General features: G+C 44.3%; 2 protein-coding genes, 1 long non-coding RNA gene and 1 pseudogene across 13 annotated transcripts; 2 read left to right on the top strand and 2 right to left on the bottom strand.

Moving 5' to 3' along the window:
* Positions 1-7,267: 7,267 nt before the first annotated feature.
* SDC1 (syndecan 1) lies at positions 7,268-27,832 on the bottom strand. The gene is made up of 5 exons (XM_059660477.1): positions 27,508-27,832; positions 11,664-11,745; positions 10,212-10,717; positions 9,493-9,628; positions 7,268-9,331 (listed from the first exon to the last, which is right to left on the bottom strand). Exons 1-5 carry the CDS (start codon positions 27,571-27,573, stop codon positions 9,162-9,164), a joined length of 960 nt encoding a protein of 319 aa, XP_059516460.1. The 5' UTR covers positions 27,574-27,832; the 3' UTR covers positions 7,268-9,161.
* A 13,340-nt stretch (positions 27,833-41,172) lies between these two features.
* On the bottom strand, positions 41,173-111,976 carry PUM2 (pumilio RNA binding family member 2). 11 transcript variants are annotated; one of them, XM_059660465.1, is made up of 23 exons: positions 111,822-111,976; positions 97,223-97,291; positions 96,737-96,845; positions 96,206-96,330; positions 90,584-90,692; positions 86,760-86,947; positions 86,020-86,189; positions 82,565-82,835; positions 82,228-82,321; positions 80,587-80,712; positions 77,598-77,740; positions 75,889-76,018; positions 71,819-71,962; positions 71,404-71,700; positions 67,200-67,436; positions 55,533-55,800; positions 52,699-52,828; positions 50,688-50,822; positions 47,346-47,483; positions 46,572-46,697; positions 46,208-46,329; positions 45,516-45,708; positions 41,173-44,141 (listed from the first exon to the last, which is right to left on the bottom strand). In XM_059660465.1, the coding sequence occupies exons 2-23, from the start codon at positions 97,271-97,273 to the stop codon at positions 44,010-44,012; spliced, it is 3,438 nt and encodes a 1,145-aa protein (XP_059516448.1). In that variant the 5' UTR covers positions 97,274-97,291; positions 111,822-111,976; the 3' UTR covers positions 41,173-44,009. The 11 variants fall into 11 exon arrangements, with proteins under 11 accessions (XP_059516448.1, XP_059516449.1, XP_059516455.1 ...); XM_059660466.1 differs by having other exon boundaries at positions 50,694-50,822; XM_059660472.1 differs by lacking the exon at positions 96,737-96,845 and adding an exon at positions 95,242-95,315.
* Positions 72,100-75,098, top strand: LOC132213891 (charged multivesicular body protein 2b-like; annotated as a pseudogene).
* A 305-nt stretch (positions 111,977-112,281) lies between the features above and the next one.
* LOC132213607 (uncharacterized) lies at positions 112,282-124,061 on the top strand. The gene is made up of 4 exons (XR_009448035.1): positions 112,282-113,160; positions 115,661-115,775; positions 118,476-118,561; positions 123,383-124,061. It is a non-coding gene; the product is annotated as an uncharacterized LOC132213607 (long non-coding RNA).
* Positions 124,062-127,037: the final 2,976 nt, after the last annotated feature.

Here is a 127,037-nt window from a genome sequence, read left to right as displayed (position 1 = left end):
GCCACCTTCTTGGCCAGCTTCCTAGGAGAGCGGCAGGACAGGAACAGGGGCACTGCCCCTGCACCTCCCTACTAGGGGCAGGGGACATCCCCCTGATCCTGGATCTGGGCTCACTCGTGTCTCCCCTGCTTGCCCTCTAGCACAGAGGGGCACAGAGCTGGCTGGGGCTGGGGGGCGGGGGGGGTGGGCAGGGGGACGAGCTCCACCCTCTCCCAGTTGTTTGTATCCTCGTGACCATGGTTTCCTGCAGGGCAGTTTATCATTATTGACTTTGGCACCAGCACCCAGGCGTTTCAGGGAGGCCACCGTTTCCCAGGACTGGGAATACCTCGGGGCTTTCCAGGCAGCCTCGGCCTAAGAGAGCCTCCCCCACTTTCTGTCCAGGTGGTCCTCTGTGGGCGGAACAGGTGAGACAGGAAACAGCCGTGGTCCAGGGGGGCGCCCCGCGCTTCCGAGTGACCAAGACCTGGGTTTGCATGTCAGCATGGCCACTCCGTAGCTCTACAAAGGAACAGCGTAGGGCCTTTACTTGTCCATCTGTAAAATGGGGTAGTAACACCTGCTTCTCAGGGGTTTGGGGAACATCAGAGTAACAGCCACTATTTATGGAGTGCTTGCAAAGTGCCCTCAGCAAAATGCCAGTTTATTCGCATTATCTTACGTAGTCTCCCCTCGGCCCTCCGAGATAAAAGCTTTTAGCCCCAAAAAAAAAAAAAAAAAAAAAAAAAAAAAAAAGCTTTTAGCCCCATTCCACAGATGAGAATACGGAGGTTCTGGGGAGTTTATAGTCACACAGCAAGTAAAGTGGGGTCTAACTCCAAAGTTCCTGCCACCATGCTCTTCTGTGACCCAAAAATCAGGGGGTAGGTGTGTGTAGGGCCTGGCACATTGAAGCACAGAGTAGATTGTAATTATTATTAGTAATTACTCAGAACCCTGCTGTCGGACACGTATCAGGAAATGGAATTTTCAAAACCCCTTTCCCACTCACTTTGACCTTAGCATACATTTGAATATGAACACATTTCACTTCCTGGGTATTTCTAAAGCGCCGCCTGAGTTCCAGGTCCTCGCCAACTCAGGGACCCTCCTCCAGGGTGTCCTCAGCCCACGCCCCGCACCCCACCTCCCAACCAGTGCGCCCCTATTTCTCTCTCAGGAGGACTCTGGATCGCTTCAGCCCAGCGCTGACTGATGCGGGTCCGTCGGCAACTACGTGCTGAAATACTGGAATTTCTGAGACGTTTCCACGGTTTATGGGGCCATAATATTTGAGGTGGGAACCTGGAAACCGTCCTTGACACCTCCCTCCTCCTTGCCACCCCTCCCTGTCATGCCCCACGCAGGCAGGGAAGGGAGGGGCACAAGCCAGGCAGGTGGCCCAAGGGGCACAGGCCCAACTCTGTGGTTTCTGAACATGAGCCCTGTGTCACAATTTGGGGGGAGGGCAGTCAGGACTGTTGTGTTTTTTCATTGACCCAAGAGTTGCGCAAAAAATCAATCCGCTGGCTGGCCCTGTCCGGCTTCCTTCCTGAAGGTCGTGCCAGCGTCCCTCCCCAAGGCCACCGCTGGCTCCAAGCCTTGTGCCTCTGACAGGGGTCCTGCTAGTGCCCTCACACCACAGCCAGGGCCATACTTCAGAGACCAAAGCCCCTCCTTCAAAACCATTTGCACCCTAGGAACCCATGCCAATCCACGAGGAATAGACGAAAGGCCCATTAGGAAAATGGGCCCCTCCCGGCCGGCGTGGCTCCGTGGTTGAGCGTCGACTCATGTTGAACCAGGAGGTCACTGTTCGATTCCCAGTCAGGACACATGCCCGGGGTTGTGGGCCTGATCCCCAGTGTGGGGCATGCAGGAAGCAGCTGATCAATGATTCTTTCTCATCATTGATGTTTCCATCTCTCTCTCCCTCTCTGAAATCAATAATAAAAATATATTTTTTTAGCCCTGACCAGTTTGGCTCAGTGGCTAGAGCGTCGGCCTGTGGACTGAAGAGTCCCAGGTTCGATTCCTGTCAAGGGCATGTACCTTGGTTGCGGGCACATCCCCAGTAGGGGGTGTGCCAGAGGCAGCTGATCGATGTTTCTCTCTCATGGATGTTTCTAACTCTCTATCCCTCTCCCTTCCTCTCTGTAAAAAATCAATAAAACATATTTTTTAAAATATTTTTTTTAAAAAAGAAAGAAAAATGGGCCCCAAAATATGCAAAGCAGTTCCTCTCTGGAAAAAGAAATGCAAATGTCAAAAGCTTATGAACAGATCCCTCACCTCCTTATCTCCTAAATAAAGAAACATCAAAGCAACCATGTGATGTCATCTGCACCCCGACCTCCGACCCCCGTGGGAAAAAGGAAATGGAACCGTTTGGTGATCCCTGCGGTGACGGGTGAGGGGTGGCCCTTAGGACCCCCACGGGCGGAGTTTGATGCCAGGAGTGGCAAACTGGTGAGACTTCTGCGGGGCGGTGGCCGGGAGCAGCCCTTTGACTAGAACTCTCCCCTGGGAGGGCGCCCAGGTGCAGACCCGGGACAGTCCCCTGTGTCTGAATCACACGGTGCTGACAACAGCAAGGCCTGGAGAGAGACGCCCACCCCAAGGGGAGGGCCGAGTCAGTGGCCTCCATCCACACACTAAGCCAGCGGCTCTCAACCTGTGGGTCGCGACCCCTTTGGCGGTCGAACGACCCTTTCACAGGGGTCGCCTAAGACCATCCTGCAGATCAGATATTTACATGATGATTCATCACAGTAGCACCATGACAGTCATGAAGTAGCAACGAACATAATGTTATGGTTGGGTCACCACAGGAGGAACTGTATTGAAAGGGCCAGAAGGTGGAGAACCGCTGCCCTGAACGCTCTGCAGGCACGAGGAGGGGTGGGGTAGGGCTGACGGCGCGTGCTGACGAGAACCATCCCTCTGGTGTAACTACTTGAAAGCACAGACTTATCCTCAGAAGTGTACGCGTGGAAGGAATTTCTGGACGCACAGACCGGGGAGACAGGTGGAAAACTTCACCTGCCCTGTCCTGCCCGCCCGGGTTTCTCACCACATGCACAGAGAACTGTCATGTTTAAAACGGCGTCAGGAGCTGCCTGGGTGGTGGGGTTCGAGACTGATTTTGTTTTCTTCTTTAGACCTTTCTCTATCAAAAGAATCAAAATCCATGGGTTCAGATGTTGCAAAACAAAAACTCTCGCTGCCTCGGGGGAAAGTCCACGTTCCTGAACTCACGCAGACGTCTCGTGGCGCCAGCCAGCCGCTGGGTCCCCTCGGGTGCCCCGACTCCTGGGTCCCCAACAGCCGACCCCACCCGCCCTCCACACCCCAAAGCCCTGTGCTCTCTCGTGCCTCCGGGCCTTTGCAGTTCCATGTTGTTCCATGCTGTTCCATTTACCTGAAAGGGGTGCCCATCACCCCTTCACTTGGCTCCATTCAGCCTTCAGCCGGCCCCAGGTGCCAGCCCCTCCTTCCCCCAGTGGCCATCCCACCCTGCCAGGCTGGTTCCTGGCACCCAGGACTCCTAGATGCCGTCAACGGCCTTTCCACTGGCCAGTCTCCCTCACTGCCTCACAACAGCCTGGAAGGGAGCGCCAGGGCCCGGGTCCCCCACGACATCCGGGGCCCAGCGCTGTGCCTGGCTCACAGGAGGCTCCACCAGCTTTTGAACTGACCGTGACTCCTGACCTGGAGGCACAGACAGCTGGCACCCCAGACTCAGCCCCAGAGCCGGCCTGGGTGGGGGGTGGGATTCCTGGGGCCTCGGAGGCAATCTGGAGGGGCAGACAGACAGCGAGGCCGCCGCCCGCTCGGCTCCAAGGTGGCTTTTATTTCCTCTTCTGCGGGTGCCAAGTCCCTGAACAAATATTTTCCTGGAGTGGAGGAGCGGCTTAGCTCCCGCCTTGAGTGCTGGAAACACCGCCGGGTCGGGCAGGTTCCAGGAACCAGAGGGAGACGGGTCTGGCTGCAGCCGGAGGAGGAGGAGGGTCATTAGGGCTGCCCGCCGGCTGCGCCCACCTCCTGGCTGAGGAGGGGCCTATCCTCCGGCCGCCAGGCCCGGGAAGCCGCCGCTGCTCCGCTCAGCACCGTGCGCGAGGCTTTGCCCTGGGCCTCGCTGCCCATAAATCAGGATCCCCTGGGACCCTGAAGAACATGCCGGCCATGTGGGCCGCCTCGCTCCTGCCGAAAACGCTGCAGCGGCGTTTGAAGGAGCTAATTAGAATCTCAGAAGGCCTTTTATAAGCTTCCCCCCCTTTAACTTTCTTATTACAGAACAACATACAGAGTGCACTCATCATACGGGTATAACTTGATGATTTATTTACATATACATACACCCTGGTAATCACCGCCTCCATCAAGCCAGAGAACATTCCAGAGAACCTTTCAGAGAAGGGGCCTTCGAGTGCCTGCCTGGACAACACCACGCCCCCAGCAGAGGTTCCACGGGCTGCAATGACCATCGGTTCGTTTTGCCTGTTCCTGGACTTTATGTAAGTGGAATTGTGCAATGTGGGCTCTTTGGTGCGACCTGGAAGTTAGAGTGGCACAGAGGACCCAGTGCCTCTCCCTAGAGAAGCTTGGAGCCCATTCTGGACGCTGAGCAGGCGTGGGACACAGCACGGATGAGGGGGCGCAGCCACACTCACACCCCTGCCCCCTGAGTAGGTGCTGGGTGGGGGTGCAGTGGGGCTGGGGAGTGGAAGGAGGGAGCCAGGCAGGGCTGTATCCACTGCCAGGCAGAGCCAGCTGAATCCCAAGCCGCCCCAGGCTCCCCACCCAGGGCCCGCCCCCAGCTCCTGCACCAGGAACCCTGAGCTCACCTAGGCCCACCTTTCTTCTGCCCGCTGGAGAGGACAGGACGTGAGGGCCCTGGGCTCCTCTCTGAGGAGCAGTCCCCTGCAGACCCAGGGAAAGGACTTCTCTCCCCGAGGCTGCCTAACCTGAGAGGGGGCCTGAGACACCCCCTGAGGCCCAGCTCTGGGGTGACTGCCTTCCAGCCCCACCCCTGACGGCCAGCACAGAGGACAGCCTTGCCTCACAGGCCCCTTCTCCCTCGGGCTCCATTTAGTGCACCTGTGGGAGGCTCCTGCCGCCCCAGTGAGGGGGGGACAAACCTCCTGGGTCCTGCCAGTTTTAGCTCCTAACAAGCCCTCAAACCGAGCCCCTCCCCCACCCCCATCCCCAGCCTCTCCGCTGTCGCTGGGACTCTGTCTGCCGCCCCAACACTCTGCAAGTCCTAATTCGCCTGGCATCACCTTGGCTTCCGGCTCTCCGAGGCCCTCAGAGGTTCCGGGCGAATGGCCTGCCGCCTTCCCACCACATTCAGCCTCATCTCTCGCCACCCCTGCTTCCAGCTCACATCAGCACGCAGTCCCTGTTTCTGCCAAAGCTGTGCCCTCTGCCTGGGATACCTTCTCGCCCTCGCTTGGGAGGCCAGTTTGAATGTCCTTCAAGACCCAGCAGGAGCACCAGCCCACACGGAGCCCGTCCCTGAAACTGCTCTCGCCCGTCTGTCTCCCCCGGACCCCAAACGCCCTGCCAGCGGGCGGTGCGTCTTTGCTTTGGATGTGAAAACCCAGCACCATCCCACGCCCAGCCCCAGAGACAAGCAAGGCAGAGCGGCCACAAAGTACGAAGGCACACAAAGAGAATGGCTCATCTGTTAGAAAATAATGGAAATGAACTGTTAGTGGGAAATCCAGTGAGTCCCTCCTCCCTGTACCCTGTGGAACACACACACACACACACACACACACACACACACACACACACATGGCCCAAAGGCGAGGGGACTTGAAATGGCGCTCAGTCGCTCAGCCCCAGGCGTGGCGAGGAGGGAGCTGGGAAAGCAGAAGAGAAAGGGTCACAGTGGTGGGAAGCAGGGCAGCAAGCTAAGGCCTGAGAGATGGGCAGAGAGAAATTCCTGAGGCCAGGATGCCCCAAGGACTTGAAGATGGTGTTTAAACCCCTTCACACGTGAGCTTCCTTACTGTTAGCCTCCAACATTCAGTAAATAAAGCCTGTGATGGCACCACCGTCCGTCTGGGCAGTGCCCTGGGGAAGGGACAGAAGTGTGACCCAGGAGCAGCAGGGAGCCCCAGCATTCAGCAGACAGAGGGGGTGGCACTGGGCAGTTTAACCCATTGGGATGTGACAGGCGCAGGTGTGGCCCAGAAGGCTGGGTCTTGAAAACTTGCTGATGGAGGTCTTGAAAACCTCCCCCCTCCCCACTCTAGTGCCACCTTCTGTGTGTGCACGACCCATGTGGCCTCAGGACCCAGGCCCCTGTCCAAATCCCAGCTCCAGCGCCCACCAGCATGAGACCTTGGGGCAAGATCCTTGCCCTCTGTCAGCTGTTGTCTGTAGAGTGAGGACCAATAACTGCAGTGCCATCTCCGCCGGGTTAGTTTTCAGTGGGGAATGGAATAAGCTGGGTGCCGTCTAGCGGTGTCTGGCCCACAGGACGTTCAGTAAAAACATTACGTCCAGGTGGCCTCTCCCACAACGGTGCCCTCGATGTCAGCCCAGGGACGGACAGAAAGCAGGCACTTGGTTCAGTCAGTGTTTGAAAGACCTGAGGATTGTCCCGGCCTCCAGACCTTAGGAGCCATGTCAGGAGGATAGCATCCCCCACGCTGCAAAGCGGCCCAGCGCCGGCTAGCCCTGCCCCGCCCATAGGCATGGCCCTTCCCCGTGTCCCTAGGACACACCTGGCGTCTGGTGTAAGGGGCAGGCCTGCATCCAGGGCCAGGCTGCAGGGAGATGTGCCATGAGGGGACAGCTGAGGGCTGGGTGGGCGCCCACAGCCTACAGGAGACTCTGGGTCAGGCTGGGCCGCCAGGTGCCCTGAGAACACGGGGCCTCCTGCAGTGCTGAGCCTTTCCAACCCCCCAAATTCCCACTGCCATGTCAGGCAGAATGGCCGCCAATTGCGTGCAGGCAGTATTTGCAGACCATCCGCGCTTCAGACCGTCTGCTGGTGAGCTCTCAGGGGCCCCCGGACAAAGGGACAAAGAGCAAACAGAGGGGCTAGCACACTTGAGTCATGGGGAGCCTTGTGTCCTGTGGGAGGGAATGATCTAGAAGGAGAGTAAGGCAGAGAGCCTCAGGAGGGAAGATGGTGAGGGCTGACGCAGTGGGAGCAGGGGGGACGGATGCTTCTTCACCAAGCCCAGTGCACAGCCCAGAGCCAGGCTATGCCTCCCAGAAGGTGGCCGGAAAGGACATCGCCAGCCCAAGAAGACACGCGACCACACGGCAGCCCAGAAGGACAAGTACCGTTTATTCGAGTTACACAAAGGGGCCCAGCCACAGGCTCGGCGCTGTCCCAGGAACCAGCAGAGATGAGCTCAGTCGCAGACCCCTTCCCCACCCCCGAGCCATGTCCAGTCACACATTCCAGGGCAGGAAGTCCCAGCACTGAGCACAGGGCACAGGTGCCCCTCCTTGGGCGGTGCGCCCGGGTCACATGTGTCCCCCCCTCGGAGCGGCCGACAGACGCTGGAAGGCTGTCAGGTTAAATAAGCAAGTACAGGCGTTCCCAGAAGCCCGGCGGGGGGCCTCCGCTCCCGCAGAGGTGTGAGGGGGGCCGTCCAAGGTGTCTGCGAGGCCGGCCTTGGCTCCGGAGGGGCTTCTGTGTGGCCGTGACCTCGGGTCAAGCTGTGCTGGGGGCGCTGCAGCTTCGTTAACCGCTGAGGAGACAGTGCTTTGAGCTTGGCTACGCGTCAATGTACGTCAGAACTTCTATGACCTTGGCTGAACCGACCGACCTCCAGAAGGGTATTAGCAAACAAACAAACAAACAAACAAAACCAGAGCGACTCTGGCCCCAGAATTCCACCCCGGGCGGCCAGGGGGTCGGGCGGGGAGGGGATGAGGGCACGGAGCCCTAAGTTTCCCAGCATCGTCGTGGTCAGAGAAAAGGGTGGTCGCATCCGCTGGCCAGCAGAGAGAAGAGATACAGGCAGCAGCGCTCACGTGACTACTTATATTACAGTTTATCACACCGGGAGAAGCTACTGTACAGGGAAAAACCCATTGGATTAAGTCGTGTTTTGCCAAAAGCAAAAGACTATCCCTCTTTGGAACATTCCGGATCCCAGCCGGGCCAGGGCCGCAGGAGCTTATCAAAGGTGAGCCTGGCCCTCGGGAGGGGCTCGGTGCCAGGTGTGCCCTGGCCGCCTCTGGTCACCTCCCAGGGGAAAGCGTTCCCAGGGATGGTGTCTAAGGAGCGGGGTCGCGGGAGATTCCCGGGCCCACCGCCACCTCGGACCCCGCAGTCCTCCCTGGTCCCAGCCGGAGGTTCCAGGACGCGATTCTCCCGTGGGCTCCCCACCGCGGCCTGGGCACGGGCCGGCTGCTCAAAAGAAGTGACTGCCCGCGGCAGCCGAGGCCGGCCGGCCAGCCCCTCACGGGGCCGGCCAGACATCCCTACCCTGTTGCACACGTGAGTGACAAACTCAAGAGACCACACATACACTCGGCCTCTACGCCGGCTTCCAGATTTGGTTCTAGTTTTACAAAAAAAAAAGTCTTCTTAACCCTGATACTGCGTCCTGACGGTAGATTAGGGAAGCAAGATGGGGGAGTAACCAAATCAGCTTAAATCAGCTTAACTTACCTCAAAAGTAATAACGTCTACTGGGCTATGAACAAAGAAACTAGAGGAAACATGTGCAAAAACAAGTTGGTATCTAAGTCAGCCCTCCCCACAAAACCAAGCGAGCTCGCAGGGAGCCCCGAACTCCTCTCCCCGCCACTCAGCCGACGACGCCCCCAAGACGGTGGGTCTCTCCCAGTAAGTGCTACAGGAGCGCCAGCCCTCAGCCCCAGCGGGCCATCCAGGTCCACAGCAGTGGGGTGCCCCCTCGCCAGGGCTGCTCCAGGTTGGAGAAACTGAGTCAGGCAGTGAGATGCCAGGTGCTGGCTGGGGTGAAAGGTCAGAGGCGGAAGCCCTCGCGCCCCAGGCTCCAGGCGGAAGTCAGAGGAGCAGAAGAGAGCCCCCAGCCTGCGCAGGACTCCGTGGGGAGGGGGCCAGAGGGGCTGGGGGCGTGGGGAGGTGGCCCGGTGCCCGGGAAGGCCGGCCGGCAGTTGTTCTTCACGGAAGAGGCAATCGGGGGCCTAGAGAGCGGCAGGGGGAGGGGAGACGGCTCCTGTCAGGCATAGAACTCCTCCTGCTTGCTGGGTTTCTGGTAGGCCCCGCCGTTGGCCTGCTTCGGCTCCTCCAAGGAGTAGCTGCCTTCGTCCTTCTTCTTCATCCGGTACAGCATGAAGCCCACCAGGCACACGGCGCAGACGAGCCCCACCAGGCCTCCAGCGATGACCCCTGGGGAGGCGGATGGAGGCCAGCTCAGCGCAGCTGCTCCTGGGCTGAGTGAGCAGCCGCCCCCACCCGCTCCGGGCAGCCCCCACACCAAGGCTAAAGACACACCGCACCCTAAAAGCAGCCGTCTGCCCTCCGTCCCACCCACCCGAGAGAAAACTCACCTCCCAGCACTTCTTTCCTGTCCAGGAGGCCCTGTGAGGCCCCGGTGGCCCCGCGACCCACTGGGGGTTCCTTCAGCTCCTCTCGTTCCTCAGGAGACCAAGTTGTGCTCTCCGTAGACACGTCGAAGGTGAAGTCCTGCGGGAGGGCAGGGACAGGATCAGGCTGGGTGGCAGCATCCAGGTCCATGTCCAAAGCCAGAAGCAGATCAGGCCTCCCCGGTCACAGCAACCACCAACTCAGACACGCCCATCCCCACCCCCGGACCTCTGGGACCTCCATGCCAGGCCCCTCCCGCCACACGGCGCTGGACTGTGGCGGAGATGTGTGCACGGATATGAAGCGCGAGTTTCAATAGGAAAATAAATGGGCTCGCTTAGTGTGAAATCACCAGGCCCTACAGGACCGGCACACGCCCTGATAGAACGGCGCGGCACAGCAGGGGCCTTGCGAGCCTGGGGAGCCCCGGTGGTCTGGGAGGTCTGGGAGGGCTCCTCCGCTCTGGCCTCATTGCTATAGTCTGTCCCGCTCCGGGAAGGTGGGACCCCATGACCTTGTCTTCATGGTGGGGAACGGGAGGGCACAGGCTGCTGGGTATGCCAGTCAACCAGCCACTGTCCCCGCCCCAAGCCCTGTGCTCAACCAGTCAATAGGAGCCGCCAAGCCCACTGGGCACCCCTCGTCCCAGGAAGCACAAAGGCCCGCAGGGGCCGGCACTCACCTCCTCCCCAGAGCCCTCGCCTTTCGGGAACTGGGTGACGGTCCCAGCCTCAGCAGTCCTCTCGGTGACCCAAGGGTCTCTCTCCTCCGTGACGGCCGTGTGAGAGTTGGCCATGTGAGGGTCGGCCGTGTGAGGGTCGAGCGGGCCACGGCCTTCGGGGGTTGAGGTCTTATGGTGGTCAGGCTGCATGTCCCTGAGGGGATGCAAGGTGACAGGTGCCTGGGCAGTGGTGGCTCTGGTTGTCGATGCCCGGTGGGTGGTTGGGTGTGGTGTGGTCTCGCTGGGCGGGCGGGTGGTCTTTTCCCGGTCGGGAAAGCCAGGTTCCAGGTGGGCCAGGAGCACTGTGTCTCGCTCCTGGTCTCCCGCTCCGGCGGGCAGGATGGAGGTGGAGGCAGCCATGGTGTCGGCGCCGGTGGGCTCTGGAGCTGTGGGCATGACCGTCAGGAGCCCCAGGTCCTTCCAGGTGAAGGAGGTGGTCTGTGACACGGTGAAATCTTGCAGAGCGCCTGCAGGGCCCAAGCAGAGCAGGTTGGGGTGGGGGAGGCCACAGAACATCTCAACCAGCCAAGTTCAGGCTGCAAGGACCCCTGGGTGGGTCCGGTGCCCAGGCTAGCACACCCAGCTCTTCCTCCCGAGAGGAGCTCTGCCCCTGGGGTCGAGCTAGCTGAAGCGGAACCTGACTCTGGGAAATGAAAAGACCTGCCTCTGTCTGCTGCCTGTGCCTCGGACGGCCTGGTCTCGGGGCCAAGAGGCACTAAGATCCCCTGGAAGAAACCTTCCCTGCACTGGCCGCAGCCGCTTCCTGGCTGGGGGTGTCCTCAGGGCCCTGGGTCCCCGTGCAGGCACCTCTCTGGCCCCCTCCGTTCTCTCTGCAGAAAGGTCCAGGCTCCCACAGCGCAGAGGCCTATGTCCAACTCCCGGCCCCAGGCCCCTGCCCAGGCCACTTCCCCCAGGGATGGGCCTCAGCCCTCTTCTGAGGTCCAGCTAAAAGCACCTCCTCCGGGAGGCCTCCCTGACCCCCTCTAGCTCAGGGACTTCATTTCCCCAGGGAGAGAGGGAGGGGGGAGGCAGGGGAACATTGATAAAGATACACGCCCCACCAGGCTCTGCACTGCCTTACAGCTAGTTCCCAATGACCTTATGAAGTCAGGGTATTATCCCCCTTTACAGATAAGGAAATAGGGGCTTGGAGAAATCAAACAAGCTTCCAAAGTTTGCCCAGTGAGTAGAGAGGAGAGTAGGAGCCCACGTCTGTCTGCAGCGGGCGGCCTCCGGGACCTCTGGAACCCACCACAGTCCCTCCTCCTCACCAATACATGTTTTCTACTGGCAACTCGAACCCCATCCTTCTTCCCCGGCATCTCCAACTGGGCCCAGCCAGGGGGCCGCCTGGCCACTGTCCTAGCCCACAGCCCACAGCCGTCTTGGAGCGAGGCCCTCCTGCTAGCTCACCTGCACCCGAGCCGGAGAAGTTGTCAGAGTCGTCGCCAGAGCCATCCTGATCTTCGGGGGGCACGTTTGCAGCCACAATTTGCTGGAAAAGGGATCAGAAACGAGTCTGAGTGGAGGCTTGCCAGGGTGCTGGGGTTCCGGGGCCCCGTCCTACTCACACACAGCATAGGAAGGAGCCCTGGTGGGTGTCTCAGGACTCAGCGCTGGGCAGGCTGTGCCCCCCCCACACCTAATGTTGGGGTGCAGAAGCACACGAGAGGGGACCAGGCCCTCGGTCCATGAAGCTCCGTTGGGTGGAAGAGCCCAAGCCTCAGAGAGCAGACAGACAGAAGACGCTGTTCCTGGAACACGGGCTGTGGCTCCCGTGGGATCCCACCAGCCCAGCCCACACTGGGAATCGGCTCTTGGGGCCACGGGCCAGGGAGCTTCGGGGTCTAAGACTGGGGCTTTCAGGGGCCCCCAGGAACAAGGACACAATGCCCTGGCTCCAGAAAAGCAGTCCCAGGCGCGCTGGGGACCAGGATACGGGCACCGAGGGCCCTGCGTGGAGGTGCGGGGGGCAGAGAGGGCACGGGCTGAGCTGTCTGTGCTGAGGCGGGTGTGGCCACGATGCCCCTTCCCACAGCTGACCTGATGTCCCAGCCGCAGGAAGGACTGGGTCAGGCCCTCTTGGGAACAGGTGAGGCTGATCTAGAGGGGCCCTGCACTAAGGAGGCACCTGCAATGGGCCCTGGTGGGAACAGCCGTCCCAGGCATGCTGCCCGCTTGGCCGAGGCTGTAGGTGTCTGGTCCTGAGGCAGGAGCCCCACAGCAGGACCAGGGAGCAGGCCGGAGGGAGGTGGGACGCTCCACACACAGCCGAGTGGGCATGTGCAGAAACACGGGCTCCAGGAGAGCAGGTGTGGAAGGGAGGGCCAGCAGCCAGTTGGCAGGAAAGGTAGCTATGTGTCCTGTTCAGCAACAAGACTTTGACCCAAACAACCCTGTCATCCAGTCTGTTTTGAAATGACCCAGCATCAGAGCCAGAACCAAAAAGAGGCAGAGAAGCAAACCAGCACAGGTCAGGTTTAGAGAACCCTTGGCCTTTGCCACTGCTGGCGGGGTGGCCCTGGGGACATGACTAACCCTCTTACAGCCTCAGTCTCCCCATCTGTAAAATGGGGCGATAGTCAAATCTCCATTCCAGGATTATTGCAGAAATCCAATGAGGCTATGCCCATGAAGAACCTCACAGAGCCTGGCCGGCAGTCGGCGCCTGCCTACAATGGGGCTGCCGGAACCCAGCTCGGGGAGGGGGGCCATGGGGCCTGTCTGGGAAGAGGTGAGATGGAGGTGGGTAGCGTTTCAGGAGAAGAGGGGGCAAGAGGGCGCCGGTTCACAGGAGGCTCTGTGCAGACTTGTCAGAAGTCAGACACCACTGGAGGCTGGGCTCCAGGAAACCGGCCTGCTTGCCAGGTGCTGGCCACGGCCACACGGCCTCACTCCTGAGTGGAGCCGATCAGGGAGGCACAGACAAGCGGTGTGGCCTCCTGAGGCTGCCTGGGGCGGAGCTGGACCAGGTGGGGGCTTCCCATCAGGGGAAGCTTCAGACAGGTGTAGAAACCTCGGGGCTAGAAATACCACTGAGCTTCCTTTGAAAGTGCAAGACCCAAACTGTCCCCCCCACTCCCAAGAAAAGGGCTTTGGCCCCAGAAGGATCTGAGCTGTCATGGCCCATCTACAATGAACAGCGTCCCTGACCACCCCCTGCACCCCCAACCACATCTCCCGTCTCTACTGTCCCCAATGAGGCTTCAAAAACCGGTCCCGCCTCCCCAGAGCCTGACCCCCCAAGGCAGGTCCAGCGTGAGGACCCCTCACCCCAACAAACTCCCATCCAGGCCCAGGGCAGACTGCTCCCAACTGGGCAGCTGGGGGTGGGGGCAACCATTCAGGGGACCCACCCACCGAGACCCTGTTTCACCCTTGCCCAAGGCCTCTGCCCACCCTCAGGCTGTCCTGAGAAGGCCCTGGGGATGAGCCAGTCCCCAGGCACCGACTCCCTCCCTCGGAGAGGAAGCTGGATGTGGGACAGGGCCAGGGCTCCGTCCAGGCAGAAGCCGTGGGGCCAGGCCCTGGTTCACAGATGTCGGACCTAGGCCTGCAGAGAACTCAACACACTGGCACCCTACCCTGCCAACTTTGGAGGCACCACCCGAGACCCAGGCAAATGCCAGGGAGGCGAGCCTCTCACCTACACAGAGAAGCCGCAACAGGTTAGCAATTTCCCAAGAGGGCCGCTCACGCTCACGACTAGATAAGACTTCGGATCTGCCCCATCCCTGAAAACAATTTGTCTCCTCAGCTCTGCTCAGCTTATCCCTCGGGGATCTTGTTTACACAACAAGCTCTTAAGCAAACACTTTCTCCACTGAAACCAGCTCCCAGGCCCCAGGGCAGCCTCTCCCTGCAGGGCAGGGTCTCCAAGCGGGGAAGGGCTACGTGGCCTCCTCAGTCCCCTGCACCTGACGCCGCCTCCTGGGAGGGCCTCAGCTCCCCCGGGAGGAAATCAGCAGAAACTGCTGAGCTTGAACTTGGATCGCCAGCTGCCAGCTGACTGGAGCTTGTGGTGAGACTTTGGTTTCACTCCGCAGTCCTCTGTGCTAAGCACGTGTGGCCTCACGGGGGGCCCTGCCTCTGAGGCTGATCCTCCCAAGAGACCCCTTGGCAGGGCTTGGGGCTGCTCGGGGACAGGCTGGAACCTACCTGGGACGGGAAGAAAAGCAAGCCAGCCCATCCCTTTCAGGGGGCCCTTGCACACCTCTAAATCCCAGGAAATCCAGCTTTTCATACAAAAATCAAAACCCTTGTGGTCAATCAAGGTCGGAGCAGCCACATACTCAGTTTGCTCAAAGCCTGGACCGGTTAGCTCCTTCCCCATCCTCAGCACAGACCCTTGAAGGCCCACCCGCCTGGGAGGGCGAGGCCAGGGTTGGCTGCGGTGGGGCTGGGGGTCGTGGGGCAGAGGCTTGGAGACAGGAAAGGGTCTGAAAGCAGGCCGTGTCGACATTGCAGTCTCCGAGCACCTGCTCTCCGCACCTGCCACCTCTGCCCCTCCCCACCCCCAGGGAGCACCTGCCTGGCTGGCCCATCTGTTTTAAGAGTAACTTGCCTGAGCTTTTCAACACGGCCATTGGCTCCAGAGAGCGTCATTGAGCAAGAATCCCTGCCCCTGCCCCAGAGGCAGGGGGGACAAAGGTGCCAGCCGAAATGCCAGAGGTGGGGAGGGAAGGCATGGACAAACACGGGGTCAGGGCTGCCAGGGGCCGAGTCCTCATCACTCAGCTGCCAGCCGCTCCCAAGAGCCAGTCGAGAGTCTGTGGCTAGAAGACTGGCAAAGAAGCTTCGAGAAGCAGCTGCAAGCCAAGTCCTGGCAGCTCTCACCCACACCAGCCACAAAGAGGGCCACCCTCCCGGGGGACCTCCGTCCAAGGGGAGCCCTTCCCGGGCCAGCCAAGGGGACCTGGGGCTGGGCTCCCCGCCAGAGCACCTTGGGCATGAAGGCTCCTTGGCAGGGTCACAAGGCAGGGCACCAAGTGGGCATCTCAGAGGTTCAAGTAAGACGCTTCTAACTCTGGGGTGACCGCTCCCCGAGCCCCACACCACCCTATCAACTGCAGCCACCGGGTAGGTCCCTAGCCCTGTGGTTTCTACCGGAACCCTGAGTCACGAATGTGTCACCTGCTGCTTGACTCCGTGATGGGTAAACCACAGACCCTTTAAAAAGCACCACCGAGTCCATACCACCCTGTTGCTTTCCAGCCTCAGGACGCTGTGTGAGGTCAGGCTTTGATATGTATCAGGCCCTGGGAGCATCACCCCGGGGCTTCGGGGAGAAAGGCGGGTGAGAGATGGCCGGGTCCTGGTGACCTCCCAGGGCCCAGCGCCAGGCACCCCACTCCAGGAGGCTTCCGGAAAAGGGGGCTGCGGAGGCTGGGGCACAGAGAACCACCCTACAGGGGGCGCCAGGGCCAGGCCTCGAAACCCCCAGACAGGTGGCGAGGATCAGACCCGCTCAGCCCGAGTCACAAACATAGGCAGCGCCAGGGCTCAGGTGCGCGGCAGCCCCGACACCTGTGAGAGAGGGCGCAGGGGTCTGCTGGTCACGGCTGCCCTCACCGTGGAGCTGGGGGGCACGGACCCCCATCCCCAGCAGCTCAAGAAGCAGGAAACTAAGAAGCCTCGGTCCTGATGCGAGGCTGGGCCTCCATCCTGCTCTTCCTCCTCCTCCTCCTCCTCCTCACCTCTCTTCTCCCCTCTCCCCCCTCAGGTGTCCAGGCAGCGAACAGGGCTGGGAAGGGGAGCAAGGGCCTCTGGGACAGGAGCAGAGCCAGGGCTGCCAGCGGGGAAAGGGCCCTCACCAGGCGGCTGCCCCCGCTGAGGTCCAGCTCTCTGCTCCCTCGCTGGGTGACCCCAGCAGCGCTCTCCCTCACTTGGGCCTTGGTTGGAAAACCCTAAACTGCCCTAGGGCTCTGACAGGCTGGCGTCTGGGAGGCACAGACGTCTGGCGGTGGCCTCCAGACCCTCAAATCTGCCCCCTGCCCACACTCCCCGGAGGGAGGGCCCCCCGTGCCTCAGGGCAGCACCAGCATTTCCGGCCTGACCGGCAGTTATTTATCAGCCCGGTGTCTCTCCGCCAGAACCAAGTCAAGCTGGGGCCTGCTCAGGGGGTGATGGGACTGGCCGGGTGGGAGGGGCCTGGGGAGCAGGCAGCCCCCACTTCACCCTGAGAATGTGCTTCCTTAGGGCCCCCGACCCCCCGAGCACTTCCATGGGAGGAGTGTCTCACAGGGGACCTCCTGGGCACCCGACCCTCCCCCCACACACACACAACCCCACCTCCACGGTCCCCGCACGGCCACCTGGACAGACCTCGATGCTCTGGGGAATTCCAGGGCAGGGCAGGGGTGCAGAGCAGCACCCATCCTTCGCTGTAGAGACCCCCCTGCGGTAATGTTTCCCATGGCACCGAATGCCAGGGTTTACAGATGGGAAACCCAAGGTCAAGGTCGTAGAGCCCTTTCCCCTGCCCCATGTAGCTGGCTTGGGGCACCCCAAGAGGCCAGGGATGTGTTGAGAGGGAATCCTGGCAACCGGTGCCAGCCCTGATGCCCAAACCAGGTCAGAGCTGCCGCCGGCACCCGGGTCCCCCCTCCAGAGGAAGGCTGCTCCTCCAGCCCTCATGAAGGGACTTGTCTGGGAACAGGCCCGGCCGAGGGCTGGGTGCAGGCCGGAGCTGGAAGACCAGTTCCTCTGCTTTTCCCCGCCTGCCAGAGCCTGGGCCGCTTGGAAAGATTCCGCTCAGTGTTGAGCAAGGCCGCCCAGCCTGGCCCGGCCTGGCACTGCCCTGGGAGCCAGACAAGGAGTGGCAGGGAAAGTGACCAGCCCACGTTCCGGGAAAACCTGGCTGTCGCCTGGGCCCTGCTCCCAACTCACCGGGGGACCCGGGGAAGACCCTGCCGGGATGCCCACTGCACCAGGTGCTTAGCCGAGTGGTGGCTAGAGAATCAAGGCCCGCCCTCGAGGGGCACCTGAGGGTGGCACACCACAAACAAGGTCACTCAGGGTGGTAAGGTGGGGGATGGGGGGATGGGGGGCTCTTGATCACAGTGACTCAGAGTCATGGGTCTCAGCTTCCCAAAGGGGGTTATGGCCCAGGCAGATTGCTGGAGGTGCCCCAAATCAAGGTGACCCCGGCAATGGTAACTGGCACCCCACAGGGACAGAGGGAGCGCCAGGCCTCCAGAGCCTCATCCCTCCCCAGCGCTGGCTGTCCTAGCGAGATAGCCAAGGCTGGAAGCTCAGTGCAGGATCCTCTAGACGGCGCGCCCCCCCACTCTCCCCGCCCCCCGTGAGGGCCCCTGAAACTGCTCTCCAGCTGATTAATCTCCAGACTCCCCCAGGCCTGGGGGGCCTGTCACCTCTGGCACATGGGCCTGTAGAGACATCCTCCCCCTGCGCTGGCTAAATAAAGTGTTCTTCGGTTTCACTGGAGGCAGAAACTTGCAGCTTTTGACACACCTGCAGCCAGCAGCGCTCCAGCTGTGCACGCGGAGGAGGGAGGCGCGCTCTATCACCCAGATCTCCCCACCGGCGTCCCCTTTGAAATAAAAGTGCCGCTGGGAAGGCTCAGGGGTGACAGTCACCCACAGGAGAGTGGAAACCAGCTCTGTGTGTGTGTGTGGGGGGGGGGGCTATTCTGGAACTGGGGTGCAGGGGCGAGCAGGAGTGTGGAGGATGGGGAAGGATTGCTAAAGGGAAGCTGGAGGAGCCAAGAGCACATTTTCCAACCTGTGTCAGAATGCGCGCCAGCCAGCTCCATACCCAAAAGAGGAGGACTGAGTGAACTCCCTGTGCTCCAGCGCGGAGCCACAGATGTCCCTGGCTTCTCTCCCGCACACGGAACAGTAACGGGCCAGCCTGGGCCCGGCCTCTGGAATAAAGCGCAGTTCGGAGCGGTCAGCACACGGAGGCTGCTGGGAGCCCAGCCAGACACACAGGAAGGGCAGAGCGTCCTTGAGGGGGTCCCATGGCTGAGCGGAGCTGGTATTTTCTGGCCTGAGTGAAGGAAGGCAGAATTTTCTAGAAAAGTGCAGAAGGAAAGGGGGGTCCTAAGGGTGGGGAAACCCTCAGTCTGCAGGTCTAGACACCAGCCACTGCCCGCACAGCCGGGGGCCCTGCTGTCTGGGTTCAGCTGGCCTCCTCCCACCGCCTGCCAGCCCCCGCACCCCCACCCCCGCCCCGGGGTCAGGAGCCAGCCCCTGGCAGAGGTCAGGCAGAGGGGAGGCTCCGATTTCTGAGAAGGGGCAAAAGCCAGGTTTGCAGGCCCTGTGACCTCAGCACACTGGGGTAAGACCAGGCGGCCATTCACACGGGGTGACTGCAGGTGCAGGTCAGGTTACGCTGCGCCCCTCCCCCATTAACGGGCACTGGGTGGGGGGCTCTCCCCAGGGACTCTCCAAGCAGCGTTAGCCCCAAAGTTCTCCCCCAGACTTGCCCCTCTGAGCCCAGGAAGGGACTACAAATCATGCCACGTATGTTATTTCACTGAATATTTTCCAAAGCCCCTCTGAGTCACACAGGACATGAAACACCCCAGCTTACAGATGAGGAAACTGAGGCTTAGAGGCAGACGCAGAAACATGCCTGAGGGCACAGGGAGGAAGTGATGGAGCCTGGTGATGAGCTGGGTGGGCCAGACTCCATGCCCTGTGCTCTCCCCATCCCTCCCCCTGCACCACCACCCCCAGCCCAGCACCTCGCTCTGCTCCAGCCCCAGGTGGGGCTAATCAAGGCAGACTAGCCAGCCAGTTCTGGTCCCATCCTGCCTGCCCAGCCCCAAGGCTTCAGGACCCCAGTCCCTTCCCCAGAGGAAGGCAGACCCTAGATGGGGGTCTAGCAGAGGTCCCTGTTCCACAGGGGGCAGAAGGGAAAGGGCATGAGGGGGCTCTCTGCTCTTCAGATAATTCCCAGAGCTCAGGATGCCTCAGCCAGTGCTGCAAGACCTCAGGCGGCTTCCTGGCTTAAGCCTTCCCAGGACTTTATCACAACCAGGCCTTTCCCAGGAAAACTGCACCTAGACCCATCCCCCCAGCCCCCAGCCCCCCAGCGTGCCTGTGGGGGATAGGAAGGGGAGGTGGGGCAGTGCCGAAGATCTCGCTCAGCCCAGTGGCCCAGTCTCCTAGCCTGGCCCACAGCCCAGCAGGTCTTGCTGCCCAGACCCTCCCCAAGCCCCATCCGGAGGCGATGCGGTCACCAGGACGGCAGCACCGCACCCCAGCGGTTCGGTTCTCTCTGAAGTGACGTCAGAGGCTGCTCAAACCCCCGCAGCCTGGGGCCCTGCGAGCCCAAACCTGACCACACATCCGTCCAGGACACTCCCTGGAGACAGGACACCAAGGCCCCAAATAGTTTCCTGGGCAGCAGGGATGCCGAGAAGCTACGGGAGGGAAGAGCCAGTGCTGCCCCGTGCGCCCACCATGGCACTGGTACAGCCACGTCCCCACGCGAGTCAGGTGAGGCCCCAGGCTTCCGCGGCCATGAGGTGCCAGGGCGTGGAAACGGAAGTCCAGGTCTTCAAGCCCCCCAGGCCTCCTGGTGCCCAGCACAGGCTAGAATTTGGGGTGGACCAGCTCACCTCGGCCCTCCAGAAGTCCCTCCCGTTGTTCCCATGTCCCCATGTCCCATCCACCCTGGCCAGGTCCCAGAACCCTGTCTCCTCAGTAGGAAAGGTGGTGAATTCAACATCACTGTGGGGGACGGTTCTCCGCACCTCTGGAGCTCAGTGGCGCCCAAGCGGTCCGAGAGCAGGGCTGGCCTATCTGCACAGAACGCTGCTCCTGTCTGGTCCCCGTAATAGCCACCCTCTCTTACACGCAGCCCTGGACCAGGCAAGGACCCCTCCACATCTGCCCAGGGCTTTTAGATCTGGTCAGGCCAGGTAGGGCTCACAACCCCCATGCTTGAGACAGAACTCTGCGGGCAGCAGGAGCAGAGGCAGGCCCGGCCCAGATACCCACCAGTCCTGTCACATCGCCGCGAGACTTGTGAACACCCAAATGCATGACCTCACCTCCGCCTCTGAGCCCCCTCCCCATTTCACAGATGGGCTCACTGAGGCCCATGCACAATCACTCAGCAGTAAAGAGGGCCGGGGCTGGAGGCCAGGCCCCCAAGTAGTGCCCCCACCCCACGGCCAGCACACAATGGGCTCACGGTCAAGGCTGGCTGGGTGAGTCTCTGAAAAAGGCCCGTGGGCCTGGCACCATGACTCAGCTGATGAGCGGAGCGATAAACAGATCTGCCTTCCCCACTGCCCCAACCTGCCCACCATGGCTTCCGTTCCTGCTAATGAGTGTCCCTGGGGCAGGCGGCCAGGGTGCCTGGGTGTGTGCGGGTAATATTCCCTGACCCCCACCCCAGCCTGACCTCGCCCAGGGCCTCGTCCACCCGAGGTTCCCACACTGAGCTCCAAGTTCACCTCCTCCACGCAGCCTGCCCTCACCCCACCCCACAGACGCCCCTCAGGCAGCTGGTGCTCTCCACGCAGAATACTGGTGGAGGCTGCTGAGCCCACCCCAGTCCCCCAGGGCCACCTCCTCCTTCCCAGAACAAGGTCTCTCTGCAGCCACCGGGCTGTCAGAGCTGACGAAGGGAAGGGAGGCCACTTGAGCAGGTGGGGGAACTGAGGCCCACAGTCAGGGCCAACCTGGGACTAGGACGGCCAGGAGCCCCGGCTGCCCTTTTCGGTGGGAATAATGCCGCAGACTCCGAACGAAAGCCAGGGATGGAGGAGTGTCAGAGCTGCAGCTATAAAGGGGAGAGGGCCAGAAAGGAAGGGAGAGAGGAAGACAGCTTCCCGGTTTCTGAGAAGGAAGTTGCAGGCAGGTAGGTGACAACCAGGTTCCCAAAAAGCTCTGGACTGCAGCCTACCATCAGGAGAGCCTGGGGGGAAACAGAGTCAGGACTGTCCACGCAAAGCCCAGCCATAGCTGCAACCCATGCTGCCAGCTGGACCCACCATCCTACCCCTTCGTACACACACACACACACACGAGGGCCTTGTGGGGCTGCAACCCCCAGGTGAGTCACTGGGAAGCGTTTTTCCCAGGGCTGAAGGCCAGTGGAAGAGCAGCCTCTACATATAATTAGGCAGCCCACAGAGCCATAAACGCCAGGAGGAGAGATGCTCACAGGGTTCCTGGGGCAGGAGGGGGGCATCTGAAAGCCTAGGAGTTCCCGGGTCAACAGGAAGAGTGACTGGGCAGACAGCTGAGTCCAGGAGAAGGTCCTGCCACCAGCCTCCCTCTCCAGACCCAATGGTCCCAAGCCCGCGCCTGCCTACTGCACTCTTCTTCCTCTGAGAGCCCATGTCCACACACGTGCGGTCCCCAAACAGGCACAGCCTGACAGGCAGCAGGACACCTTCCGGAGGAAGCCTAGGCCCCCCACACCATCCTGGCTCTGGACCCCACAGCACCGAGCCCAGAGGAGCTGATCAGGTGCCCCTGCTCGGGCCTGGGAATGCAGCAGACCTTTTAGGGCCAACTCCCCACCCAACGGAGCCTCCTGAGGACAGGAGGCGGCAGTCACATCGCAGACACAGCTAGCCCTTCCTGGGGCGAAGGGGAGGCTTCCCTTGTCCACCCAGAGCTGGAAGGTGCCGTTGCTTAAGTGACCCCGAGCACCGGGGCTTGCCTCGGTGACCTCCAGCTCTACAGCCTGCGCCCCAAACGAGCCTCCTGCATCAAGGGACAGCTACCCGCCTGCCCTCCCTTCCCTCGGCACTCAGGGCTCAAAGCCACTCAGAGAGGTTCCAGGGCGCGCACTCCACCCGCCCTAAGCCCAGCCCCTGCCGGATCAGCTGGAGGGAAATGACAGGGCGCTGAGCCTGTTCCAGGTGCAGGAGCCGGCGCCAAAAGCCCTCTTTCCAGACTCCCTAATCCCATGCCTTCTCTAGACACACGTAGGCAGGCCCTGGGGGGAGAGGGAGACTTTCAACCCAAGACTCCAAAATTGGTTGTTGAATAGGAGGAGGAAATCAGAAAATAGTTTGTTCTGTAAAAGGACCAGGGTTCTGGGGCTAGATGTCATTTAATGGCCAAGTCCTCGTGTGTGTGGCTGCTCCAGCAGCGGGACCTGGATTGCAGCAGGGCAGGAGGTGGAAGCCAGCACAGGAGCCAGGAGCCCTGGATTCTGGTAACCCAGCTGTGCCATGGTGCATGGCTCTCAGGCTTATTCGGCAAATGTACCCCCACCCCATCCCTACCCCCATGCCCAAGAGGAAAGACAGTGCAGGCTGGCTGCTGTCTGGGGGCAAGACTGAAGGTACCATCCGAACAAGGGAACTGTATGCCCCCCACCCCACTCTCATGGGTCCCACTGTTTCCTGGCCTAAACTTCCTGGGAGGAGCTCTTGCCTTGTCCCTAAGTGACCATCAAAGGAACCCAACCCAAACCCAGTATATTACCTAAACCCTAGGATTGCCTAAAGCCGTGGTCGGCAAACCGCGGCTCGTGAGCCACCTGCGGCTCTTTGGCCCCTTCCGTGTGGCTCTTCCACAAAATACCACGTGCAGGTGCGCACATACAGTGCGATTGAAACTTCGTGGCCCATGCTCAGAAGTCGGTATTTTGTGGAAGAGCCAGTGTTTTGTGGAAGAGCCACAGTGAAGGGGCCAAAGAGCCGCATATGGCTCGCGAGCCGCGGTTTGCCGAGCCGCAGTTTGCCGACCACTGGCCTAAAGCACCGTTCAGGCCACTGCAACAACACCTCCATTCAAAACACGCACCCATGCGGTTCTTCAGGACGGACCGCAAATACCCATGAGGGCTGTGCAGGACTCAGTGTGCTGGGCTTCATGGGGGAGGCTTGACAGTCCATCAGTTCATTCATGCCATGCACATACATGTGTACACACACACACACACGTACACACGATCCTGGTTCTGCCCCTCGGAGGGGCTCGGCTCTACAGGCTCACCCACAAGATGGAGGCAATGACACAGAGTATACAGGTTTGGGGTAAAGATGAAATATGGTCGGAAAAGCCCTGAGCACGATATCCACGGCTAACTTTCCTCGGGCACTTTCATTGCCAAACGCTTTCACGAATTCATTATGAAATGAGCACGCAAATGACAGAATGAGGACAGGGAGAACAGGTATGTTACCCGCTTTTCAGGGGACGTCAAGATTTGGGAGTGAAGTGACTCACCCAAGATTACGTGGTAAATTAGGGGCAGAGTTGAGACTCCGTCCTGGGGCTCTGCTCAGCCCAAAGCTGTGTGTGGCCTGCCAAACAGTAAGGTGTGCAAAGACGGTGCCCTACCGTCCAAATCAACACGCTGAGCGGAGGGAGACGGGACCCACGCGAAGAACGAGGCCTGGGCCAATCAGGATCTGTGGCCAGTTAGGGAGCCCCTAAGAGACTCCCTTGAGCCCTGGCTGGTTCGGTTCAGTGGATTGAGCATTGGCCTGAAGACTGAAGGGTCCCAGGTTCCATTCTAGTCAAGGGCATGTGCCAGGTTGTGGGCTTAATCCCTAGTAGGGTGTGCAGGAAGCAGCCGATCAATGATTCTCTCTCATTGATGTTTCTATCTCTCTCTCTCCCTCTCCCTTCCTCTCTGAAATCAAGAAAAACTCCCTTGACAGCCTCTCTGCCATTCTAGGCACTAGCAGGGACACTGCAGAGGTCCCAGTGGAGGACCCTGAAGGCACAGGGTCCATATGTCACAGATCATGAACGTCACTCAGAGGCGAGACCCTTACTCCAAGCTGAAAACTCTGGTCTTAGGATTAACTCTAACACATCGGACTCGTTTCTCAGAATGGAGAAAAGTGCCAATTAGAACTGAACGGGAGAGTGGCTAACTACACTTAAACACACCCATGTCCTTTTGGCTGCTCCCAGACAGAGATGGAAGAGTTGGGGGACAAAATGTAGCAACCTGGGGGCCCCGGGCACAGGGGCCAAGTACTCTTCGGAGCTCCATGAGCCCAGGAGACGTAAGATCACCTGGTACAGTGACCACAGTGAGGACCCTAGCATCCAGAGGGCCAATTATGGTTAGCGTTCTTCTGTTAGTAACGGAAGGGAAGTAAATAGTTCAGAAAGCCCTGCTCAAAGTGAGAATACTTTTGAAGGTGCCATGGATTCTTAGCTCCCTGAGAAAGCCCTGTATACTTCAGTCCCAAGGGATTTCAGAACCCCAAATTCTGCTGCAAAAGAAAAGACTCCTCTACAAAAGATTCCAAAATTCAAGCTTCTCACTAATTCTTTCCAGGCCCTTCTCCCTTCCCTTCCCCTCCCCGCCGATCTGGGTTAATGAGGTTTTATTGGAACCCACCACCAGCCACAGGTAGAGACTTACACCGGCTCCACCCTCGCTGCGGAGCCGAAGCCAGGAGTGACATCACCTCTGGAAGGCTGCGCGCCTGGCAGAGGCAGCTAGCACCTCCCCCACCCCACCCACTCAGCCAGGCCGTGGGGAAGTGTCTCTACTAGCCCCCATAATTAAGGCAAAAAGGAATTTTATGCCTTTCAAGAAAGAGAAGAGGGAAAGAGAGCAACCCAGCAAATAACTATTCCAGAACAAGCCATTTTTCTTGCATGGCAGAAACAAAAGACCACAGAAACCTTTTTAGACAAACCTGTTCCCTTCTCTTGGGAGTGGCTGAGCAGCCTCCCCTTGCCCATTCAAAGCAGGTGCCCAGGCATCACGCCCTACCTCCCCAGGCCCCAGGGGAGCTGTGACCTGCTTCCCACTGGGACCAAAGCGAACCCTTAGACACAGATCTGTGTGACCTATGAACATCTTCTCCCATTTTAGGCAAACCCCACTGCCTCATTTCTTTCAGGAAACAAGTAGAGGTGAGCTCTGCGAAGGCATTTCATGGCACCTATATACCCCCTTTTACCCAAACCTGGAGAGGAAGAGGGCAGGGCTGGGAAAGAGAAAACAAACTAAACTTTAGTTTAAAAAGAAAGAAAGACCTAAGCTCAAGCCAGAGCCTTACCCCAAAGCTTAGGGCTTTCAGTCTCGGGTCTCAGTTCAACCACTGCCACCAGGAAGCCCTCCCACCATCTCAGCTCTAAGAAGCCTCCCCACCTCTCCCTCCTTTCCCCTTTGAGATTCAACTAGCCCCTGGGCCCTGTGTCTCCACAAAGTGTCAAAGTTTCTAGGCAAGAAAAAAATGCCCCACACCGCAGCCCCTGCCCTTTCCCCACACACAAGGACTCTGAGCACCGTGGTCCCTGGAGAATCTCAAATCCCATCCGCTTCCCTGTTAACGGTCACTCTGGGATCGGAGCGCACAGACACCCCAGCCTCGGCCAAGGCAGAGAAACCGCCACCGCCCCCACCCCCGCCCCCATTCTGGCTGAGAAGAGGTGGAGAACCTCACCTCAGCATCCCTGCTGGGGCCCCACCCGGGGCCTGGGGAGAGAGGAGCAGCCAGGTAAGGCCAGGGGGGCAAGGGAAGTAAGCCAAGCACCTCCACTCTCTTCTCCAGAACAGCCACTGTGACTCAGGACGAAAGCTGAGTCCCACAGAGGCCAGCAAAGGAGAAGACAGGCGTCAAATTCTTAAACCTGAAAGCCAGGATCGCACTGAAGACCTTGCTCAGAAAGCCTATCTGTCGCCATGGCTCCCCAATAGGGTACCCTCCCCCCCCACCCCCCCTCCGCACACGCGCGCGCGCGCGCACGCGCACACACACAAGCACCCGCACACCCCAGCCCCTCAGTAATTCAAGAGGCATCAGGGACCTTCGCCTGGAGTTCCAAATGCTCGCAAGCACAACAGTCGCCTGGGAAGCAGGGGGGCACTTCACCAACCCGCTCGGAAAACACCTCGCCTGGACCGGGCCCTGTAAAATGCCCCAAGCGCTCAATAACCGGGGCTGTTATGCTCGGGGTAGGTAGGGCCTTACAGAGGGCAGCGTGGCTGAGGCTAGTCCAGACCCCACGTTACGAGTGGAGGACCCACCCCCGCCGATGCTCCTTCCCGGCCCACGTGCCTCCCTGTGCCAGAGCCGGGAAGTCCAGCCATCCAGAGGTGGTGGCGAGAGGCGGCCACTTCCGGAAGGGGAAGCGCCCCTCGCTCCGCACCTCCCCGCCCTCTCCATCCCGGGGGGATGGCCGACCCGGCGGCGGAGGGGACCTCTGGCACCCGGTGCGGGCGGGGGGTGGCCTGGGCAAAGGCGGCCGGCGCTGACACCTGGCGGCGGCCCGGGTCCCAGCCCACGTCAGGGCCGGCGCTGCGGGGCGGTTCCCGGGAAAGGGCTTCAGGGGCCGAGAACAAAGCGCCCCCATTGGGGAAGGCGGGTTGGCGGCCGGCGGCCAGGGCGGGAGATCACTTTCTGGGGACCCTCGGGAGACGCTTTGTCGGCCAGGTTCCCCTCGAGAGGGGACCCACCCCCGTCCATGGTGGATGCTGGCGTCCTACCCAAAGGCCTCCCCAGCCTCGGGCTCCGCATTCGTCCCTCTTCCCCCAGCTCCGCGGGGCGGGCCGAGGGACCCGCCTTCCCCGCGCGCGGCTCCAGCACAAAGCCGGGCCGGGGGAGGGGAAGGGCCGCTCCCGGCCGCCCGCTGGAAGCCGTGCGCCACCCCGTCCCCAGCGCGGGCGCGCGCCCCTCGCGGCAGCACAACTTCGGCCCAGAAGTTGGTCCCCGCGGCTCTCCAGCGCTTCGGGGCCAACTTCCCGGAACCGAGCTGCCAGCTCGGCCCGGCTCCCCGCCGACGGCCAACGGAAAGCGGCCCGCGGCCCGGCCCCGCTCCTTGGCTAACGCGCCCGCCTGCTCCCGCGGGGCTCCGCTGCGCCCCAACTTGCCTCCGCCGAAGGGGCCGGCGCCCGGTCTCGCGGGTCCGGTTTGAATTGGGGCCTGCGGGAGGGGCGTGTGGCCGCGGCTACCGCATCCTCCCGGGTCACCGGTGGGGGCCCGGCCACCGCGGCGCCCGGGGTGACGGGTGGGGAGCCGGGGACCGGTGCCGCCGCAGGCTGGCGGGCTCCGGCGCGTGTTTTACATCATTGAGCGCGGGGGGCACGAGGGGGCGCGGGGCCGGCGCAGGCTGCGTTCCGCGGGGCGCCCTAGCCCCGCACCCGGAGCGGCGGAGCCCACCCGGCGCCCACCGACGGCGGAGGTGACTGGGGCGGGCGCCCGGGTTTCGGGGCGCACCGTCGCCGTGCGAGCGCGGGAAGAAGCCAAGTCCCAGGTTCCCCTCCCCCTCCACGTGCCGCCGCCGGCATCGTGGGTCTGCCAGCCCGGCTTCCCGCCGCCTCCCGCCGCCGCGGCCGCACTCACCGGGAGGACCGGCTGCAGGCGCAGCGCCAGCGCGCAGAGCGAGAGCCAGAGCGCCGCGCGCCTCATGCTGCCCGGACCGGGGCGGGCGCGGCGGGTGCGCGGGTCGGGGCGGCGCGGGCTGCGCGGGGCTCGGGCCGGACCGAGTGCGCGGCGCTCGGCTCCCTCGGGCGCTGCCCCGCGTGCGGCTGTCCGGGGCGAGGCGTGCGGTCCGCCGGCTGCGCTCCGCTCTCTCTGCTGGATTCCTCCCGACTCCGCTCGGCTCCCGCCCACCCCTCTCCCGCCGAGCTCCGCCTTATAATAAACCCACAGGCCCTCAGCCGCTGCAAAAAACCAGACCCCCACCCCCAGCTCGCCAGGTCTCCGGGCCAGTCCCCACCCCCGGACCCCGCCCCCTGAGCCACCCAGCCCGGCCCCTCGGACCGCCCCACCCCCGAGCCGCGCCCCGCCCCTCCCGCTCCGCCGGGGCAGAGCCTGGCGGGTCCCCCGAGCCGTGGGCCTGGGGGGCGGTGGGTCCGGCGTCTCAGCTCGGCTGCTCTCGGGCGGTGGGGGCCCGGGCTCACCCCCTGCTGCCCCGGCCCAGGGCACTGAGCGCCGTCCGGGAGGGGGCGGGAGGGAGACCGTTGGTGCGTGGCTGTGCGCGCCAGTCTGCAGCGCCCTCTGGGCGGACACGAGCGGCCTCCAGGTGTGTCGGGATCCCAGGTGCCGGAGGGAACACTTCGGGCCGCGGTGCTGGCCCCCAAGTGATGGAGCTTAGACCGATGGGTCCCCCCGCGCTTGTCCGACCGCAGGTGGGCTCCCCACGCCCGCCCTCCCCCGCGCAGGTGCCCCAGGGGCTTGCGTTCTGCCTGCACTTAACACGCTGGAAGCTCAGGACGGGTAGTGAGGGTGGGGGAGGAGTTTTCAGAGTCCTTCTGTGGAAGACAGTGCCCTCTCTCTTGATCCTCAGAGCTAAAAGGAAAAATAAACAGCTTGGTGTCCAGGTGACCTCGGGCCTGCTGAAGAGGCACCCACCCGTTGAGCTCCTGGTCCTTCGTGGTTCCCTGATCTGGGCCTCAGTGTTTCCATCCCCAATCGGGCACCTCAGTGCAGAAGGCTATGGAAGGCCTGCGGGTGGAGTGCAAAGGGCCCTGAGAGAAGCAGGTAGAGCCGCCTGGCCTGCCTGCAATCTGTGAGGAGGAGAAATGGTGCCAAATAACCTACGGACCTGAACCTGGAGGCCAAAGATGGCATCTTCCCCACCCACCTCTCCAGGCAGCCTCTGCAGCCCCGACTGGGAACCAAGGGCTCCTGCGGCTTCTTGGCCTCTCACGCAGTCTCCAGTGTTTCTCCTTACGGATTAAACATTCCCGGGTCCTGGGTTATGAGGTTCCGGACAACTGGCCTGAGTCCCCGTATTCTCCCCGCCCTCCCAGCAGCTTTTTGCATCCCCACCTGGAGCCACAGTCCTCCATCTGAGCACTAACAGCCGGACCCCCAAACAGCACCCGCCCTGTTTGGCCCCTGCTCCTGAAAACCTGTTGGACGGCAGGCAGCTCTCCCTTTTGGGGTCTCAGCTTCCCCTTGTTGTAACGTACCCCGTGAATCACAGAAGGACGCCTCAAGAAGTCGAATTAAAGAGTCACATTTATTGCAATCCGGGACTATGAGAGGCCATTCCCCAAATCTCATAGTAGTAAGATGGCCGCAAAACCAGACTTGTAGAGGCAAAGATCACAAAGGTATTGATTACATCCCAAGGTTTGGAATGAGGAACCTGGTTTGCAAAAAAGCAGTTTACAGAAGCAGAAGCATCAGGTTATCTAAATTATAGTTTTGGGTCTCTGGGTCACTGAATTGACAGAAACACATTATCTAGAGCCCCTCTGGTCTGGAATGAGGAACCTGGTTTGCAAAAAAGCAGTTTACAGAAGCAGAAGCAGCATGTTATCTAAATCGCAGTTTTGGGGTCTCCAGAACACTGAGTCAACCGGGTCATGTTAACTAAAGCCCTCTGACCTTGGGATAACTGTGCTGTCCTTCCCAGGTAAAGGAAAATGTGCTTCCTAAGACCAGTGTGACCACAACCAATGGGATATTCACATTACAATCAATAGGGTATTTAATCGAATGGGATAATTTATATAATTCAGAAAGTCAAAATAACTTTTCTATTATTTTAGCAAACAAATAAGTACAGAAACCAAACAGCAGGGTTAAAGTTAAACTATAGTTTCTACCTGAGGTGGTTGCTAGCATACTTCACCCTCTGTGTCCATGGGGGGGTGATAGAGCCTCATCTGAGTTCTTGGGACCTGATGCGAGTCCCACTGCCTCGGTTTCTCAGATCATCCAGCATCAGGGCAGCAGCAGGCTGGGCCCCTCCGCAGCTCAGGGAGTCCTGCTGGGCTAGAAAGTCCTACTGACAGAAAGCTATAGGGGTGTCTCCAGGGGCCGCTCGCAGTCTGGTTAGCTCTCTTGTCTTTTTAACCCAATATGGAGGAAATATTGGTCAGTTTGGAATCTTGCCTTTCTCTACCACACAAAATAAACAAAACTGGAGTTGGGAGGGTGTGCTAGCGTTTGTTTGTTTTTTGTATTATAGAAATTACCAGTTTATTGTTTCTTTCAGAATCTATTTTTTTGAAACTATATTTTATTGATTTTTTACAGAGAGGAAGGGAGAGGGATAGAGAGTTAGAAACATCGCTAAGAGAGAAACATCGATCAGCTGCCTCCTGCACACCGCCTACTGGGGATGTGCCGGCAATCAAGGTACATGCCCTTGACCAGAATTGAACCTGGGACCCTTGAGTCCGCAGGCTGACGCTCTAGCCACTGAGCCAAACCGGCTAGGGCTTTCAGAATCTATTTGCTCCAGATCAATGTGTATTTCTTTGGGCCAATTAGGAAGAGGCGGGGCCCCAAGAATGACACATATACAGAGAAGGGAAGTAGAGGGTCAGGGCGCACCTTGACCCGGCTGACCCCTGGCCTGCTGTGATCATCCAACACATCTCTCGGAAGCCACATGCCCCCGCCATCCCCAGCACGGGCAGCACAACACTGTCTTAAAATCCTATGTGTAGTGCACATAGATTACATGAGTGTGCTATAAAAGTACATTTTCCTAGGGGAGGAAAATGGAGTGGGGGCAGTGAGGAGAGCATTTAAGTTTATTATGTATTCCTAGATGCTTCTGAGAACATATACTTTATTTAATGTTTTAAATTGGAAGTTATTTCCTAAATCAGTGAAGATGCTTTCAACCTCAAGTAACAGCTCCCATTCAAACCGTTTGAATAATAGGGCAATTATTGCGCCCAGCCAGTGTGGCTCAGTGGTTGAGCATTGACTCATAAACCAGGAGGTCATGGTTTGATTCCCAGTCAGGGCATATGCTCCGGTTGTGGGCTCAATCCCCAGTGGGGGGCATGCAGTGATCAATGATTCTCTCTCATCAATGTTTCTGTCTCTCTATCCCTCTCCCTTCCTCTCTCTAAAATCAATAAAAACACATATTTTTCAAAATAGGACAATTATTGCATGTACCTGTACCTGCATAATCCACTGAACAACCCAAACCTCCACAGCACTGAAACGAAGGCCCGCCCACCCTTCAGCTCTGTGCCCCCTGTGTTGCTCCATCCTCAGAGTGGTGGCAAGACGGGCATTGTTTCCAGGCATCACAGCTAACAGAGTCATGTCCGCAAACAAGGCCACCTTCTCCTGGTGTCTTCCTCAGGAATAAGGAAATAGTTCCCTGAAGCCCCCCTCTACACACACACACACACACACACACACACACACACTCAACACACTTCTTTTCCCACCTCACTGGCCTGAAGCGGGTCCCATGCCTTCATGAAGCCATCACTAGGAAGCAGATCTTCAGCACCAGTGTGGGTGTAGATTAACCTTCAGTGGCTTGGGGAAGCCATTGCCACAGCCATTCAGTACTTTGACTTCTTAAAGAGTATGTGTGAGCTGCATGTAAGGGCATTCTGCTTCAAGATGGTACAAAACACAAAAAATTAAAAATGGAATTATCATATAATCTAGCAAGTCCACCTCTGGGCATATACCCCAAAGAATTAAAAGCAGGGACTGAGCAGATATTTGCACACCCATGTGTATAGCAGCTCTATTCACAATAGCCCCAAAGGTGGAAGCCATCCAAAAGTCCATTGACAAATGAATGGATAAACAAAATGTGGTAAATACATACAATAGGGTATTATTCAGTCCTCAAAGGAAGGAAATCCTGTCACATGCTACAACCCCTGTGAACCTTGAAGACTTGAAGCTAAGTGAAATAAGCCAGTCACAAAAGGGCCAATACACGTGTACAGAGTAGTCAAGTTCAGAGGCAGAAAACAAAGGTGGCTGCCAGGGATTGGAAGGATGGGGGAGGGGGGCACGAGGCATTATTTTTTAATGGATATGGAGTTTTTTGGGGGGGAAGACAAAGAAAGTTCTGGAGATGGATGGCGGTGGTTTTTGCACAACAATGTGAAATTACTTAATGCCACTGCACTGTACACTTAAATGGTTAAAATGGTAAATTTTATGCTATGTGTAATTTACAAAAAATGCAAAAAAAAAAACCCCACCCCACCCTTAATTGCTAAAAAATAAAATAATGAACACCTGTGCAACTACCACCCAGTTCATCAGTTCTTAACATGATGTCTTTTTCTTTTCTTTCCTTATGAAATGAAACATCACAGATTCAACTGAGTTTTCTCAGTCGTGTTTTGAGGTGTGTCCGTGTTGACACATGTGGCTCGGGGTCATGTATCTTAATTGCTGTGGTATAATTCATCACGTGCGCATGCCGTGCTCTATGAATCCCCGGACATTTGCTTGTTTCCAGCTTTTCAAAGCTACACACAATGCTACCGCCAATTCTGTACCTTTCTCCTTGAGTGCACGTGAGCCTTTCTCTAGAAGAGTGGTTCTCAACCTTCCTGATGCCGCGACCCTTTAATGCAGTCCCTCATGTTGTGGTGACCCCCAATTTCATTGTTACAAATGGAACATAATTAAAGCGTAGTGAGTAATCGCAAAAACAATATGTAATTATCTATGTGTTTTCCGATGGTCTTAGGCGACCCCCTGTGAAAGGGTCGTTCGACCCCCAAAGGGGTTGCGACCCACAGGCTGAGAACCGCTGCTCTAGAAGTAGCCAGAGTGCCTGGGTTTTAGGTATAAACAGCGTCACCTTCCTTACACACTGCTCCAGGTGATTTCTCTAAACACACTGCTTCCAAAGGGCTTCTAGCAATTTTCACTCCCGGCAAGAGTTGTGCGAGCTCCTGTTCCTCTCTGTCCTCTGTATGACTTGGCATTTATTGGACCTTTTCTCCTTTGCCAGCCTGACGCAGGTAAAATGATATCTCATTGTCACTGGATTTTGAACGGCCCTCCCTTTATGAAACATTTTGCCGGAGCCCTTTGTTGCTGACTGCTCGACCGGGCGCTCCCGGCTGCTTCCCACATCTGTTTTCCTCCCCTTTTCCAGTAAAAGCGCTCCTAAAAGTCAGCTGGCCTCACGGCCACTGGAAATACAGACTCTTCCCCGCATCTCCTGCAGCTCCATGGAGCCACGTGATCAGGGCTGAGCGCAGAGGTGGTGCCTGTATGTGCCTTCGGGGAAGTGTCAGGGCAAGGAGGCATGCCTGTCTCCGTGCCTCTTCTCTTTCCTCCTGGCTGGAATGCAGATGTGGTGGCTGCAGCTGGAGCAGTCATCTGGGACCCCGAGGCGAACATGGGGACAGAGGCCATGCCTGACAGAGGAACGGGCTAGAAGGAGCGAGGGTCCCTGACCCAGGAGGCGCCATGCCAGCCCTGGACTGCCCACCCAGACATGCACACGACAGAGAAAGACACCTCCTCATTGCTTCCCTGGTCTCCTGGCTTTTCTGTCCCTGGCCAGCGAATCTAATCCTAACAATACGCTGTCAATTCCTCCTTCTACACACGACCAACAGGGTGCCGGGAGGACAGTTTCCCCGGGGAGAAGGGAGAGAGAACTGTCTCTCAGATGCCATCAGTAAAGGTCTGCAGGCCCTGGCCAGGTAGCTCTGTTGGTTAGAGCGTCATCCTGATACGCCAAGGAAGTGGGTTTGATCCCTGGTCAGGGCACATACAAGAATCAAACAATGAAGGCATAAATAAGTGGAACAACAAGCCGATGTTTCTCTCTCTTGCCCTTCCTCGCTCTCTCTCGAATCAATTTTAAAAATTTAAATAAATTGCCAAAACCGGTTTGGCTCAGTGGATAGAGCGTCGGCCTGTGAACTGAAAGGTCCCAGGTTCGATTCCGGTCAAGGGCATGTACCTGGGTTGCAGGCACATCCCCAGTGGGAGATGTGCAGGAGGCAGCTGATGGATGTTTCTCTCTCATCGATGTTTCTAACTCTCTATCTCTCTCCCTTCCTCTCTGTGAAAAATCAATAAAATATATTTTAAAAAAAATTTAAATAAATTAACAAACACGCAGGGGCCCAGCCAGCCTCCCAGTGCCGGACTGCCTGTTAGATTCTGGACCTGACTCAAGGCACCTGACAACCTCTGTCCCCAAAAGCAGTGGAGACCAGAGGGCCTTGTTTGAGGAAGGAGGTGTTTTCGGAGTCGGCAGCCCCGGCTCCTCGGGGCCCCTCTCTCGGGGTGCAGGCTCCACGGCCCCGACCTGCGTGGGGCTCTGTGGAAGCCCCTGTCCCACCCCGACCGGGGGGTGCTTGTGTCCACTGTGAGGCGTGGGAACTGAGGACTGTGGGAAGGTTGCTGCTTTTAAGCAACGAATACGTTTGCTCTGACAGGTGTTGAGAACTGCTCTGCTCTCTCCCACGCTCAGGACGCTCTGAAACCACAGGTGAAGGGGTTGCTTTGAGTGGACTTGACAGCCATTCCTCACTTCCTGTCCTCACCCCCCAACCCTCTCCCCCTGCCCCCCGCCACCCTGCCCTCCTTCACTGTGTCCATTTCTCATGAATAGTTTCCCACGCCTTCTCAGTTGCCTCCAATATCTGCTAGAATGTCAGCAGGGGAGAAAAAGAATGAATACATCACTGGAATGTACACGTCCAAATCGGAAAATTCACCTCCCCAAAGTGGTCCCACTGGGAGACTGATGCTGCCCATCCCATCAGCCCAGGATAGCTTCCTCCTCCTGCCCTCCTCCTCCCCCTCCTCCTCCTCCTCCTCCTCGCCCTCCTCCTCCTCCCCTCCCTCTCCCTCCTCCCCCTCCCTCTTCCTCCTCCCCCTCCTCCTCCTCCTTTTCCCCCTTCCTCCTTTCCCTCCTCCTCCTCTTCTTCCTCCTCCTCCCCCTCCTCCCTCCTCTTCCTCCTCCCCCTCCTCCTCCTCCTTCCTCTCCTCCTCTTCTCCCTCCTCCTCCTCTTCCCCCTTCCTCCTTTCCCTCCTCCTCCTCTTTTTCCCCTCTCCTCCCCCTCTTCCTCCTCCCCCTCCTCCTCCTCCTCCCCCTCCTTCTCCTTTCTGAGGAGGATGGAGTATATTGCTTTGGTAAGTGTGTCCAGAGCCCCAGTGATGCCCAGCTCCAGGAAGCAACACTCCGCGAGCCTTCCAGGTAAATCGGGATCCTGGAGTTGTGCTCTCGGAGTTCACATCTGCTGGCTCCCAGCCTGGATGGTGGCCCTGGAAGGGAGCCATGCAGCAGCCTGACAGCCACTGGAGGACCTGCCGGGGTCAGCCCAGATGCTGGAGATACACAAATAGAACCTAAGATCCTCAAGCCCGAGGAGGACACACTCTTTGGAGAGAGACATATACACAATCATAACACAAAGAAGTGCCTGTCACACCAGCCTGTATTCCCAGCAGCTGGCAGGGACAATGGATTCGGAATACAAAGAAAACCTTCCAGAAGGTCCCAGGGAGAGGGAGAAGCCATCAGAGCGTGTGCTCAGATGAGGGAAGATGACTTGGGCCGTGGATTAGTTCCCCCTGGCTGCAGAAACACATTCCTGACTACGAATCTGGTAGCTTAAAATGTCGATGAAAGGGGGCCACATACGAAACCTGACAAGCTCACAGGCGGCCTGCATGGCGGCCTTACAAACTCAGAGACCAAGAGTCACCACATAGCACGCTCTGCACATTAAAATTCCTAGCTAAAGGCAGGCCACGACTGGTAGTCACATCCTGGGCTTGTAGCGTCCTTGGCAAAGGTCAGTCTTTCCCGTAAGTCTGTCTGTCTACTGTCTTTTTGCATATAAGATAACATGCCTTTGAAATGTTAGAGCGCCCCTCAGGGCACACCCACACATCAGAGCAGGAGACCACACAATCCCTCGTTGGTATGGTATCGTTGGTATCGTATTCCTGAATACCATCTCCACGTGCTGTAAATGGTAATTATTAACCATCCGCACTCACCAATATGCTAGTAAAAGTCTCTCCGTTTCACTTTTAGCCAGGCCTAGAGATTTCCCCGCGTTGCCTTCTACCACCAATGAAGGTCATGTAACCCCTCTTACGTCTCCTCGTTGGACGCTAACATATAAAATAAGCTGCAAAACGGCCATTTCCAGGAGCATTTTCTCAATTCCTTGAGATTTTGTTTCCTGGCAGTTGTCAGCTTGGCTCAAATAAACTCATGAAAAAAATAAAATAAAATAAACTCATGAAAAGTCTCTACAGGTTTGGACAGTTCTTACAGCAACAAAAATAACACAGTTTTATTCCCTTACTGCCTGGAAGCCAGAAATCCCAAGTCAGTTTTACTGGGTCGAAACCAAGGGATCAGCAGGCCTGCACTCCCTCCAGAGGCTCTAAGAGAGAATCCGTTCCTCTCCCAACTTCCAGGGGCTGCCAGCATTCCTCGGCTTGTGGTGGCATCACACGTACCTTAAGCGCCAACATCTTCATTCTCTTTCTGCGTTATCTTCACATCGCCGTCTCTTCTGTGATAAAAACTCCCTCTTATAAGGATACAGGTGATTGCATTTAGAACCCACGTGGATAATCCCCCATCTAAGGACGCTTACCTGAATCACATCTGCAAATCTGCAAAGACCCCTCTCCCCCCATTCTTATTTTCATTTATTTTTATTTTATTTTTTGCCATGGAAGGTAACATACACAAGTCCCAGAGATTGGGACATGGCTATTTTGGGGACCATTATTTAGCCAACCACCGGCAGACAGAGTAGAGCGAGGCCATGCCAGGTGGAAACCCAGCAGAGAACAGGCAAGGAAGCAAGAAAGAGGTTCAGAATGTGCAGGAACTGGAGGGGATCTGAGTCGCCTGGATAGCCAGAGCACAGGCCCTTTGGCCAGAGCTGGGTCACATGGAGATAGCCTGTGTCACTTTGCGAGCCACCGGTGGGCGGGCCTTGGCCAGAGGAGTCACTGACCTTTCAGAGCAGAGGAGGGAGTCGATGACAAGGTCCACATGATAGAAAGTTCTCTGCCACGGCAGGCGGAAGACTGCAGGTGGGCACACAGGGAAGGCAGCAGAGGGAAAGGGCCAAGCCTGCCTTGAGGGGTGGCAGTGAAGACGGGGAGATGGGGAAGGGGCAGGAATGAAAACTATGGAAGAGGCAGAATGCAATTAGGCTTGGGGATGGATGAGGGAGAGGATAGGTGAGATTCTGAAAATCAGTGGTAGTATCTTTCCATCTGGTTTATGTTAACAGAGAGGCCAAACCGAGGGTGCAGTGGCTGTGGGGACTGGGGCAGCGCTGGGCACTGAAGTCTTCGTTAGCTCCCCTCCGGTGGCTCTTGACTCATTTCTGGGTCATCTCCAGAGCAACCTTTGTTGGCGGCTTGGACCGGAAGCTCTTCTGAAGGTAGGTGTGCCGATGCCAGCCACACCCTCCCAGGTGTAATCTGGCTGATTCACCCTGAGCCGCTTCCAAGGGTGGGGTGGCTTGCCACAAACCCCCCTTCCCCCCTTTCCGGGTCCTCCTGCCCGGGACCTGGTGTTTGAGAAGCTTCGGGCTGGCTGTGACTCAGCCCCCTGCTGGGAGGAAGTGCTGATTCCTTGCCTGTAGGGCAGGTAAGCTGCAGGCCAGTTCTTTCTCACCTACTTACCCTCTCAGCTAGCAATTGTATGCACTTTTCTCTTGCAAATTCTTAGCAGCTATTTTAGCTGTGTGTCCTTGAGCAAGTAACTTAACCTCTCTGTGCTTTAATTTGTTCCTCTATGAATTGGAGAAATGCTAGTGCTTACCTCAGAGAGTTGTTGTGAGGATTAAATAAGCACCGTGAAGGGCTAGTACAGTACCTGGCACACGGGTAAGTGCTGCCTGAACCTTAGTGATGTTGAAGATGTGACCGTGGGACTGGGAGAGGCAGACACACTTGGGTTTGAACCTTACTTTTACAGTCCTCCCCGCATACAACCTGGGGGAAATCCCTGAAAAGGTCTGAACTCAGATTGCGGCGATTAAGTGAAATAATGCACTTTACCTGGCATCAGACCAGGGAAATAGAAATAATTCTTAGAGAAGTTAGGCAATCTCAAGCCCCCAGGAGACTCTGGAGTGGGTTCCGAAGGGATTCCTGAGCTCACAGTCGCCAGGCTGTAAAAGGCGTGATGTTATGTAGGAGCAGGTGCCTGTGTGAGGTGAGCTTTACCTCCAGCCTCAGGATACCTATGCAAATTCACTCCTCAGCTAGATTCCCTCACTGAGACTGTATTCGGCAGAGGTTGCACACTGGTAGCCCGCAGCTCTGCGTTTGGCCTGTAGACATTTGCTCTCACTGTGCTTAAAAGGAGACTTCTGCTGGGCCGTGTGGCTCAGTGGTTGAATGTCAACCCATGTACCAAAAGGTCCCCGGTTCGATTCCCGGTCAGGGCACATGCTCGGGTTTCTGGGCTTGATCGCCAGCCGAGAGCCTGCAGGAGGCAGCCAACTGTGTTGATGCATCGATGCTTCTCTCTCCCCCTCTCCCTCTCAAACCAGTAACATTTCTTTCTTTTTTTTTTAAAGGAGATTTCCTTAAGGGAATTGCACATAATCCAGCTTTCTAAATTTCCCCACTTGGCTATCACTATGGCTCAACTCTCAAGGCAGACACCTACCAAGGATCCACGGTGGCTCTTTAACCAGCAAAACATTGATTTGTTGGCAGAACTCTTTCACTGAAGCATAACCACACACTAGAGGGGGCGCTCACACTGCTCAGCGGAAAGGACGCAAGGGCTGGCTGTGCAGAATGGCAGAAACCAAGCGATGTCCTGACCAGTCTGCCTTCCACGACATTTCAGCAGCTTCTGGGTCTCACATGCTTTTCCAGTGGCGCAGGCGTGTGTGTGTGTGTGCGCGTGTGTGTATCTCCACCATGCTGCTTTCGATTTCCTTGCCATCTCCATTATGGCAGCCGGATACCTCTGAGCGGAGCTTCTATTACTTATATTAGAACCAAGAAAAAATATTAAAATGCTGTAAAGTTACTTAATCATATCTTCAATAGTTTTCCTACTGAGTCAGTGATTTTTCTGCAACTTGAATCAAGAGCTTGTTTGCAGAAACATAAAGGAGCTCCAAACCAAATGTTTTGAGGCGGTTATGTAGGCAAATTAAAAAAAACACCACCACAAAACTTTTTCGTTAACTCACTACAGCAGGAGTCAGAGTCCTCACTGGCCGTGTGTGTCACATATTCTCAGGTAACCCTCACAGTTTTAGGAGGTGGGTATCATTTCCCTTTCCTACACCACCAGGAAACTAAGGCTGAAAAGATAAAACTGTTTGCCCAGTAAAGTAAAAGCGAAAGGGTTTGGAACCTGGGCATTCTAATTCCAGAGTCCAAACTGATGCATTACACCCTGATGTCCAACAAAATGTGAACTAATGTTAGTTTAGCAAATTCCTCAATTACCAAGTAGAATACAGGGCAACTTCATTTGGCTTAAGATCCTGGTAAATAACTAGGAAAAAAATTTCTATCACTGGAATGTAAAAGAAATTGTCTACAGAACTCGGAGGTAGTAAAGTTCAACAAAAATTTTAAGCTTGTATGATCTACTAGAGGCCCGGTGCATGGAATTTGTGCACTGGGGGGGGGGGGGCAGGAGAGAGTCCCCTCAGCCAAGCCTGTGCCCTCTTGCAGTCCGGGAGCCCTCCGGGGATGTCCGGGGAGTGGGCCTAAGCTGTCAGTTGGACATCATTAGCGCTGCTGCGGTGGGAGAGGCTCCTGCCACCGCCACTGTGCTGGCCAGCCGTGAGTTTAGCTTCTGGCTCAGTGGTGCTCCCCCTGTGGGAGCACACTGACCACCAGGGAGCATCTCCTGCATTGAGTGTCTGTCCCAGTGGTCAGTGCACATCATAGCGATGTCAGTTTGCACGTTAGCCTTTTATTACATAAGACTAGAGGCCTGATGCATGAAATTCGTGCAAGAGTAGGCCTTACATCCCCCAGCTGTTGGCACCGGCTTCCCTCGCAGCCCTGGCTTTGTCCGGAAGGTCATCCAGGACATCCAGTCTAATTAGCACATTACGCTTTTATTATTACACTGTAGCTGTTAGGTTCTTGGCATCAAGTATCCCTCAGACCCAATGTTCCGTGGGAAGTCAGGATATTATTCCTCCTTCACAGGTAACTTCAAGGCCTAGAGCAGTGACGGCAAACCTGACACGTGTGTCAGAGGTGACACACAAACTCATTTTTTTGGTTGATTTTTCTGTGAAATGGCATTTAAATATATAAAATAAATATCAAAAATCTAAGTCTTTGTTTTACTATGGTTGCAAAGATCAAAAAATTTCTATATGTGACACGGCACCAGAGTTAAGTTAGGGTTTTTCAAAATGCTGACACGCCGAGCTCAAAAGGTTCGCCATCACTGGCCTAGAGGGTTGTTTGCCCACATTCCTCAGGGCCCAAGCTAGGCCTGCCTGCCTCCCTCCTTGGGAGCACTGGAGCCACAGAACTCCATTCCTTCTCACCCGTTTTCATAGATGAATTTACTGAAAGTCGGGGCACCAGCTCCCCCTCAGATATGTTAGTCAGATCCTCCTAAGTATGGTAGACGGTGAATAGTGCTCCTTAGGGGTTTCTCTGCCCTCCCCCTAAACCTGAGAAACCAGTCATGAGGGCAAGTAGAATACCACGTTTAGGTTACTAAGCAGAGTGGGAGGGTATATTATTGACTTCCTTTTGAGAATCTTAATTTCATCACTACGAACTGGGGTAGGTCAACAATTTAATAAGGGTTGATTGCAGTTCAGAATAGAGCCAAATCAAGGTAACATGAAAACTGAGGATAAACAATATGTACAATGAAAATTCCTTTTCCCTTGTATGTAACCTCCATTTTGGATGCTACCAAATTATGTGTGGTTTTTACTTTAAATAGCTATAGAAGGGATAGGAAAAGGGAAATAGCATTTGCATTAGTTGTGAATTAGGTTCTAGATATCTTTATTCTCAATTCTTAAGATCAATGAGGATTTAGAACTAGTACTACCCTGGGGTAAAGCACTGAACTTCTGAGTTCACAAACCCAAAATGTATAATCCCTCTATGTAATTGGACAGAAATCCTGAAATTGATCAAAAGAGAGGACTGATACCATGAGAGGGATCAGTTGCTCCAGACTGGTGGCCATGCAATAAAAATATCTTTTGTTTTCCTTAAGTCAGAGTAAACTTGAACGGGCAATCTGAATTAAACTGAGGTACAAAGGGGTATTTATCTAGAGAAAAACACAAGACCAGATTTATTTCATACAATGTTATTCACACATTTTTCATTTTCTAATTTATACATAATATACAAAGAAGTGAAGATAACATTATTTCATATGAACCAATAAGAGCCAGGACTTAAGACAAACTGGTCCAGAAACAATCCATGTTGAAAGGAGACACTCAAAAGTGAAACCTCAGTGGCTCTGCCCAGTTAAGTTCCTTTATTCTGAAAAGCCATTTTCAGATTTTGTCCAAGTTCCATGCCAACTTTTATTAAAAGTGAAATCCCAGGTGGGTACCAACAATGGCAGACCACACCATGTCTACCATGACGCATCCTTTTCTAGAACAGGCCCCAAGTACTGGGACGATTAGGTTGTCAGGACACAGGGGACCCTCAGGACCCCAGAAGAGGGTTGCTTCCCAGTGTGCTCGTCTCTAGGACTTTCCTCATTTGCAGAGGTAACTGCCTGTGCCAACAGAGGCTACGGATAAAGGGAAATCAGGAATTCAACTGTGCAAATCCAAGAAAGTCACTACCAATCTCCAACAAGGACAACTTGGATCCTAAAACCATGAGCTGATTGATACTGGGAACAAAAATTGGACGCGGCACCAAGACACTAAGGCTGGCAAAACAAAGGCAAGAAGGTGGGAGAGCAGCTTCGCAGGGGAAGCACTGCCACTGTGACTGGGACGTGATGAACCAGTGTGACTCTGAGGAGTGACAGTGACAAGTGGTTGGATTTAATGGCCTCAACATGGAATGTTGGGTTAAAAAAACAAGAGCAACTCAAATAAAATATGAAAAAGTATGCCTGGCATCCCAAACTTCATGCCATTATTTTTAGGTTCATGATATGAGCAGCTCAGTGATAAAACCTTTATATTCAATATTGTGCTCAGAAGATTGCTTTTCTTCTGCAGACTTCCTAGTAAAAATCCCTTACATGTTCCATCTAAAGAGATAGCATGGTTCATTAGTTTTCAGCACTAAACATAAGTGGGTCAACATAAATGTTTTATACAAAATACTGACTTCAACAAAATACAAAGCACTTTCTTTATCTTTCAGAAACTGAATATACAAAGCAAGTTTTTTTTCCAAAATATTTTCATAGGCAAAGGATTAAAAACGATTTTAATTATACACATATGGTCACAATTTTGCCTTAAAAAGATTGTTGGGAAATGTACATAAGGCCGCTTGTAAATGTACATCATGTTACTGTTATGTCTTATGTCCAGAGAAAAAAATGTTATCATACAGATTTGCTCTTACTTGGGAGTAGGCTATCCAAAAATACAGTACTCTTCTGTACAAAGAAAAAAGTCACATCACATTTAATAAGATGGAAAAAGCATTGGCCTCCATGTTAACCAAATATCTCAGTCCAATACTTTCTATTATGCACAATACCCTGACTTCTTGAAAGGGATCCAAATCCTAGCATGTCCATATTAACTATGTTATAAAACAAAATGTTTCTCATAATAATAAAAAGAAAGTTGGTTCATACTTCTGAAATCATATAAAGATAAAAAAATTTTAAAAAATCACTCTTGATTTGGAGAAAGAAATTTACATTATACAACACTATATGCCAGGTCAAAGAGGGCAGGGACGTAAATGTACACTAAAATGCAAATGTTTCCCAAAGAGATAAAACAAATTCCATTTACAGCATGATGGTTTACAAATGTACACCTGTACAACCAAGGAAAGCATTACTACTAAATTAGCAAGGCTTTTATAATAAACACTGAAACAAGATTTGCTTTTCCAAATTGTAAACTTACCATCTATTACTACACACACAATGCATATATTTATAGGAAGCAAAAAAGGCTATCTGAATATGTAATCATGCTTAAATGTTGAGCTTATCAAATTCACTTTTCAGTGGCCCCCTTTTCACCTCTATCTGGTTCCTACTTTCTGAAATCTACTATGAAAAAGCAAAATAAAGCTCAACACTTCCTCAACATGTCCTTGTAATTCTATAAGCAAAACAATACACAAATTTCCACTCTTTCTCATTGCAAACCAAACCGAAAAGTTAAAATGGGACTTAACTTTCCGTTTAGTGCACTTAACTCGATGGAAATGTCACCATGATTTTGTTTTTTGTTTTTTTCTATCTCTTACAACAATTACATATGTTAAGTATATACAATACTTCTGTACATTGCCAGAGACATTTTAGGGCAGTATTTGATTAAAACCACATCCACTGTAAATAATGTTAAGTTCTTTTCATCTCAAATCATTTAATTCTTATCTTACTTGCTGAATTTTATTTGCATGATAGATTGTGAATTACCAAAATACAACTTAACTTTTTAAAAATATTAATAATATTTATGTAGTTGATTGTTAATCTGTTATAAAAGGCTTCACACAAAGGACAAAAAAAAATGACTATATTTCTATATACATCTCTATAAACCTGTTGTGCTATGGGGTCCATAGACCTACCAGACTGCAAGCCAGTTTATTAAAAGAATACTGTACTTTTTCCTTTAAAAACTATTTTTGTGGCTTTACAAGGTAAAAATTTACAAAATATGTGACAGCTTTTTTTTTGATACAGTTACATCATATACAGGCATTCTGTGCTTTGCCAGCAATCCAATCTGATAGGTCTCCACTCAGGGCGAAATATCATTTATAATTCACCACTCCCACCCCCCAAATATACACAAGAACCTTAAAAAATTTACAAATGGATGAATAAAGTCAATAAATAGTTTTGCTTTAAAAAAAATTTTGACGATTCATAGTTGAGTTGTGTTTTGATAATTCACAAAAGAAACGTTCTTTTCACGTGGTTATGGTTACATTATCTTCTTTCTCTTTTTTCTTTATAGCATTCCATTTGGTGGTCCTCCAATAGGCCCTAGATCTGGGCTATTTTTCAAATAGTATTTTTCCAACTTGGCCAGTATATGCTTCCCGTATGTGTATTTGCGCAAAGTAGTAATGTGAGGTCGAATCTGAAAAACAAATAATCTGCTTAGGTATGTTCTTTTAGTTTCTGATCTCTTAAAAAAAGTGCCCCATAGCCAAGTAATTTAGAATAATAATTGGGATTTTCAAAGAATAGCAGAGGAGCTCTAAGCGCAGCAGGGGAGTATCTCTAGTGAGCTACCACAGTCTAGGAAGGCAGAATCTTACAACTTGAGACAGCTGGACAAAAATGCAATTCAAAATAAAGCAGAAAACATACGCAAATGGTCAGATGTGTGATGGCTACTACATTTAAGGTGTTCAATATCTTACTAAATGTGTTAACACTCAAAATCTAATAGGTTTGAAAATATAAATGAAAGAAATCATAACATTTTCTTCCCATTTAGATAGGCAAGAACTTTATAAGTAATTGGTAGTTATGAGATAAATTAAAACAGGTACCCTTTTTATATACTGACTAAATAGATGTGCAAACTGAGAGCAACTTGGCAGTACCTATTGAAATATAAAATGTTTACATACCTTTACCAGCAATTCCACTCTAAATATTTTCCTTACAAAAACATTTATGCAGACATTCATATAAAGCACTGCTGATTACAGTTAAAATATTAGAAACTGCCCAGACAGCTTTGACCTATGAACCAGGTCACCTCGATTCCCAGTCAGGGCACATGCCCAGGTTGTGGGCTTGTACCAGTAGGGGACATGCAATGATCAATGATTCTCTTTCATCATTGATATTTCTCTCTCTCTGAAAGGTAGAAAATTAATACATCAGCTGAAAAATGTTAAAAATCAGAAGGCCAAAAATATTTATGATCATACAAGATCATTTTCTCTTTAATATAAAGAGGAATCCAAAGAGGTTACATATGTTGTTCCATTTTTTAAATGACTAAATTTAGAAAAAGATCAAGATATTCAAATATTATTTCCTCCAGTGTTCTTTTTAACAGATTTTCCTATGGAACTTGATGTCTTTACAAAATTATTAGATTCTAGGAAGAAGATAGAGAGAAAAAACAACTTAACTGATTTAAAACAATCAAACAAACATAAACTCTGTCCCTGGAAAATTTATTACGTTATTGAGAAAATCAATGTTCGACCCATGTAAAATGGCAAATCAAGTATACTGAAATAAGATGGGGAAGGGAAGAACAATGCTAAAGGTAGATGAAAAGATAAGAAATGAATCTGATTTTACTGAGCACATTACCTTAAGAATTTAATAAAGGGTACACCATACTAACCTAAAATCAGGGTATCAATACATTCCACCACCACCCCAGTTATAACATAGATAAGGAAAACTAAAGCCTAGGGAAATTAGATGCATAGCCTAAAGCCACACAAACTGAATCAACTGTTTTCAGAGCTATTAAGTATATTACCTTGTGCATGATTATCTTTCTCTGAGCAGGTTCAGCCATATCAATCATCTTCTGAATCACATAATTGGCATACTGGTCCTTCATCATGGTGTATAAGGCACTGTGAGGACCGTCATTCTGGCAGCACACTTCATCAATCAGTAAAGCTCTCTCAGCACGGGAGGCATGAGTAACACACTTTTCTACTACATTGCTGAAAATTAAAGCACATACACAAGAATTTACTCAATACACTGGAAGAGAGAAGAATCAAGATGGGAATCTCTTGTTATTTTCTTACAATTACTTTTACAACAAATTGATATCACAGAAGGACACATATTGGACTTCCACAAGTTTAATTATGGGTCTCTTAAAATCGTAATTAAATTGTAATTAATATTATAATTTTAAAACGGGGAAACTAGGTTATTAATAAGGTTTGAGACTTTCACAAACATGCACTAAATAAATTAAATTTGCATTTACTCAGAGGTCTTGGGGACATAATTTTCTAACTACAGATTTCAGAAATAGAAACTAATTTGTCATGTAGATTCTTTAAGAATAAAAGCAATGTTCTACATGTCCTTTCTGACTCTACTAAAGAAAAGATTATATTTCAATATTATGTTCTATATGCATTTCTGTGCTCACTAATAAAAACCAAAGAGTTGAAAGAAGATCCTTAGAATTAGAAAATAATGCAATACCTGGCAAATTTGTGTTGACTCAGGGCTAAGACCTTTCCTCTGATTTCGGAAACAATTTTGCTCTTGTCTTCAGGTCGACCATGTTCCAGTACATGCTGAATAACATAATTGCCATACTGATCCTAAGTACAGATATTTAAAATTTATTTTAAGTCATTCCTTAAGAATGATTATTCTTTAAGAAGATATTAACCATTTTTCTAAAAAATACAGTGTATGTACTCAGGAGAGTACACTATCTTTTGTCTCACTGTGTTTCTACAGTGTATTAACTTAAAAAAATTATTATATCTTAAAAAAAATAAATCAGAACCATTTAAGTATATATATATATAAACATTTCATATTATGAGGGAGCTTATACCTGGACCAACTGCTCAGTGTGTTGGTGGAGTTCTTCTAAGATAGGCAGAGTCTGCTCTGCAGTGCAGTGCTCTAGGATGCGCTGGATCACTCTGCACCCATAAGGATGAGTTGAAAGTACAAACACCTTAAAAAAATGGGAAGAATTAAAATTTCCTTTCTCTGACACTCTGAATTAATTTAAATAAAATGGTGGGGAATTCACATTTAATACATCATCAAATTTGTTTGGATTTTCCCATTGTAACACATATTCAATTTAAAAATATGATTTTCAAATTACATTAATCCAGGGGGTGCTCAATATGAGTTAACAGATATTTTGATTAAAAGGAACCTAAACAGAAGATGAAAGACATGTAATAATGAGGAGAAATGTACTGTGGGGTGAGGACAGTGCACACTGTAATTAGAAACTATTAATTACAATGTATTAGTTACTAATTAATATTTGTCTTTTATTATACAGTTGTAAGTTTTCCTCACTCTTCTCCCAAGAAACTTGAAAAAAATTAGTGTACAATTCTAACAGAGGTTATCTTTACTTCTTAAAGTAATGTAATTAAACTCAAATTTCTACTTCTCAGCTTCAAAAAAATGAAGGTACTGACTCACTCTGTAACAGAGGCAGAAATTAGTGTACATTCACTATTCTGTCCCCTATTTTTTATGTGAAAGTACTGGGAATTATCTTGTGACTTATGAAAAATGTGTTAACACTCAAAATCTAAAATAATGCCCTGCTAACTAGGTAGAAGCCAAAAAAACCTCTTACTTGTCCTTTGAAAGCATCAATGATGAATTGTAGTGACTGTGGCTGAACACATTCAATACATTTTTGTACAACATGGTTCCCATTCTGATCTTTCACACATTTGAGTACATGACCATCCAGCTCCTTTACCATTTCACTCTGCAGGAGAAGATGACATTTAAATATCTGCCTCATCAAACAACATTAACAGGATTACAAATATTGAAATGAGAAAAGTATAATAAAAATTTTGTTTGCAGTTTTTTTCATATGAAAGTTTAACCCTCCCCCACAAAGTATAATTTGCAGAAGCCAGTAAGGTGAAAATTACTAAAACATTTTGCAAGATTATAATTTGAACTAGAGGCCCAGTGCACAAAAATTTGTGCACTCGGGGGGAAGGGGGGGTCCCTCAGCCCGGCCTGTGCCCTCTCGCAGTCTGGGACCCCTCGGGAGATAACGACCTGCTGGCTTAGGCCTGCTCCCGGGTGGCAGAGAGCAGGCCCAATCCCTAGGTGCAGCCCCTGGTCGGGCTCAAAGCAGGGCTGATTGGGGAGTTGGGGCGCTGCCCCCTGTCATGCACAGAGCAGGGCGGATCGGGAGGTTGCGATGCCACCCTCAGTCACGCTCAGGGTAGGGCTGATTGGGGGGTTGGGGCACCGCCACGTCACACTCAAGGCAGGGTCGATGGGGAGGTTGCGGCGCCACCCCGTCACGCACAGAGCAGGGCCAATCAGGTGGTTGGGGCGCTGCCCCCTGTCACTCACAGAGCAGGGCTCATCAGGGGGGTTGGGGCTCCGTACCCTGTCATGCAGAGCAGGGCCGATCAGGGGGTTGGGGCACCGCAGCCTGTCACACAGAGCCGCAGGGCAATCAGGGGGGTGGGGAGCTCCCCCCTATCAGGCACAGAGCAGGGGTGATCAGGGCGTTGGGGCGCCTTCCCCTGTCACGAACAGAGCAGGGCAGATAGGGAGGTGTTGCCCCGCACCATGTCACACACAGAGCTGCAGGGCGATCAGGCGGTTTGGGCGCTGCCCCGTCACGCTGATCCCGGTGCCGGGAGGCCTCACGGCTCCGCTGATCCCGGTGCTGGGAGGCATATTATCCTTTCACTATGTAGGATAGAGACCTGGTGCATGGGTGGGTGCCAGCTGGTTTGCCCTGAAGGGTGTCCTGGATCAGGGTGGGGGTCCCCACTGGGGTGCCTGGCCAGCCTGGATGAGGGGATGATGGTTGTTTGCAGCTGGTCACAAACCCTTCAGGGTGGGGGTCCCCACTGGGGTGCCTGGCCAGTCTGGGTGAGGGGCTGAGGGCTGTTTTCAGGCTGGCGGGTGACTGAAGCTCCCAACAGCTCCTTTTTTTCTTTCTTTCTTTTTTTTTTTTTTTATTCTGGTCCAGCTTTAGCTCTGAGGCTCCAGCTTTTAGGCCTCTGCTGCTGAAAGCAGGTTTCTGGCCTTTGTTTACCTTCTGTATTTGAAACAATGTTGCGATCCTGCTGGCTGAAGCCCTGTGACTAAAGCAGGTTTCTGGGGTTTTGTTTAGCCTCTATATTTGTAACATAGTTGCTTAGAATTGCAGCTCAGAGGCCGGCGGCAGCAGCAGGCGGGGAACGTTGGAGTCCTCCGTCACTGAAGCAAGCAAGCCTCATGTTAGCTTCCAGCTGCCGGCCGCCATCTTGGCTGGCAGTTAATTTGCATATCACCCTGATTAGCCAATGGGAAGGGTAGCGGTCGTACGCTAATTACCATGTTTTTTATTAGATAGGATTATACTAGCTGAAATATAACCTAGTGATGAATTGGCCATATTTAAACTATCTTCACTGTGTAAATCTTCTACTCATCTTTCTCAGCTGACAACTAATATAACTCATTCAGAACTTTTTCTCTACTTAGCACTATTCTTCCCCAAAATAATTATTTTAAATGCATGAGTCCAGCAGCATGGCTCAGTGATTGAGCGTCTTTACTTATGAACCAGGAGGTCATGGCTCAATTCCCGGTTAGGGTACATGCCTAGGTTGCGGGCTCGATTCGCAGTAGTGGGTGTGCAGATGATTCTCTCTCATATTGACGTTTTGATCTTTCTCTCTCCCTCTCCCTTCCTCTCTGAAATCAATAAAAAATACATATATATATATATATTTCAAAAACAATACCATTATTCATTAACTGGTTCATGTAAAGCTTACTCCCAAGAGTTTTATACTTTCAAATATTAAAGAAACTTAAAATAACTTTAAAGTATCTATACCAGTCTGAGACTGCAGAGAAGGTCTAAGGTACTACATCATCAAATTTGTTGATATTTCCCCATTGTAACATATGTTCAATTTAAAAATTATTTTCATCAGTTATGAGAAAAATTCCGAGTATGTGATTTTCAAATTGCATTAATCCTTTAACTTAAAATATTTAGATTTTCCATCCAAGAACATGGTATATTTCCCATTTAATATATATGTATCTTCTTTTAAAGAATTATAAATCTTGTTAATTCTTAGGTTACTTTTCCTGTTGAGTGAGATTTATAAAAACTTCATTCTTATGATAGAAGTATAAATATAATCCAAATAAACATTGGAAATAGTAAAATGTATTCCCGATATGACAGAAAATCAAATAAGCAAGTGATAGCAAAAACACCCACTGTCTAGCACTCTGCTTATCACACAGTAGGTAATAAAATATATTCATGAAAGAGATGAAATGATGAAGAAAATAGAGGGCGAGCAAAGATCTGTTGTATAACTTTTTTTTTAAAAAAAAATATTTTATTGATTTTTTTTTTTACAGAGAGGAAGGGAGAGGGATAGAGAGCCAGAAACATCAATGAGAGAGAAACATTGATCAGCTGCCTCCTGCACGCCCCCCACTGGGGATGTGCCCACAACCAAGGTACATGCCCTTGACCGGAATCGAACCCGGGACCCTTGAGTCCGCAGGCCGACGCTCTATCCACTGAGCCAAACTGGTTCTGGCTGTTGTATAACTTCTTTAAAAAATATAATTTTATTGATTTCAGAGAGAAAAGGAGAGGGAGAGAGAGAAACATCAATGATGAGAGACAATCATTGATTGGCCGCCTCCTGCATGTCCCCCACTGGGGATTGAGCCCACAGCCTAGGTATGTGCCCTTGACTGGAATCGAACCTGGGACCTTCAGTCCGCAGGCCAACGCTTTATCCACTGAGCCAAACCAGCTGGGGCTGCTGTATAACTTTTAACTAATAACTTACTGTTAAGACAGTTTAAAAATCTTTTAGTCTAACTGGAAACATGTAATATTTCACTCCAAGATTACTGGATGATAAAAAAGGTAATTTAAAAACTGAAAAAATACAAAAATTTTGTCTTAACTTACAATTACCTGTTGGTCAGATGAAATAGACTCTAATGCTTTCTGAATAACACGGCAGCCATACATCTGCAAGGCCAAGGGTAGAACATGACCACGAATACGAGTAGCCAGGGCTAATTTTTGATCCAAACTCCCAAACTGACAGAGAGGAAAATAATATTATTAAAAAGTGACCATAATGCTACTTTGCTAAACTTAAATAACCCACTGTTTGTAGCCTATTGAATCGACTTTTAAAATAGGTATTGTGCAGGGAGGAGGCATTTAGGTAAAAGTTAACTAAGACAGACCCAGAGATGCTTAAAATGGTAAGTGTATTACTTGCTCTTGGGTCAAAAATTTCTGTTATTAACATACACCTTCACTTTTCATTTCAAACCAACAGCCCTCATCTTTAATATAATAAATCTGAGCCATACATTCAGACTAGTTAATTCTCAACTATATTCTAACATAAACTACAACACAGATGTTTAATTATAAACTAATTATGTAAATTATAAAATAAACTAGAGGCCTGGTGTACGTATTTGTGCACAGGTGGGGTCTGGCCAGCCTGCCCCGATAGATCAGATTGAGCAGGGCCAGCTGGGGGGGTAGGGGCCTGGGTGGTTGGCCAGCTGGCACTGCACCCTGGTTGAACACCTGGTTGAGGGGACAATTTGCATATTAGCCTTTTATTATATAGGAAAGATAATATCTAACAAATCCAAGTAAAGACTATCCTATTATTTACTGCTTCATCTAAGAGTTACTCCCAATGCTTTATATTTTCAGATATTAATCAGGAGTAATATTAACATTCCCTTTTAAGGTAGGCCCATATATTTATCTGTTGGACATTTGGGTTGTTTCCACCTTCTGGCTATTCTGTATAATACTGAAATGAAAACTTAGTGTTTGAGACCTTGTTTTCAATTCTTTGGGTATATACAGTGTGGGGCAAAAGTAGGTTTACAGTTGTTCATATGGAAAATACAGTAATTAATAATACAAGAAAAACTGTTTTGCCTATTCACAACTATAAACGTACTTTGCCCCATCCTGTATATATCTAGGAGCAAAATTGCTGGGTTGTATAGCAATTTTATATTTAGTTTTTGAGGAAATGCCAAACTGTTTTCCACAGCAGCTGAACCATTTTACATTTCCACCAACAATGTACAAGGATTATAACTTCTTCACAGCTCCACCAACATTTGTTATTTTCCACTTTTAAAATAACAATCATCCGAATAAATGTAAAGTGAAATCTCACTGTGGTTTTGAAATGTTTCCCTAAAAACTAAGGATGTTGAGCTTCTTTTTTTATACCTATTGGCATTTGTATATTGTCTATGAAAACTTGTCTATTCAAGTCCTTTGTTCACTTTTTAACTGAGTTGTCTTTTTGAACTTTAGTTGTTCTTTAAATAGTGTGGGTATAAAATATTTATTTTATATGATTTGCAAATATTCCCACCCAAGCTCATGTATTTTTATGTAAAAACTAGAGGCTCGCGGTGCACGAATTTGTGCATGGGTGGGGTTCCTTGGCCTGGCTGGTGATCATGGCCTATTGGAGGGCCCGCTGGCCTGGGGTAGGGACCCTGGAAAGTTGGCCAGCCAGGGGGAGGGGCCGTGGTACGTTGGCCACCTGGGCAGAGGGGCTGCGGGAAGTTGGTTGGTGGGGAGGGGCGGGGGCCCACAGGAGGTTGGCCAGCTGGGCCCCACCCCTGATTGGGACTGATGGGGGGACTGGCCGCCCAGGGGGAGGGGCTGAGGGAGGTTGGCCGGTCACAGGAGGTTGGCTGTGTGAGTGCACTGACCACCAGGGCGCAGCTCCTGTGTTGAGCATCTGCCCCCTGGTGGTCAGTGCACATCATAGTGACTGGTAGACTGGTTGTTCTAGTTGTTCTGTCGTAAGGGTTGCTTAGGCTTTTATATATATAGATGACTTTTACCCAATTTCTTGAGCTTTTCTAAGTATTGAGCATATACTTAGATAGATATACAAACATGTATGGGTGCTTACCTCAAAAAACTTTTGAATAACATAGTTGCCAAAAACATCTGTCATTAATTGATATGCTGCTTGTAAAATTTCATTAAAAACCATCTGTCGCTCAGCTGGAGTAGCTCTCTCTAGTTTTTGCTGTATGAACCTACATGGAAAAAAATTTTAAATGCATGACAGTACACTGAAAACAAGCTCCTACAAAATCTGTAGGACTTGAGTACTTACACCCCCAATCCACACAAACACAATTATTTTCAGAAACAGTACTAACACATTTTCTATGGTGGACAGCCAAGGTATAACAAAAAGAAAAAAATTATGAAGCATTTCTTTTACAACACCTTTAAAGACGCATTCTTTTTTTTTCTTTTTTTTTTTAAATATATTTTATTGATTTTTTACAGAGAGGAAGGGAGAGGAATAGAGAGTTAGAAACATCGATGAGAGAGAAACATCAATCAGCTGCTTCTTGCATGCCCCCTACTGGGGATGTGCCCACAACCAAGGTACATGCCCTTGACCAGAATCGAACCCAGGACCCTTGAGCCCGCAGGCCGACGCTCTATCCACTGAGCCAAACCAGTTAGGGCTCTTTTACAACACCTTTAATTTAAAATTACTAGTTAAACAGGCAAAAATAAGAATGTAAAGATGTTTAAGTTAGTTCCGGTTGCATTATAATAAAAAAGAAAATCACAAACATTTTACTGGTTATTCATGTATTTTCAGAATATACATATAATAGTACTAAGTATCTTTTTAGGCCAGAATAAAAGAAACCCTTAGAAATAAAGCTCATCAAACGCAACTGAATTCCTTATAAGCTAGCCCTTGTGAATGATACAAGGTTCATTTGCTACTCTTAAGGAACTTGCAACTAGAGAGGGAGATAAAATTTATATGCAGCTATCTGATCAATAACTGTATTTCTTAAATTTCAGTTTTAGTACTCGCTTCAGCAGCACATATACTAAAAATTTCAGTTTTACCTTAAAACTATAAAAAAAGAAAACATCTCAAACTTGATAAATGTATTAGAATTCTATTACCATTCTCCTTTCTGTGCTGTATCTTGAGAACACGACCTCAAGCCTTGCTGGTTTGGCTCAGTGGATAGAGCGTCAGCCTGCATACTGAAGGGTCCAGGTTCGGTTCCAGTCAAGGGCACATACCTCAGTTGCAGGCTCCTCCTTGGCCGGGCCCTAGTCACATCTACCTCAAGCATTATGGTATATGCATTTAATGTACAAAGGCACTGCCCTGGCAACCGTGGCTTAGTTGGTTGGAGCATCGTCCTGTACACTAAAAGGTTAGGGTTTGATTCCGAGTCAGGACACATACCCATGTTGCAGGTTCGATCCTCAGATGGGGAGTGTGAGGGAGACAACTGATTGCTGTTCCACTCTCACATTGATGTCCCCACCACTCGGCCTCCCTCTATCTCTAAAATCAATTTTAAAAATGCATGTCTTTGGGAGACGATTAAAAAAATAATATGTACAAAGGCACTAATATTTCTATATTTGAATGTTTCAATTTAAGCTAAGTAACACTGAATATCTATAATAATAAAAGCGTAATATGCTAATTAGACCAGACTGCCTTCCAGACGAAGCTGGGGCTACACGGGAAGCCAGGGTGCCAGGTGTCAGAGGGAAGCTGGTGCTGGCAGCTGGGGGAAGGAAGGCCTACTTTTGCATGAATTTCATGCATTGGGCCTCCAGTAAATCTATAAAGGAACACAAAAGCATTTAACTGGTTTTTAACTTTTTTTTTAAAAAGAGAATATATACATCAGGGATGCTTAAAGTCCACAAATGAAATTTTAAAATTTTTTAAAAATATATAATATTTTTAAATATATTTTATTGATTTTTTTACAGAGAGGAAGGAAGAGGGATAGAGAGTTAGAAACATCGATGAGAGAGAAACATCGATCAGCTGCCTCCTGCACGCCCCCTACTGGGGATGTGCACACAACCAAGGTACATGCCCTTGACTGGAATCGAACCTGGGACCCTTCAGTCCGCAGGCCGACACTCTATCCACTGAGCCAAACTGGTTAGGGCTAAAATATATTTTTAATGATTTCAGAGAGAAAGGGAAAGGGAGAGATAGATAGAAACATCAATGATGAGAGAGAATCAATGATCAGCTGCCTCCTGCACGCCCCACACTGGGGATCAATCCTGCAATTTAGGCACATATGCCCCGACCTGGAATCAAACTGTGACCTCCTGTTCAAAAGTCAAAGCTTAAATATTGAGCCATGCCGGGCGGAATTCAAAATATTTTAAGAAAAATTTAAAGATGTTAAATGATTTAGAGTCAATGTAATAAAAACAATCCAATAAAAAGGCACTACTATATTTTAGGTATTAAAAATTCTCATAAAAGAAAATTGGAAAATTAAAAAAAAATGTAAACCTGTATTTTTATTATTTATCCTAATATAAAAGACAAAATATAATCTATAGTAAGTATTTATTTTTTTTAAAAGCTTCCAACTTTTATGCAGATCAAATGATTCTAGTCAAGAAAAATTTAGGCTTTTACAAGGTAGCAATTTCTAAAACAAAAATGCTGTGACTCTGGCCAGTGTGGCTCAGTTGGTTGGAGTGTTGATCCATACACCAGAAGGTGGTGGGTTCAATTCCCAGGCACGCCACATACTAGGGTTGGAGGTTCGATTGCCAGTCAGGGAGTGTGCAGGGGCAACCACTCTCAATCTCAATCTCTCTCTCTCTCTCTCTCTCTCTCTCTCTCCTCTCTCTAATAAAAATACATCCAATAGGATTAAAAAAATATTTTAAATGTAGTGGAAAGTATCAAAAATCATAATCACTTACCTAGAACCATGCTGGTCTTGAGAAAACTCAACTATGTGTCCAATCAAGTCTCTAAGTTGAAGGTTTGGGAAGCGGTTATTTCTGAAATCTTCCAATAATCTACTTCGGCCTGAAGGCATAATGTCAGACCTATTATACCGAAGCCTCGGAGGAGGAAAGAGCTGGCTGCTGGAGCTGAACAGACTGGAAGTGCTGGAAGCACTTCGATACTTTGCTTCTGCTCCGGGGGCTGCAGAGATATAGCGACCACTACCATTTGTCAGTCCTCCTACAACAAAGCAGTTGTGGTTAGCAAATAGTTTTGACAAAGTCATTCCTCAAATAAAAGTCACTTAAACTAAAAATTCAGTCAGTAGAGAAATTTTTCACCCCACTAATTCCTGTATGTTTTAACAAAGAAATAAAAATGGGAGGAAAATCTCACACATTTACTTAATGTGTGTGGCTATGAGATAAGGGGGGAAAAAGAGACTAGAAAACACGAGGAAAAACTGTATTTGTTCTTGGCAGTTTAGTTTACAGCATAATTATAACATCTAATATCATACACAAAACCTGTAGTTGTTCTTGGAAGCATGGTTTAAAACTTCATTATAACAACTAATGTCATACATACTAATATCAATAACAGAATACTGAAACCACCAATAAAACTTTGTTACATTAACAAGCAAGTTGCAAATAACTAGCCAACTCAGGTTTGAAGCCACTGAAAAAGTTTGACTAAAATTTGGAGTATTAAAGGAACACAGAAGGCTAATCTGTATTTTTGGAATATATTTAAAAGCACATTAAGAAGTATATACTTCTGTGTAAAAAAAATCATTCTTAGTTAACACATTGATAAATTTTTATAAGTTAAAAAACCACAATAATATTAGATAATAAATTCAAATGACACACTATTTTAAAATAGTTTAAAAATACTCTCCATAAATACTATTTTATAGATAAGAAATTATAGTAATACATAACATTTATTATTCCTAGAGCTCTAATACTGATCTTTAAGATAACGAATAAAAATCCTCTTTAACTTACATACCATTCTAAACAAGAACAATAAATGGCAGTCAACAGAAACAAAAATAAATATAAGCAGGAAATTGTCCTTAATACATATAACCATTTAAAACTACTTGACAGTGTCCTTTTAAAAAAGAAAATGTATAGAAAATTGCTAAATGCAGATTTAGTAGTTCAGATTAACAAAAATCCACCATCAGCTTTATGCTATTGTATACCAACTATATGTAGAACAGTGCTGTATATGCAACCAGGCCACAGGGTAAAGACGATGCCAAGGACACACTGTCGGTGCGAAGTTATACAGGGGCGCTAGGCCAAAAAAGTTAAAAGGACAAGGAGCAGTAAAAATGTTATAATCCTGGAGTGAACTGCTTTACTTTCAGTCCCCAGCTTTATTCTTCTTCATTGAATTTCCCTTCATCCATATTTACTCGAACCCTCAGCCCCCTCTCAACGTTAAGTGCCATAAAATTGCATTCACTCCCATGCTGGAAACATAGTGTCTAACACATGTCTGTTCAGTATACAATAAATATTCATGAGTATTTTATGTAACATCAACTGCCTAAGGGCCAGTTCTATTTCTTTCTTTAAAAGTGTGTAACTTAAGTCATTTTATACACCACAACTACTAACATCAAATTTTCATGTTATATCTAAAAAGTGAAAGAATTTAGTGTCTTAATACTTGTCTCGATTTCCTATTAACTCTTCTGGTTCACTATTATTATTATTTCTATTTATATAGTTCCATTAACTGTTCACAACAATAACTGACCACTAGCCCATTCAATTCTTAACAATTCCTTAACCTTTCTGCAGGATAGGGGTGCTATGATTAGCATTCCAATTTGTTTTTACAATTTTATTTTCCCACTCCAAGGCCCTCTTTGATGGTGTCACATTACAGTAAAACCTACAGCACCCTGCTAGAGTGCATCCTCTATATTCTTTAGTCTAGTTTTCACATCATTATTCCAAACCTATTTCTTACACAAATTTCGCACTGCCCTAACTGTTCACTGCCCCCCCCATGACTATCTCTGTATTGTTGCTTATTATTACCTCAAACATAAAGACTAATTTTTTTCTCTTGTCCTTAATACACTAAAGAAAATTTCAACACCAGTTCAATATACATACTTACTCCAGAAATGACCATGTCAGTTTTATTTGGTATCTTCCAAGTAGTCCTAGGAACATGCAACAGAAATTTCTCCCATGTCTAGATATTCTTTAATTACATTGTATCAGCAACTAACACCAAACTCCTCATGCTGACAACTTAAAATGTCTAATACTGTTAAACTGCCTTGAGTTTAAAAAATCTCGAAATTTCGCCTGGCCAGTGTGACTCAGGGATTGAGTGCCGACCTATGAACTAGGGAGATCACAGTTTGATTCCTGATGAGGGCAGATGCCCGGGTTGTGGGCTTGATTCCCAGGAGGGGGCGTGCAGGAGGCAGCTGATGGATGATTCTCATCATTGAGATTTCTCTCTTCCTTCCTCTCTGAAATCAATAAAAAATATATTTAATTTTTTTTTAAATCTTGAAATTTCACTTCTAGAAGACTAATTAGTATTTTCACGCATAAAACTAAAAAAAAATTTCACTAGGGGCAGGATACCTTCTTTTCTCTTACAAATTAAGCAGCATTTAAAACCTAATTTATAGCCCTGGCCACTGTGGCTCAGTTGGTTGAGCGTTCTCATGCACTGAAAGGTCACGGGATCGATTCCCGGTCAAGGTACATAAACCAGGCTGTGGGTTTGATCCCTGGTCAGGCTGTGCATGGGAGGCAACCGATCAATGTTTCTCTCTCTCTCTCTCTCAAATCAATAAGAACTATTTAAAACCCAATTTATAACATACATTAAACATTTTAAATTTGGCTTTCAAAACATTGAAAACATGTCATCCAAAATCTATTTGGGGATTGAGGGATATTCTACAAAACTACTGGTCTATAATCTTTAAAAATGTTGAGGTCATTGATAGTATTACTACATTATTGTTAATTTCCTCAACCAACTTCCTTTCACAAATGTAAGGGAAAAAATTGGGTGTGAGGGGAAAGGGAGATGAAGAGAGGGGGAGAAAGAACAAAAATGATAAAGTAGCCCTAGCCGGTTTGGCTCAGTGGACAGAGTGTCGGCCTGCAGACTGGAGGGTCCCAGGTTCGATTCCAGTCAAGTGCACATGCCCCGGCTGCGGGCTCAATCCTGGGGGCGGGGGGGATCCGGGGGTAGCCAATCAATGATTCTCTATCATTAATGTTTCTCTCCCTCCGCCCCCCTTCCTCTCCGAAATCAAGAAAAATATCATTTTTAAAAAAATGATAAAGTAAATGTGGGAAAATAATATTTAGAGTATCTAGATCAGCCGTGGGCAAACTATGGCCCGCGGGCCGAATCCGGCCGTTTGAAATGAATAAAACTAAAAAAAAAACTAAAAGACCGTGCCCTTTTATGTAATGATGTTTACTTTGAATTTATATTAGTTCACACAAACACTCCATCCATGCTTTTGTTCCGGCCCTCCGGTCCAGTTTAAGAACCCATTGCGGCCCTCGAGTCAAAAAGTTTGCCCACCCCTGATCTAGATGAAGAATATGCTGGAATTATTTTGTATTAAGTGTTACAACTTTCTCATAAGCCTGAAATTATTCCAAAATTTGTTAAAAACAATCAAACAGGTCATCTATATTCAAATCACTGCTACTGATAGTGTAAGGGCAAAATAGTCCATTTAATTCATCACTGACATCCCCCTATCATTTACCACTTCTTAATCACTATCTAAATAAGAGTGTAGAGGACATGAAGATCTATATTATAATTTCACAGATGAAGTCACTATGGTTCAAATGATGTGACTTACAGCTAGTCAGCCAGGACTCTTAGACCAGAGCTTATCACACAAGTGTGCTGCTCCTTATGCTATTTACATAGTTATCTTTCAAGTTCATTCATGAAACGGAAGGAAGGTTAACAACCTTGTAATTATTATAGTACAAATTATATGATTTTATACGTTTTCATTTAATTCCTTTGAAAAGTCTATTGTTTTAGAATCTTTCCCTAGTAAATATCAGAATTCAAAAAGATTTTAATACTGGGAAAATCACAGGGGAGAAAAACAATGCAACAACTAAAACCACTTAAACAGTCTTTTTACTTTTCCTTCCTTTTCCACCTCCTTAGGATATGGAATGATAGCTCCTCAACCTATCAGACCTGTGTGTTCTTTTAAAAATACAGTTCATCAATCTTATTTAAGACCTACTGGATTACCCTCAGTGGATAATATTTATTAAAGAAAACAATGTATCTGAAGGTTATTCTGATAGAAGAGTTTGGCAGATAAAGAACTAAAATCAAGGCAATTTATTGATCTGTATTATGCAGATAAATAATTTCATTTTATAGCAGGTTGTCAACTACTTAAATTAAAAAATCATAATCCAAGTAAATTCTGGGTTCTGAAGACTATAACTACATACAGGCTACTAGGCAGAGTCCGTTTCAGAAGGCATACTTCTGGAAAGGTCAAGAACTGTTAACATGATAATGGAAGATGACTAGTTACTTGGAGTAGGCAAAGAATCAATGGTATAGTAGCTGAAAAAAGTAGAAAAAAAGACAATTTTATGGCATTAATTTTGGTTACCCCTAGCTCAATAACAGATCCACTTAGTACTTTTAGTTTAATATTTTTTCTATGATCAATTTTCAAAATAAGTATATGAAACATTCAGCCATGGATAATCTGACTTATTAGTACATTTATCGGTCTGCTGCTAGACTTTAATGGGGGGGAAAGACTTCACAGCAGTGCTTTTCAATATGCACATAAATCATTTTGGGATACTTATTACACATTTCTAAAAGGACAAAATGGTCAGACCTTTGTCTTGAGTCCTGGCATCTCATTTTAAATAGGTTTTATGTGTTCAACATAATCAGTTTCTTTACAAAGCCCACTTAATTAATATTCAAAATTGATACTATTTGTTAGACCCTGAGAATCCATGGCATGTAATTTTTTTGCTGAGAAACAAAAAAGCAACGATCTCATCTATGAGCCTAATTCAACCTAAATATCTGCCTATTAATATGATAGTGTTTTCCCCTTATACACAATAACTGTTATTTAAAAGGGAGCTACCATTTATTGAACACTCTTTGTTGGACACTTAGAGAGTAAACTGCATAAAATGCTATACTGTGCTGAACTGTGTTCCCCTGAAAGTTTGTCTTTTGTTTTAAGCCACTTGACTGCAGTAATCTGCCACAGCAGCCTTAGGGAACTAATACAGATTTTGGTACTAAGAGTAGGTTGCTACTAATAATTAGACCGAGGGTTTTTCCTTTTTACTATTATGTCTGCGATGACAAGCAGAGTTCAGGTCAACAGAAGGCAAGTAGTTAGGAAGAAAAAAAAAATGCATTAGGGAAATGATGGGGGACACGATCAAAGGCTCATATGAACATGCAAAGATTAAGAGTTAATTATGAGTTAAAAGGGAAGTGTAAAGTCGTCTGTAAATTATGAATTATTCCTTTCCAAAGTGTGTCTCTCCATGTGGGCGCTACTGGAAATTTCAGTGGGATAATCCTTTTTTTGTTATGAAAAGTTTAGCACCTGGCTGCTAAATGTTAATAGAATCTTTAATGTCAATAGAATCCCCACAACCTTTGTGACAGGCAAAAACTGTTGTCACACCTTGGTAACCATACTAGGTATTTTAAACAAGCACTCCAAGTGATTCTGATGCTGAACCACTGAATCTGATCAAGTATTTTCTAGTCCTAACCCTGTGATTATCCTAACTGAATTAACTGGTGAAAAATTCTGGCACTGAAGCACAAAAATCACATTTAATGTATTAAAGGATAATGAGTAAAATTAATCATTGTGAACCCAAAGTAGAACTAAGATCAGTAACTTTGTGTACAGAAGTGAAACAAAATAATTTCTCCATTTAAGTAATACTTTCAGAATTTCTACTCAACAGGTTTCATACTCATTAACAAATAAATGACTTTTAGACACACAAAAAGGTTGAAGCAGTGCTTACATTTATACCACCACGAAAACCTGTAAGTAATATTCTGTTGAGGCTGAATATGCTTTTCTGTGGCCTATCCCTGAGTCACCTGCCTGATTAAACATTCTTACTTCATAAAGTAGGTAATATGTTTGGACTTTCAATGTCTAGATAAGAACTTTACTATAAATCTCAAGAGTAACTAAAGTGAGAAAGGTATCTAGAAGTCTAGCAATTTTATACACAACTTAAAAACATAACCATGCCACTTTGAGATAAACAGTCTGAGAGGCTGATTAGAATATTGTTATTTATACACTTTGCAAAGTTGTTTAGTTAATTATAGGCTAACAGAAAAAGCAAGGATAGTAACAGGAATCAGAATTGTGTTCTAGCCTTAGTTCTGTCATTTACTGTCTCTTGGGCTCATGTGACCTATAATTTTATCATCTTTACTGGGCATATCACTCAGCCAGTCTATGTTAACAATTAGGATGAAATGAAATAATGAGCATGAAGGAACTTTAGAAAACTACCAAATGCTACTCAGTTATAGAGAACTTACTACTTAATGATAATAGTACTTCCAATGAAAGCTTTAAAAATTAGTTTTCTGCATATATGAAACTCAGAAAAACTGCACACAGCTTTGCAACCAATTTGAACATACTTGTTTTAATTCTTAGACATTTCATTCTAGAGAAGTTGACTATATGTGCCAAAGGTCAGCAGTTTAACACATGTAACTACTACTAATAGGAAAATGATCTTAAAAGTTAATATTATCCTGCTCACACACTTAATAAAAATTTTGCTGTGGCCGAAACCGGTTTGGCTCAGTGGATAGAGTGTCAGCCTGCAGACTGAAAGGTCCCAGGTTCGATTCCGGTCAAGGGCATGTGCCTTGGGTTGCGGGCATATCCCCAGTAGGAGATGTGCAGGAGGCAGCTGATCGATGTTTCTCTCTCATCGATGTTTCTAACTCTCTATCTCTCTACCTTCCTCTCTGTAAAAAATCAATAAAATATATTTTAAAAAAAAATTTTTGCTGTGATTAAGAGAGAAGATAGGTTATAAAATTTTCTAATCCCTAGAAAGCTAAAGTACTATGTGATTACTAAATACATGATGTTAATGAATCTTCAGAACCAATAGCCATCTTTCAATAACGAATTTCACTAAATACAAAGCTTGGGTTACACGTTTTAGTGTACTTTTCTTACAAAAAGCCCCCCACAAGCCAGTTCAAAAATGAAAAGGCACAAGGGAAAATATCCATTAGTTTGTCATGCCCTAAATTAAATACATATACAGAATACAGCTTTTACCCAAGAAGTTCTGTATCAACCTAGTTACTATGAGCATAAAGATCGGAGTAAACAAGAAACCACTAACATTTCTAACATTTTAAAAGTTTACTGAAAGAAGAAAAGAGAGGAAACAAGGAAGGAACAAACTAGTCAGCTAGCTCCAAGTAGAAGAATAAAATAATAGTGGAAATCTTTAATGTTCTATTACAAATAGCGAAGTATCTTGAAATAAGATGCTGACTTCTATCAGAGAGAATGATTAAAAGTAACAACTGCAGGTAGAAGAATTTTCCTTATCACTACAGATAAATACATGAGAAATTAATTCAAGTATTATTCAACACTGAACCTGATGCCCAAAATTTGACACTGACTACTCTTTGCATTTTAAAATAAAAATCATGCCAGAACCAGTTTGGCTCAGTGGATAGTATGTCGGCCTGCGGACTCAAGGGTCCCGGGTTCGATTACGGTCAAGGGCATGTACCTTGGTTGCGGGCACATCCCCAGTGGGGAGTGTGCAGGAGGCAGCTGATCGTTGTTTCTCTCTCATTGATGTTTCTAACTTTCTATCCCTCTCCCTTCCTCTCAGTAGAAAATCAATAAAAAAATAAAAATAAAATAAAAATCATTAAAGTTCTCTTTCCTTGTTCTTTTCACATGTTTCTCTGATCCACCAGTAATTTAAATGCTGTTTGTAGAGTTGAAGTCAACAGGAGAGCCAATCTGAAGGAGCTTCAAAATGGCCCCAAATAGTAAAATTTTGGGATTAAAAAAAGGGCATAAAATTGATGTCTCAGACTGCAATGGACAGAAACGTATCAACTAGTATAAAAATCCATCAATTTACAGGTACAATGATGACTGAAAAAACAGTCACCTTTAGATGTTGCTAGGACATCAACTCATTCTCAAAGTTAGAAAATCAAGGGGAAAAAATCAAGCATTATCCTACCTCATATATGAACTATACATTTCACGGTAACCTCACAATTGATGAGGAAAAGTTCTTCTTCTGGAAAAGTTCCAGCTAATAAATGCAGAAGTAACCAGAGAATTAAGAGTATCACCATTTTACAACTGCTGCAGAAATAGTTAGGTAATGATCAAATGGACAACCTCACAATAAAGATACCAGACATGTGTCTCCTGATAGGAGTACAGAACCATATCCAGGCCAAGATGATAAGCCAACAAACCAATAATTAGATCAAACCCCTAGGCTTAATTCCATTTTACAGGAAATACAGAGAAATAATGTTAATATAGAGGAACATGTTAAATACTATCATTGCTTATTGCTATAAGCAAAGTCAAGAATATGGGAAAGGCAACAGGAACAAAGTTTCTTCAACAAATACATGGAAAGAAAAAGAAAAAAGATGAAGGGGAAATGGTTCCTATAAAAAGACATATCAAACAAATTTAATGTATGGATCTTATTTGGATCCCGATTCAAACAATACAATTGGAAAAAGACATTTAAGGAATTAAGAGTAATGAGAAATTACTAATTTTAAAAGGTATGATAATGACATTGTGGTTATAATTGTTTTTTTAAAAAAAGAGTTGCTCTTGGAAATTTCATACTAGAAAATGGAGGAGCCTGGCTGGCATGGTTCAGTGGTTGAGCGTTGACCTATGAACCAGGAGGTTGGAGTTCGATTCCCAATTGGGGCACATGCCCTGGTTGTGGGCTCGATCCCCATTGGGGGCTTTCAGGAGGCAGCCAATCAATGATTATCTCTCATCATTGATGTTTCTGTCTCTCCCCCTCCCTTCTTCTCTGAAATAAATAAAAATATATAAGCAAAGAGAGAGCTGGTAAGAAAAAAAAAAAGTTAACATGTTTTATCCAATACTTTAAAAATGTAGCTATCAAGGTCTATCATTAAGTATAATGATTGTGTGTCTTAAAATCTCAATAATTTGGAACAAATTCCAACCAATTCTAATGAAACTGAGAACTTTATCTCATGATATTATACTCCTAATGTGTGAGCTCAGTAAAATTTTTAAAATGAATATGCAAATTCATTTCCACAGGAATTTTATAAATAATCACAGCCCTGATAACTTGATTTATAAAGAAATCCACTTAAAGGACATACAATTTAAAATAGTTTTTAGACCAGAGAGCATGTAAGTCTTGCATTGTGACTGAATCACAGGAAAGCAAAGGATCAACCGTTTCCATGAACACTAAACCAAGAGCAAATTTATGAAATTATTTTCAATCCAGCAGAGTCTATTCCTTGTTAACATATTGTCTGTCATAGTACATACAATTAAAGCCAGAGGAAACTGGAGAGTAAACAAGAAAGTAATCTACAGATAATTCCAATCAGAGGTATATTAAAGTATCAGATTTCAAGGTGAAGGAATTTAATTAAGGGTACAAAGTATCAGGATAATGTAGAACTGCTGGCCCAAGTTATGATTTCTCTTAATTGACTAGAATTCCTTCCTTAAGCATCTATATAATATATAGCTAGATTTTTACATTCTAAAATAAACACACCTAGATTGCTACTTAATCATAGAGACATCTGAAAAGTAATTTATAATCCAATTTCTAAGCAACCAGTGTAGAATAATTAATGCTATTTATACAGGCTTTAAAGCACAACATAAGCAGTAACAGTTGACAGGAATCTGACCTGAAACTTACCTATGAAAAAAATGACAAGACATGACATATAATTTTAACAAATAAAACATAAAACTACTATGAAAGATCTAGTCTTAGTTATGTTCCAAATTTGTGTGTCCATTCCAAAGTTTCAAAGGCATGTTTTATAGAAAGGTGGAGGAAGTAGGTCTGAACAGAAATAATAGAAATCAGGAACTGAGCAGCTCCTGTGACCGAGAAATAATAAATGAAGGTGTTAAAATAAAAACTGATACATTTACACAAATAGTGCTGCAAAACAGATCATAGGAGCCCACCTGAATAAATTCATTATTTGTGTACATATATTCAATATCCCCCATAGAGCAAAGATCCAGAATTTGGGGTAGAGGACTCATCTTTAAAACGAAATCTGGCCCGACCAGGGTGGCTCAGTAGTTGAGCGTTGACCCATGAATTAAGAGGACTGCTTGTCAGGGCAAACGCCCAGGTTGTGGGCTCAATCCCTGGTAGGGTGTGTGCAGGAGGCAGCTGATTGATGTTTCTCTCTAATGAATATTTCTATCTCTATCCCTCTCCCTTCCCCTCTTTCTAAAATCAATAAAAACATTTTTTTTTTAATTTTAAAAGGACTTTTCAATGACATAATTCTAAATGATGATCACTATAAAAGATATTTTTGTTACATGGACACTTACTGTATTAATGAGCTTTAAGAAAAAAAGTATCTATACTCCTATGATGAGGGGGAGAGGTCAAACATGTCTGCTTATAAGGACAACATTACTTTTTAAATTGGAAGCAGATTTAAATCTTTCCAAGTACATAAAAATCAGCAATAGAACCTCTCACTTTCAGTTGAGGTAATTACGATTACAAAAATCCAAACTCTAATTTTAATGAAATACTTTTTAGAGGAGACAGGGATTCATATCAAGCCTCAGATATCCAAAATCCCTTCTAAATATACTTTTAACTACTTGGACAAATACTTCCCAGAAAGGGAAAAAGGTAACCACTAATTCAATAATCTTACGGTGGGGACAATTTTAATACACAGATATAAACAAAGTTCTAAATGCTCCAACTTCAAGGATACAATAAGCCTAAACCATTTTTTTTCCTTAAACATATTTAAAAGAGAAATATATGGACCAAACCCTTAAGTTTCTTTACCTCACAAATTCATATACCCTTTGGGTAAATGGCCAAGCATTCAAAGGCCAAAGCAAAAACCATTGTACTAAACTACATAATTTAAAGTTAAATAACTATGTGACTAATTGCTTTTTTTCTGGTGTACAAAAACAATAGTGAAAATTCTCTTTCACTATCATGTACAAACAGTTGACTTTTCAGATGATCTAAAACACATACAAATCAAAAGCACAGACAAGAAAAAAACACACCACTGTATTTCATAAAAGAAACAAGATACAATAGGGGTCTTTACCTTACTGTACATTAGACCCTCACTTTAAATTTTCATGATAAAAGAATTTTTTCAAAAGGCTAATATCTAAAAGCAAAAGCAATTTGGCATGTTTTATCCAACATTAAATATTTCACATATATTATAAACACACACACACAAACACACATGTATACATACAAATAAAAAGGGTTTTGGTTGTTTTTTTTTACCTAAATGCAAACTGGATGAGGATCCATGTGATGAAAGTGATGGCGGTGGCGTAAGTGAATGTCCTGGAGTTTGGCTTGGCAGAGGCATGCCTATTGGACTTGGAGAGGAGGAAAATCCCAGACTATTGTAAAATGGTTGCCCTATGGGTGCTAGGCTGCTACTAGATCTTTTGTACAAGTCAGAGCTAGTAGATAGAGACTCTCTCCTTGTGGCACTACTACTTGCAGAACTGCCAACTGAAGAAGAAATAAAAAAAACCCTAATTACATACAGTGTTAACTGAATAAAACCTATCCCCAACTCTTGCTGGGAAATAACAGGAGTGATCACAATAATTATTTTTAGAAACATTATGGAGAAGATAATTACTGTGATAACTATATATACACTAACTTATTAATCATAAAAGGGTATAAATGCACCCCAATAAAGTAACCAAATATTTAACATAGCAGTCATATGTTCATTATTTCACACATATTTATCACTGACACATATGATTACTGTGCTTTAATACCCTGGTATGATTTATAAACCCTGGAATTGTAAGTAGTCTGCTTTATGATATGCTAGAGAGTCAATTCCAATAAAGTTAAATTTTGCTAGTGTCCTAATCTCTGGAGCCAGTTCTCAAACTTCAACTCAATGCCAAGAAAAGACTACACTAATAAACAGAATATTAACATATTTCCCTCATCATTCACATTTAATTTGGCTTCTACCTTGTGTTCAAACCATAGTACTTTAAGTCCATATTGGCCCGAATATTATTCAGCTGTGAAATATAGATGGCAGCTTATTCCCCACTATACATTCTCCTTATCCTTCAACAACTAAATTACAAAATATATATGAAAAAACTAAACTTTCAAAAAATTGTTATCATCACTGTTATCACACCAAAAACATGCTTTCACTTACCCCTCAGGAGCTTCCATTCCTAAGTTTTTATTACTGGCCCTCTTAGCCCCTTACTCAAGTGTAGACTGATCAGCCTATTTTTTCTTAGATAATATATAATTATTTTATGTTACATCTTTTATTGTCCTACATACTGAATTCTTTTTACTTAATTCCAAATTCAACTATTAACCTCTACTTAATTTTTCCTTTTGTGCTCCACAAAAATCATAAAATAGAATCACATCATCATATAGCTGTGCATGCAATGAACAGAAAGCAAGATTTGACATTTAACATTTATCTGGATAATCAAATTCTTTACGTGTTTGAAGGGGTTGTTCAATTCTTGTCTCACTTGGTATAAATATTTTCAAGTATACTTGCACTTATTTCTAAGCACTGTCCTTTTAAACCAAATGCCTTTTTCATCTAAGGAAATTTCACATTACTTTTCTTAACCTGTCAAGTTTTTTAAGAACATGCTCTATATTCGGACCAATATGGTAATTTGCTTCAAGAGAATGTTAAAGTTTATATTTGGACTTGGTTTTTTAACCTCAAGTCAATTATATATAGGTCATAAGGGTATAGTTTAAAGAGAAAAATTAAGCAGAGTACATGATGGGTACACCAAGGTAAGCTTATAATTGAGACATAAAGAAACTTTAATTACATTGGTTCTTGTCAAATTCAAAATTCTATAAAGAAAAAAACCAGGCTCCCACGGCTATAGTAGGCAAAATATTATAACAATATTCATTCAACCTTTTATACCTGCCAGTGCAGTTTCTGAAAGACTGATGTTGATGTGTTTTATTGAAAATTTTACATCTTAAGATATCATAACAGGGAAGTATCAGGTAACTATATGCATTTTAATAGCAAAAAAAAATCACAAACAAATGTAAACGCTAATGTAGTAAATAGCTCTTTTGAGTTGGTTTTGTCAAAACTGTCAGTGTTTGCTACATTAACTATGCTAATTTAAAAGGACACTGTCAAAGTGATTTTTGTAAGACATGGCTACATTTTAAAGTCCTATTTATTTCAGTAACAATTTAACTGACAAAGACAATAGCTCTCTAATGAAAACAGTAGCACTATCTTTCTCCTGGCAAATAATTAAATGAACCGTAATTTTGACACATGCAATATTTTCCTCCAAAAAGGAAAAGCCAAACCAAACATTTAAAAGTAATTCAGAAATAACTTTAAACATATACAAACTAGCTCCTTTTTACTATATGCTTAAATTATCTGCAAGTGTAATATGAAATATAAAACAAAGTCTATCTAAAATATCTAAGCTAGAAAATGGAGTCACTAATCATTAATTAACTGTGTATATAAAATATTCAATTGCAAACTTTCAATTGTAACAGCACTTTCTAAATAATGGGTATCAAAAGGATGATTTAATCACTATGTTACAATGGTTAAACTTCTTGGCCAACTGTTTTATACATTAGAGTATTTAACACTGTTAAGCATTAATAATTTCATCATATAAGAGAATGACTATGTATTTTATTGTGTGCAAAAATGTGCACATACCACAATATATTTTAAATTTCGTATAGGCATAGAACTGCCATAATGTGAAACGGCAATGATAGATTTGTAAGCAAACATATCATAGCACTTGAATGAATTCTCACAAAATGTCCAAGAAGAAGGAGATGGTATAAGACTATTTACTAGTATTTGGGGTGGCAATTGTTAATACCCTCTGAAGCAAGATGAAACAGAGGTACCCCAGGCTGAAAATCAGAATTGAGTAAGCAATGCTTATAGAGGCATGAAGAAGGTTAAGTTTTGGGGAAAGAGGCATCTGTAGGGGTCATTTGTGGGAAACAAAATGTTCAAGCCAACCATTTCTGAATGCAGGGGAAAGCTCTTCAAAACTAAGAGACAAATGGGAATTTGGAAGAATTACGTAAGGGGCCCTACAAATCTATACCAGACCACCAGTGACATATTTTATTAGAAAAGGGTACACGAGGTTTATCAAAGCTCTTCTCTATTTTCCTTGGGTTACTTAGGGTTTATAATTTATAGTTTATGAACTAGTTATTTCAACAAATTTTGTGTTTTTTAAAAGTTATATTCTCTTTGATATTCTTTGGCATTTAGGATTACTTGGGGAAAATGCTTGTCAATTGTGTTAGAAGCAAAAAGTTAGTCCGGAGTCCTTGGGCTGAAGAATACTAAACTCCAAAAGGGATTATAAAAAAAAAAAAAGTAGAAAAATTAAATTAAAAGATTGAACGGTCTCCATGTTCACTAGGTTTTCCCTCAGAAGTTATCGTGCCCATTCTTTAGGCAAAGGTTAAGTCCCTATTGTATTACATTGTAACAAAAAAAGCATTTTGCATCTAAAAGTTTATAGCTGCTATTCAAGACCATTCCTCCTATAAATATTAAACCTGGAAAGCATATTAATAATGGCTGACACGTTAGTTTTGCCATTTTTCACACCAGAAAAGGACATAACTTAATGGGTGGGAAAATAGACGAGAAGCAGTTTTAATGATTCTAAGAGGTGAGAGAAATAAGGGTAAGCAGCTTTCCCCCTAATGCTTCCTGAATACACTGGAAATGTTAGAGAATGATTAATACAAGGTGTTGTCAACAGTGGACCTCTTCTCATTTCACTCAATTACAAAATCAGTTTGTATGGATAAGTTATTTATTTTGTGAAGTTATTTAACATTTGAATCTCTCAAGTATTATATATAAAATTAGGCCCTGGGAAAAACACCCTTTCAAACAAACTTTTAGTGATAAAAAGGCTAATTATTTAATCTAAAATAAAGTAAGCACACTGGTAGTTTCTTAGGGACTGTTTAGAACATTTCATTAAATTTTATTTTTATATATTATATGAAATAAAGAAAACCATAAGGATCAGTAGCATTTAATAATAAATAATCTAATAAATACACAAAGACACCAGAAATTTAAGATGGCAAAAGTATTTACTTCCACAAGCATTATATACAGAATAAGGAAGAGCTAGTAACTAGCATAAAATACTGCTCCAAACAAACCTACTAAAACAAAAATTACAATTCTTAAAGCCAGGGGAAAATGTATTGTATTTGAGAAAAGGATGGACTGCTTGAAATGAGTTAAAACATTCATAGATATTTACAGATTTGCAGGAAGTAGTTTGCTTCTACAAAAACCAATAAACCAGTATTTTAAATCCTGTCCTTTCTACACTACAAGCTATTTATTATTGCTTATTTTAACATTAAAAACATACATATACCAGATATCATCTTAAAGGGAACTTACCTGATGAACCAAATCCACTGAGAGCAGAGCCTATAGCAGCACCCAAAGAACCACTGCTTCCAAAGCCAAGAGATGTACTTCCAGGTTGGCCAGGTCCGTGAGAAAATAAAGAGCTGCTCTGGGAGCTATTAGTCAAAGATGTGCTCCCGTAAAATGAATTAGACTGTAGATTAGTGCTTGGCTGCTGTTGCTGCTGCTGCTGCTGTGGTGGCTGAGTGCCAATTGGTCGAAATAGACCATTTGTGCTGCCTGTAAGACTATTTGCAGTTCCTCCAGCTGCCGCTGCTGCTGCCGCTGCTGCAAAGTAAATTGCAGATACTGCTTAAAACTACTCAGAAAAAATGTTCCTGTTTTTTAAAATATCTCAAACAACATCAGAAAAAAAATTATCCCTGAAAACGCCAGTTGCACTTACCAGCTTGTGCTGCTGCTGAACTAATTAAAACAGGTGTTGGAGCCATTAATCTAACTGGAGCTCCAAGGCCAGTTCTTGCTCCAGGGCCAACCACTAAGGCACCAGTCTGATCATAATAGGCAGTTGGAGCTAGTACTTGATAGCCTAAACAATATTAAGATAAATGTTTGATGAAAACATGTATTGTAGAAAACATGCATATTTATTTCCCCCTGAATGTTTTTATCAAGCAAAAAACATAGCTATTATATACTTATTTATATAAAACCCGTAGTTGCTATATGAAAAACATATTTGAGAAGGTATGGCTAAATGTGTGAAAATGTAGTAAAGCATAGGTTAAGTTTTAACCATTTGTATGCCATAACCGTCTATAGACGCAAGTGGCGGTCCTTTTTAAATTAAATTCAAAATATTGTGGCAGTTAACTGGTTAACAAAGATGTCTTTCACTTGTGGATCACAAAATAAGGTATTTGCCTTTATATAAAAATTATCAAGTGCTGATAAAAAAAAAAACCATTCCTATTTAGTCATTTCTGAGAAGAGGATGGATAAAAAGACTAAGAAAATGAGTTATAACAAGATATAGAAATGTTTATTACACATTAGTTAAGTTCTAAACCAAGTGCCTCAGTAACAGCATTCCCTTAGATTTTCATTTGTAAGCATCTCTTTAAAAACTTAAATCATGATATAAACAGATACCTTAAAATCATAAGGTAACAATCTATTTGTAAAGGTTCTCAAGCTAAAATTTGAATAAAAATCATGCAGGCATTAGTTTTTTTCATAGCCCTGAACACAAGGCAGGTGACAATTTGCATTATTCCAACTATAGGAGAGTGAAGTTTACCTCTTAGCAGTCTTTCTCAGTAGGGATTCCTCATCTGAACCACAGAACAGAAAATAACTATTTTGCCAATTCTCCCAAGGATGATACATAACAAGTATCACTGTAGATGCACAGGAGAGAAGTTAACTACAAATAGTGGATACTTTAAGTCAATAGGGCTTAGTTTATTCCCAGAATTCAAGAGAAAGTCTGCCTTATACAGTAACAGGGACTCAAGCTCAATAGTGACAACCACTTGAAAAAAGGTACTGCCAACCTCCAATACTTTTAAGTTTAAACACTAAGACAACCACTTTCATGTGTAAAGGTTGTTTTTAATTAAATACAGTAATATTGACTGTTTTACAATTACAGTTTTATTGTAATAAATATAAATTAGGAGGACTAGTCAAAAGAAGAGATGCAAAGGGCAAAATCTAGGAGGAACGCAGATCTTCCAAGAACTTTCCTCACGAATGAACTCCTCATGAAATGATAAATTTGAGATTATTAGATATCCAACAGGAGAGGTCCAATAGGATATACAACTCTTAAGTTTAGGAAAGTAAAAAATCTGGGTGCTGTCAACATAAAGATAATATTTAAAGCTATAAGACAAGATGAAATCACCAAGAAAATAAAAAAGGGGTCTATGAATTGAGGGCACTTCACATTAAGAGGTTGGAGAGAGGAGGAATCAGGAAAGAGCCTCAGAAGGAGTAACCAGTAAGGAAGAAAAAAAATTTAAACAATGTGGTTTCTTGAAGGCCAAATTAAAAACAAAAAAAATCAATGAAGACTGAGTGATCAATAATGTCAAATGGTGCTAAAAGCCACGAGTTGAGAACTGAGCAATGGAGTTAGCAACTTGGAAGTCACCTGGTAAGGGACAAAAGCCAAACTGGCAAGTTCAGTAAAGAACGAAACTGAAGACCCACAAACAAGTACAGACAATGCTTTTGAGGAATTTTGCTGTAAAAAAGGGGGTATTGAGAGTAACTTTTTTCTTAACCGAAATGTACTTAACTAGCAGAACATGATAATTTGTTATTGTGAAATAAAACACAAAAAAGTCAAAAAAGTATAGTGTTAATGATTGTAACACAAAAAAGTATAACCACTATCCTAGTCAAGAAACAGAAACTGCCCAGGAACCCATCTCTCCTATGTCCTCAGCTCAACCACAGTTTTCTCTTTCCCTTAAAAGAGTTACACATTGTCTTATTATTTATAACAATCACTTGGCTTAGATTATTTAAAAGTTTTTATGTATAATTCATCCAAGTGGTTGTATACAGATCTTCCCAGTTTCCACTTCCATTATTATATAGCCCCTCATTGGATGGACACCAAAATGCATTTATTCAGTCATCATTTACTGGCAACAGTCTGGGGCTACTATCAACAGTGCTGCCATAAACATTTCTGTACATGTATCCTGAAGTGTATGTGTACATATTTCTCTAACATATAGTAGTTGACACCCTGAGTCATAGAGTATGCTCATTATTTTCAACTTTGGTAAATAATGCCAAGCCACTTCCAAAGTGGTTGTGCAATTTTACACTGTTACCACCTTGGTATTAGAGTTCCCACTACTCCATGATTTTAATAATACTCCCCGCTGTCAGGCTTTTTAAATGTGGCCAATCTGGGTGACTCTGCAGCGGTATGCTTCACGGATACCACCCTCTGTGGGTCCTACCTAGAGTCCCTGCCCTCTTCTCTTATCCATGGGCTTCACCACCCTGAACTCTCCAAGGGCCTGTCCTTTCCCAGGCATGTGCCAGACTTGGCACAGACTCTGACCATGGCAGCCCTCTTCAAGTAGAAACCGTGGATGGTGTAATAAAGAACAGAACTGAGAGTTACGAGAGGGCTATAAACAGAGATGAAGCAGCATTAGAGAGACAAGAAAAACAGGTAAAATCAGAAATTAAGAAAATGGCCAAAATTGGTAATAAAGAAGCTTTCAGTTTTAGCCAAAGAGCCTGCACAACTATGGAAACAGCAAACAGGAACTTTTGCCCTAAGTACAAAAGTCATTTTTACATCCACACAAACAAAAGTGATAAATTTCCAGATGAAGATGGCTGCGCAATGTCTGCTATAGCAAAGACAACGTAGGCAGTTGACAAGAAGATGAATCCACAAAAGACATTACAAAAAAAGCAGAATTTCCAGTAGGAAAATATGAAAATGACTGAAGAAATGATTGATGACACACCTGAGGACATCTTTGATGGCTCTGATAATGAAGAAGAAAGCCAAGATACTATGAATCAAGTTCTTGATGAAATTTCTGGAAATATGGCCAAAGCTGTCAGCTCTCTGAAGCTGACCATCTGACTCTACTTCCAAGGCTACAATCTCCAATGAAGAAATTAAACAACTCAAAAGTTTTAGGAATGGATTAGTTAAAAAAGCCGTAACATTTTATTTATAATTGTTTAGTTATAATTATAAACCAGGCATATTGCCAATTTCTTTTACAAAACACATTTATTTTGCAAAAATGAAGACCATGAGTGAACAGGTGTTTCCTAACCAACTGGTTTTATTTCTTGAAGGACTGCCATGAGAATTCTGGGCTACTTTCAGCTGGAAAGAAGCTACAGTTTATGCCATAGAGAAAAAATGGCCCTGGCTGCAAAGCTCAGGTGGATAGAGAGTCATCTCAATACACCAAGGTTCTGGGTTCAATCCCTGGTCAGGGCACATACAAGAATCAATCAATGTATGTATAAATAAGTGAACAACAAATCATTGTTTCTCTCCCCCCACCCCCCGGCATACCCTCTTTCTCTATAATCAAGTGTGTGTGTGTGTGTGTGTGTGTGTGTGTGTGTGTGAGAGAGAGAGAGTGAGAGAGAGAGAGAGAGAGAGAGAGAGAGAGAGAGAGAGAGAGAGAGAGAGAGGGGTGGGGGTGGGGTGGGGGGCTATGTTGAGAATTCTAATACATATTTTCCATCCCTGTCATTAAGTCTCATAAATAGTATTAATTTCAACTCTTGGCATTTGAATTGTAAATAATTTATTGCAAGGTAGGCAAGATTTTTCACTCTTCCGTGTGACAGTCTACATTTAATATTCTAAATCTATTCAAACAGCCGGTTGCAGGCTCGATCTCTGCTGGGGGGTATAGGGGAGGCAGCCAACAGATATTTTTCTCTCTCTCTAAAAATCAATTACAATATAGTATCTATTCAAATTTCTACAATTAACCAACTATATACCTGGCATGCCAGTAGCAAGACCCTGACCAAAAGCCAAAGTTGGATTTGTTGCTGCAAGTGACTCTGCTTGTTGCCCTTGCTGGCCCTGATTGGGAGTAAGAGGGCGCTGACCTGTTCCAGCACGAAGAACCTACAAAGGACAAATGATTTCCTTAAAAACGAAATTATAAAGTAACACATATATAAATTTATTTTGAACAATTTTGTATATACCACAGCCTTTGAATATTCTTTGAACATATTTACATGCAATGAAATGTCAATTTAGCATGAAATAATCCAAAATACTTAACATCAAAAACACAATCACTGACTCTTGACAACTAGAACAATCTATTTATTAAGCAACATGGAGGTTCTAGGTCTTTCAGAAAAATTATTTCTAGTATTTATGCTCTGACAAAATCTTAGATGAATATAAGAAGTTTAATTTATGTTTTATTAGTCTTTAAGGCTGAACACTGAAACACAGGAAGCTTAAGGAAATAAAGTATCATTATTCATTTAGTCTGTTACGAGATTGTAGTTGAGTGAAAACTTTTACTTGAACCAAGTTTTTAGAATTCAGAAGCTGCTTTTTAGGGTAAAACCTTGGGGTGAACAAAAGAACACAAGATTATATCAAAACAAAGCAAACTCTTAGGGCTGGTCAAATTTTACTACTTTGCAATATGTAGTTGTTTTAGTGATTAAACACAAGCACAATACACATTAATTTCATAAAGATAAATATTTAAGTAATTCAGGATAAGGGGGATTCATTCATTGTAAGACCATCCTATAAGTAAGTATCACACATGGGTGCATTCAGGTAGCTTGCCTAAAAAAGAAAAAATTTAGATTAAAAATAATTTTTATATGATGTTTTTGTATCTGTAAGGATTGAGCCAAAAAACAGCTTCGATAGAGCATCAATATATAGTATATTAAACTATATTTAAGAAAATTTAGAATAAAATTTAACTGGCAAGTAAATAACACTATACTTGTCATTAAACTGTTTCTTTGCTAAAAATATGTGGAATTTGACAACCAGATATCTGGAATTTATCAATAGTTTTACATTTACCAAAATAGTTCTAGGAAAGTGGTTGAAATTAAAAAAAAAATCTTTGTGATAAACATTTTGTTTGAAGAAGGTAAATCTAACCTTTCGTGAAAATATTTCATCTTTTCGTGCTTAAAAATATGAAGTACCCAGTAATCTTCTTTTTCTGGTCAGAACTATATTAAGTTAATACTTAAAATAGTAATTTAAATATCCAGAAGAAAACTGAAAAAAATTGAAGTGACAATTATTTTGATAGGAACATTATTAACACACTTTAGGAACTGAAAAGAAAAATGTAATATTGCTAGAGGTTTCAACAGAAATGTAAAACTGAAATACAAGCAAATCTTTAAATTCATAGACTACAGATTAGAAAAAAATCATGTAATCAAGACTTGTGCACTAACTACACAGGTATGGACAAAAGTAGATTTACAGTTGTTTGTATGGAAAAAGACATGCAAGTTATGATTATTAAAATAGCTTTATTAACTAAAAAGAATGTCACAATGGCGCAGTAAACCTACTTCTGGCAATCAGATATATGCATCTCACATATTGAAGAAAATAAAGAGAAAAGACACACATCTTGAACACAAAGAGCTCATACAATTTCAGAGATGCTTCAGATATTAACAGAATGAAGGCAGGCCTATACCTGTTGCTGTCCAGGCTGAGCTTGAGATGCAGCTTGCTGATTTGCTGTGTTGTTTGCCGCAGCTGCAGCTTGTTGCTGAAATAAATTGGCTGGATACACCCCCCATGGAACACCATAATACTGAGGTGGAACCACTGCCGGACCTAAACCTCACATCCCCCACACACACACAAAAAGAAAAAAAAAGGGGGGGGAAGTCACTACATTTTATAGATAAATGAGGTCAGTCACCACTAGATCATAAAAGGGGATAGTATTTAAGGCTTAGAGAAGATGTCCTTATAATCCTGTATCCACTTACACCTACTATACCCTTTTACTTTTGCTTATTCTATTAGGGAGAAAGTCTCATTGAAACATTAATTATTAAGAGAGAGAGTGAATATTTAAGAGCAACAGCAGTGGCCTTAATGGAGAAACGTGAAGCTAAACTTAAGAGGACCAATGAATTAACAGGACAGTTAACTATCCAACATTCACTAAATGCCAGTTTATGGGTTTGACACTGACAAACAAGTTAATTAGAAAACATTATTCACCAAAGAATTGTAAGATCCTCTATCCTCAATTCATTACTTCTCTTAAAAATATTTTCTGACTATTGAAAAGAATTATGAAAATAAACTAGACACTCATCTTCTGATTTGCAATCTATAATATAAAACTATGGAACATTCTGGTACCAAGCTTGCCACAACTATTTTTGAATTGCAAACCTTGAATTTTAAAATATTTTTCATATTTAAAGTAGACTTAGTCACAATTCTCACAAGGCAACTGAAAATCACACAAAGTGTGTTTATGTGGTTAGGAAAATGGGACTAGTGAGTCAAGGCAAGAAAAAAACTAGTTAATATGAGCACAGAGGAACACAAACATAAGAAAGCAAACTAAGAAAAATAGAATTACTCTCTTTTACTTAATTCAAGACAATGTTTGGTCCCTAGAAAGTAAATAGCATCATGTACAATAAGCCCATCATTAAACTAATAAGCAAGGTGTCATGATTCCTGACTAAGAAACATGTTCCACTGATATGGAATTTAGTGTATCTAATTTGTAGATTTTTTAAGAGTCAGACAACTACCAAGAACCTCTCTGTTCAAAACGGTATCCAGAAGCCATTAACAGCTATTAATAGCTTGTGGTTATCTAATAATTAAAAGTTGGATAGCCTAAATTGAGATGTGTTGTAAATATAAATAAACAGGGATTCTGAAGAGCTAGCATGAAAAAAGGGGAAAATACCTATTAATAATTTTAAAAATATTGATTATATATTGAAATTATTTTAGATATGTTGGACTAAATCAAACATATCATTGAAATTAATTTCATCTTTTTTTATTTCTATAAAGTGGCCACAAGAAAAATTTTAATTACATTATCTGGCTCACACTATATTTCTGCTAGATAGCACTGGTCTTAGAAAGCCGAAGTCCAGGATGCCTACCATGTGCATCTCAAAACTAATGGCCTCTTTTTTTTTTTTTTTTAATATTGCTTACAGTATTACAAAGGGTATTACATGTGTCCCTTTTTTTCCCCCGCCCTTGACAATCCCCTGGCCTCCCCTACCCCCCAGTGTCATATGTCCATTGGTTATGCTTATATGCATGCATACAAGTCCTTTGGTTGATCTCTTACCCCCCTCCCTAAAACTAATGACCTCTTAAAGTTGCTTCTTTCAGTTCCATAGATTAATGATTTCTGTATGAATGATATACCAGCACTTTACACACTAACATCCAATTAAATGGCACCAAAAAAACTCACATGCTTATGGAATCACATGCAGATATAGACCAAAAACTACTCAATGTGATAGATCAGTTTCAGTCAGCAAACTAAGATATTAAACAATATGAAATTAACAATTTTTTCCACTTCTTAAACTCCTGAATAAAAAAAAAGTCCCCAAGCTCCTCAGCAAGGACTGTTCTCATTCCAGTGAACACACTTCTGTGGGTGACATCACCCTGTGCCTTCCTTGATAACCAACATAAACCATGCTTAAGACAAATTCATTTCTGTCTTTGTAATCAAGTCAACCTAAAACACGCCCCCCCCCCCCAAACTCCTATAGAGCAGCAAATTACTTTGCTGAGTGAGAGACTGTGCCTGACAAGCACGCAACTCTTCCTTACTTAAATGAGCAATAAATACAGCTTCAGTCTCTAAAAAAAAATCCCCCCAGCTTTATTGTGATATAATTGACATGTAACACTATATAGTTATGGTGTTTATTTCAGTTGAGTGGTGGTTTCAGGGTTTCACAGTTTTTAAGAAGTTCTTTGTAACTCCACCCCATCTTTTGTCCCTCAGCTTACTTGCAAATTTCAATATTGCTAAATAAACTTTACTTTTACATACTCATATTCAAGAATGCAGAAGCACTTTAAAATATACTTTCCCTGATGTGGGTATTTACAACACTAACCCAGTTTATTTTTTGAGAAGTAACTTTAATTTACATTGTCTCTGTGGGTAATGAATGGGATTGGCCACAAGAATGAAGATTTGTTTGGCAATGTAAGATTTCTGAAACTAAAAAACTAAAAGGTAAATCAATTATGTATAGGAGGAAAATTATCAGGCTTATGTTTCTTCTGTAGCATTACAGTTAAAAAATAAATTCTGGCCCTAGCTGGTTTGGCTCAGTGGATAGAGCATCGGCCTGCAGAGTGAAAGGTCCAGGTTTGATTCTGGTCAAGGGCACATGCCTGGGTTGTGAGCTCGATCCCCAGTGGGGGGCGTGCAGGAGGCAGCCGATCGATGATTCTCTCTCATCATTGATGTTTCTATCTCTCTCTATCCTTTCCTCTCTGAAATCAATAAAAATAAATAACTTCTGGAAACTTCAGCTCATTCTGTATAAATGTTTCAGTTGTTCCTAGGAACTTCAAATTGCCCAAATAGACCAAAATAAAGCTTAAACCAAGATTAAAACTAAATCCATAATAAGCAACAAGAATGAACAATAAGTTACCTGCTAGTGTTGCTGCTGCAGCCAATCCTGCTGCGGTATATGGATCAGTCCCTGCAGGAGGAGCACTAATAATATATGGATTTGGCACAAATGCAGCTGGAGCAAGGCCTGCTGAGAATACACCAGCTGTATTTAAAAGGGGGAGAAATAATGAATGAAAATGTAAAGTATGATTTTCGTCATTAAATAAAAACATTTCTACTTTGAATTTGGGATGGAGAAGGAGAATGTACTTAAATTCTTGGGCATTTAACAATATATTAAAAGGTTCTTCATTTCTGAAACAGAGATTCTGATGGTCAGAGTTTTCACTTTTCCAACCAGGAAATAAATCAAAGTTAGCCAAAATCAGATAGGCATAAAATGGTTACATGTGATAAAATGACATAAAACTATACATGCACACATTATGTCGTATTCCTGGTTTTGGTACTATACTATAATTATGTAAAGTGTAGCTGGGGAACCTTTAAAAAACCCAACACAAACAACACATACTTGAACTCTAGTAGTAACAAATATGTCATTTTAATAATTCACATTAAAGACTAAAGGTTGCTCAGCTGGCGTGGCTCAGTGGTTGAGTATTGACCTATGAACCAGGAGGTCGCAGTCCCTAACATGAAGGTCAGGGCATATGTCCGGGTTGTGAGCTCAGTCCCCAGTGTGGGGCATGCAGGAGGCAGCCAATCAATAATTCTCTCTCATCAGTAATGTTTCTGTCCTCCCCCCGCCCCCCCGCCCCGCTTTTCTCTCTGGGGGGAAAAAAAAGACTAAAAGTCCCAAAACCTTAATGAAGGAATAAAATACCTTTAAATTTTTTCTTAGGATTTCTATTTTTAAACCGCTTTAAAAAGAAACATTCTGTTCTAGCTGGTTTGGCTCAGTGGCTAGAGCATCAGCCTGCGAACGGAAGGGTCCCGGGTTCAATTTCAGTCAAGGGCATATACCCAGGTTATAGACTCGAGCCCCAGTGTGGGGTGTGCAGGAAGCAGCCAATCAATGATTCTCTCATCATTGATGTTTCTCTCTCTCCCTCTTATTTCCTCTCTGAAATCAATAAAAAAATATTTTTACAAAAAAATAAACATTCTGATTTGATAATGGATACAAATAATTTCAATGGAATTTCCAAGTGTTTGACTCTCTCAACTGCACATTGTGAAATAAAATTATTTGCTAACATCTTTCACCAAATTAGAGTTTTATATAACCAAGGATACACATAATAATCAGAAACAGTTCTCCCTAGTAAATCTTTACTCCTGCCATGTAATCTATTAATCTTTGATGATCTCAATGAGATGTTTAAAAGAGTAATGAAATAACACTCAGTAAAAGGAAAAACATCTAAATGCTTTAACACAGGATTGAGTCTAATCAAGATGGTAACTTATAGCCAAAACCGGTTTGGCTCAGTGGATAGAGCGTCGGCCTGCGGACTGAAGGGTCCCAGGTTCGATTCCGGTCAAGGGCATGTACCTGGGTTGCGGGCACATCCCCGGTGGGAGATGTGCAGGAGGCAGCTGATCGATGCTTCTCTCTCATCGATGTTTCTGGCTCTCTGTCTCTCACCCTTCCTCTCTGTAAAAAATCAATAAAACATATTTTAAAAAAAAATGGTAACTTATAAAAACTCACCTATATGTGGCTGCTGAGCTGCGGCTAATGCATATTGCTGCTGTTGAGCTGCAGTTAACTGCTGAACTGTTAATGCATTAGTCCTCTGAAAGAGCTATTAGGGGAAATATTTAATACAAAAATTAGTCTCAAAGCATTACATTTCTATTTAGAAAACTGTGAATAGAATATTTTACACACTTAGCTAAAAAACTTTCTCAACTACAAAAACATTTATTCAATAAAACATGAAGTGTTCCATAGCAGCCCTATTATTCATGTTAATGCCTCTTAGCACTTCAGGCTACACACCAGTACATAGTTAAGAGGAGCCTCTTTAAAGGAGGGGCATGCTTACCTGCTGCTGGGAATTGTAGTCAAAAAGGCCTACAGTAGCTCCTGAAGAGTCCATTGGTACCTGATTACCAGGATAGTCAAACTGTAAAGAATCCAGACCAACTTGTTCCATGGCATCCAGATTCTGAGTTTCAGGATTTGAAAATTCTTCAACAAGTGGTTTATTAGTTGTAGGATTAGGAAGAGGGCCCAATCCTTCTGGGGAATTAGTATTGGGGCCCAGGCGCTCAACTACTTCAGTTGGAGAGGCTTGACGACTTCCAGGAGTACGACTATAAAAGAAAACAGAAAGACATTATGAGTAAAAGTAACAACTCAAAAATTGAAATGGGAAAGCAGGAAAATCATAAAAAACATGTAGTTGTAAAGTAGAGAGGACCAATTAGGCATCCCAGGTCACCAACCATTTTACTTTAAAATATTATTTGTCTGTCTAAACTAAATTCTTCTGAAGAACTGACATGGTTTTAGCTATAAAAATTATTAATGAATGTTCTTCCCAATTTAAATAGCATAAAGATATAACTCAATTTTATAGATAAGAAAACTGGCCAATACCACAATTTAGGCTCAGACTACCTAAATTTTTTTTCTCAAATCATAGACAAAATGAATAGTAGGTATATGAAGAGCCAACTATAAGTGACAACACCTACCATACTCCTGGCCTGTCTACCAGCAGTACAGAATGTTGTCGTAATACTCTGCTAAATATTTCAGAAAAAAACTGGCTAAAGGGATCATTATTGCCTTCAAGACTTAAAGGTGTAAATGTAGAATACAACAGAAAAAGGCAGTTGAACTAAGACAAGTGGCAGACTCCTGACTCTGAATATGATTTTAAGCAAATCATTTCATCCTTCCAGGCCTCAGTTTCTTTACTGAAGAAACTAGAGATGACCTGTGGTTCCAAGTAAGAGAAACAAACCAAAACCTTCTTGTAAACCTCCCCCCATCCCCACCCCATGACAGCTCCCCAATTTGGCATAATCTTTATAACACCAAATTGCTCCAGTTTAATTAAGTCATCAGAAAGAAATGAAAATGTGTAAGTGTAACACTGGTCAAAACTGTTTTTCTACTTACTAGCCTCCTTAACTTTCCCCAAGAAATTAATTAACACTGGACTAAATTTTAAGCAATGACTTTTTATAAAATCAACATCTCTCATCGTCTAAACTTTCTTTTTACTTCTAGACATAATGAATCCTCATTTATAGTCTGTTTTTTTCTACAGTAATATATTTTTTAAATTTATCTTTATTGTTGAAAGTATTACAGATTTCCCCTTTCTTTCCCTACTGACCCCCTCCATCCCCAGCAGTTCCCTCCTGGCCCCTCATCACACTATTGTATGTGTCCACTTATATGCATATAGGCATATAAATTCTTTGGTTAATCCCTACCCACCCACCCACCCCCACCTTCCCTCTGAAATATTTTAAATAAGATCCTTTCCCCATACAAGAAATAAGTTTGTTTTGAGGAACAATGAGTTCACAGTATGTTCATATATAAGAGCTTAAATAAATGGCAATAATTATTTTACCTAGCTTTCAATGCCAGTTGTTACACCTATGTAATTGTCCCCCACTATCAGGTACTTTACATTGGGGTAAGTTTGCTAACACATACAGAACATTTTACAAAGTAACTACTGAATTATAAGAATGATTTCCCAGATATTTAGGTGAACTTACATTTTATTTAAAGATCAACCATTGTCCATATAATATTAGAAGAAATTTCAAACTCCTTTCAGCTTTATGCATACCTAATTTTTCATGTGACTATTCCAAAGGTTTATTTATAATTCAGAATATATGGAGGAGGGGAGTGAGACTGAAATGATGTTCTTTAAAATCAGCCAATTAAAAAAATAAAAAGACAGTCTGCTATAGTTTTTTCATTCGTTTCAGTTCTATTCTGATAATGTATATATTGATGACTTATCAGTTAATGTACATATTAATGATATGCAGCAGTGACCATATGGCCACAGCTATTAGTTTAAAATACTTTTACACTGTAATATAAATTCATATTAATATGGAAAAGTATAGCCTCTTATACAAAACAACTCTAATTTAGCAAAAAGTGCAGGATACAATAGGAAAAAAGTCATGTGCTATCAGTGGTGCTCTTTTCTTGCTATAGTTAATGGTGTATTAACACTTCAATTATAAATGTATACTCTGAGGGGTTTATAATCAATTCAGTTTTACATGCATGCCCTTGACCAAAATTTAGGTAACAGCAGAAGAGCAAAATCAGGATACAGTTCTAAAACAAATTGACTAGCATTAAATTTATTTCTTATCAAAAGAGGTTTCCTGGTTTTGGATGCTTTTTTGCACTTAGGACAAATAAAATGACACTTTTAAAGAGCCCTTGTTTCTCTGATTTTGATGACTAAGGCAATGAATGTAAAACCCACATGTACCTACACTCAGTTAACTGAGATTCCACGGTTCAGAAAATCTCAAAGAAATGGCTCATTTTCAGGGACAGGCCCCAAAGCATCTGATTATTGAAGTATAAAATATAGGAAATCATTACAAAGAAACAACTTCCTAATATTTAGACAAAGGTGCACCACCTAATCAAAGGTTAGAAGATATATTTAATTGCCATAAGTAGACAACTAAAAAGCTACAACTTATAGAATTGAGCTGAAAGCTAACTTTTTGAAGCCTCTAATATGCTCCCCACTTGCCAATTTCAGGAATGTTAAGTATTAACACACTCATATAAAGGTCACAGATCCTAAGAGCTAATTATGTTTCCTCATTTTCAAGATTAAGAATTAAATTGGAGATAGGAAACACAAAACAGGGATAAAAATAGGAAACTCCACAGAAAGGTGCTTAAGAGCAACCCCAAGTCCTAACTGGTTTGGCTCAGTGGATAGGCCTGCAGACTGAAGGGTCCCAGGTTTGATTCCGGTCAAGGGCATGTATCTTGGTTGCGGGCACATCCCCAGTAGGGGGTGTGCAGGAGGCAGCTGATCTCCATGTTTCTCTCTCATCAATGTTTCTAACTCTATCCCTCTCCCTTCCTCTCTGTAAAAAATTAATAAAATATATTAAAAAAAAAAAAAAGAGCAACCCCAAGAAGTCTGCCAGGAAAAATCACATATTAAATTTGAAATCCACTAAACTTTAGCAGGAAGGAAAAAGTTAAAATTTAGAAAGGTAACAGTAGCTTCTAACATTAACGCCTTCAATGGAATGCACTAGTTGAGAGAATATTTTTAAGAATTGTTTTTAAAAATGGCTCATAATCATGAACTAGTATTTCTTATTTAAAAAATTAAATGTTCCTCCAGAGTAACACAAGGTACAAAGGGAAATAAAATAAACCCAAACTGGAAAAATGTCTACATCAGTTACATCAACTAGTAGTAATAATCCCTAAAGAGATATGCTTTTCTTCTTGAGAAAGTTAAAATCTTACTTAAAATCTTTGCAATCGGCATCCATTCCATTTGGCAAACCTCTGCCATTTATTTTAGAATCATCATCATCTCCTTGTTTAAGATCTCTGTTTTGGTCCTCCTCAAATGGAGAAGCCTTGCCTTTTTGATCTCCTTTCTCAGGTCCATCTGTTTCAGCATCTCTAGTGCCCTGAGGAAAAAGAATCTGTTTGATTCTGAATATTTAATAGAACACACAAAAAAGAGCACCATAAGGTGACCTAAAACTACACTATGGTGCATGTAAACAATAAAAACATTGAATCTTACTTTAATTTTGTATTCAACTAATTTATCAAAGGCCAAAAAATTGAGTGCAAACCAGTGATTTATAACAGAAGGGCTAAGGCAACCTTAACTATAGCGGTGCTGAGTAAGCGGTAACACCACAAACGAGATTAAAATTCTACTTAATGCAGAGATGATTTTGTTTACTTACTTTCAGATCAAGTTCTACCACAAATAAGCAATTTTAATCTTGCAAATTATGTATTGTAATTAATATGGTTTCATTTTTGTAACATGGTTAAGAATATAAATATTCTCAGGAGTTCTACTGTTTCATGTATTTCAAGAAGTGGCCCAGAGAAGAAGATGAGCACTAATAGCTAGCTACACAATTTCCTTTAGCTCTAGGAAGGGCCAGAAAAATAAACTGATTTAAAGATAACCAAATAACCACTGAACAATTATTAAATATTTCTTTATTCAAAATACTTACAAAAGTCCCCTTCCTAAATCGAGAATCCAATTTATCAGCAGGAGAAGAACTTAGCACATATTCTACCATGCTCACACCAAGGCCTCCACTTTCTGATCGCGGAGACAGTATTGCATTTACTTCACTGTTTCCATGAAAACCCTGTCCAGATCTTCTCTGTACCATAATAGGCTGGGATAGTGAATGGTCTGTTTGGAAGAAAGAACACAATTTCATATTTGTACTTTTAAATTAACTGAATAAACTTATACAAATTAATACACCAAAATAAGAAAAATCAGTATACTGTTCTATTTTTAATGTTATTACAATCTTTATGTAAAGCTTTCCATTCTGCTGAGACTTACTGGGCACATGTCTTAATCCAGATAGAAAGAGCCATTTGATAAAAAAAATAGGTAAAAGCCTATGTGAAGTTTTATATGTTTTGTTTTAAATATGTCAACCAAAAAAGGTCAATGGAGAAACAATCTGAAGGCTCAGTTGCCTATAAACATTAAAAAATGAAGGTTCTTCAAATTGATGGTTGCCAGATGGGAGGGGGGCTGGGGAAATGGGTGGAAAAGGTACAGAGATTAAGATGTACAAATTATCAGTTATAAAAACAGACATAGGGAATATAAAGTACAGCATAGGGAATATAATGAATAATCCTATATAATAAAAGCATAATATGCTAAGTGTTTGACCAATCGGTCGACCATTCAGTTGACCGCTTGACCAGTCACTATGATGCGCACTGACCATCAGGGGGCAGATGCTCCAACCAATAGGTTAGCTTGCTGCTGGGGTCAGGCTGATAAGGACTAGGAGAGAGAGCCAGACACACCCTGGAGCCCTCCCGCAGTCCCTCCCCGGCTGGCTGGCCCCAATCGGCCCTGATCACAGGCCAGGCCAAGGGACCCCACCTGTGCACGAATTCGTGCACCGGGCCTCTAGTAATATAATAAGTACATATGGTATCAGATGGGCACTACTAGGCTTATTGGAAAGATCATTTTGTAAGTTATATAAATGTCTAATCACTATGTTGTACCCCTAAAACTAATACTGTATGCCAACTCTAATTGAAAAAGAAGTTATTTTGGTGATTCATAACAATTCAAGACAAAAACCTTTAGGGATAAATTCTAGAATAAAGATAACTGTTCCTAAATTGGCAGAGGCACTCCTCAAGCTTACTGTTATGTACTGGACAGATGCAGAACACATGGCAATACTGCTATAAACACAAACTTATTGTTTGTGTTTACAGCACAAACTAGAAGTAACACCGAATTTTCTATTCTTGGTATAAAAACTAAGTAGTAACACAGAATTTCCTATTCTTGGTGTAAAAACTATGTATTGAAGATGTTTAAAAAACAAACAAAACAAAAAACAAACAAAACAAAAAACCTAAGTATCGTTTAAAGGGTATTTTAAAAAGTCCCTTCTAGTTTACAAGTTTTCCATTTATTTTTGATTAACAAAAAATTATCCATCTGGTACGAATACCCTTTCTAAATATTTCTGTGACAAAAGAAAAGGCAGTACTTAAGCTCTGAGAGCAAATGAATACAAATATAATAAAACATTTGAGGCAACATTCATATACATTTGCAAAAAAAAAAAAAAAAAAGGTTTTTAAAGGAACCAATAGGCTCTTGCTACCTATGGCTTTTTTGTGAACATGTTCAATACTCAATATGAGGTCTAGTCCTTAAGTGGCTGAACTATCACAGTCCCTACCCTCAAAGATATTATAGGCTTAATAGAAGGCAATCAAAACAGAGTAAAAGTGCTTCAGTAAAAACAATCCAGATTATTATTAGAAGGGAAGAAAAGGTTATCAATCTTTTCTAGTCTTAGCGTAAACTCCAATCAGAAGGGCAAGAATTAAAGTGGGGAAAAAATAAAAGTGAAGATGGGGGTGGAAAGAGCATTTCAGTTAAGAGAAACCAGCATGTTCAAAGATCTGGAAGTTCCAGAACAAAATGAAATTAACAATCACAAGTAGTTCAGTTCAGCTGAGAAGGAAATATGACAGTCTCCTGCAGTCATGGAAATAATCTTTCTTAGAACAACAATTCCTTTAGAACAGGAATGTTATTCTTATTTGTACATGCTTGGAATTCAATAAAGTTTTTTCAGTAAACATAACTCCATTTATTTCTCATGTCTACTACTAAAAACTAATATTCCTCTTCAAAATTTTACCCATATAACTAAAAAAATTGGGAGAGTGATATAAGGAATTAACTAAAATTATAAATTAGAAATATCAGGAACAAATGTGCTCAAGATGCTTTGCTTTGGAATGCTTTAAAAAATATCTGGTTCTGGTAAATAAAGTTATTAATCATTCAACTCCCAAAACAAAAATCAAAGCATGTCTATCTATCAGTTTTCAAGCACATGTGATTTCTAGCAAAGTATAAGTGCCTTTTAGGGGGAAAATGTATCCCGGTCCAAATAAATGAATAATTTAAATTAAGAGACCAATCTAATATATGTTAAAATCTGGGGGGGGGGGGGAATTCCTTGAGGCAAAAGATCAAATCTCATTTATTGGTTTGAGAATATATTACCACTGGCTGGTGAAACTGGTGGAAAAGGTACAGATCAAGCACTACCATAAACTGGTAGTGCTCACTGGTTAAACTCAAAGAAAATTCTCATTATTTTTAGGAAAATTTAGTCTAAATTAGTAGTTACCAAAGCTTTCAATCTGTTTCTTAAATATGTTTTTTAATTGATTTCAGAGAGATAAAGGGAGAGAAATATTCATTAGCTGCCTCCTGCACACCCCCTACTGGGGATCAAGCCCACTGAACCAGGGCATGTGTGCTACCAGAAATAGAACTGGCAATCTTTTAGTGAATGGAAAGACGCTCACCCAACTGAGCCACACTGGCCAAGGCTTTCATTCCTTTTTCCATTTTAAATGTAGAGTATTAATTGCCAGAGAATAGACTGAGGAATTGGGGAGCTGGGTGAAAAAGGTTAAGGGATGGGGAACCACAAACTGGTAGTCACAAAATAGTCCTGAGAATGTATAGTACAGCAGAGAATATAGTCATTAATGTAATAATTATGTACGGTGCCAGTTTGGTACTTGAAATATCGGTTGGGTACTTGTAAAGTACATGATTGTCTAGCCACTATGGTGTACACATAAAACTAAAATTAAAATAAATAAATAAATAAAGGCACAGCCAGTGTGGCTGTGGTTGAGCGTCGACCTATGAACCAGAGGTCACAGTTTGATTTCTGATTGGGCACATGCCCAGGTTGCAGGCTCAATCCCAAATAGGAGGCATGCAGGAGGCAGACGATCAATGATTCTGTCTCATCAATGATGTTTCTATTGCTCTCTCCCTCTCCCTTCCTCTCTAAAATCAATAAAAATATATTTTTTTAAAAATTCAGTCTGCTCCCTTTCTGGAATTCTATCTTACTAAGGAAGTTTACTTTCTTTTTGGGTGTGGCTACTGTTTTATAAAGCTAGATTAGGCTGCAATTAGATAAATCTGTCACTGTCCTGTAATACAATTTAAAATTTTTATGGTCAATGCATCCTCTATTTTAATGAGAATTCAGAATTCTATAATCAGTTTTCACTTCAAAGAAAAACTTAGTAAATCTTATTGTGACAAGCACTTCTAGTCAATAAGTGGATCATTAGATAAGGATCAATTTACACCTGAAAATGTGCATTATAATGATTAATGAAATCTTCAACCAAGACATCACAGATTTTCTCCAACTATTGCCTGGGAGTAGGCAGGGTTTTTAAAAAGTCAAATAAATTAATAATTCTCACACATATGTCACAAACTTACGAGAAGTTCCCCATGCAGTCTCTCTCCATTCATCATCCCCAAGAAAAATGCCTTTTTGTCCATCTTTTGTTGAATCATCAGGTTCCCAAAACTTTTTGGTAGGCAAAAGCTATTTGGGGGAGAAAAATATTACATTTAAATTTTATTCTAATTACAAATAACTAATATGTAGAGGAAAGCAAACTTACCACTAATATGTACAAGTTAATTTCAATGAAAATTCAGAGTGACCTATTACCTAATTTGTCTCAATAAAAAATTAACTTCCTACTTATATTTGAGTACTGGCTCTAATAATTCTAGTCCTAAACATTATATCAAAGTCAACATCTGACTTTTCCTGATTTTTAACATTTTTCAAAACACATATTGGTTGAATGTCATGTGATTTTCTTTATAAATTGATCAAAAAAATTACTAAATTTCTAAGATATAGGTAATACAATAAAAATATCTACAGTGATAAAAAAATTTGCCTTTACTTCCAAATACTGCCCTTGGTTCACCTCCTATCCTACAGCTTCCTTGATGGAAAACATTATTCTCATTCCTACTTCACTTAATCAATGGAAGTGAAATTCACAACTCTTCCTACGTCCTGATCCTAGTAACCTATCAATTCCAAATCAGGAAGCTATAGATAATGGGAGAGATACACAGAAAAGATCCTCAAATACTTTGGAGATAACAACTTCAAAAAGTCCTGTGCTCTATCTATCCTATATTGCAACATACACAGCACATAAAAGTTATATTGATACAATTATTCACTGATTACTCAAAATGTACATCTGGTCAATTCCTAACCATACTATAATATTCATCTCAGGTCTCTCCTCACCTTTCCTGACAGTCAGGAGGTGGGCTGGAAATATGTTTATTTAAAAAGAACAGACTGGTTTTCTGAGACATGCATTTGGCATTTTAAACCATTTGAAAGGCTATCATCTGTCTCAGCCCAATCTTTCAATGCTCAGAATTAAACATGTATATACTTATTTGTGTTTGCCTCCTTAAAGGCATGGAGACCTTATCTACAGAGAGTTCAGAAACATAAAATTAACTATAATAAAATAAATAGTAAAACTTGAATTGGGTCTGAGAGATAAAATTGTGTGTGTTGGGGGGTTCAAAGTGTATGTGGAAGGTGAGGAAGACAAAGTAAATCATAAACAAAGGAACAACTTGAGAAGATGCATAGACTGTGGAATAGTGTGTGAGATAGAAGAAGAGATGCAGGAAGGTCAGATGCAGGAAGGTCAAAGTTGATGCTGATAAAGATATCTAGGTCAGATTATGAGAAACCTTAAAGACATACTAAAGAAACTGCATATTACATTAAAACCAAAGAGAATCAAGAGAGGCTGGCAAGAGTGACACTGTGTTTAGAAAACAACTCAAGTTGCATATTTTAAGAATAGAGATATTCTAGATTATAGGCAAGGAAATCAGTTTAGGAGAATTACAACAGGGTGAACATGACAAGCACTGAAATAGTATGTCAGAAAGAAGCGAGAAAATAGAATGGATTTGGGAAACATTTAGGAGAATCAATAAAATATAAATGCAAATGAGGATGGGTTGATAAAAAAGATAAAACTTTAAAATTTGGTTAACAAGGTAAATGGTTGTACTATTGACCAAAACAGAAAAAGAAAAAGAAAAAACAAAAAACACAAAACACAGGAGAAGCTGCTTTGAAGAGAAAGGGGAAAATTCAACTTGGGCATGTTCCTAATCTACAGATATATATTTTTTAATTTTTAATTTTAAAGGAAACTAACTTCTGCTATTAAAAAAATAAGTTTTTGCATGTTTGCATTTTCCTGGGTTGCAAATAATATGTATTTAAAATTTAGACAATCTGCTCTAAAGAGGATCCCAAAATAATCTGTTCCTTCAATTTTTAAAAATCTCATTACAGAAGCTTCATGTAAATATGGAAACAAAAAACAAAGCTAGTAATACAATACTAAAGCACTGTACTTAATATATTTAAAATGAACACTTACTCATAGTAAATACCCAAGTTAATCCCTTAAAAATACTGTATAAATAGGCCACTTCACGAAGAAAAATGACAAATGGTCAGAGAATAAAGACATGTTCTTATCCCACACTTCATGAAGAAAAATGTTTCAATTGAAAAAAGTTGTAACACCTTAATAGAAACATTTATCCCAGACATAGAAGTGGTTAAAACAAACTTATCTTCTGAGATATTAGAAATAACAGAATCTCTTTAGAAGAGTATTTCAAAGTCTTCTGGGTAAGGTTCAGTTTAGTGATTTAGTCATAGAGCACTGCTTTAAAATGCAAACTGCACAACTAGGGGGAGGAAATCTATGTCAAGCACTAATCTAGTGTGCCTACTTTTTGCCAAGCACTGTGCTGTGTATATCTTTTCATTTTGCAACCATTTCTAAGTTATCATGCACAGGAAAAGAATTTAGTAGTTAATAATATTAATACTTCTAGCAAAGGCTGTTATCAACATTCCAGAAACAGCTTTCTGTGACAGTTTAGACACTGTCAAACTTTTGGAGAAACTACTAGCTTGTGACCAAAAGTAAGTTCAAAGGACTAAATATACAGAAAGGCAACAATTCCAGATAGAACAGTTAAAAAAAGAAAAGATTACATTGCTACATTGGTTGAAACTGCAATAAAAATAGAGATTTGCCCCTGGAGACTCTTTTACTGTAATAACACATTACAGAAAACAAGGGCTAAGAGATCTTGAAGATCTGTAAGATACATTATCCCATACCACTTCCATATTTCCATAATTCACAAAAGCTTTAAACCAAGGTCAGACAACTCAGTATTTCTTGTCAACCTGCTCGTCTGTCCTTCCAACTCAGAAATGATTGAGTAGACATACAAATTCATCCCTCCATGGTCCTCCATTTTATCAGTTATTTTCTTAAAGAAGCATTGATAGCTTGCCCTCTCCATCCCCAAAGAAATCAGTCAACACTCTAGGGTACTGTCTCAAAATAAATACACTCCAGCTAGTATATACTATGAGGGCACTTAGTCGTCAGATTTGTTATGTAAAATGACCAAACTAACAAAATTAACATAATTCTAAGGATTTAAAGGCCATGTGTCTACATTATGGTGTTTTAAATTAAAGTGTTCATATAACATCCAATTTGGGACAGTTTTGAGAAAGGAGGTGTTCGTGTTATTAATAAGTATGCCATGAAGACAGATATATATCCGGACTGTCTTGGCAAATTAGGATGTAAAGTGACTATAATAGAAGTTCATACAAGATAGGCATAACTAAGATGTTAATAACTAAGTGTGCAGAGAACAAGAAAGACACAAAGTAATTCCCTTCTAGGACTTTTCTGTTAGTAAAAGATATCAATACTTCTTAATTTTTTAAAATCATACTATTTCCCCAAATGTTCTCCATTTCTAATATCCCTTAATGTCACCAGTAAACATTATCATATGTTGTTACTTCCAATATGAAGCAGTATTGTAAATAGTCAAGGCACTCATAAGTTCAAATTGCCATTTAAGCACTATTAATAGTCTTGGGCCATAAAATTAACCATTTCGAGCTTCAGTTTCCTCATCGATAAAGTAAGAATAATAATAAAGCTACCGTCAAAGAGTTTTTATGAGGCTAGAATGAAATAACATAGCTGCTTAGAACAGCATCTAGCACATAGTAGACACATAAATATTAGGTATCTTCATTACTGAAAATATGAATCTTTTAATAGAGGGTGAGGCAAAAAGAGGCTTATAGTTGCTAATAAGAGAAACAGTTTATTCATGTATTATTATTAATTTTATTATTTTCCATATAACTGTAAACCTATTTTTGCCCCACCCTGTATATACACAGTAGATCGCAGCATAAAAATTTAAACCCATCTGTTTAATTCTAAGGTACTGTTTTACATTCAACTACCACAGAAGATGGTTCTTTTTAAGCATAGTGTAATCCATCAATGTCTCTGAAATTTCCAATAATAGGCCACCACTAGATATAATGAATAAAACAGTTTAAGATATTATTATGATATTCGGCCCATATGTGGGTATTTATTGTAGTGGATAAAGTTTAAGATAGAATTAAGATAGGAATTTATGCAAATCAAATTATGCTCAGGTATTTAAAAACTATTTGAAATAGCTGGTTTCCATTATATATACAAATATAAAATAGGTATATGCCTCTGCAGTATAGTTTGAAAACACTACATGGATTAGCTTTGCTCTTTTTAAGTCATATGACATAACACAAATAGGTAGGTCTTTTGATGAAAATGTGCTATGAAAAAAAAAATGGAATGAGTTTATGAATGAATACAAACCTGTTTCTATTTGTGAATGAATAACTAGAAGAAACTACCCTTCTGATGATGGGCATGATCTACAAAAACCAATACATATGCAAATAGGTCTCTATGTAATGCAGTGCTTTGTATATTAGAGGTTTACAACTTAAGACATAATAAGGACAACTTTATTTTTTAAAGAAAAAGTCAAGAATAGGCCAATCCATTAAAAAAGGATGTCACATTAAAAAAATAACAAGCAATTTTAGAAAACTCAAGAACCAGAAATTTAAGGCTGCTTTTATTTATTAAAATGAGTGAATTCTGGGATAAAACAAAAACAAAAAACCTCACCTGTCAGGAAAGGAGGAGAAGACTGGTGAGAGAGAGACAGGCAAAGAAGGAAATCCCAGAAGGTTCCCTGCTGCCTGTGAGATGAGGAAAGATAGAAAGACTTGTGGGAGAGAGAACCCAGAGACAGAAACCTGGGTAGGTTTCTTAGCTATCTCTTGGAGGTAACAGAATTAGTTGATAAACTGTTAAGAAAAACACTTAATTAGTGAGTAACAGCTTATTTAAAAATACATTTTTACTAGATGAAGGTCACAGAAGCACTAACCTGCTGCTAGCCACCAAAAAAGCAGGAAGTCTAAACCTAGCCACTTTTACTCTGCATTTCTGACATTTCTATTCAGAAAGCCTAGATTTAAGCTTAGATCATTTAACATACTATTCATCCCCGCTCCTCTCTTTCCATAAACCTCAAATATCCATCCCCAAATAACTAACTAAACTCTTTCAACTACTGGTTCTGATTATTGATTATGACTTTTTTTAAAAACAGCAATGATATCTTTGGATTTACAAATACTATTTAGAAATGAAGAAAAAAAGAGCCAATCTGTAAATATATACATAATGTAGACTTGGGAAGTAAAGTGCTGGGAGGGGGGTATGTCTAAATAGAATTAAGGTAAGGTGTGACTTTACTTGCTCTTAAAAATTATTTAAGTTCAAGTTTGTCACAGACTAGACTGAAATATTATTCAACCCTGCTTTTAAGATATGTTATTCTGCTTTCTAAAGACCAAAGAAAACAAGCAGCAGGGGAAAAACAAAAGCCCCTTTCAACTGCTTCTTTTTATTCACCCACAGGGTAAATAGTGCCTAAGCAGACTCACTGCATTGTCGTGAAACTGTAGTTCTAACTAAAGGATTATTCCCTTTTTCAAATTTTTTTAGGGCCCAGAATTTTACGTTATGCACTGAACTAACAAGTTTACTTTGGCAATACTCATGCTTAAGCACCTTAACTCACCCTTAAATCAGTCCTCTGAAAATGACAAACTCTTTGGAAAACGCTGTTCTGGAGAAGGGGAGGGTTAGCTAGCTGCAGGGTGCCCTCTTGTGGTCCAGAGGAGTCACTGGACTCTTTTTCTGCATCTGAAGAGCACAGCATTGGATGGAGTGAGTCTCAGGAAGGTCTCTAATCTACCAAAGTAAAATAATCTCCAGGAGCAAGCAATTAATTACACATCTTAGGTCTGTTCACGATTATTTTGTCTTATCAAAGTTCACACTATGTTAGTACTATAGAACATGACAAAATAAAGATGTGACCACAGGGTTTTCATCAACAATTAAGATTTTCTAAATACTCATTAGGTATATGGAAAACTAAGTATTTTTGATGCCTTAAATAATATAATGATGAGATTAAGTGGGATCCCCCAAGTCACAGATTAACAGGACTGATAAAAAGCATTAATAAATTTAGAATACCCACTGTGTGCTAATCATTTGAAGCTATCAATCTACTAAGGAGACTAATATAAAACAATAAACTAACCAGTAATATAATAAAGTATATATAAAGATCTGTAAGAAGTCAGATGAGGAAGTATAATTCCACTGCAGACAGCAAAAGGACAATAGATGAGCATCTTTTCCAACAGAGTCTTGTAGAGGATTAGAAGTTTTTTTTAAGCAAACGGCAAACAAGGAGAGATTTTTGGAAGAGAAAATAGTGAACAATTTAGTATGGCTAAAGCAAACAGCATACATATATAAAACAGAAGGACAAGAATCAAGAAGACTCTTTTCTGAGCAAAGTATTTATGATTCATTACAAAATATAACACATTATTTAACCAATCAACTGGACACATACCTCACACACAAAAAAAGCTGAAAATCACAACTACATAAGTGTATAATCGGAGATTTTAAAAACCTACACCATTAACCACTAATTTCAAGATTTACAGTTAAAAAAGGCTAAATGGCTCAAATAATCAAAGTGAAATATACATTCTTAGCATTCATAAATATTTACCTCTCCCATTCCCCGAGATTCTAATGCAAGAGCTTGAAAATCATGATTCATTTCATCCACAAATCAAACCTGTTGAATAACAAAAACAGAATTAGTAGAAAGAAAAATTTAAATAATGGACTGCACCAACTATTTTTATATTAATTTTTATATTGTATTAGTTACTACTGATGTTAGCATGAGTTGAGATGGGCAAGACCAGATTTCTCTATGAAGACAGGTTTTCCTAAACAGAGCACATGACAGCAATCTACATTAAAAACTGTGTGTCAGCCTGGCCAGTGTGGTTCAGTGGTTGAGTGTCAACCCATGCACCAAGAGGTGGCTAGTTCAATTCCCGGTCAGTGCACATGCCTGGGTTGCAGGCTTGATCCCCAGTGTGTGGGGTGCAGGAGGCAGCCGATCAACGTTGATGTTTCTCTCTCATCCATGTTTCTCTCTCCCTAAACTCAATAAAAAAATATTTTTTAAAATTGTGTGGGAAAAGAAAACCTACTAGTTTCTTGAGCAAAAGAATAGAAGGAAAATAAAGAGCAGAGAGGAAGCGAGCTCAAGTACTAAAGTGTAGTTATCTTTTTTTTATATTGCAGTTCCTATTATAATATTTTGCATTACATCTTTCAGTTAAGGTTTTTCAAAATTCCTCAGCATTACATTATTTGTAGATCTCATTGCAATAAAAAAAACTTCACTAAAATTACTTTTAGTGATGATATAGTTCAAAGCAATGCATAAATTAATCAGCTGTAATTATAATGCTCATGTTTTCTTAAGAATTCCTTTCCATCCCTCTTAAACACAAACTAAAATATGTATTTCTTTTTTCCACTTCTAACATAGTTGAAATTGCTTTTTATTTTTCATATGACAATGAATATGTTCTTGAGTCAAAGGCCCTTGCCTCATAGTGTTAAATATTGCTGGAGAAAAGCACTTAAGCCTAAAATAAATGCATAGCCTCAAAGTTTTGGGCCTTACAATATAATCCTGTTATTTTTTCCAGTCAGTTATCTCTCTCTAAAATTCCATAGCATTTTTATGTTACAAAGCACTCCTTCCTTCCTTCCTGTAATACTGCTCTCTGTTGCTACTTTGTCCCTTATAATTCTTCTTTTTTACTTTCTTATGTGTCCAGTTGCTTCTTCACAGACTAATTGTCACCTCAACTCATAAATTAATGCTAGTGTTCATTTACTATTCTATCCAAAGTACTCTCTTTTCTATCCTTTGTTCTGAGCAATCTCTTCAACTCTAATTACTTTGAGAAATATATGTATATTCTTAGGACCCTCACCTCCATATTCATATTTCTAAACCAAATCTCTCCTCTTCAAAATTTCCAACTCTCTTTGCCTTCAATAGAAACACACACACACACACACACACACACAGCGAAAAATAAAATCATAGACTAGAAGAACAATATCCACAAATCACATATCCAATAAAGGATCTGTATCCAGAATATATGAAAAACTTTTTAAAAATAAGAATAAATAGCTCAATTTTAAAATAGGCAAAAGATCTGAACAGATACTATATCAAAGATATGTGGTATTGCATGATCTCACTCATATGTGGAATTTAATGAACAAAATAAACTGATGAACAAAACAGACCCAGAGACATAGAAGCATGGAACAGACTGTTGAACCTCAGAGAGAAGGAGGGGAGGGTGGGTGGGTGGTAAGAGATCAACCGAAGAACTTGTATGCTTAACCCATGGACACAGACAATAGGGCAGTGGTGGGGGGGGGGGGGGGGGACCTAGAAGAGGTCAATGGGGGAAAAAGGGGACATATGTAATACTTTCAACAAATAATTATTAAATGAAAAATAAACTAAAGTTAAAAAAAGTTCAGGGTTAAAATGACACAGAGGACCCATGAAATGCACTGACTGTAATGTTTGTTAATCTCTATACTGTACTACTTGATAACACTGAAATAAAGATCCTCAGGATCTTCGTGGTACCAGAAGGGCATTAAAAAATGTTTTTGGTGTCTTATGGAAAAAAAGAAAAAGGTATGTGGCAGCAAATAACTATTCTTTTCTCTTAACTTGTTAGGAAAACTGGTTCACCAACAGTTCTCACACAACCAACATTTCATTCATCCATTAGTTCAATAAGCTTTTACTGGGCATTTTCAATGTGTAAGATTTTTCTTTTTTAGAGGGGGGCGGGGGGGGGTGGAGAAACAGAGATGTGAGAGGGAAACATCCATTGGCTGCCTCCTGTATACCCCATACTGGGAAAAGTGAACCAGAAAACTTCAGTGCACAGGACTACACCCCACCAGCCAGGGCAATGTGTAAGATTTTGTAAAGAAAACACTGAGTTAAAATATGACCACTGTTCTCAAAGAGTTTAAATTAGCCTGATATGTTTTATGGTAATTGTAGGAGTAGCTCCTACCAAACCAAACAAACCCTCCTAGAGATAACAATAAACTCTGGACAAAATAAACAAAAATAAAGCTATAATTTAAAATAAATAAAATAACTGAAATCCCTATAAACAACCCAGTCTTAAAGGCTTGAAGATCCAAGTAACAGAATTTGGAACAAAAAGAGCAGCTGGAAACTAAGAAGGGAAGTCTTAAAAAGGAGGCAACCAAATTCTGCTCAGATTTTTAGACAATCTCTATACTCCATATGTGGAACAGATTCCAAGCAGCCCGATTAAGGTGAAAAGAACTAAACACAATATCTGCTGCTGACCACCACAGAAGTCACAGAGTTTGAGTCCCATGAAAACAAAAACAATCAGAAACCAATATTCTCCATAGAATTGAGCATTTTCAATGTAAAATATGTCTAGAACACAAACCAAGATTATTAGACATGAAAAAAAGAACAAAAACCCCCAAAATTATTAGACATATATAGATACCAAAAAACTCCATTAATAAAGACCAACCCCAAGATGACCCAGGGGTTAGAATTAGCAAAGATCTTTTTTTTTTTTTTTTTTTTTTAAAGTTTTTTTTTTTAATATATTTTATTGATTTTTTACAGAGAGGAAGGGAGAGAGATAGAGAGTCAGAAACATCGATGAGAGAGAAACATCGACCAGCCGCCTCCTGCACATCTCCCACCGGGGATGTGCCCGCAACCCAGGTACATGCCCTTGACCGGAATCGAACCTGGGACCCTTCAGTCCGCAGGCCGACGCTCTATCCACTGAGCCAAACCGGTTTCGGCTAGAATTAGCAAAGATCTTAAAGCAACTACTATAACTTTGTTCAGAGATAAAAGAAAAAAAAAACATGCTACTAATGAAAGAAAAAATACAAAATTTCAGCAAAGCAAAACTATAGAAAGAACCAAAAGGAAACCCTAAAACTGAAAATAAATAAATAAATACATTTTAAATGTCATTGGATGCACTTAACAGCAGATTGGAAATAAAGGGCTAATGAATTTGAAGTCAGATCAATAGAGATTTCCAATTTGAAGAAAGAGAAAAAGAGAGAATTAGGTGGAAAAATTATTTCAAGAAACAATAGCCACAAATTCCCCTCAATTTCATGAAAGCAAAATTTGCAGATTCAAGATACCAATGAACCCTAGGCAAGATAAATAGGAAAAACCCATACCCATGTACATCCTAATAAAAATGCTGGAAACCAAAGATAAAAATAAAATCCTGAAAAGAGCAAGAGGAAAAAACATTACAGAAAGGGGAAAATTATATAAATGATCACTGACTATGCACTAGAAACAATCGGGACCAGAATATAAAGGACCAGACTTTAAAGTGCTGAAAGAAGAAAAAAATGCCAAACTAGAATTTTATCTGATGGAAATAACTTTCAAGAACAAAGGCTAAAACAAAGACATTTTTAAATAAAAAGAAAATCCATTACAACAGGCTTCTAGCTCAAGAAATGCTTTAAAAGAAATTCTTCAGGCTAAAGGGGAACATACCAGATGGAAATTCAGATGATCAGGAAGGAAAAAAGAGCACCAAAAATGGAAGAATGTACATAAGTACAGAAGACTATTTTTTCCTCTTAATTTCTTTAAAATACATAAGCCCATTTAAAGCAGAAATTTCAACACTGTATTATGAATTTTATAACATCTGTAGAACTACTTTACATGTACATTCAATATCCACTATAATAAATATTTCTAGCCATACCGTCATGACACTGAGTTTTAAAGCAAAACCCAGTTTAAGATCAAAATATTCTTTTATCACACAACACACACACATATACATAAAATTTTATATACATATATACCCCCAATTATCAAGGTAAGAAATCTTAGTTGGAATATGCCCTATCATTTTGTAACATATAATCTAAATTCTTTTTTTATATATATATTTTATTGATTTTTTACAGAGAGGAAGGGAGAGAGATAGTCAGAAACATCGATGAGAGAGAAACATCGATCAGCTGCCTCCTGCACATCTCCCACTGGGGATGAGCCCGCAACCCAGGTACATGCCCCTGACCGGAACCGAACCTGGGACCCTTCAGTCCACAAGCCGACGCTCTATCCACTGAGCCAAACCGGTTTCGGCTAAATTCTTTGTCGTAATATTAGTGGCCCAGGGCACGAAACTCGTGCACATTAAAAAGGAATTAGAGGAGGTATTTTAATATTGCTATTTGCCCATTCTCTGTAATAGAAGTGTCAGATATTAAAGAAAATTAGTAAAATGTATATGAAAGTCTCCCTCCTGTCAGAGTCTGGGGCGCACCACAGGACCCAGAGTCAAGTCCCCACCCACCCGTGCGGCCACCCAGACCCGGCCGGCCCCACCCCCGTCAAGCCCCGCAGGGCGGGGGGGCGCAGCCTCAGGTCCCTCATCAAGCCCTGTCAGGTGGAGGGCACAGCCTCAGGTCCCCTGGCTCTAGGGTGGGGGGCGAGGCCTCAAGTCCCCTGGCCCCTGAGCGAGGGCATGAGGGCTTGACGACCATTTGCATATTAGCTCTTTATTATATAGGATGACACACTAATGACAGTATAGTCTACTTTAAACATCTTTGATTTCTAAGTTTCTTTTTTTAAAAAAAATTTCTTTTTAAAATATATTTTATTGATTTTTTACAGAGAGGAGGGGAGAGGGATAGTTAGAAACATCGTTGAGAGAGAAACATCCATCAGCTGCCTCCTGCATACCCACCTCCTGTGGATGTGCCCGCAACCAAGGTACATGCCCTTGACCAGAATCGAACCGGGGAACCTTGAGTCTGCAGGCCGATGCTCTATCCACTGAGCCAAACCAGTTGACCCTAAATCTTAATTTACTTATATCTGTTGTGAAGGTCAAAGAGGTAATGTATTCAAAAGTTCTTTGGTGTGGCTCAGTGGTTGAGCATCAACTCATGAACCAAGAGGTTACTGGCTCGATTCCCCAGTGAGGGCACATGCCTGGGTTGGGGGCTCAAGCCCCACTAAGGGCCGTGCAGGGGCCAATCTGTCTCACTGATATTTCTATCTCTCTAGCCCACTTTCCCTTCTCTCTTTTTCCCTAATATTGTATTTGGAAAAATATGAATCATCATCAAGAACATCATTATAGACTACTCTAGAAAGAATGGACACTGCCTTGGCCAGTGTGGCTTGGCTGATTACGAGTCAACCCATGCACTGGAAGGTTGCTGGATCGATTCCGGGTCAGGGCATAAGCCTGGTTTTTGGGATGGATCCCCACTAGGGCCATGCAGGAGGGAACCAATTGATGTTTTGCTTTCACATGGATGTTTCTATCAAAATCAATTTTTAAAATCTTAAAAACAAAAGAAAGAATTGATAACTTTGTGAGGCTCTTCAGGTGCTCAGTGTTTGTCTTGTTAGTATTCCAGCCTCCTGCCTTGCTGTCAGGTTAAGCACCACTTGACTTGAAAGTTATAGTACCACTTCTAATATTTCTAATTAGGTTACTTTTAATTTGCAGTAACCTATAACCTAAGATATCCAAGTATGGTAGATTTTTAAGAGTAAACAGGCTCTAAGAAGGAAATTACCTCTAACAAACACAAGAACACATTTTAAAATTACAATCCTTTAGGAAAGCAATTTGGCATCATATCTATATCAGTGCATCTACCTCTTGAACCAATCTCCCCAACTCTGATGATCAATCCTAAGAATAAAACCTAAATATAAAATACCTTTATGTACAAAGATATTTGCAGTAGTGTTGCTTGCAATCCTGAAATTATTAACTGCATAACTGTCCCACAAAGGTAATACAGCGCTACTATAAAATGGAGTATCACGTAGCTTATAAAAATATTTGAGTTTATAATTTAGAAAATGCTCGTAATGTTACAAAATATTGAAAGGAAATAAAACAAAATCCATAGTTCTTATGTGACCAGAGTACACCAATTCTTCCATCTATTTATCTGAATTTTATTGCCTTTCTACAATAAATCTGTATAACTGGTGAGAGAAGGAAGATTTTTATTATTAAAAAAGAAACTTAGTAGTAGATTTAAGAAATTTTCTCGCCCTGGCTAGGTAGCTCAGTTGGTTAGAGTGTCATCCCAATACGCCAAGATAGCAGGTTCGATCCCTGGTCAGGGCACATACAAAAATCAACCAACAAATACATGAATAAATGGAGCAACAAAAATCATTGTCTCTGTCTCCCTCCCTTCCTCCCTCTCTCTCAAATTAATAAATAAAGAAGCATAACAAAAAAATTTTCCCCCAAGAGTAAAGCACTGAAACTTTACTGAAGCTCTTTTTTGCTTACTTTCAGGTTTTTATCTGTGGTTTAAATAGATGAGGTCATAAGGTAAAGAACCTCTGGATAAATGTGATAGGTCTCTTACCACTATGGATCAATTCTTTCATTTGCCCAGCACAGGGATCAACAAACATTTTCTCTAAAGAGCTAGACAGCAAACATTTTAGGCTTTGTGGGTCTCCGCTGCAGCTTCTGAACTTTGCATTTTTAGCACAAAAACAGACATAAACAATATAGAAGTAAAAGAGCATGGATGTGTCCTAATGAAACATTATTAACAGTGAAATCTGAATTTCATATATATTTAATGTGTCACAAAATTATTCTTTTGATTCCCTCCCCCCAATCATAGACAGCGGGCCAAACAAAAATGGACAGCGGGCCAGATCTGGCCTGCAGGTCATCATTTGCTGACCTCTCCTTCAATGCATTTACTCTCTTGACTGCTTCACACAAAAAAAGTAGACAATCCACTCTCAAATATGAGGAAACCAAGAGTTAAGCATCAGGGCTTCGTTTTCAACTTTTTCAATTATCCTATCTACATGCATTTTAAAAAATAATGAAGATTTCAGATCACATTTAACCAAAGGTGATTTTATTATTTTCTTTAAGTGATCAAGTAGGTTACAGGGGAAAAACTTTAAAACACTTTAGGGCAATGACTTTCTATCAGTGTACTGCAAGAATTTTTAAAACATGCCCCCTGACTATTATTCACTGGCACTGACCCCTTTTCTTTTTCCTTAGACTGTCAAAAAAAAAAAAAAGAAAAAGAAAAAAGACAACAGCCAACACAATAATCAATAGCCATCTAGTGTGAATGAATCAAAATTACAGATTTTTTTTTGCCAGATTGGCAACAAATATTTTTCCTGATGTGCCACAGAAGTTTAGTAATTAGCTTATGTGTGCCATGAGATGAAAAGGGTTGAAAATAATAGGTTTAGAGTGCTACCATTTATTTCAAACAAAAGAAAGAGAATGGAGAACAAAATGGGCAAAACAATGGGACAAAAAGAAAATAAACACTTTCAACTCTCCTGCAATAGCCTCCATATTCCCATAATAAAGTTGAAGGGGCATGGTAACACATATGCCATAAATGGGACTCAAAATGCCAAACTGCTATGTCCTATATGGCTACAAATATTGGTATCATCTTGACCGGAATGGGGGTGGAGAGTAAGAATTTGGACATAAATTTGACAAGTTTAGATCTTAGGAAGGAAAAAGAACAATCTTTTCTTCTAATGAGCAACAGAATATCTAACAATCAGTTACATAATATCGAACTATGTTTACTTACAGAAAATGTATTCAGGAGTATTTATATATAGTACACAGTACTGCTTAGGGTGTAAAAGAAACTTCCCAATATTACTTCCTTTAATAATTAAACAATTAGCATTTGCTAATATAGAAGATACATAATAGAAACTTTTCTAGGGCTAAGAACCTGTGAAATCTTGAGATAAATTTGAATTAAAGTTAGTTTTTGAGGTTGTAATTCTGCTTCCTAGCAAAAGAACAGTGTTTTACTAAATTCTAAAATCCAACATTACAGGCATACATCATTTTATTACAATTTCCTTTATTGCACTTCTCAAATGTGTTTTTACAATTTAAAGGCAAGACCCTTTATCAACAAAAAGATTACCACTTGCTTAATTGTGATCCATGCTTTATTGTGGTGGTCTGGAACCAAACCAAAAATATCTCCAAGGTATGCCTGAAGCTAATTTTTCTGTAAGCAGCATTATTACTAATTATGTGAGAGAGAAAAAGATAAAGTACATCAAATAACTTGGTTAAGTTCTGTCAGTTTTTAGATGTACTAATGTATGTTCCAAAACATTTACAAATAGTGTGAAGAACCAAGAACATGCATTAGTATTATACATTTATATCATTAAGAGCACTAATTTTTCTCAGTGAGTATCTGATCCAATTCCTCATCATCCTATATAATAAGATGCAATATGCAAATGGTCGTAACACCATGACGCTTCACGACCAGATCACGGATCAGCAGAAAAGAGGGGCGGAGGAGAGCTACGGGAGGGGGCAGGGCAGCAAGTTATTGGGGGGGGGGGGCAGCCACAGGAGGGCGGGGCAGCGGGTGGAGAGCTACTGGAGGGCAGCAGCGAGCTACTGGTGCAGGGCTACTAGTATACCTATAATAAAAAATAAGTTAGAAGAAAAACCCATTTAGAGCTACAATAAATGGTGTTAAAGCACTTTCTACCATATTACACTAATCACATTTTCTTTCTTTCTTTTTTTTTTTTAAATATTATTTTGTTGATTTTTCACAGAGAGGAAGGGAGAGGGACAGAGAGCTAGAAACATCGATGAGAGAGAAACATCGATCAGCTGCCTCCCGCACACTCCCCACTGGGGACGTGCCCGCAATCAACGCACATGCCCCTGACCGGAATCGAACCTGGGACCCCTGAGTCCGCAGGCCGATGCTCCATCCACTGAGCCAAACCGGTCAGGGCCACTAATCACATTTTCAAAGTAGTTTTATTTTAAGGCCATAGTAGAAATTAAACTCTGGTAAGAGGGGGTAGGGTAGAAACTGTGTGACAGCCACCTGAATGCTCAATACTGAATGAAAAATTTTAAGATACTTTATAAAATATAAATTCAGATCATGAAATCAACTAATATCTGTGGAGTGACCATACATGTCTTCATAGATATTAAATAAACAATGCTCATTTTAATAAAGAGACAATGAATAAGGTTATTCCTCAGACTTCTTGTAATGCTGAAGACACCAACATAAAATGACCGAAAGCAACTTCCCCTTGGCACTACTTCTCCAAATTAGTCCCTTAACACCTAGAGGCTGTTGCTACCTTGCCCATGAATTACAAAATTACACAAAAATATTAATTCAAATAAATGTAAGTCAGTACACACCAAGTACTATTTATAAAATATTACTATTATTGGATAGTCATTAAAAACACTACAAGGAGGACCTAGCTGGTTTGGCTCAGTGGATAGAGCGTCGGCCTACTGACTGAAGGGTTCTGGGTCTGATTCCAGTCAAGGGCACATGCCTGGTTTGCGGGCTCAATCCCCAGTGTGGGGAGTGCAGGAGGCAGCCAATCAATGATTCTCTCTCATCATTGATGTTTTCATCTCTCTCATCCCTTCCTCTCTGAAATCAATAAAAATATATTTAAAAACACAGACACAGAGTGTTTTTAATGAACATCATCACTGAGCAAACAAACAGGTGCTGACATCCTTAAGAAGTACCTTGTCTCTTCAGTGTATTAAATAACTTTTACAAATTCATCAAGAAAATAAATGTTTAGCAATGCTTTTTCTTATCCATGAGAAATGTAAACTTAAATCCAGATTTAAGTATTTATAGACCATTAGCCTTCAAAGATTTAACATTAGAAATTTCTACTAATTACCAATACCAAGTAACTGAGTTGAATCAAACACTTTTCTAGTAATATTGGACAAGTCACTTAGCTAGTGGTTGAGTCAAGATCCATACCAACACATTTTGATATTTGCTACTTGTTTGTCCATGTACTTCATGGGGGAATTAATTATGTGTGCTTGTTTTACTTGCATAAAGAACAATATTACTGACAACTATATTGAAGACAAGCTAAGTTTTATGACAAATTTGGCAAGAATGTGTTATCAAGCATCTCGTGGCCTCTATGGCGCCCAGGCCCGCAATATTGGGCCTCAGTGGGGACCTGGGCATGCTGGTGAAGGCGGGCGAGGAAGGCAAGGATGACGGACGGCTTCAGGGAAGCAGAATATGCTGCCATCAACTCAGGTTGCACCAGATCAATTCCTGTCTGGACCACTTGGTAGAAAACAACCACCTCCATGCCCGCCTCCAGGAGCTGCTTGAGTCCAACCAGCAGACTCTCCTTGAGCTCCAGCCCCTACGCTCCAGGAACCCCCAACCAGGCCCCAACCCTGATTCCCTGGGCCAGACTCTAGCCTGGGCACTCACCACCTGACTTAAGATACCTTCTCAAGGGTTGGCCTACAGGTCCCTTGGTGGCTCTGCCTGCTTGATCCACTCTTCAGGTACTCCCCTCTGTGTGTCTGGGCCAACCCCACCCCCATCCAACTTCCCTCTGGGGGTCAGGTGTGGGCCTGCAACCCAGCCACCTCGCCTCCTCAATTCCTGGGCACTCTCTACTTTGCCCAGGCCTTGAATGTCCTCAACAACAAAAAGTATTATCAATATACAGACTCCCAGAAACCAGAAATCTTCAGACTCTAGTTCAAATCTTCTAAGATTAGAAATTATATTATTCCAGCACCAGCACTGAGACATTAAATAAAAATTTACCAAACACTTCTGTGCAAGATGCTTTAGCTATTTGAGGATAATCTTACAGATAGTCTCAAGAAAGCAAAATAGGATAAATAAGTATACATATACTTACATATATGCAAAATATAAGGCCAAGAGAGTTTTTCCTTAAAATTCTTTCAAAGGAGAATCACCATATATTTGAGTCCTTACAATGTATCTTGGATTATAAGTCATTGTCTCAATTTAAGAAAATATTGTTTAGGGAAGTTCCTTTATTTTAAAAAACAAAATACTGCTTTGAGAAGATATACACACTAAACCCCCTCAATCAATGTCAGTTTTTCATGCTTTTTAGATATCTGAAAGAAGCAGGTCAAATAGATGGTAATATAGATGACACGCTTTATAAAATTGTTAGATAATACAAAGTGGCTCTAATGAGTCAAAGATACACGTGGAATGACAAAGATATATTTTAAAATGAGCCTCCCCAAAACAGTATTTCTAAATTAGCATTATTTTGTTATTTACTAATCCATTATCCTAAAAGTGGAAGCAGACATTATATGTCTAATGATGTAATTTAATGAGAAACAGCACCACCACCTATAAAGAATTATTGTCTCAAAAACAAACACCCCACTAACTCAGTGTGGCCCAGCAGTTGAGCATCAACCCAATAACCAAGAGGTCACTGGTTTGATTCCTAGTCAGGGCACATGCCCATTTGAGGAATTGATCCCCAGTAGGGGGTATGCAGGAGGCAGCTGATTGATTGTTTCTCTCTAGCTCTCTCCCTTCCACTCTCTAAAAATCAATATATGATACAAGAAAAGTAATTTCCCAGTCCAGAATTAAAAAAAAAGTGGTAGGGGTGGGAGGGGGGGGGGAATCACCTGGTTTCACTAACATATCTATGACACGAAAGAAATTTTAAAGGGAGAGAGGACTATTATATATACAAAGAGGCTTAAAGATCAAATATGCTGTGTAAACCTAGTTTGAATCCTGAGTCTAACAAATTAACTATAAAATACTTTTTGGAGAAAATCAGGGAAATCTGAGCACAGAATGGGTATTAGATATTAAGGAAGGTGACACATGTTTTAGGCAAGTCTTCCAATTTTTCATTTTTAGTTAAAAGAAAAAAAAATCACCAAGGAAAAATATAACATTAACCTTATGTTTCTAAACATACTGCTACCTGAAACTCTGAGAAGAAAAAACATTTATCTTGCATCAACCTATGTAATAATGCTATACAGTGTTTCACTGGAAACTCTTAAAAATATTTCCATAAATTCACCTTTTACATTACAAAAGCAATATGTTTTTAAATGAAAAAATGTCTATATTGCTAAACATAAAAATCTAATGTCAGAAACAAACTTACCCAGTTATAGATACAATTATTTCAATCACATCCATCAATAAAATGGCCTCAAACTGTGAAAGCCAAAGCCATGAGATACAAACATTCAGACACTTAAAATATCTGTAAGTCTTAAGAAAATGAAAAAAACACACACAATTTTCCTATCTTAGAAACCCAGCAAGTTTAAAGGTTATTGAATAAGGAAGCATGTAGAACGTGAGTTCAGGAGATAGGAAGCAACCTCCACTTAAAATTATGAAGATCCTGTCAGTGTCTATAAAAAGGAGACAGTCTGGGCACTGAGATTGGCTCTGGACTCATACTTGGCCCAAGTCTCGGTTCAGAGTTATCATTACGTCTGCCAGCTACGATAAGTGCCTACACAGGAAGGCAAATTATCTCTCACCATCAGAAAGATTTATAAACAAGTATGAAAGGTTTAAGCATTAATATGTGTTAAGACTGCATTATTTGGTTTATGTACTTTTAATGCCTAAGAATAACTGACCTATTAAAGTGAAAACCTTGTTAAGTCCAATTTAAATATGGCAGTAATTTAGACTGTTTTTTAAAAGTAGAATCTTACTAAACATTGGGACATCTAAGAGAACTTTGGACTCAGACAAATTAAGTTTAAAAAACTATGTGTTAAAATTTACTTTGTTTGAAGATGAAGTATGCTAACAGAAAATCTAACTTGAAATAGCTAGACTTGTGAAAGAAACTGGACCTTTAAAAGCAAAACCTAAACAGCTTAAGAACCAGGTTTCTGATATATAACTTTAATTTTTTAAATTAGAGAAAACCTTTTCTGGTACAAAAACTGCCCTCAAGGACACCAAAAGATTCTAAATAACTTAATTTTACCCAAAATTGGAATTTTAAAGACATTCTTGCAATAAGGAAAATGCCAACAACCACTTAGGATGACTGTGCAGGTGAAAAAAGTGATTTTTTTTTTTTTTAAAAGCAGGCTATTAAACGACCAAGAACAAAAGCTTAGCCAATTAAAACTATGTATCTGTATCGTCACAGGATCCGTACGCAGAATTCCTTAAATCATCCTCAAATACGCCGGGGTCACATGGTGTGGTCATCTATTAAACATGAACCTCAGCAGTACACAGGCTTTTTAAACAGTCAACAAGCTTTTAAAATCCTTCGGTAATTCCCTTTATTAAAACTCTCGGCATACAATACCTTTGCAGGTATTCCATTTCTCTTACGCGTTTAAAAGCATTTTTTTTTCTAATAAAGCTTTCCCTAAAAACCTTTACTAGAAACATCTGTCGCCAGTTTTCTTAAGTTAAAAAAAATCTCACGAAATACTAAGTCCGGATTTTAATTGACACGATTGTCTAATTACACCCATTGTGTCCGCGATACTGCCCCCCCCCCCCCATACCAAAAGTTTAAATGTGTTAGGAGCGTTAAGAAAAGTGCGTTTCCCCTAGCCATGTTCTCAGAAGCAGCACTAACTTTTACAAACGTGCTTGGGCATAAAACCTCCAACAATCTGTTTTCCCCTAAATGTAGCCCATGCAGACGGGACGCCACGGCTACAAGGTCTGAAGCCTCCAATCTTTTCTTTGGCCTTAATTTGCATATCCTTGGGTCTCAGAATCTGTTCCAATAACAAAAACACAACATTCTTACTAAACGGCACCCAACCAATCGAACCCAAGTCGCCGTTTCTCTCGTACCCACACCGGTCTGCCGCCAGCTTTGCTCGGGGCCGCGCTCGGGGCCTCGCGACTGCCCACACCTCCTCGCAGACCCACTCCTTCCCCTTCGCCCACTCCCCACACACGCGCTTCTCTGGACCCACCCGGCCTCGCCCCGCTTCCCGAACCCGCGGCCGGCCGGGCGGGCCGGGCGGACCGACAGACAGCCCCGTCTCCAACCTGAGAGCAGGGGGGGTCCCAGCGCCGCGAGGCTCCGGCGCGGGGGAGGGCAGGGAGCGGGAAAGCCGAGAGCCCCCGGCGCCCGGCGCACACCCCCTTCCGGCACCCCTCCCCCTGCATTGTGCGAGCGGGCCCAGGCCGCGGCCGTCCCGGGCCCCCGCAGGCCCCGTCCATCCTCCCCCCACCCCGACGGGGGGCTGCTCCCGCCGAGGCCGCCACACAAAGCCCGAGGCGCAGCCCCAGCGGCGCCAGAGCACGGAGAGAGGGAGCAAGCGCGACTGACTTACGGGGCTGCTGCGGCCGCGCTGCCTCAGCCGGGGACACCGACCGTTGGGCACACGGCGGCGTCGCTCTTAGACGTCCTCCCCTCCTCCGCCTCCGGTGGCGGCAAGATCTTCTTTCTCCACCTACCTCCCTCCCCCCCACCCCACCTCCTCCTTCTCCTCCCCCTCCTCCTCCTCCGAACCGCCGAGGACCGAGGGTGAGACACAGAGACTCACAACAACATGGCTGCCGCCGCCGCCTCCCCTCCCCTCCCCCCGCCCACCGGGCGCGCGCAAGGCACTCCGGGAGAAGGAGGAGGCGGGCGCTCGCCTCTCCGCGGCGTCCGACGCCGCTCCCGCGCTCCCGCCGGGAGCTCTGCGCGTGCGCACGCTCCCTGCGCTCGCACGTCTCGGCCGTCCCTCCGGCGCGCGCTCCCCGCCCTCACCTTGCGGGCTCGCGGCCGGGTCTGGTCTCGCGGCCGGTTCTGGGCCCCGCGGCGGCGCCTGGCTGTATTGTGGGCCGGGAGTGGGCGGCGCGGGCGCGGCGTTTCCGAACGCTGTGTTCGGCTGTCTTCCCGCGTGGGGCCTCGACTTCCGAGTTCGCTTCCCCTCCGCTTCCTCCCCGGGAGCTCGTTCTCCCCCAACCGCGATGTCCTTACTGCGCGCACGCCTCTTCCGGGGTGCTGGCACCCACAGGAGCCGGACCGTCATCCAGGCCTTTAGGTTTCACCCTTATCCTTTCCCCGCGTCAAGATTATGGAGGCGCATTTTTTTGTTTAATTTCAGAGAGAGAGAAATACAAATGATGAGAGAGAATCGTTGGTCGGCTGCCTCCTGCACAACCCCTGTTGCGGATTGAGCTTGCAACCCAGGCATGTGCCCTGACCTCCTGGTTCATGTCGATGCTCAACCACCAAGCTCATTGGCCAGGCCTCTAGGAAGTCTTAATGCTTTTTTGGGAAAGAGGGCCCTCATTTTTATTTTACCAATCATACAGCTCGTTTTATTTATGAAGTATTAGCTCTATTTGAGAGAGGACTTTTTTACTACCATAATTCTTAGCACCTTTAAAACCAAAACATGTATTATAAATAGATGGGGGACATGCTATGCGACATTTCCCAAACAAATTTGACTCTGGAAACATTCCTTCGCAGAAAATCCCTTAGAGGTTTTGTGCTCTGCAGAACACGGATGCAAGCCCAACCCTTTAGTGATCTGACTCCACCTATCTCGCTCCTGATGCCCTAAGCACAGTGAGCACTTGCTTGCCTCTGAGCCTTCACATATGCTTTGCAATCTGGCCCTGCTCATTAAGCACCTTCTCATTATAATTGGCTTCTCTTGTGGATTTGCCTACAAGGTAAGGATGCACTCCTCTGCTACCATAAATATTAGATAGTTAAGGTGAACATTGTAATTGATGCCTCACACCCATCCTGATCTCTTGGGAGCTTGTGACACATGGAGAATCTTGGCCCAACTACAGACCTACTGATTCAGAATTTGCATTTTAACAAGATTCCTGGGTCATTCCTCTACATGATAAAAAGTTTAAGGAGCATGGGTAAACCAACCACAGTCGTTTTATTTGGCCTGATAGGAAGTGGCTTTGTAATGGGTGTATCATCTGTTTTGAGACACAAAGAGGTGCCAACTCAGAGCATCTATCTATACTAATAAAAGGGTAATATGCTAATTAGACTGGGAGACCTTCCAGGAGACTGGCCAGGGAGGGCAGTTGGGGGCGATCAGGCTGGCTGGGGAGGAGGGGTGGGAGGGCAGTTGGGGGCCATGAGGCAATGGTGATCGGTCCCCAATGTGTTAGGAATGTGTCCACATGGCCTGTTTTGACAAGTGGTTTTCAACCAGAGTTGCATATCAGAATCACCTGGGGAACATTTAAAATAGATCAACTCCCAGGCCCACCCCAGAGATGGGTGTAAGCTGAGGCCTGGATATTGATATTTTCAGAAAGCTCCTCAGTTGTTTGTAATATGTAGCCGTTGAGAACACCAGTTTAGACAGACTGCATCTTAGAGCAGAACGCCATTTTAATATTCCCTGTGCAAATGCCCTTTCCACTGGGACTGCTTATGAGACTTGTAAACTTATTTTCTTTTTTAAAAAATATGTTTTTATTGATTTCAGAAAGGAAGAGAGAGAGAGAGAGAGAGGGAGAGAGAGAGAGAGAGAAACATCAATGATGAGAAAGAATCATTGATGGGCTGCCTCCTGCACACCCTGTACTGGAGATTGAGCCCGAAAACCCAGGCATGTGCCTAGACAGACTGGGAATCGAACCATACCTCCTGGTTCATGGGTTGATGCGCTCAATCTGTCTGTGTTGTTTTAAAAATACAGTGTTGAATTTGGCCTTACTTGAATTTAATAAAAGAAATAACTGAAGCAAATGCTCAGATGCATGTTCCTTCATTGCAAGAGAGATTGATTAATAAAAGGTTCCTCAAGGTTAAACAAGATTAGGTGGGGTTCTCCTGGCTTGTTATGGTTTCTCAGGGGGAAAATCCTGGGTATTCCTCCAATTGGGGCCTGCTGGAGAGTAGGACTTTTCTTGGCTTACAGTAAGAAAGTTTAGGTCCTTAACACAGGGAGATCTATGACTGTCCAGTGTCTCTAAGGCCAGGGCAACTCTGGACCAGGAGGCTGATCTATCTCAGACATGCCACACTTCAATAATTCCCAGAGGACGACTTGCATACCATTGGGGTGACTCTGAGGCTGGGAGAAGGTGAGTCACGGAGTCAAATTACGCTCATAAATTCAAAAATAAATCACCATTAGTCCATGGTGTCAAGGAAAATCGACTGGAATCCTGTACATTATAGACTGCCAGGAAAGTATAGTATGCTTTCTAATTTTGTCATTAAACGAGAGATACATTCCGACAGGAATACAAAATATTATAGAAAATTTCCCAGTAGTGCAGCAGGCTCACTGTGTTATCGTGATTTATAAAGTGGACGGAAAAGGGGTGCTTTAATAAATCTAACCAAAAGTAACCTCGCAGGGTGACCTGATCATAAATGCTTACCTGGGCAGGTCATAGTAGGTAGTCATGCCCCAGGCATGTAACTTCTTTATTAAAAGGTTTAAGCAAGCTGTGTCCATGGTTCTTGTGCATCTAGGTTAACACACCTTTGAAATGCCCACCTCCATGTAATCTTTCATACAGTTGCTCACGCCTTAATTCCAAAGGTATAGCATAAACGGCAAAATTGTCATTTTCCACAGCATTTAAGAGCTGGCTTCCCGGTATTGTCCATCAATTTGGCTCACACAAAGTCTTATAAAAATTCTCTCCAGGTCTGGATGTTTCTTACGTTGACAATAATAAGAAATATATGTTTGGTCTTTATTGTCATTTCTGGAAGAGAGATCCCCAAACCCTTGGAATTTCCTTAGTGGAAGGGAAATGAAGATATCTTTTGTTCATAACAAATCCTTTTTTAATCACACTGAGTTTATGTGAATATGGTGACTTTTGGAAAGCCCCTAAGGATAGGGGCTGGTTGCCTGAGGAGCCAACCAGGTATTGAGAGAGTTGGAACTTTCAGCCCCATCCCCCACCTCTGGAGAGGAGTTGGAGGTTGAACTAATCACTAACTGCCAATGATACAATCTACCATGCCTACATAATGAGGCCTCTATAAAACCTCTAAACAATAGGGTTCTGAGAGCTACTAGATTGGTGAAGGTGGGGCTGCTGGGAGAGTGACACATCTGGAGAGATCAGGGAAACGCCTCCTACCCCTCCCCCCATTCCTTGCCCCACGCATCACCTCCATCTGGCTATTCTGAGTTGTATCCTTTCGTTTTATTTTATTTTTTTCAAATTATAGGTGAGCCCTGGCCGAGTAGCTCAGTTGGTCAGAGCATTGTCCTGATACACCAAGGTTGTGGGCTCCATCCCCCGTCAAGGCACATAAAAGAATCAACCAATGAATACATAAATAAGTGGGACAACAAATCAATGTTTCTCTCTCTCTCTCTCTTGCTCTCTCGCTCTCTCTCGGGTTAACCAAATTTGAGATATGTCAATAGACCTTCCCAATGAATGAGGAAGTTGGCTCTCATTCTGTGGGTTTTTTGCTTTTTAAATTCTATGATTCATATATATATATATATATATATATATATATATATATATATATATATATATTATTTTTATTGATTTCAGAGAGGAAGGGAGAGGGAGAGAGAGGTAGACGCGTCAATGATGAGAGAGAATCATTGATCCCCTGCCTCTTGCCCCTTCCCTACTGGGGATTGAGCCTGCAACCTGGGCATGTGCCCTGACTAGGAATCGAACCTTGACCTGATGGTTCATAGGTCGATGCTCAACCACTGCACCACACTGGCTGGATTCCTCTCTCTCTTATGTATCAATAAATAATAAAAAATTAAGGGGTAGTAGAAGTGAGCCCGCGGGGCTGCATGGGCTCAGAGGCAAAAGAGGCCTTGGAGCGTAGGCGAGAGAAAGGCAAAGGCAATAGCCCGGCGGCAGGGGTGGGGGGAGAGAAGGGGAAAGCAGAGCCATGCTCAGGGGCACGCTCCAGGGAGTTCTTCACTGGCTTATTGTCTTGTTTACCGCCCTCACCCTCGAATGTAAGCTCCCTGGAGGCAGGGCTTTTGTCCTGTTTGCTGCTATAGCCCAGCTCCTACAGCAGGGCAGGACCTGGGGGAAGCACTTAAGATGTGTGGGAGGAGTGGATGAACTCCTCATGGGAAGGTGGCTGCTCACACTTGCCCAAGCATTTCTGGGAAAAGCTCTAGGAGGGGTTTCCTCCAGCCCCTCTGAGGAGACACGGGGAGGGAGGGCGCTGCCTGGCTCTGCTCTGTCCTCCCCAGAGTGGGCAGCGGCCCCCAGGGAAGTCAGATGAGCTGTGGGGGAGATGTTTATGTTTCTAGAAGTGCAGGCCGCTGGAAAAGGAGTCATCCAAACCTGTCCAGCGAGAGTGAGGGCAGGATTCTGCCCAGACTCGTAAAAATGAGAGAATCATGGGGGCCTCCCAAGTCTTGCTGTCCGTTCCAAGTGCGACTAGCAAAATGGACACGGTGGCAGCCCGTAGAGCAGTAATCTTCTTCTTCTTTTTTTTTTTTTAATACAATGCTGATTTATTTATTTTAAAATCCTCACCCAAGAATTTGTTTTTATTGATTTTAGAGAGAATGAGAGAGAGAGAAGCATTGATCAGTTGCCTCCTGTATGCACCCTAAGGATTGAACCCATAACCTGGGTATGTGCCCTAACTGGGAATCGAACCCTCAGCCTTTCGGTGCACGGGATGAAGCTCTAACCAACTGAGCCACACCCGCCAGGGCCCATAGAGTTCTTACTGAAGGACCGGGACGCGGAGATAGTGAGGGCAATGGGCCATTGTCCCAGCACACAAGGACGTAGAAGCTGCACCGTACCCTGCTTTGCCACGAAACCAGTAGCTACAGGGAAGCAGGCCTTACTTTCAGAGTCACTCATTGACTCAGAAAGTATTTCTTTTACTTCGTATATGTGCCAAGCATGGTTTTAGGCCTTAGAGGACTGTTCCAGGAGCCAGAGGTTCCTGGGATCTGGACCATGGGGCCACAGGGCGGGGCCCTGGTTGGCTCAGGAGAGCACCCAGACTCCCTCCAGTTCAGCTCCTCCTTATTGCTCCACGGGGGAGGCAGCTGAGGACGGCCAGCCTGCCCCTCCACCTGCAGCAGAGATCAGCCCGGCCTGTGTCACTGAGGCTGCCAGGAGGCGCTGGGCAGCCTCTGGAGGTTCCCATCACTGCTCCTCACCAGGGGACCCCTCAGCCCCTGCTAACTGCTGCCAACTCCCCAGGGGAGGAAGGGCTGTCCCCACCACCGCTGCCCAGTGCTCTGCAACCAGAGCTCCACCTGCTGATAGATTCTGTCCCTTCGCCACCCTGGAGCTGCCTCCGGCACTGGATCTGTGGCTTGCTGGGGGCAAGGAAGACCTACCGCTGTGTCTAGGGGGGAAGCAAAAATGGAAGATGTTTCTTCAGGGCAGGGCATTTGGGCGAGGCGACCTCCCGTAGCGTTGGGAGGGGGCCAAAGGATGAGCCAGTTGTGTCGGGAGTTTAGAATGGAGCTCAGCCCCTGACACTGGAGCCCGGGCACTGAGCCCAGGGCCAGGCTGACACTGGCAAGGGGAGACCCACAGCATCGTCGGCGGGGCATGACAACCCTGAGGTCTTACAGGTGGGTCTCACTCATTCACCCAGAGACACAGGGGCCGCAGGCTCAGCTCAGACTTCCCATGGGACTGCGGGAGTGGGAGGACTTCTGTGATGCCTGCCTTGTCCCTGGCAGCTGGAAGGGGTGAAATCACCTGTACACTCCTGGGTGCATACCCGGAACAGCTGGGTGAGGCTAAGAACACCCGAAGGCCGATGTGATCTGCTTTCCATAATTTGGCGCTCGCTGCCTGGCCCATGCCACCCATCCTGGGTTTTGGTTATGACCAGCCAGGGGGGCTGGGGCTGGCTCACAGGTAGAACGGTGGCGTTACTTTGGGTCCTCTCCGGGGGAGCTTCCAGCCCTGCTGTTCTCTGACTCCAGGGAGGAGAGAGATATCTTCTGGGTTTGTAGACTTTGCAGTTTCTTTTCCTCTTTTCTAAAAAAATATGTTTTTTTATTGATGTCAGAGAGGAAGGGAGAGACATCAATGATGACAGAGAATCATGGATCTGCTGCCTCCTGCACGCCCCCTACTGGGGGTGGAGCCTGCAACCCGGGTACGTGCCCTGACCAGGAATGGAACCGTGACCTCCTGGTTCATGTGTTGACGCTCACCCACTGAGCTACACTGGCCAGGCTCTGTTTCTCTCTAAGAATACTCTGAGCTCTGGTGCAACATGTGGCCATCGGAACATATTTGTACATGGAACTTGTGAGAGAGCCCAGAGCTGTTACGGGGCTGGCCAGAGGTCAGCGCATGCAGAGTCTGGGCCCCAGGGGTCTCCCTGAACAGCAGTTCTCCAGGCGGGGGAAGCTGGTGCGTGACAGGAAGAGTAAGTCAGACGGTCTGGGGCCTCAAAATACCTGGAGGGAGGTGCTGTCTATGGGGCTCCCTCCTCAGAAAGAGGGAGGTAGGACGTAGAGGAGGATCTTATTATTATTAAAAATTAGATTAAAAATTTTTAAATGAGGCCTGGGAATTGTGGCGAGACAAGCAGGGTTGCTCCAGGTGGTCAAGTGTTTCACAAAATGAGGGACATTTCTGCCTGGAGGCTGGCACCTCGGCACCTCAGTCAGCAGCCTTGGGAGGGTGCTGTTGGCACAGACACGCATTTTCACGAGGGGCGCACAGATGAGGCAGAGTCAGGCGCCTTCCTGCAGGACCTCGAGCAGGGGATGCGAGGGGTGAAGATGGCTGGCACTAGCCATCCGGTTTGTGAGCACACATAGGGCGCTGCCTTAGAAGGGCCCCTACTACCTTAGGGTCGTTTGCAGGGCCCTGGAGCCTAGAGGAGGCAGGTGGGAGCAAGAGCAGGAAGTCTGACTTGGTGAAATTGCCTGTTGGAGCTGCCCCACCAGGCAGAAGCCCTCCTCACCCATCAGGCTTTAACCCAGGCCAGGCTGCCCCCCAGCATGGACACGCCCCCCACCCACTTGGGCTGAGACACCGGTGTCAGCCAGCTGTTTCCCACGTGGCCCCTCCTGACCCAGTGAGGTGCCAACATCCCAGGACAGGTTACTCTTCCTAGTATGTTCTGGCGGCTGCAAAGTAGCATAGACTGGTGAGGTATAAACAACAGAAGACCGGAAGGCCGAGATCGGGGTGCCAGCATGTTGGGTTCCGGTGGAAACCCTCTCCCAGGTCTCAGACTGTGGACCCCTCGTCATGTCCTCACGTGGTGGAAAGAGAACCAGGGAGTTCTGCGAGGTCCCTTTTGTAAGGACATGAAGCCCATTCACGAAGCCTTCACTTTCATAACCTAACCGCCTCCCACGAGTCCCATATCCTATATCCATCGCATGGGGGGTTAGGATTTCAACGTAAGAATTTGGGGGTTGGGGGCACAAACATTCAATCCATTCCACTCTTCTACCCAGATGTCCCCCTGACTCTGTTCAGGCTCCAACACAACTATTTCGGGGGCTATGGCAGGCCCTGCCCCTCATTCCCTACAAGCATGCCTATTTTGTGTGGTGCCATCAATTGACTTTGGGACTGAATTGATTAGAAGGGAAAGAGGGGGGAAAAAGAGGAAGAGAGGTTATCTTTAACGTCTCATCAGTCTTGGCAGGGACCCATTTTTTGTCATTTTCTCCCTGTGCACAGTTTTTCAAGTTGCCTTTTATTTGGGGAACATTTTCTTGCACTGTTGGTTCACTTCCCTTGTCCTGTTTTCCTTCTTTGGAGATTCCACTTATGTGCCTGTTGCATCTCCGCTGTCTGTCTTCTCCACACACTGCTGTCTTTATGAGATATCCAAAAGCTGTATTCTGTTTCATTTTCTACAACTGGTTTCATTTCTACTCTCATTTCTACTTTTCAACGCCTGTTCATTCTACTGCTACTCACACCAAATGGGAGGGGTGTCCACACTGAACAAACCTCCAGTTTTTGGTGGGCGCCAACTGGCTGTCCTGCTATTGAGCTAATTGTGTGGAGTTAGTGACGACCCCACAGGCTAAGAGTTTAGTCCCACAGAACTGCCCACTTTTCAGATGCTAATCACAATCCCAGGTGCACATCTGAAAGAGCTGGGTGAGGCCGAGAACACCCAGCTGCTGTATCTGTACTTCCGACCATGGGGATTCCCGGGACCCCACCTTCATGTTTGATAATTTGCCAGAAGAGCTCACAAAATGCAGGGAAACACTTACCTTCACTGGTTTATGATAAAGGATACAGGAGAGGATACAGGCGAACAGCCAGATGAAGATGTACATAGTGCAAGGTCTGGAAGGGTCCCCAGTGCAGGAGTTTCTGTCCCCGAAGAGTTGGGGTGCGTCACCCTCCACCAACCCAGAAGCTCCCTGAAGCCCATACCTGAGGAACTTTCATGGAGGCTTGATCACTGAGGCAGAATGGATTATTAATTCAATCTTTATTCCCTCCCTGGAGGAGAAGGGTTGGGGCTAAAAGTTCTAAGCTTCCAATCATGTTAGTCTTTCTGGGGATGGCCCCCGTCCAGGAGCCCACCAAGAATTAAAACAAGCAATACTCTTTTTTAAAAAAAAATATATATATTTTATTGATTTTTTTACAGAGAGGAAGGGAAAGGGATAGAGAGTCAGAAACATCGATGAGAGAGAAACATCAATCAGCTGCCTCTCGCACACCCCCTACTGGGGATGTGCCTGCAACCAAGGTACATGCCCTTGACCGGAATCGAACCCGGGACCCTTCAGTCCACAGGCCGATGCTCTATCCGCTGAGCTAAACCGGTTAGGGCCAAGTGATACTCTTATCCCCCAAGAAGTTCCAAGGGGTTTAGTTCTGCATATGAGGCTCTTATCACCCCCACCCCTCAAGAAATTCCAAGCATTTTAGGAGCGCTGTGTCAGGAATGGGCCCAAGACCAAATATCAGGATGAAAGGTGCTCTTAGCACAGGGGTGGGCAAACTTTTTGACTCGAGGGCCACAATGGGTTCTTAAACTGGACCGGAGGGCCGGAACAAAAGCATGGATGGAGTGTTTGTGTGAACTAATATAAATTCAAAGTAAACATCATTACATAAAAGGGTACAGTCTTTTTTTTTTTTTTTAGTTTTATTCATTTCAAACAGGCCGGATCCGGCCTGCGGGCTGTAGTTTGCCCACTGCTGTGACCTAGCACCTCTATCCCTCAGGGGATTATAAGGGTTTTAGGAGCTCTGTGTCGGGTACTGGGGTCAAAGATCAAATAGTAGCAGAAACTGCGGGCAGAGGCGAATATACATGTTTCTTATTATTTTACATCTACCGTTCTTCTTTTACCCTTTTAGTCGTCTTCTGTAGTTGACAATTCTTTAACGTTTTCCTGTTAATAAAATTGCTGTGTGGTTCATGTCACCTGATTGGACTCTGACAGATACATGTGGCGTCTGGGTTTTGTGATATAACACATTTCCCCCCATATTTTCTTGTAGGATGTTGTTTTTACATTTAAATCCTTGATTCATTTGTTAATCATCTTGGTAAAAGGCAAGAAATATGGCTATATCTTAATATTTTTTCCAAGAGAGCTATCTAGATGTCTCAGTACCATTTATTGAAGACTCCATCTTCCCTCCATTGATTTGAAAGGGCACCTGTATTTTTAACTATGTTTCCACCTACACATGTGTCTGTTTCTGGATTTTTAATTTTGTTCCATTGCCTATTCATGTGTCAGTATTATACTTTTAATTATTAAAAAATAATAATTTATTTATTTTAGAGATAGGTAGGGAGAGAGAGAGAAACATCACTTTGTTGTTGCTCTTACTTATCTATTCATTGGTTGCCTCTTGTAGGTACTGAGGATGGAGCCCACAACCTCGGTACAATCTTGGTGCATCAGGATGCGCTAACCAACTGAGCTACCCACCTGGCCAGGGCACTTTTAATTATTTTAGCTTTATAACATATTTTCATATTCCATAAGGCTAATCTTCCCTCACATTCTTTTATTTTAGAATTTTCTTGGCCATTCATTAGTAGGGCCTTTAGAGCTTAGGAGAGAGAAAGGTGAAGGTAATGCACCATGGGAGGAGGAGGGGCGGGGAGGGGTGTGGAGAAAAGGGGGGAGACGGTGGAGGGGGGAGGGGGAGGGAAAGGCGCAGGCGTGAGAAGGAGGGCATGCTTGCTGGCCATTCTTATTTGTTTGATTGTTTCCATAAGAACTTTAGAATCAGTGTGTCTAACTAATTAATGAAAAATTAATTAAAGTTTAATTAATCTCCTAACCTAGATCATGGTTTGTGTTTCCATTTGTTCTAGGGTTCTTTTCCTATCTCCATCAAGAAGTTTAAAAACATTTAAAACGAATCTTGTTCATTACAGTTTAATTTGCATTCCTATATTATTAAAGTAGAGCATCTTTTTGTTTTAATTGGCCATTCATTCCCCCTCCCTCCCACACACACACACTTATTTTGTTAATAGCCTGTTTATAACTTATTGCCAATATTTTACTTGGGCTATTTTTTTTCTTATTCGTTTATAAATGTTGATTTATACATAGTATATAATCTGGATACTGTTGTCAGTTACATGAATTGGAAATATCTTCTCCCAGTCTGTGGCTTGTTCTTCATGGGCATCATTTGATTTTTAAAAGTTTAATTTTAAAATATAATAATATCTATCCATCTTTTCTTTTATGGTTAATGCTCGTTGGGTCCTGTTTTAAAAAGAAATACTTTCCTACCTTAAGGTCAGGAAAATATTTCCCTATGCTTTTTGTCTTAACAAAGAACCGATCATTCATTTGAAATTAAGGTACCTTAGAATTCCTGTTTAGCAGGACACTAATTGCATCTGGAAGCATTCTTTAGTAAGCACAATCATGAATTGGATTTATGCAGAAAAGAAATTTACTAATATGTATTAAGTAATAACAACATCAATTTCTGGTGCCAGGTAGCGGGTCACCATGAGGTTCAACCCCATTCGTGGCCTTGGGTTGCAAGGAGCTGCAGCAGAGGTACAAGGTCCACTCCGTGCCCTTCTGCAAGGACAGTAAGGTCCAGATGGATCGAGGACACTACAACTGGCAGCAAAGCGGCAAGGTGAAGCAGGTGCACAGAAAGACATGGGTCATCTACATGGACCGGGGCAGCGTGAGAAGGCTAAGGGTACAACGGTGCATGTGGGCATTCACCCCAGCAAGGCAGCCATCACCAGGCTAAAGCTGGGCAAACGTCGGAAAAAAATTCTTGAATGCAAAGCTCAGTCTCCACAAGTTGGAAAAGAGGCAGGCAAATAGAAGGAAGAACCTACTGAGAGAATGCAGAAATAAATATAACCTGTTGTGCAACTGCGGGTTAGCTGTCGATTTTTAGCCTGCTGTGGACGCCTGTGAAACTTTTCAAGAAGTCTCTGGAATATTTTGTTTCATTCCTGTTCTGTTATTGATAAAACCTGTAAACCTACTGTTGCTATGTTGATTAAATTTATGAATAAAATTTGGAAACGTTCCTATACAAAAGCAAAGCAAGCAAACAAAGTGTAATAACAACAACAGTTAAGCATCACTGTCAAGCATCATTTGAAATGCCTTTCATATATGAAACGCATGTAATCTTAAATCCTGGGGCCCTGGCGGTGTAGCTCAGTTCGTTACAGAACCTTCCCAATGTGCCAAGGTTGCAGGTTCTATTCCTGGTCAGAGCACATGCAAGGATCAACGAATGAATGCATAAATAAGTGGCACAATGAATGGATGTTTCTCCTTTCTCTCTCTCTCTCTCTCTCTCTCTCTCTCTCTCTCTCTCTCTCTCTCTTTCTAAAAAAGAAAAAGAGAAATCCTGGACTCAGCAGAATGTAGTAACTGAATATAATCCTTGGTTGCTTCCCTTTGGTGACTATGCTAATGTATCAAGTAGCTTTTACTGTGTAACAAATTACCTTAACATGCATGGCTTAACATGGTAACCATTTATTAGTTAACGATTCTGTGGGTCAACATTTTGGGCTGGGCCAGTTCCTCTGGTCTTGGCTGGGCTCAGTCAAGCTTCTGTGGCCTTCTCTAGTTTTGGAGGCTCCTCCCCGCTCCCCCCCCCCCCCCCCCCCCACATTTCTGGCTGTTGGCAGGGGCAAACAGGGCCATTGGTTATATGTCTGTCACCATCCGGCTCATTCCCACGGTTGATGTCAGGGTTCCAAGTAGAGCAGCGAGGGCAAGCTTCAATGTGCAATTACTTTCTAAGTCTCTCTGCTTGCGTCGAGTTTGCTCTTATCACATAAAGTGACATGAAGCCTAACTCTGGGTTAGTACGAAAGAGGTCAATGGCATGAGAGCTTGAGAGAGGATACATTTCCAGGAATTTTGCTTGATATCGGTCACGGTGAAGTATTTACACATAGAAATTGGCAAACAATACAAACAAAGGCTTTCCCCCCACTCTCCCCCCCCCCCCCCCCCCAGAGAACCAGTTTACTACTCTGTCCCCAGGACTATTTGAGGACGTGGGTTCACAGAGAGCAATGATTGCCGCTGGTTTTGAAACGATCCCAGTGAATGTGGTCTTTTTGTATATCAGGGAGTCACCGTTTTCAAGCATAGCCATTATTGGAGCGGTGTCTGTATACAAAGATAGTTGTGTATGTGTGGAGCAGTCACGGGTTCACACTGTAGAGGTCACTGATGTCTTGTAAAGCGCCCGTTAGTCCTTTGCGGTAAGACGCTGCTTGAACCCAGCTAAGCCACTCTCTGTGACACAGTGATTTATCCGAAGGACAAACCCACAAACCAAGCTAATTCAGTCAGAATTATTCCCCAGGGTTTTTTTCCAACTGGAGTTGAGGGGAAGAAAGTCCCTCTTACACATTGTGATAATATGAGCCAAGAGCTGCCAGTGGTAATAATTACACTTTTGTGGGGGACAGTCAGCCCAAGAGAGAAGAGCTAACAGATTTGCATGAAAGAGAGGCAGGAACAGAGAGAGTTGAAGGGAGACAGAGAGGAGAAGACAAATCCACTCCATCCCTTCTTGCTATTTGGTCGTGTCTAACGCCACATATACAGTCTGAAGGAGGGTGGATTAGTGTCTGTCACTTACACCCAAAGCGTTTGGGGAAATACACAAACACACATATCTTGTTGCAGGGGTGGAGAAACTAGGACAAGGACGGATCAGCATTGCTGTGCAAAGACAGGATCTGGGTCAGGGCATCGAGTTCATCCCTGGGGGGTACATTAAACAAAGGCCTTGGTAATATCATATGTAGAGCTCCTCGGAGATTTGTAATTCTCCCCCTTCCTCCCGCCCCATGTCAGTTCAAGGTCTGGTTGAAGATAATAGAAATGACTCCAGACAACTGAAGCAGAAAGAGACTCACTACAGGGAATTCGGGGATTACACCGCTGTTGGGAGGGCAGGAGGCTGAGCTTCCAGGAACGGCTCCCCTGCCCGGAAATCATTATCCCGTGGTGCTCCGTCTCTTTGTAACCACAAAGCTAGCGCCCACCATTGAGATTTCTGCTTCTGCAACCACAGAAAAAACAAACAAACAAAAAAACCCAATACCCCCTTGGCCGTGCTCGCTAGCAGAAACACCAGCCGCCACAGAAGCACGTCTCACTTCCCAGTCTCACTCCTTACAGGCAACAACCGTTAACATCTTCATCTGTATCCTCCCAGAACATTTCCGAGCATACACAAACACACCTGCTTGTGTGTGTAGGCATATGTATTCATATAAAACAAATAGAAGCACACTGAATATTAGTCTGATTGCTAATGGATTTAAAGGACCTCTATTTAGATGACTTTTCTTTCTGTTGTTTGGAGGGGGATGGGTGATGCCTTTTCTAAATGAGAATGAAAGAACAGGACTAGGTTTCTTTCTTTCTTTTTTTCTTTCTTTCTTTCTTTCTTTCTTTCTTTCTTTCTTTCTTTCTTTCTTCCTTCCTTCCTTCCTTCCTTCCTTCCTTCCTTCCTTCCTTTCTTCCTTCCTTCCTTCTTTTCTTTCTTTCTTTCTTTCTTTCTTTCTTTCTTTCTTTCTTTCTTTCTTAATGACTGGGTTTCATAAACATATCACTTTGATCCCTAATTTTAACATGGAATCAGAGTCCTTGGAAATGAATCTAAAATACTTAGGAACAACATTAAGAATTAACTAAATAAAGAGGCACATAACTCTTTGAAAATCACTTTAAAATAAAGTGTTCTTTTGAGAGGAAACTTTAGATTTGTATATTCACATCTTTCTCTCTTAAAAGCCAACGTCTTTATATTTTGTGAAGGTGGAAATGTATACTTATTAATTTTTCTTTCTCTCTACTCATTAATTTTTAAAAGGGCAGAATTTTACAGTTTTGTCTAAATTCAATCTCAAAATTTACAGAGCAAAGAACAAATACATTGTCCTTTTAAAAACACAGCCGAGAGGGAACAATAAAAACAAATTTAAAAAACACCTCTAAATGCTAAAGACGGAAAAACAAGCAAACACAAAACAATAATAACAACAAATAACCCCAAACCGAAAAAACCCAAAAAGTATAAAAAGAAAGAAAATAAATTCTGAATCTAAGGTAAATAGCATTTATGGGCTGGATCACACATAAGGG

The sequence above is a fragment of the Myotis daubentonii genome, chromosome 12 (assembly GCF_963259705.1).
Source record: "Myotis daubentonii chromosome 12, mMyoDau2.1, whole genome shotgun sequence".
Taxonomy (NCBI): Eukaryota; Metazoa; Chordata; class Mammalia; order Chiroptera; family Vespertilionidae; genus Myotis; species Myotis daubentonii.
The sequence above is the reverse complement of the archived record's forward strand: the minus strand, read 5'-3'. Positions and strand labels throughout refer to the sequence as shown.

Bases quoted from the DNA above. Each gene is read 5' to 3' on its own strand.
- SDC1 (XM_059660477.1), bottom strand. From the start codon at position 27,573: ATGAGGCGCGCGGCGCTCTGGCTCTCGCTCTGCGCGCTGGCGCTGCGC. The intron at 11,746-27,507 runs GTGAGTGCGGCC...TCCCTTTTCCAG, and splicing joins GCCTGCAGCCGGTCCTCCCG to CAAATTGTGGCTGCAAACGT. The intron at 10,718-11,663 runs GTGAGCTAGCAG...TGGGCCCTGCAG, and splicing joins CTTCTCCGGCTCGGGTGCAG to GCGCTCTGCAAGATTTCACC.
- PUM2 (XM_059660465.1), bottom strand. From the start codon at position 97,273: ATGAATCATGATTTTCAAGCTCTTGCATTAGAATCTCGGGGAATGGGA. The intron at 77,741-80,586 runs GTAACTTATTGT...TGTGAGGTTTAG, and splicing joins TGCAGCAGCAACACTAGCAG to GTCCGGCAGTGGTTCCACCT. The intron at 46,330-46,571 runs GTATAAGCTCCC...ATCTGTACTTAG, and splicing joins ACACTGAGCAGTTGGTCCAG to GATCAGTATGGCAATTATGT.